Below are 123627 nucleotides of genomic sequence, written 5' to 3' on the forward strand. Positions count from 1 at the left end.
ACTCTTATAGAGAGGATTGAGAATTTCCTACACTCACTAAGGTTTGCTACCTTAGTTTTACAGAGAATTGTGTTTGAGTATTTGGGTTACTCTCATGGAGAGGATACATAGGTTTACAACACTCACTAAGGTTTAGTCCATCATTGAAATTTCGAACACCTTAGTTTACAGAGATAAAAATACAATATTATATTGTACATATGACTATGTATGCTCATCTCTGGTCTTTGTTGTTTCATGGGCTTGATATCACTTGGTTAAGAATGCAAACATGGAAGCCAACCTTCCAAGGTTTGAGATAGTGATATATATATATATATATATATATATATATATATATTTTCTTGTAGGATCTGTCCGTTGCAGGTATCCGTTGAAGTAGATATAGTCGTTCATGACTAGTTCAATCTTCTCATTTAATGCTTGAGTTCTTGCATTCAATGTTGCTTCTTGTGATAGACCTTGCGTGAAGTCTTCTTTGCCTTGTTAGTAGCCGTGTCTGAATTTAGCAGAGACCTAGGAACCTTTTTGTCCTTTTCTGGTCACATAGCTGTAGAGTGTTGTTCTTTAACTGAAAAAGTGATGTACTTTTTCTGACACATGCATGCTTTTACTTTTGCATGCTTTTCTTCTTCTTCTTTTCTTCTCTTTGATCACGCGTTTACGTTGAGAGCTTTTGTGTGGTTGTAGACGATGCTTTGGTTTGTCTCTTGAGATTTGATTCTTTAATTGCTTGCGTGGCATTCTTTATCTTCGTCTGTTGGTCCTGTGCATCTCAATCTTGATCTTCGTCTTAGCTTCTGAATTTAATGTTTTAACTTTTCTTTTGATTAGGTCAACAATGTGATTATCAGACATTGTTTTCATCTGGAGTGTCTTTCAGTCTATGCTATCCTTTATCTTAAGCGTTGTTGACTTTCTTCTTATCTTTGTCTCATGCTTGGTTCATTTCTTCATGTCGCACTAGAGATTGTTCTTGACACACATCCACTTAACTATTTTTTTAACATAGTTGACTATCTGGTTTCATCTGATGTTCGATACAGCTTTTCTTGTTCTAGTTTTGGTCTTGTTTTGGATTTTCTTATGATCCACCAATGTCTCTTACTTGTAGTATTCCATCCGTGAAGAGATCTAATTTTGATGTTTGACTAGCCATCATCTGATTCTCTTGTTTAGTTTGCACAGGTTTCGCGGATTCTTGCATTTAATGCATTTGATCTTGCATTAAATGTTTGCTTGTTGAATCTGCGTTTCACTAAGTCTTTTGTACTATTTGTTTACTTCTATGTCTGGCATTAATCATGACCTAGATATCTCTATACTTTCCTGGTATTATAGCTACAAAGGCGTTGTCCTTTACTAACTGGTAGGTGTACTTGCTCTGACACATTCTTTTCTCTCTTATTCTATTTTGAAGACTTCATGTGTTCTTCTCAGAGTGTGGATGCTAGGTAGTTCTTCTCGTTGTGACTTTGGACGCATCTAGCATTCTTGGTTTTTGTCAGTGTATTTGAGTCTCCATCTGGTCAGCTTGCAAGCTCTTGACTCCGTCTAGGATGCTTTGACTTAGTTTTGTCCATCATTTTGGTTGCTCATGTCCTTTTTCTTTATTTCTTTTATGTCTGTGTTTGTGACTGTCTTCGTCTGATGTGTTCCCTTCGTTTGCCCAGTCTTTATCCAGTACTTGGCTCATGTCTCTTGGTCCTGGTGTGGATGCATATCAACTTGCCTGTACTTATATCTGAAACACTAGCACACTTGTTAGAAATAACAATACATATTATATTTGTCTCATTCAAAATCTTGTTGGGAATTGTTTTCATTTTCGTCTGACTTAACATGGGCAACTAGAACAAGTCTCACACCATGGGAAACATATTTGGATCCGTGATGTTTATCAACCCTATATATAAAGCATGAACAATTATTTTACGCAATAATGTATTTAAGAGTTTTTTTTATGAAAATTTTTAAAAATTCTTTATATTTCATATCTAATTTGATATTTGTTTATCATAATCATTTAAATTTGAATATTTTAAAAATAAATTATCAAAAAATAAAATTAATCTTGTGTTATAATATAAATTATTTATCACAAATCTAAAATATCAATTTATTCAAATTTTAAATATAATTTATATATTTAAATATAATAATATATATATATATATATATATATATATAATTTATTTCAACTTTTATTATATATAATAAATATTTAACATATGCATTACAAAAGCTAAAATATTAGTTGTCTTTAAATTGAAAGGACGGTTAATTGTTGAAATAAGTTCTAGGTAGAGTTTTTTTTTATAAAAAAAATATCATCAAAGAAAACAAGGACAAAACGTCACAAGTAATTAAGGTCTTAAAAGATCATTGCACTTTAAAATAAGGAAGGGTAGTTCATAAGCCCAAAAGGCATCACTAGGAACTCACAATGACCATCCCATGTTCAAAATGCCATCTTATGAATGTCATTAGGGTTAACCCGAATTTGATAATAATTGGATCACTGGTCAATCTTAGAAAAAATGGTAACACTGCCTAATTCATCCAATAGCTTATCAATTGTGGCGATGGGAACACCTGTCTTTTATGGCAATGGCGTTAAGGGTTTTGTAATCAACACAGTGCCATCCTTTTTCAAAATGAGCAACATAGGTGAAGAAAAAAATCTTGTACATGGATAGATGAGCCTAATTTGAAATGTTTTGTGATGATAGTTGTCATGGCATATTTGAGAGCTTGAGACTATCGATAATGTTTGATATTGATAGGGGAAAAGTTAGGTAAAAGGGTAATGTTGTGATCATGGGGTGTTTTGGGTGGGAAGCCATGTGAAAGGGAGAAAGTGGTCTAATATTGTGTTAGTAATGATTGAATTTGGGGTTGTGGGTGAGTAATGGGATTAGGTAAAAAAGGTGGGGGGAATGAGTTGTGGTTACAAATAGGAGGTGAATGGAGTTAGATTATAGGGTAGGATAGAAAAGTTAGTGGTAATAGGTCCCAAAGTTTGCAACCATTCAATGCCAATACAATATTAACCCTTTGGATAGGAAGCAAATAAATTGGAACTACAAAGGTGTGTTGTTGGATGAGAAGGGGAACTTGGTTGCAAAGACCAAAGAAAATAATATGGGCATTATTACCCACATGAGAAGGAAAACACATGTTATGGTGATGGGAAGTTGACGTTGGTGAGTGATGTGAGGTTGCATTATGTTGTGAGAGTTTTCGATATCAATACGGACAATCACCAAATGACCATCAACGAAACCTTGAAAATAGTGAGTCTTGGGAGAAAGTTGAAAGTGGATAGTTGGTGGTTTATAGGTGATTTTAGTGGGAGAGGGAGGTAGAAGAAAAGGAGGGGTTATATAAGGTGAAGGGTTATTAGGGGGGCCCAGAAGGTCTACACGGTGGCTGGGTCTTCATTAGTGAGAAAGAGGAGGAACTATTTGGGGGTACATTTGTGAATAATATAATATTTTTCATCACAATTGAGACAAAGCCCTTCCGTTTGACGTTTTTGCCTTTGGTAAGGTGAGGCATTTAAAAGGAAGGGGAGGTGGATACAAGGTAGGTGAAAGGGTTAAGGTCATGGGTTAGAAAGAAACAGGTGAAGGAGTGTAGACACCCAATTTCGTTCTGGGGCACACAAACAAGGAAATGGACCTCCATTATGAAGGAAAGGAGATTTCGAAGCATGGAAACAACAGGACATGACATCAGAAGACCTAAATCCTAAATAAGCTGGTTCTGATAGCCAGAACGGGTTGTTCCAAGACCGGAACGGACTATTCCCAAAATGGAACGGCCTGTTCCAAAACAGGTTGTTGTAAGCAAGATTTGAACCCAGAACGGGCCATTCCACTTTAGGAACGGGCCGTTCCAGATTCTTATTTTTACCTATAACAAACTTGCCTAGAATGGGCCGTTCTAAAACTGGAACGGGCCATTCCAAATCATCAAATGGGCCTAAAACCTTAGTTTGGAACGGGCCGTTCCAGAACAACTTTGTGTAAGTAAAATTCGAACCCAGAACGAGTCGTTCTACATTTGGAACGGGCAATTCCAGTTTCTTATTTTACCCATAACGGACTAGCCCAGAACGGGCTGTTTCGAATCTGGAACGGGCCGTTCTGGCCCCCTTCTGATGCCTATAAATAGAAGACTCGGGCACAGTTCTCAAGGCAGCCAGAGAAATTTCGAATAAGACTCCTTTGAGCACGAAAATTATCTATCTCTCTCCCTTCTATTGTATTTCTTGAGATTTGTGTCGCATCTCTATCTTCTCTCTCCCTCCGATTGTATTTCTTGAGATCTGTGAGGCATACTGTAGAGTGAAAGGTTGCCACAAAGCACCTAGAATTTCCATATCAGAAGATTTAACAAAGCTTGCTACAAGGTATTTCAATTAATCTTCTTCTCTTCCTTTTATTTCTCATCTTTATCTTTTTTTTTTGTTATAATAAACGTCATAATGTAGATATTTTAGGGTTAATCGCTTAATTTATATTTTAAGCATGTAAATAAACATTATTAAAGGGGATTCAATACTTAATTTATTAATTCTTATCGTGTTAATTTCATCATAGGGTACTGATTTAGGGCGTTGTAGGGGTGTTTAATACCTTCTTTACGCGTAATCGACCCTCGAATCCAATTCTAGTTATCAAGGCCATTACTGGACCTTAAAAAAAACCTTTTCTTTTTCCAATGTTTTGAGTAAAATATTGGTGGCGACTTCATGAACTTATTTTCAAAACCATTGATTAAGGATTAGTCTAGTGTCTGGGCATTCTTTAATTGATGAGATCTTTAAAAGGATGTCTAAACCATAGGTCGCGAGATTGGAAATTTTCAGGTTGCAACAGATGGTGACTCCACTGGGAACGTTTTAAGAGGGTCAAGCCCAAATAAATGATGAAGTTAATAAAATAAGAATAATAATTTTAATATATTTCCCTTTTACCTTGTTTGTTTTCTTTGTTTGGCTTTGATATCTATTTGTTTATTTAAATTTCGCACATGTTTGGAATAAAAATTGTACACAAACCTTTGCACACAACAGTTCCCCCTACACCCGGGGGCATGAGGGTATTAAACATAAGAAGTGGTTGACATACAACCGGCCCAAGTTTGGCCTTGGAGCCTGCGAGCCTTGTCGAAAATCACACTCAAGGTGATAACCCGTTACTCTAGCCCGAAATACTGCGACAGACCTTAGAGTTTGCTAGGTGACGGAGACAGAGATACTGGGTCCCTATAATGGGGGCACCTTGGGGACCTTAAGACCAAAGTGAGGATAACTAGAACCGCCCTATACAATGCACTTTTCTTAACAAGGACCACAGACCATGGATTTATACGCGACTGCTTGTAGATCGTATGAGCATATGTTTGTTGCATTTTGTCTATTCAAACCATTCATTTATTTTTTATAATTCCCCTAAGGTAAAGAAAAAAACACAAAAAAAAAATAAAATAAAAATGCATTATCATGTGAGAGAAAACCTAGTGTGAAAATAAGATCTGTGAGAATCATACATCCCCTCTTTAAAATGGAGGCATCATGCATTTTCCAAAGAAAAATCAAAAATAAAATAAAAGAGAGAATAAAAAGGAGGGACATGCATACCATATACATTTTTAGGATCACTGGGAGATTTCTCACAAAGACTAATGAACTCCAATTAGTGTGACCTTTGTCACATCGTAAAAATTTACGAAAAGGGACACTATGATTTCACGTTCAAAGGAGTGGTTACAAAGTCTTTGTTGAGAGACCTCCTTCATGCATCATCATTTGAATAAGCTTAAATAATCTCATCCCTCAAAGGTGGATTTTTAACACTCCATACTCACGAGAGCTTAAAGTGGAAAAATCATGGAAACTCTAAAAGAAGGAAATCATGTACTTCTTGAGGAACTCATACGGCTTAGACAACGAATGTCTAAGATGATTGATACCATGACCAGAATGCAACACGACATCGACCATACTAGAGGATGTCTGAAAGCTCTAGAAGAAAGATTGAGAGTCGTCGAAACATATGATTATGATGATGAAGAAGTGGTCGAGGCTTGTCCAACGCAAGATGTCCCATTCATATGCAAAATCATACAATCTTCACGGCCGAATAATAGTTAGTCAAAAGGGGTCTACGAGAGGAAGAAAGAAGAGGGAATCGCTACCACTTTCCCCATCTTTCCTCGAAAACTCAAAATGGGGCCAAAGGCAAAAAGGACTTTTGATAAAGTTCCTAAAAGTTATGGAGACTTGTTTCCTCAACTGCTGAAGGCGTCGATGTTGGTAAAAGCCGCACCGCAAAGAAAGCAACAATCGCCTTACCCCTTATGGTATAAGCCCGAGGAAACTTGCGATTATTACGCCGGGGCAGTGAGGCATTCTATTGAAAACTGCAAGGCCTTAAAGCTTCGCGTGCAAGAGCTTATCGACACTGGGCGGCTCATGTTTGAGGCCAACACACTAGAAATCAATGAACGACCATGATAAGTAATAATCTTGGAATGGTCTGTTGAAAAGCTGTTGAGGGTTCTCTTCAAAAAAAAATAATAAAAAAATAAAATTTATTCATGCTCAAACTCATGACCTTCGCCTATGGTCACGAGTTCAAAATAAAGGCTTGTATAAATTTTTACATTCATCAAAAGATACGTTATTTCCATAAATCCCTTGTGTTTATTCTTTTCTCCCTTCTATCACTAAAATCTAAAACCAATCGTAGCGACAAAAAAAACAAAGAAAAAAACAAAACAAAACAAAACAAAAGTAAAAAAAAAAACAGACATGACTAAAGATAATAAAATTAATCAAAGCTTACATCTAAGACGCATTATCTGAGTCTAAGGTAGAAAAGGAGATCACCTCCTCGAAACACACAAAAATAAGAAAGAAGAGTCTTACACAAGATTCTCATTGCATAAGAAGAGTCTTGCAAAAAAACAACTTTCGCTCAATTTGGCCGACAAAGGAAGCACAGTTCTCAGCTCATGAAATAACTCTCTCTCAACACCCGTAGGTTGGGGCAACATCTTTCTCCTTGGTGTACGGGAATGGGGGGTAGTGTTAATCATCAAAGACAATGGTCCTCCCAAATGCAGATGGTAGGAGATTTTGTCAAAGCAAAGAAGTGTTATGCCAAAAAATAATATCACTTGCAAAATACTGCTAGGATGAAAACCTGCAAAGGGCATCTTAGGCAAAAAAAAAACAAAAAAAAAACAAAAAAATTGAAAGTTCCTGCTAGGACACGTCTTAGGCAAAAATTAGGGATCTAAAAAGGATAAAAATAGCAAGTGATGATTCTCATAGTTCAAAGCTAAAAAGCGGTTTGAACACTTCTACAAGGGGCCAAATTCTGCGAAGACTCTGCCTGAGACTTGGATATGTAGTTCAAGATAATTAGGAGAATGATTATAATAATTATCCAAGGAAATGTTTGTTTAAAACACTACAAGAAAATGACGATTTTGCGATGGTTATATGGTCTACATTGCGACGGTTAGAACTGCCGCAAAGACAACATTGCGACAGTTTGGGAACCGTCGCAGAATTGTCCGTCACAAGGCAATTTTGCGATGGTTATCAGAACCGTTGCACAAACTGTCACAAAATTGGAATTGCGACTCCTGAAGCACCTGACGGCTGACGTACTAACTGCCTCTATATTAACATTGCGACCCTTTCATCAACTGTCTCACCAACTGCCTCTAAATTAATATTACGACCCTTTTTTAACCCGTTGGAAATTATAATTTTTTTTTAATTTTAATAAATTTATTAATGTAACAATCCTCATATTTGGCCTCTCAAGAGTTCTATTTCACGATATTTCACTGTTTAGCGTGTTTTATCCTTACTTGTGCAATTTCTGGAAAACTTCCCAGAAGGTCACCCATCCCTGTACTACTCCAGGTCAAACACGCTTAATTGTGAAGTTCTGATGAGTAAGCTACCGAAATGTATATGTATGTTGTCAGTATAACTTGTACAAATTAATTCATTTAAGTCATCCTCAAATATACAATCTCATATTTGTACTATAATAATAATATATAATAATTTTATATTACGAATAATAATAATAATAATAATAATAATAATATATTTAATTATTCTTTATTTATATGTACTTACTTTTATAATTAACATCTACTTATTTCTATTCAAAATTATAATTTAAATTATTTAATTTTATAATTTATAATGATAATATAATTTATAAAATTATAAATATTTATTTATTACATACTTATAAATTAAATTTTAATATTTTAAATAAATTATTAATTAATTTAATATATTTATTTACCTTAAATCAAACATATAAAATTCAAAAAATGTATTTATCCTTGTTTTTTTTTCTATTTATCAACTATTAATAAAATACTAACTTAAAATCTTATCTAATTATATATAATATTCTCATATCAAATTTAAAACCAGATATTAGTTATACAATAATATTAAGATCATATAATAAATTGTCAATAAGATTTTAGTTAAATAATTTAAAATAATTAATGTTTCAATTATATATTTAATTAGCAAATAATTTATTCCAAAAGTAATTAATTTTTTTTATATTAATTATTAGTAAAATTTAATAACTTTTAATTTAATAATTAATTGGATCGATGAAATTCAACGCACACTATGAGTTATTGAGCGGAATAACTTTACCAAGAGTTATTTTGTAAGTTATCTTAAATCAAACATATAAAATTCAAAAAATGTATTTATCCTTGTTTTATTTTTTAATTATCAACCATTAATAAAATACTAACTTAAAATCTTATCTAATTATATCATATAATATTTTCATATCAAATTTAAAACTAGTTCTTACATTTTCGACAAATACAAATTTATCTGAAATATTCCATCAATAATATAGCTTATCCTACAAAAATTTTCTCATCGAAAATATAAATTTTTCGACAAATTTAATTTTTTTTTATAAGAAATCATCTTCAATTAATATAACATTTTATATATATGATTTAAGAGTAAAAGATTTTCAATTTAACGGTTGAATTTACAAAATTCACATTTAATATAAAGTTATTGAGTGGTGTAACACTTAGTAAAATTTACACCAGTGTAATTATATCCCCCCTCATATATATATATATATATATATATAGATATTAAATGTGACTTTTACTATGTATTACACCGCTCAATAACTTTATATTAAATGTGAATTTGGTAAATCTAACTGTTAGATTGAAAGTTCATGATGGAAATGGTAAGGAGGAGTGATGAATGTTCTTCTCCTTAGCTCTCCTTATGCACGGATCTTCTTCAAGGAGATGGAAACCACAATGATGAACACTAGATGGAGGATGATTCACGGATTGGAAGAAGGCTTAAGCCTTGGATGGAAGCATCCAAGCTTAAGGTTCAAGGGAAAGCTCACTTCAAAGAGGAGGAAACCTAAAAGGGTTCCTAAAAGTGTAGCTCTCTAAATTCGGTGACTCTTGAAGAAATTTGGCTGAATAAGCTCTCAAATTTCATTATTCTCAAAAGTGAATACAAAAATGTGAAGGGAGGACTTAAGTATGCACGGAAATGAAGCACATAGGCACCTAAACCAAAGCTACACAAATTGGCGCCTAAAGTTTGAATTCAAATTTGAAATTTGAATTCAAACTTTGGTGCACATGTGTAAGTCCGAAAATTTAGGTACCAAGGTGCATTTAGGTCTGATTTGAGAGTCATTTAGGGTTAATTTGAGTGTCACATGTTCAGCCACCAATGGTGCAAAACATGTGACTCAAATGTAACTTAAATGGCTTCCAAATTAAACCTAGTTTAACCTAATTAGCATACTTTAGTATTCCTTGTATTTTCCTATTCTAATGACCTAATTACATTGGTCAAACAATTACAATGGAAAGGAAAAATTACAAGAATGAAAATGAGCCCAATATTGGGTACCAAAAGCCCAAAGGCCCATGAAGCCCAAAACTAGGCCCAACAAGCCTAAAACCTAAAATGCTACTCTATGTGGTCCAAAATACAAGACCAAAATATATGATACCTATACTAACATGATGTATACAAAACATATGAAAATAGCTATAACAAAATATGGCCCATGAAAAGTTCAACTTGGGCCTTCCCAAGCCCATCAGGCCCATTGGGCCCTGACTGGCCCAAACCTTCATGTCTAGCCAACTCCTCTTGGCTCCTTCAATATGTCACCTCTTGCCTTCCTAGGCATGATTCCATCATCCCCTCCCTCTTGAAAAGGATTTGTCCTCAAATCACGAGGATGCATGGAATAAGAAACATCACCTACATACACAACAAACCATGTATAAGAGGTGACATGTTTATGATGAGAAAATGGATTATGGATCCTAAGAGGAGTCCTTATATCTAGCCTAATAAAAAATAAACTATCAAAATTAGACTCCCTAAAAGTAGAAATAGGCTCCTCTCCTAAGCATAACCTAGAAGTAAAACCTAAGAATGTAATAACACTATGACTAAGACAATGAAAAGAATGATTTTTAAACACTACAATATCTTGCCTAAAATACCCTAAATGGTAGCCTAGGATTTTCCTAAAATATAAAGAAAAGAATACTAGAAAACGTCCTAAACAATTTTGAATCATATTGTTTGGTAGATAAAATGTCTTGGAAAATCTTGAAAACTCATATAAACTATTTTTGTCTTGTAGGGAAGGGTGCAAATTAAGTTCAAATAAAGATGAACTTCCCATAAGATCAAAAATAGAATATGAAATATGACAAGATGTATCTATCAAACAATATATTCCAAAATTTGGGTGCTTTATTAGAACAACTATGGTAGAAGGATTCCTAAAGAGAGGAAGGCTATCTTCCTTGGGCACCTCCACGGAAGTAGCACAAGAAGTGGAACTAAATGTAGTCCAATCCTTCTTCACTACATCTTGAAGTTGAGATTCATTTTTCTTTAGAATGATTTGTTCTTGAATCTCTACTTCATGACTAGTGGTAAGATTAGGGTAAGAGTTAAGGTCTTTATTTATGAAGAGAGTATTTTGTAAATGATTTTTAGTGGTAGAACAACTCTCTTCACTCACAAGTCCTTTAGAGGAATTATTTTCCTCCTTACTCTTCCCTAAGAGCAATGCCTTTTTTCTTTCTTTTTCTCTTGTTTTTCTCAATTTTTCTTTTGCTAAAAGTTTTTCTCTCTTTTGTTTAATAATGTGAATTTCTTCCTCTAAAATTGCAATTTGTGCTTTTTTTTCAAGTTTTTCTTTTTCTTTTTTTAAAGCTTCTTGCTTTGTCCAAGGTGATAGTGATTTAAGCCTTTGAGTAGAATGTGAAAAACCTTTTGGAGAGCTTAATTCACTACCACTTGAGAAGTATTTTCTCATGATTAAACAAAAGAATTTTTTTTGTATATGCTATGCAAAAAGTTATAAAATGTTTTTGGTATTTTCTAGGAATGAAAATAACACTTGGAAGTCTAAGTGTACAAGTTGCACTATCAAGGGAGGTGAGCTACAAAGAGCCACTTAATAACCAAGCCTTTTCAAGTGGAAATCACTAAACTCCTTTGTGGTATCTCCAATTCCCCAAAACTTTTCACAAAAATTTTGAATGCTTTTTCACAATTTGTTTGTTTTTTTGAGACTAAACTAAACGTGAGCAAGTAAATCTACACAAGTCTAGACGTTTCAAGGCAACAAAATAAAGCAATTAAAAGAAAAAGAACTTAAAGGAAACAATGTAAGCAACTAGTCGGATATCCTAAGTGGAAGCTTGAAACATATGAAATTTCCAAGCCACTTCCACTAGCACTACACGTGAGGATGCTAACAAGGAGTTAGATATACCTGACCAGCTTCTTAATACTCCCTCCAAGCTTTACAAATTGATTTTAAAATACAAGAGAGATTGCAAAATTTAAACTAGCCTAGAAAGCAATAAATGGCGGTTTTGGTGACCAATTAGTGACGGTTTTGTGTTCAACTTTTCTAACACTTGTTTAAGTATCTTAATCCGCCACTAATCCTTCAAATTTGATGCTCCTGGACCTGCAAAGAATCACAACAAAAGAGGTTAATGGTGGCTGCCTCATAAGGTGAAAGGAATGGTCACTCAAGTGAAGGGAGTTTAGGAGAAGTTTTGGTCACTAAATTAGGTCAAATTTTTAGGTCTTAGTGTCCAAACTTTTCCTACTCTTTGTTGAGCAATGCTTGATCCTTGAGCAAGGATTTGAGGCCACTTCCAGCACAGGGAAATTATTGAAAGAAAACTAGACAAACAATAGAAGCACAATTTGGAAAGCTTATACCAAAAGTTAAGAGTAATATGTATATATGACAAGACTCAAAGAGGTTCAACAAGTAAAACTGGAAAATAAGACTCCAAATAAAGCTAGCACTCAGTTAGGAATGTTCCTAGATAGGTACTAGAGTAGATGAACAAAACAAAAAAAATTTGAAAGCAATTGGATAAGTATAGCACAAGTAGTAGTCAAAACAATAATAAGGAATCAAGTGATTTTTCACCAATGTACACCTCTCGGCTTTTTCTATTTAAAATGCTTTCTCTATATATTTTTTTTTAATTCTTTCTTTTTTCAGTATCAAGTTAAGAGTCCAGAGAGTATATTTGCCTTTTGTTTCAAATTTTTCTATGATTCCAAGCTATAGAAACCGAGACTACAAGTTAGCCAAAAATTAGGTCAAAATTCAAGTAAACTTGAGAAACTAGTGCACTAGTCTTTAGGTTTTGATTTGGATTCCTTATGAACTCTTTTCTTTTGATCTTTTGAACACTTTAGGCTCTGTTTTAACTCTGTTTTTCCAGCCTTAATATATATATTTTTTTAAAATTTGAATCCAAAGATAATGCACTAGAAGTACTTGAAATTTTGAATCATAAATGTTTTTATAAGATTTTTCAATGGAAAGTGATTTGAAAACTTTAAGAACACAATGGAAACCTAACTCTAAGGAAACTTGCTAGGACTAATAGCAAATCATGAACACAATAAGGTAAAAGAAAAAGAACATATAGGTAGGCACATATGAACAATGACCGAGAGCAAAATTAATGAACAATGAACTCAAAACAAAAATTAGATCAACATGCTATTCAAGGAATTTTATGACATATAAGGACTACACACAAACTCTAAGACAAAACAAGATTAAAAACCAAAAATCTAATGCAAATGCATGAAGTCCAATCACGGACACATACAAGAATGGAGAGACTCAAATTAAATCAAAACAAGCACAAGCTAATAGGTCCTAATTCATGTTGATTGTGAAAGAAACTCAAAAACAATCAACCAATGGATCTATGGAACACAAGAGGATTCAAAACATATAGATCCACAACGAAACTTAAACAAGACAAGAAGAACATATTGAACACAAATTCGGACACAAAAAGATGAAGCACTTATCTCCTTGAAGAACCTTGCTCTTGATACCAAAAATTATAGCAAACTTAGGAGAAGTGATGGATGATCTTCTCCACGGATTTGCTTAGGCCGGATCTTCTTCAATGGAGACTTGATTCTTCAACTCAAGAACACTTAGAAGCTAAGAACTCACGGATGAACTCAACCTAGAACTAGGAGGGAAGCATCCAAGCTTAAGCATCAATGGAGAGCACACTTCAAAAGAGGAGGATTCTAAGGTGAAATCCTAAGGTTTTGAAGATGAACTCTAAGGGACTTTTGATCATAATTGAAATTTGTGAGCCATTGGCCAAGTTTCCTCTCTCAAAAGTCCCTTAGAGTTCATCTTCAAAACCTTAGGATTTCACCTTAGAATCCTCCTCTTTGAAGTGTGCTCTCCATTGATGCTTAAGCTTGGATGCTTCCCTCCTAGTTCTAGGTTGAGTTCATCCGTGAGTTCTTAGCTTCTAAGTGTTCTTGAGTTGAAGAATCAAGTCTCCATTGAAGAAGATCCGGCCTAAGCAAATCCGTGGAGAAGATCATCCATCACTTCTCCTAAGTTTGCTATCAGTTCATATCTCTTATAGATTATATATACAAAACTTTATATTAATACAAGATGATTTAATACTTCATTTTTATAAAACAAAATTGATGTAATATATTAATTTCAAAATACACTAAAATATGAACACTTTGATTACCTTCCAATTGTTGTTCAATTATAACAAAATTTCATATACACGTATAAAGTGATATGAACTTTCAATTTAACGGTTGGATTTACAAAATTCACATTTAATATAAAGTTATTGAGTGGCATAATACTTAGTAAAAATTACACTAGTATAATTATAACCCTTATATTATATATATATATATATATATATATATATATATATATATATATATATATATATATATATATATATATAAGACATATATAAAACTAGACATATATGATAGAAATATAAATTTTAGTGACTAAAATATAAAAATAGATACTCATCAATATTTATTATATTTTTATATTAAATTATATTCATATTTTATATTGAATTAAATATGTTTATAATCATGTAAAATGAACGAATATAAATTTTAGTGACTAAAATATAAAATTAGACACTCAATATTTATTATATTTTTATACTATATTATATTCATATTTTATATTGACTTAAATGTGTTTATAAAATATAAAATGAACGAAATTTGATTTTGATCTTTGTCAAAAAAAATTATTTTTCAATCTCTTAAAATTTGTAAACAATATTTTTGATCCTCGTAAAACAAACTAATTCTTATTTTGGTCTTTATAAAATATTTTATTTGATTTTTTATTTTTCTAAAATTTAAAATCATTGTTGTTAGTGAGAATAGAGAAAAAGAGAAACAAAAACTTTGTTTGGTAAAATGATCGAAAACTCAAATCTTACCACAGTTCTTGAAACCTAGAATCAATTAATGAACTAGTCATGCATCATAATTATGTTGTAGCAATCCAATTCGTGTGAGCAAGAGAGAAAATCTGAGAGAGAGAGAGAGAGAGTGAGAGAATTTAGAAAAACTTGTAAAGGAAACAACTCTAAAATATGAAAAATGAGGTATATACTCTTAAGTGTATATGTGTTACAGTTATTTATAAACTACACCAATGGACCTAATAATCTGAGTAATTATAGGTCTAACCCACTACATTAACTAATTACATCACTAAAAAAATCCTAACATTACAATCTAAAAGGAAAAAAAAATGTTGTGTAGGGCCGCAACTTTGCAATGAAATTTTGGGTCATTTAATGTCCAAATCAGCCTTTTCTCCCAACAATGAAGTTGTAGAATTCTCTCTTATCTTTCCAAGAACACCAAGAAGGCCCAAATCCGATGTCGGGAGCTCTAGATATGGCATGCACAAGAAACAATGTCAAAATATGAAAAATTACAGGAATTAACTAAAATTTACAACTAAGACCAAAATAACTCACTGGAATAAATCAAAACTAATATTTCACAATATGATACTAATAAAAGTGAAATACATAGAAAGATATACAAAAATTGGTCTATCATGTAACCACTTGAATTGGGTAAGGGCATCACTCTTCGTACAAAAAGCCACCTTGTGAAGACATTATTTTGGTAGAAGCTGATAGTATGAGAAACATTGTTCAACCTTAGAAATCCAATCAAGAGGATCATAACCATCAAAAAGCTAATAGTTGAAGTTGGGGAGTGTGAATGTGGGATTGAGTAAAAGGAGGAGGTGGTGGGGTAAAAGTCTGGTGAAACAATGTAGTAGTGAAGTGAGGTGGCGTGGTTAAATGCACTGAAACATTAGGTGCCACTTGTAAACTAGGAGAGGTGTGTTGGATAGTGCTATGTTGAAATTGAGAACCCTATGTTTTGTTGGAGTTAAGCGAGGTGAATTTTTCCATAAGACGTCTAGTAAGGTTATCGTTGATGGCATTAAAGCAAGCCTCCATGATGGATTGGAGTTGCTCATGGCGATTGGCTTGTTGGAGTTGTAAAGCATATAACTTGTCGGTCATGCCTTGTAGGTTCTCCTCCAAATCCTTTATGGGTTTGGCAGGCATGATGAAAGCACCAATGATAGGATTAACCTTATTTTCAAACGTTAGCTAAAATACTATCTAACGATAAGAAGATAAATGTGAAATACTACTAGAAAAATGACTTCATTTCTTAGGGTCAATGGAAAACTTTACGCCCTTTTAAAAAAAAAAAAAAAAACAGAAGCATCTCAGTATTGTTATCCAACGATAAGAAAAAAGGACAAGAGCAACATTAGTGGATTCATAATAAATTAAATACTTCTATTAAGCTAAATGTGCCTTTTTATAATGCATTTGGGCCTATTTTCTTTTCCGAAAACATTATTGATCTGAGAGGACTTATCAATTTCAATTTATCCGTCATAAAAAATGATGTAGTAACAATTTTCTAAATAATATAGAACTTTCTTTGTTAGTTATTATTTTAACAAAAATAGAAAGTACGTAGTTTTTATGTCTATTATTTTTACAACTGACATAAAAAAGAAATTTCTTGTTAGTTTAGTTAATACTTTCTATTTCACTTATATCTATATCGGGTTTATAATTAATATTAAAAAATTTATTTAGAAATCATAAAAATTGTCATGTATATGTGATAAATAATTTCTAACCACATCATGTAAAAGTGATGTGAGGGTTACCGGAGGTGCTGAGAATGAAAACATGTAAAACATTTGTTGTTCTATCGATACCTAATTAATATATTTACTTTGCCCAAGAAGTATACATATTATGCAAGGGGGACTTGTACTATAAATTTACCGACCTAAATGGCTGCGATGTGGTAAATCGCAATAAATATTCAATTTCCATTTTGTTAATATAGAAAATATGCAACTTGTTTTGTGGTGGAAAAACAATTGCGTACGTTTGAAACTTCCTCTCCATTTAAGCGATGTTAAAGTTTGTTTCAGAAACCAAACATATCTTCATTTTTTTTTTTTGTTTTACCAATAAGCAATTATATGTTTGTTTCAGAAACCAAAAATTTCTTTTTTTTTCTTTTTTTCTTAACCAATAAGCAATTATATTCCTTGCTTTGTTGGCAACATCACTAGTCACAAGCTATCGCATGCTCTTGATGGTAAAGAATGAATTGTTGTTTTGTTATCTGTACAAGATAATTGTACCATTATATGTTGAATTTGTCAACTAATTCATTTTTTTAAAATTTTTCAGATAGTGATTTTTCTTCTTCTTTTAATTATGTGATTAATGTAAAAGGAAAAGGTTTTTTCTTATTATGAAAGATAAGCTTCTTCGTAAACGTTTCAAGAAAAAAAAGAAAAAAAAAAGATAATGAATTATTCATAATTAAAATTAACTTATGTATTTCAACTTTTATAATTTTTCTTAAAAAAATTTTATAGATTAAAGTATATAAATTAGTTTTAATTTATTAAAACTTTGATTTGTTTTTTAAGTGACGCAAGGATGATATCAACAATACAGCTAAATTGAAGAAGAAAACTGTAGAAAATCATTTTGGGTAACATAAGAAAATATAAAAGAAACTGATTAGTGATACTCTTAGTGTAGATATAAAAAGAGAAAAAAGATAATAATTATATGAGCTGATATATATATATATGGGTATTTGTATTATGAAGTGAGTGTCAAATGTCATGATTGAAACATAAAAGAAGAAAAGGAAAATAACAATCTCTGGTAGGGCATCCCCAGTGTCCCCGGGGTGGAGTATGAATATTTCTTATGATGGGACTATACATATTAAATTATTAATAAGCAACTTGCTAAGAAATCCAGACCCAGAGTATATGAGCCTAGCTATATCAAATTTTTGAATATTTGATGGTGGGACTATATTTATGCAGGACCGTCACAGTGGTAAGGTCATCAGAGTATTGTTTTAGGTCATGAGCGTATTGTTTTAGGCCTAAAAATAAATTTATTTACACTTAGTTTAATAACTCATATTTTATATTAAATTTTAATAATTTAATTGTTAAATTTAAAATTTTTAATGCATAGATCAAATTTATAAATTTTTAAAAAATTTAAAAATTATTTGATATTTTATTTTATTAATTCAAAATTAACGGATAATATAAAAATATTTTATATGTTGATTTGAATTAATGAAAAGAAGTATTAAATGTTTTTCAATTTTTTTTAAAAGTTTGTAAACTTAATCTATGCATTAAAGATTTTAAATTCAACGGGTTGATCGTTGAGATTTGATATAAAATATGAGTTATTGAACAAAGTAAGTTTAAGTAGACTTACTCTTGGAGTAAACGAATTCCTCCTCATATATATATATATATATATATATATATTAATATTATAGATTAATTGAAAAGTTTCTTTTTATTTAAAAAATTATAGAAAAAATTAGTTTAATTTTTCTTTGAATTCAAAATAAAAATGACATACTAATGAATTTCATAAAAATAGCTAGTATTATTTGTAAAAGAATATTTTGATGAAAGTGATAATGATAAAGTTACATATTATTTAAAGATTAATATATTTTTTCTTATTAAAAATATTTAATTTTTGATTATTTTATGCATAGATCAAATAATTTTAATTTCTTATACTCAGCATATTTTAACAAATTTTAAAATATGAAATCAAATTGAACTTTTTACATCAATTTCAATAACAGTGAGTGAACACTTCTTTCAATATAGTTTATTATATACATGGGATATTCTTTTGGACATCTTGGTTAAAAGATTAAAGTTAGTGTTCTTACCGGAAATCTGCTGTAGAGCTGATCCGCCGGGTAAGATCGGTGAGCCTCCTTTGTTGGGTGTATTGGTGCTCCGAGATGGGGGAGGTACCTGCAAAAGAGACTCCGATGCTAAAGTTAGGGTTTGCATGAGTAATGGTCTCATATATATTATGCACATACCTTGAGGTGATCTAGGTTTGCCTTGGGCTTTTGGGCTTGAGATAAGATATATCATGATATGATATGATATAATTGAAGGGCGGATCTAGTCTGGGACGAAATCCTCGGAATCAGGTATGATTCGCTCAAATGTCGGGCTGACGTCATGCACCGCGTGCCCGGGGTTACTTATTTGCAACACTAATCCGGGCTAGGAGCCCGGGTGCGAAGTACGGTTAGTACAGTTAGTAAGCATTAATTTAATATAAATAGTATTGATTTGTTTTCTAAAAATTAAAAATATTAAAAGAAACCCTAATAAAAGAAAATATGTCTTAATAAAAATATTAAACTATATTAAAAAAAATTACATCCATATAATATTTATGGAATAATTTAAAATATTTGTAATTATTGTTGCTGAAAAAAAATTCTTAGAATTAATATTTTTAGATTCAATTGATATAAACTATATTTGTTATGAGATAATGATCCAATGAAATATCACTAAGTAGGATTTAAAAATTATTTGATTATTAAAATTTAATTAAAAATTTATAATTGAAAATTTTAAAATAATTAAACAGATATGAAGAAATATATTAAAATATGACTCATAAAATTTGTTTAAGGTTTCAAATTTCCTTGACACGGTCATGTATTTATGAAAAATACAAGCAATTATGGACTTTGTAATTTAAATAGTCAGATAAGATAATATTTTTATGCATAAAATAATTTAAATGATAAATTAGAGTTAAAAATATTGAAATTTAGACAACAATTTAAATTATAATAATATTAATTAATTTAAAAAATCAATAAGGAGATGTGCTCCAATATTATAAAATGGAGTAAATACTGAATAGAAGCGTCATTTGTAACGACCTGCCAGGTCTTACACTGTCTATAGTGTTCAAATACAAGTATAAAATAAAATCTCACTACTAAACAATTATATATATAACAAGAATACACAACTAAAAAGTTTCATAATATATATATATAACTGAAAGTAGGGAATAATACCCTATACAACAACTAGGTAATCAAAAGCTACCAATCAACTAAATACAATGTCAGCCCTCTTCCTGAGTCCTAACCAAAAAGAAGCTCACCCAGTCCAGTAGAGCACCTAATCTTGATCTGCTCGCATACCAAGGTATGGTCATCGCAGTCCCAACCACATAGGAAAAACATGTTAGGGTAAGCTCACAACAATAATCATAAAAAAATAGCATCAACAAATAATAAACAGCAATAGAATTCTACTTTCAACTTGCAACTTAAAGCAACACAACATCTACAACAATAAATATACAATATCATCTAATAGCAATAAAATTTTCAACACATCGTACTTTATTCAAATTGGCCGCTTGTAATCGGTATAGCTCGGCCTGACCATACCGTGGTCGCTTCATACACGTGTGCCTCGACCTTGCTCACACACGGGACCAACCAAGTCCTAGAGGAGAACAACACATCACCCACTCCAAGGTACAACTTTCCAAGGAGGTTTTTTAAACAAATTGGGCTCTCAGAGCACAACAACTATCTCAATCCGCACAATGGGATGAACAACTTTGAAAACTTCTTCTCTAGTCCTAGTGATCAACAACTCATCATAACATAATCACATAGTATTATCACAATAGCTCAATTATCAACTCATTCATACAACATTATATACAACTTGAATGCAACAACCCATGCAACATCAACTAATGCGTCGTCACACATATACAACTAGGAGATCTCCAACAACTAAGGTTGAGCAATCTAGGTGGCATAAACCCTACCGAATCCAACATTTGACCTATCTCAACCAAGTCAGGTATAGGGCATCGTTAGGAACTCCGAAGAGAACCAGGTATAGACAACAATAAGCGATTACTCGGGTGTGCCACTTAGACTCGGAGGTCCAGTACCTACTTTCAGGATAGAAGGGTTTAAGTATGAGCCTACCACGGCCTTGGCTAGCATCACCAATCCACATATGGAGTTAGCTCACCCACTATCCTCCAAGTACCACGCATCCTCCAGTACCTAGTCAAAGACTACATCTCTAGCTAGATACCTTACTCAAATTGGTCATTCAACTTTAAAATAACTTTCAAATTATAACCTTAGTACTATGTATCTCAACATAGGACATATATCTTCACCATATGTCCCCAACTTTACAACAATAGGCAGCTTTATAACTTTACGACAATAAACAACTTTATAACTTTACAACTTTATAACTATAGGCATCATAACAACTTTACAGCTATAAACATCATAACCACTTTACAACAATAGGCATTTTTACAACAATAAGCAATTATAGTCATCAATCTTAACTTTAACAACTTTAAGGCAACTTTCAACTTTACAGCAATAGGCATCATTATACTACTTAATTAAACAACTAGAACAACTATAATCATTATAATATCAACTTAATTAATGCAACTTAACAACTTTAAATAACTTTACAACAATAATCTACTTCAACTTATACATCTCGAATTATTAATAATTCAATGATAAACAACATGTAAACAACTTAGTTTCATCAACCACACAACCTATAAACAACTTAAGCCAACAACTACTCAACTCATCTTCATTAGGCAACTTAACAACTTTACAACCTTATAAACAACTTTAACAATACAACATATTCGACACAAATTACAAATCAACCAACATATTTAAAGTTCATCTATCATGCCAACTTACACAATGTAAACAACATAAATCAACTTAAGCACCCAACAACTCAACCATTTCAACAACAAAAAAAATACAATGCATAAAGCTTCCCTAACCTGAATATTGGCTCCGAACAACCAAGAATTCGGGAATAAGAAAAACTTTCCTCCGAGCTCGACTCCAAAACTTCAATCCTTCAAAATCAAGCTTCCTAGCGGACTAGAGTCTTTCTTTCTAAACTTCTCTCCCTTCCTCTCCCTCTTTTTTCCCTTTCTCTCCCTCCTTAACACCTATTTATAGAGGTCAAGAGTGACCAGAATGGCCCGTTTCGAATCCAGAACGGCTCGTTTTGGGCTCCTTTGTCATGTGTAAAATTTACATGCAGAACGGTCCGTTTTGAAACCAGAACGACCCGTTCTAGAGTTCAATTTAACTCACAACAACCACATTTGGAACGGCCCGTTCCATTCTAGGATTTATAGGCCTATTTAGTAGTCTAGAATGACCTATTCCAGTTTAGGAACGACCCATTCTAGGCTACTGAACCACCCTTGTTTTAGTAGTTTGGAACGGCCCGTTCCAAATTTGGAATGCCCCATTCCAGTCTACTAACTGCATTACATCATTCCCCACGAGCTTCATGGTTTTCTGCGATGTTTTAAAATTGTGATAATTGATTCGGTAAATGTATTCGAGAGTGAGTCATTAATCGAATTGTATTACTTATAATATTAATGGTGACGTTAAAGGTATGTAATATTGTCAATGCAGACAATAATATCAATAATGATGACGTAAAAAAAATTATTTTCAAATGTAGTTAGAGTAAAACTATATTCACAAATATATTTTTCTTGATTTTTAAAATAAATATAAAAATATTTTGAAATTTAGTTAAAAACTCGGCTCATTCTAGCCAAACATGTTAATTGCATCTAAAATCCTAAAACCAAGAAATCTAATCCCCAAGGATCCATTTGGAAGAGGTAAGACCAAGAAAGGTGAAGGTTGATCCAAGGAGGCTCACCCATGAAGACCATTAGGCCTCTAACTAGGTCTGTGGTTAGGAGGCTAGAGGAGGCTTCTATAGAGGAGGTGCTTCTTAGACCTATGCTCAATATGAGTATTGAGTATGATTCCTCTTTTTAGTCTCATAGTCTCTATTGTAAATATATTGTATAGTTTGATTTCTTGTACCTTGTATATAGTAGATACTTGTATAGGTGTATTTTTGCCTTTGTATTTGTGAGGCACCTTATTTCCTTTTTAGTAGCTATTGTATATTGTTTCTAGGGTAGGTTACTTGGGCACTTTGACTCCATTTAACCTAACCTAGAAATACACTCTTTTCTTAGTTTTCTAGTAGTAGGATTGGGAGTGGCATTAGCAAGCTAGAGAGTGTTACTAGCAATTTATCCAAGAGGTGGTCCTAGGCTAAAATTTACATATTGGACTCATTTTACTCCTAATTTTTCATAGATTTGATTTAGCTAGGTTCCATTCACATTGGATGAACCTAACTAAACCAAATTAACAATTTCAAAACCGGTTGGAGTAAATTAATTCCAAAGAGCCACCCACCTAGATGTGTTCACACTTGTGTTCACATTTGTGTTCACACTTGGCCAAATTGCTTGGTTCTTCTCAAGCTTAGAAGCTTGAAGCACAAGCTTCTCCTTAGCTTGCTTACTAAGCAAGCTAAGTGAGTAGCTTGCTCTCCAAGCCTCTAGACCATGGATGGTTAGCTAGACCTTACCATGGTTCCTAGTGAACCATGGTTAAGACTAGCTTGCTCTCCAAGCTTCCTACTCCTATATTTTCGTTTTTCCTTCATTGTAAAACACTTTTGGATGTATTGAGATTTCATTTCTGAAATTGTGTTCAGATTTCTCTCTTCTAAAAGTCCCTAAACCTCTTTGATATTCATCCAATTCTCTTATCCCTTCATTAGAAGAGTGTGGTGAGGATTGAAGTGGCTTATCTCTTCATCAAGGAGTGGCGCCTCTTGGGAGTGTTCTCCACCAAACCGTGGTGGTTCTAAGGTCTCCTCCTCCATTGGAGACCTTAGCCAAGCTTAGGAAGAATCAAGGAGTTCAAAATCTAGGGAGGAGCTTGAAGGAAACTCAACATCAATCCGGGTTTCTCAACAAGTCTTCCATCACTCTCCCTCTTTTTTTCCCTTTCTCTCCCTCCTTAACACCTATTTATAGAGGTCAAGAGTGACCAGAATGGCCCGTTTTGAATCCAGAACGGCTCGTTCTGGGCTCCTTTGTCATGTGTAAAATTTACATGCAGAACGGTCCGTTCTGAAACCAGAATGACCCGTTCTAGAGTTCAATTTAACTCACAACAACCACATTTGGAACGGCCCGTTCCAGTCTAGGATTTATAGGCCTATTTAGTGGTCTAGAATGACCTATTCCAGTTTAGGAACGACCCATTCTAGGCTACTGAATCACCCTTGTTTTAGTAGTTTGGAACGGCCCGTTCCAAATTTGGAATGCCCCATTCCAGTCAGTAACTGCATTACATCATTCCCCACGAGGTTCATGGTTTTCTGCGATGTTTTAAAATTGTGATAATTGATTCGGTAAATGTATTCGAGAGTGAGTCGTTAATCAAATTGTACTTATAATATTAATGGTGACGTTAAAGGTATGTAATATTGTCAATGCAGACAATAATATCAATAATGATGACGTAAAAAGAATTATTTTCAAATGTAGTTAGAGTAAAACTATATTCACAAATATATTTTTCTTGATTTTTAAAATAAATATAAAATATTTTGAAATTTAGTTAAAAACTCGGCTCATTCTAGCCAAACATGTTAATTGCATCTAAAATCCTAAAACTTGAAACCACTCCAAATAGGCTTAAGATTCCTTGAGTGTAGTTTCTTGTATGTTGAGCTAAAAGTGGAAAGTCATATTAAACTTGAAAAATGTCATTCTTCAATGTCAATAGCTACAGTACATGGGAGTATATATAGCTAAATAAACTTCACTAAAATAAAACTAACATACAAGAAAAAAGTAGTGGTCACTTAATAAAAACAATAATAACTAACTAATTTTTAACACCCGACAAGCTAAAATGGATATTAATCATTCCATGCTTAGAGAAAAAAAGGAGTAGTTTAGTTAAAATATCAAGTCACTTGTTCTTGAGTCGAGATAGGAAGTAAATGATGAACTCCAATTTGGACCTTGATGCAAATAAGTCATAATTCATTTCAATGTGCTTTGTCCTTTTGTGGAAAATAAGATTGTTAGCAATGTGCAAGGAAAATTGGTCCTTTGGATGGTCAATGTGCAAATCACGAAGAAAAAGTAGAAGTTATTGACCTTTGCATGTACCTAGGGATGACAACGGGGTAGGTTGGATATAAGTTTCATGATACCCATCTCCGTCCCCACGGTTCAAATCCATCCCCATCTTCGTACCCATACCTGTCAGGTATATAATTTTCGTCTCATTCCCATCCTCGTCGAGTATTGGATATACTTGTACCCGTACTAGTATCTGTCAAAAGTTACTTTTTTTTACAAAAAAAAAATACAAAATATTTTTTAATTATTTTTTCATTATATTATAATTATAATTAAGTTATTTTTCTATCTCATATTTTAATCAAGAGACTTCTTAATAATTAAACAATTATAAATATTTCACATTATAATAAATAATCACACATAATTAAATATTAAAATTCTTTAACACAATTAAATCGGGGGTGGGTATTAAACTAGGGATGGGGATAGGGACAGTTACGGGTATGGGGCGGGTAAGTGTATACCTATACCCATACCCAGTTTAGTATATCGGGTTTTACTTGTACCTATACACGATCAAATTAGGTATTTTCGGTCAAAGTCGAGATGAGTTCGAATATTACTCACGGGTATGAATTTATTTATCATCCCTACATGTACCTTGAGCTAAGTCTCTATACATTTCTTCGATTATTTTTTGCTCTTCCACGAAATGAGAGCATTACCAAGGATACAACATAACCCAAAGATGGATTTTCTAGTATAGGCCAGCTCCTTAATTAGTCATAATTAATAAATTCTTTAAGTGTCAAACGAAGTCTTTGGGAAAGAAAAGGCCAAAACTAGGCCCACTTTTGATATAACGAAGGATGCAATAAGCTTCTTGTTAATGAAACGAAGTAGGGACATCCAAATAGTCTTTTGACAACATAACTAATATCTAGTCAAGTATGTTTAAGATAAAGAAACCTCCCAACTAACCAAATTAATCTTTCTAGCTTAAGTTCTCTAAAGTATATTTCTTGTCTATATACGAACAACAATCGTAAGGTAGCTTATCAACTTTGCAATCAATAAGGGAAAATGAGTGAAATTAAAGATTAATTATTGATATTATTAAAAAATGAGAGAAAAAGAAGAAAGTCATATTGAACTTGAAAAATGTCATTTTTCTCTATTAGACACACGATAAATATATATAATTGAACAAAGATTGATTGAAATAAAATTGACATGCAAGAAAAAGTTGTTGCCATAATTGAAAAAATAACTAATTTATAACAAATATATAAAAAGTTGTTTAGTGAGAAAGGTCCCACTAAAAATAAAAATGATCAATCAAGTTTTCAATAAAAATTAGTTATAAGTTAATAAATGTTTTGTAACAATAACATAATTATTCTAAGAAATGAAAATGTACCCCCAAATCACGGGAAAAAAAGAAGTCTAAAGGGATTGAAGTGTGGATCCTTCCATCTTGTGCCACATGAAAGTGTTTGTATTGGTTATTGATAAAGTCAGAATCCAAAGTTCCCTATTCGTTAGGCTAAATGTTTATTAGGTGGCTCCCATGTCCAGCTAACGTTCCACGAGGCTAAAACAAAAGTGAAAACCCGATTCCTCAAAGGTGATAATGTAGGTCTTAGCTTCAAGATCACATTGTCATAGCCCTCCCACATTTAAGAGAGAGACCAAAAAGGCCTACAAGATCTTATTGAGACAGAGACCCAAAATCCATCTTTGGATTGTGATCCTGCGTCAGGAACAGTGGTATGAGATCATGTAAAATTTTAAAACATTAAATAAATAATAAAATAATTCACTCAACAATCAAAACATTGGTCCTCAATTTTAGTAAAAAAGCATATAAAAAAAAATGATGGAATGAAGTAAAAAGCCTGCAATAAACTAACGGAATCCCATTTACGACAAAAAAAATGGTCCTGCAGAAGGGTGGTGCAAGAGTAACTTTCAAAAATGGTCCTGCAGGACCAGGTCAGATTTTTCCAAAGCAAGATACTTTCAAGAAGCAAAAATACCCACACTCGTGGATATGTAGATAAAATCCGTTACGGATAATAAATAAATAGGCTAATTGGGTACTCACGGATAATGGAGACGAATAATTTTTTACCCATTTATAAATAGGGCTGAGGTGGGTATGATGATATTCATACTCGCGAGTACCCGTTTAATAATATTTTTTAAATATCTTAATTATCTTTGTACCATATAACCCTAAAATTACACTTCTTCGTCTTATTTTCTTACAAAAGTGAGGTTGATGAAGTTACTAACATGTGTTAAGCATGTTATAGAATTATGTTGGATATAATTCGATTAATTTTCTAGCTTTGATTGGACCAATAAAATTTATGTATTTTAAGTTGTTTACTTCCGTTTGAAATTATGAGATTGAATTATTATAGCTTTGTGATGAGACTTTAACTTACTTTTGAGATTGATGTATTTTAAGTCATTGATTATCTTACATTTTCATTATTATTTCAACAAAATTAACGTTAAATACAAGTTCAAAATTAACATTGAATTTTTATTTTTAATATTTCAATGACATTAAATATAGACTTAAAATTATTTATAATATAAATTTTTAATTTCTTAAAAAATTTATAAATATTCATGGATATCCATGGATATTCGTGGGTATTCAAGAAAATCATGGATACCCGCTCAATGGCTACCTGCGCGGATATAGGTGGGTATGGAGATAATTTTCATCTAGTAAGGCGGGGACAGATTTACTATTAACCACCCCAATGGGGCCCATTGCCATCCCTAAAGCTAGGCAAAAGAAAAATAAATATCCAACACATTTGTTTAAATTCTTTTTTTGGTACATTTGTTTTAATTTAATGGGCTGGTATATGAGATTAGCCCTATTTACTATGTACCCACCTTTCCTTTTTTATTTATTTTTTTTTTTAATATCAAATATATCCTTCTATTTTTTTTTTCTGGATGTTAATTATACTTTAAATTCTATCTTTACACTCGTTTTTCATTATTATTAAAACCTAATTTTAAACTTTAGTCTTCACTCCCTATATTCATTATTCTTCAAGCCTTAATTACGTAATAAAGTGATTTTTTATTTAAGAAATTTACATGATAATGTAATTTTTCTTCTATGTAGTTCTACGTTACACAGTATTTTCAATGTCCACATATTTTACGATTTTGTTTCAAGACACATTGACTAAGAGTATTGTCTCAAGTGTTGCTCTCATTATTTTGTGAAGGCTTAAATACGTTTTTAGTCCCCGTAAATATAAGTCATTTTTATTTTAATCCTTATAATATTTTTTTGAAACTTTTAATCCCTTAAAATCTTTCTGTCATACATTTTAATCCTTTCCATTAAATTATCAGTGATTTAGAAAATAGTTTGCTTATCTGTCATACATTTTAATCTTTTCCATTAAATTATTAAAAACAAGATGTTATACACAAACTAAGCACCAAGTATGCTAGTTTAAGATTGAAATTGACTATAATTGTCATTAGTATCTCAAGTCTCAACAATCACAATACTAAAAAAAATTTCTAAAATTGAAATTGCATCTATCTTACTTCACTATTTGCAATCTTGTGTCTATTAAAAAAACAATTATTCTATCAATGCAACAAAAAAAAGGTTTATTTTATTAATATCAATGAGCAACATCATCATTGACATTTATATCTCTAGAAGCCACATTTGTTGCTGCAACACCAGTAACTATAACACCACTTGCTGCAGCTTCACTCTGATTTCCATCGCCACTTGTTCCAACTCCACAATAATTTTCCTCATTAAGTTGTCCATTTGCTGTATTTTTACATTGTTTCCCTTTTTTCTGCATTATACAACACAACTCATTTAAATTGATATTTATTAGTGAGAAAATTAAAGAAAATATAATGTTAATTACCTTAGATTTGGTAGTAGTTGATTGTTGTTGTTGTTCTCCACCACCTTCTAGTTGCTTAAGAAAATATAATGTTAATTACCACCTTCACTATTTTACACCCTTCCAAGCACATGTAGAATCTACCAAATTTGGGCATCACATTTGGAGAAGGCCTTTCCAATTGAATCTTGCATGTATTTAATCTACTAGCCTTTTGAAGCTCAGCACAATAACTCCACAACAATGCATATTGATTCCTTGCATCCCCTTCAACTATATCTCTAGCAATTTGTCATGCTTTGAATGCGCATGATATACTAATTCCTGTTGAATAGTTCCTTCTAATGTCATCCACAATCTCATTCAAAGTAATCCTACTATTACTCCTTAACTTATCTACTAACACCTTTGCAACCCATTTAGATTTGGCATTCTTGTTGTCAAATACTCGTCCACAATTGTGCTCACCAACAAATGTCTTAAGTCTAAATGTTTTATCATCCTTACTCATGAAAGCCATGAAGTTGCATCCTTCACCCTTACACTCAACCCTTACTCTAATTGAATCATTTTTGACAAATTTGATTTCTCTCCCGTTTAGCACAGCATGTTCAAGAATGGCATCCTTGAACTCTTTCAAGGATCGAAATTCCATGCCAAGTTGGAACTTAAATTCCTTACACATATCTTCTCCATGAAAGGTGCGATACTTTGGTTTGGAATTAAAATCTGAATCAGAGTCATCCAAGTCACTGTGTAACTCATCACTAATATACTCTTCATCTATTTGATGCACGATTTCAATGTCATCAACCATAAATCTCTCAATTTGAACATCCTTTGGTTGCACAGGCTGCATACCACTACTTGATTGTCCCTCGACATTTTCAGCCCTTTGGTTTTCATCTCGCATTGTGTTTGGAATGCTTAAAGGAAGAATTGTATTATTCTTAATAATTGGGATAGAAACATTAACATGATCTACATAGAGTTCCACTTCACAGTTGTGCTCTATTGCATAATTTGCCATGGTAAGCGCATGATTATCACAACTAATTGGCATTAAGCATTCTTCAAGACTACCAGTACCCTCCCTCCACCACAAGTTGACAACATCTACATACATTAACTCTTTCACTAGAGACAAAACTTCAAAATACGACCATCTATCGATGTCAAGATTACGAAATACGTTCTTTTCTCCTCCCTTATATCGTAGAATGGGGTCTTTCACAAAAACCCCTTTGTGGAGGATGACAATCGTAAAACTCATGCCTATAAGTAGATGATAATCATACAATCAGTCCCCACATCCAAATTCAACAATAAATTAATCATGCCAAAAAAAAAATTATCAGAAGAATCTCAATAGCATGATCTCAAAATGTGAAAACAAATATAAACTAGGGTTTTTAAGGGTTACATACCTAGCCACTCCACTTAGCAATAACCCACACGCAAAACAATGTTTCACCTTGCCACAAAGTAAAATCAAAAGTGAAGACGTTGAATGCGGTGAATATGAATTATACAGTGTGTTGTTTTCCTTACATTAACGAATGAGAGGTAAAAGATGAGATAGATACCGTTTTTAAAGACTTTAAAGATGGGTTCACAAATCGTGAAGATGTTTTTGACAACGTCCTCAATAGACCAAGCGTAAGCAGCGAAACTCATTAATTCTGAAACAAAGAAGAGCAAATATAATGGATTTAGGATTAATTGGAATTAGGGATTTCAACTTTTTTTTCGTGCAGATGAATCAGCCATCACGTGGAGAAGAGCAAGTGATATGTCATGTTATTAGAACCACATCAGCAAACTATTGGCCAAATCATTAATAATTTAATGGAAAAGATTAAAATGTATGACAGATCAGCAAATTATTTTCCAAATCACTGATAATTTAACGGAAAGGATTAAAATGTATGACAGAAAGATTTTAAGGGATTAAAAATTTCAAAAAAATATTATAGGGATTAAAATAAAAATGACTTATATTTACAGGGACTAAAAACGTATTTAAGCCTTTTGTGAATTGCGATATACTTGGTATCATACTTTAGTTTACTTTTATCGACCTCCCAACTCAACAAGCGTGGTCCAAGATTTTTATTGAATTTCCCCTGAAAAACGTTGTCTAGTCCATGACTCTAGGATTAAGCTGGATTTCATTTTTCAAATGTCTTCATTGGTGAGTGTTCATGAATTCTGAAAATTAATTTCCTAAATAACATACACCAATTTTAAAATGTTGTTTCCGAAACTATATTTTACATAGTTTTGGAAAATAATTTCTGAAAATATGTTTTACACAGTTTTGAAAAATAATTTCTAGAACTATATTTTAACAAGTTGCACAATGTTCCAAAAAATAATTTTTGAAATTGTTTTAACGTATTAGACATAGTTCTAGAAACCACTTTCCATAAACGGTATATGTTATTCTGAAAAACAATTTCCAAAATTATGTATAATTTGTTAAAAACATCTTGAAAATTACTTTCCAAAAGTATGTAACTTGTTAAAATATAGTTTCAAAAACTTCTTTTCAAAAACGAAACAACTCTTACACTCGAAAGAGAGATTATTCGAAGGAAAAAAATCAAATGAATATTTAAGAAAATGTATTTAAAAAGAAAAAAAATAGAGAAATAAGAATATACTTGATACATAGGTGAGTGTAAATAACGAAAACCAACAATATAATGACTTGAATATGCTTAGTCCTGTAAACAAAAATTAAATTAAATTAACTTAGTCCATAAAAAATGTATCATTCTAGCTTCTCGTTTATAAAAAAAAATGTCACATGTATTAGTTGTTCTTCAAACAAAATTATCTCTTTAGCTATTTTTGTTTTTACTTCCTCTTGTAGCTCATTGCTTATGAAAATGGAAATCACAGGACACATTTTCAGATTAAAAAGAAAGGTATTTTTTTTAAGACTAAATAGAAACTCACCGTATTTGAAGATGCTAAACATAGTTACCCAAAATATAGTTGTACAAAGTACACAACACAATGATGTGTATAGTGTCATTAGTGTGACTGTTCAATGCATAACTCTACAAAACAAAAGAGTTCGGGCATGATGATATTGACATAACAAGTGCACGAGTTGTACTATGGCCAAACTTCAAGTGCTGAACAGAGTAGACGTCCTCATATAACGTGGAATGAGGGGAACTTCAGAAATCACACGTTTTCCACATATTCTAGAACCAAATTCAGAATTGACATGACTTGCATATAATCTAGGAACAAAAATTATGAATTATTGGACATCAATGTAGAGTTGCAGCCAAACACTTGTATCTATCAAAACATCATTCGCGTAATTGTGTTTCTGCGTTAGACGCCTCGCCATACACGATTGGTACTGCTTAATGTGAAGTTGCCAAAAGTTAATTATGATTAGTTGTTTTCTTGAAACATTATTTGAGTAAAGTTGAAATAAAATATAACTTTTATGTGAGGCAAAATTTTAACACTAACTTTTACTGCAAATTTACATTTGAAATAAAAGTTTTTAAATTTTAATGGCATCGAATAAATAAGCAAACAGTCACTCAAACAACTTATCTAAACCCACGACAGAGAAGTATAAGATGACAAAAATAAAAGTGAGTTAAAAACTAAACTTGGCTTTTCTGTTTTATTTCATAGAAGCATCATATACATAAAAATATAAGTTTGCTAGACTTAGAAACAAGCTATGAGATAATGCTTTGGAATTTCAATTAACTAATCCTGCAAGGTTGATTCCACCCTAAGCAATATTTTGTGAACCTGAACAAAGCATAGATGCATCGCGAGGGAAATTGTAGTTAGCAACTCTGCAGGTTACTCATTCTTTCTTGTAAACTAATGTAGGGTACTCTGGACTCCACATGTTATTCTTCACATGTTCCCTGATTTCATCCTGCAACTCCCACGAAGATGCATTCATAACTTAAAAGTTTTGATGTATAAATACTTGCATTTGAGGTTAAATGTGAAATAACTAGTCTACGATGATTAGTACAGGCATGCAAAACTTTTAGCTCAATTAACACTATGGTAAGGGAACATAGATACATTTGAAGAAGGTATAAAACAAATATGATGATTACTGAAAAACAATGGAAGCCAAAGAAATAAAAATAGTTAAGAGTAAACACAACCAAAAAACAGAGAAGATGCCTAAAAACAATGAACGATAAGAAGTCCTCCAATAAACAAAACATCAACAGTAGCAAAAACAATGAAAAGTACATCAGATCAAACGAGCCCTATAAACCTTTTTGTTTCAAAGAAAGAAAAAAAAAACTATGAATAAGCCACAAGCTTAACACAAGGAAGTCAATTAGTCATCTCATTCCATTATAAAATGTGATATTGTGAATATAAACTCCCATGTACAATCCTCTCATTATCAAGGACTAGCAAACCATAAATTAACTAGGGAAGATTACCATAAGAGTGCAAAGAAATAAATCTTCAAAATCTAAAATAGCAATGAGGTTTTGACTTTTGAGTGTCAACCATAACCTGGTAGTCGAAGTGTGTCAAGTTCTTGTTAAGATACAAACAATATCCCACATCGATAAAACAAGAGAAGAAATAATAGTTCATAAAGTATATACATTTTCCAATGGTTGAAAGACTTCTTGAATAATAATCAAAAGTAAACCCATGAGGACTTAGACCCAAAACGGACAATATCTCACTATTGTAGAATTGTGTGTAAAATAACATAATAAAAATAAATATAAATATTTCCTCAGATAAATACTAATTAACATAACATAACTCTAACAATTCTGTCTGAGACTTTCGAGTAATTTTTTGATGGTTTGTATTATTTGAAGATTATCATCCATGGCTTTCTTCTTTAAGGAATCCCAGACGAAGGTTTTACACACATTAAAGATCCTAATTTGGGTCATCAGGTAGTATGATACCCCGCTCAATAATTTGTAACCAAGTATCGAGGTCATAGGGGCCATTAAGGAGAAAGGTTGAGGACTCCAAAACCAGTCTAATTACATAAGTGAAGCTTCCCATTTGTGTTACAGGGAGGTAAGTCACAATGCAAACAAATCAGTCTCACACACGTAAGACAAGGTAGTTACTGATTTATTTTCGTAAGTTCAGTTTCTGTCCGGACCCTTGCAAGTGGGTTCTGAGAAAAAATAATTCCAACCACATTATAGTATAGACTACAAAGCTATATTAACTATGAAGCATCGACTCCAACAAGTACACTGGACACGATATAGAAACAGATACCGAAACACAATTAATGTCCAAAATATAAAACATGGAGACATAGTGTATATATAACATGAAAAAAATCTAAAAATATAATATATTATCCTTCAAAATTTTTAAACTTTATAATTTTTATATGATAATGACTCTCAAAAAATGAAGCAAATCTCTTAAAAGTTAAAACAACTAGTAATTCCTATGAAATTGAGTCTCAAAAAATAAAAATATGTTATGAGTCTTGCAATATTTATATTTGATAAATACATTGTTTACCTATTTTTTTTTTTATAATAAGTGTTAAATAAGAGTTTAGCTAAGAGCAAGTACTGCTTACTATCTTGGCTCATATTCAAATCGTGTTGAAAAAAGTGTCTAAGGGCCTGTTTGGGAACCCGTTTGCAACGAGGCAAATGGGATTTCATACATTTCCAAGCACCAAATGAAGAAGTAACTGTTTGTAGCTTTCATGTTCAATTGAATTTTTTTCAAGTTGAACGGTAATCCAAACGCACTCTAAGTTGTGTCAAACAAGTGTTGAGCTGTGACGGAAAGATATCCAAACCAAAAAATGACAATTTAATTGTGACACAATGGAGAGGTGACGGATGTCTATGCAAGGCATGTCTGACATGTTGTGTTCGAAATGTGTTAGACACCCTGACATGGCATTCCATGGACATGTCCGTGCTTCATACGTCATTAACAATATTTAATATTCCCAACCAAACTGAACATACCTCACTAAGTTTCTTCAACTCCCGAGCATCCATTCCATGATATCCTTCAGCTAGGTCCTCCTCCACAGCTTCTTTTATAACAGCTGCAGCTACCTCCTTTGTAATATCTCGAATTCTGCAAATATGTATTAGTTTTGAGAAAGATGCTACTCTTTTAGAAAATTTAAGATATCGATAGATTCCTGAAAATTTTGATAATCTTTAATAAGGTCCCTGAACTAAAAAGCATTATAAGTGGGTCCTTGATCTTCTACAAGTTTTGTAAGAGTCCCTAGAGTAAATTTATTGTGGCTTGAAACTGCCACAAATTGTTATTTTTGTAATCTGTGGCAGTTTCCATCCACCATAAATTTACTTCAAGGACCCAATTACAAAATCTGTAGAAAATCAAGGACCAATTACATTATTTAGTTTAGGGATCTAATTAAAGATTACCAAAAATTTTAGGGACCTGCTGATTATTAAACCCCTTTAGAACTATCTCTTATAGCCTACTCAGCAAAGGAAAAGTCCCATTTATACCTGGATGTTGAAGGGAAAATAATCCCTTTGAGGACCTCCTCTTCACTCATATATGTAGCCAGACTTCAGTTTCAAATGATCAGGCAAACCAAAAAAACGCAATCAAAATCAAGGAAAGACAGCAGCATTTTGGAATGAATAATCTGATGCACAAATCAATAATTAGGAATTAATGACTAATGTTAACATTCCTAAATTAATATTTTGTAACAACCCCCAAGTTTGACAAAGTAATCATTTAAATTACAAATTTAATCTGGCCTTGCTTCAAAAGAAAACATATACATCTGTATCTGCTTTATCTTTCTTTGTCACTTGAAGAAGGGGATGAACATTTTTGGTATGGTGCTTTAATTTTTTTTAAAAAGAATAAATTCATTTAAACAAAGAAGAGATGCTTAAATAAGATGAGGACAAGAGATCCTACATCAATTATAAAAGATAAAAAATAAATAAAAAAGAGAGAGGACAAAGGACATTTTAATGAAGCAAAGCTACCAAATCCCACAACATAACTGTAAAGGAGGGAAAACCCTTTAAAAAAAATAGTGTTTTACATTAAGAAAAATCCAACTGCAGAATATTATTCAAAGAAATCTCCTTAAAGATGCAAGATTTATGTTCCAACCAAATGCATTAAATTGTAGCATAAATTGTGTATTGCCACAAAATTTTATTTACTTTTACCACAACCAGTAATGATACTCATAAAAAATTGGTAACATTCTCCAATAATGTCAAACAAAGAATTCCACAAAGAAACAACAGAGCAACAATGTATCAACAAACGAGGAACTGATTCCAAGCTTGCACCTCCACTCATAAGATACATACAAAGAGAAATTTCCCAATGTGACCTGCAAACATGCAGCACGTCATTGGCATTAATACTGCCATAAGAGTAAAGGGCTAAACCTTAGAGGGAGCTTTCGACTTACAATGAGGTTTATCCAGATGGAATTTTACTCTATTCCAAAGATGGTGATAGAAATATAAAAACCATTCACATGCCTTCACTCCACAACCACGTGGTCTAGAAGTTGATCCTTGTTGACCCATTGTTCTTCTAAATATAAGTCAAATTTTCAGTGCAAGATTAGGTGGGCCTATGTATTTATCAACCGGACTCTGCTTAAAGCCTAAATAACTCTTACGGTCTTACATGCAGGGGAGTGTTAGAAATAAAACCACTCATGTCAATCAGGTGCCTTCACTCAACATCTTAAACTTTAGGGACTGATGGTACATGACATGGTACCTGAACATTTATGCCTAATTAATTTCAACATACAAAAGGTAGGCTTTTACGTAATTGTTCATGCTATGCCTAAACGACTTTGCATGAATGCGCATGTTAGAAATTTCAAAACCATTTATGTGCCTTCACCACAAAGTTTTTGGATAGTTAGTTCTTGAAAGACATTTCAAGTAGCCTCATATTTAAATATATATAAATATTATAAATAGGAAAGATTACGATGACAGTTACAAGATTCAAACCTAGAACTTTATGCATTCTAACACAACCCCCCACCACTAGGCCAACCCTAGTGGTTCTCCATTTAGTTTAAATATATCATCACAGTTTGATGACTCCATTCAGTTTGTAGACAGACAAATTTTAATTATTTGACAGTTGACACAATTGAAAAAAGGAAACCGTATATTAATTGTGTTTTGTACATTCCCTAATCTCCCTTTCTATAGAGTAAATGACTATACTTAAAAAGGAAATAACAATAATAAAGAAACTGGGAAACAAATATCTAAAGATATTTAGAGATGTTTCATATTTCCTAAATATCTATGATATTTACAACAGACACTTTCCATCTTAATGCCTATTTTGGCTTTCAAATATTTCAACATAGCAGTATTTTCAGAAGTTAATAAATCAAGTAAAACATACCGCTCAGCTGCAGCCTGTAGCATGCCATCAGAGACAATCCTAGCGCCTGACAGAAGGGTTCCGAGACCAATGCTGGAATAAAAACATATATTTAAAATAAAATGAACTGTATACTATAAACTAAAGTATGAAACTGTTAACTAACCCTGGAAAGAGGTACATGTTGTTTCCCTGGTTGCAGTGGCCAATATGACCATTCCCTGCATAATTATGGGAAATTGCAGTTGTAAGTTCCCCTTAACTGAGAGGCAGAAAAAGGATAATAAAAGATTGTTTTGTACCAAACTAGTATTTTACAAATGTAAAGAAGATCTATATACTTCGAGCATGTTGTTTAACAAGTTTAAATAAAGTACAAGGCTTCACCCTTTGTTAGAACAGAATAAATGAGTGTAATAGAATAAATATATGTATTCTTTTATTTTCCTTTAGTCGTGTAGGCACAGGCTCATTCTATGAGACCTGTTGCACTGTATATTTCTTTCTTTTCTGTTGCAAACTCTGTTGAGTTTCTGTTAGGAGTTGGTTACATCTGAACTGTTTTCAGATGCCTAAAAATACTAGGCTCTTTTTACTGAATCATCATAATGCAAATATACGGTTTATGTCAGAATTCTCTCTCTTTCTATCACCTAGAATTCTAATACCCTTACTAACTGCAGTTAGCATAATAAGTTTAATGACTGTGTTAGAAATCTCACATTAACTACTAATATGGCCATAAATCATAATAACAATTATCACCTTACAAACTAGTTTTGTAGAGTTGGATTAGTCGGTCCAAACCTACATTCTAAGATGTTATTAGAGCTTATACGAGCAAGTGTTGTAGCGCTTATCAAGCCACTTGCTATCAGATTGTTATCCAACCACCCACAAATGTCTAGTTCTGAACATGAAGGAGTGTATTGGAAATTCTACATCAATTAGTGGTATGGCCATAATAGTATACATAAATGAGGAATAATCCTCTCTTTACAAGTCGATTTTGTAGAATTGAGTTAGGTTCAAACCCACATTCTAAAAAAAATATTGTATCCCTATGAATTGAGGATCATATAGTTTATATCATGCTTTCTGAATTTAGTTTGCAGATATAAATTAAACATCTGGTTTTTATTTGTTTCCTTTTGTAAAGGGATATAATAATAAAATGTAGGCAAAAAAACGGTTATAATGCCATTACAAAGGTATAGTGGATCGGATTTTGGCTTCGTCGTCATTCGCCATCCGTTATATGGCGATTTATGGCGTCATCTACCATTTCTGCCATGGTGCCTGCCATGGCTGTTACATTGTGAAGTTCTATGGCAGTCATGATGGTCGTAATGGCATTCTTTTAAAAAAAAAAACCTGTTTTTGGGCTTCGACCTAGGCCCAAATTTGAGTGAGGACTTAGATTTTTGGTCGACTCACTTCGACCTCTCTCACACGAACCACGAGCTCAAATGGGACTCACGCCAAGCGAACCCTAGCCTAGGTAGAAAACCTATCTGGCCACCTTCGTTCAACATCAACCACTACTCCCTGATCACCTTTTCAACTGGTGACCTAAACCACGGTGACCCAAGTTGGTTGTTGTAATTAAAGAGCAAAACCTTATAAAGCCCACACTAAAATCCAATACTTCCAATGTGGAACTCAAGCCTCATAGGATCCTAACAGGTTCTTAGAATAGCTTGTTTAGAAAGCTTTCTAATATTTAAATGTTTGCTGTACTTTTCTGATTGTATTTTTCTTGATGTGATAGCTTAGGTTTTTAGCCTCTTCAGCTTTTTGTATTTGCTGAACATCATCACTCCATATATAATAGATATATACATATCAGTGTGTTTGAGACACTGTTTTACCATTCTCCTTCAATATTCAAGTCAGATTACTAACCCATTGCACATGGATGTAGATTACTTTTCATATTCCAAGGAATTTATCTCAATCTACAGAAAATTGAAATTTGCAAGCCGCCTCTTTCTATAAATGATGATTGAAAGTCATCTACCCTAGAGTCTAGAGCATTTTTTTCTCCACTAGTTCTCAAGTTATTAAAAGCAGGGTCTGGGTAAGGTAAAAAAAAATAGGCTTTCTTTTCTGAACTAGAATGGTTGAATCTTTTTGTTGTAATTAGAGAAAATATCTTCCTAATTCGAGAAAATATTTGTAGAATCTTCTATTTATTTTTCAACATATTTTAGTTCTATATTTTCTTATTTTGGAAGATTAGATTGTTACAAATAGGTGTAATGAGAATGTAATATGCATGAATGAAAATAATAAAAGCATTCTCTTTTACAAGTTGGTATCAGAGCTCTTGATCTTGGGAGCTCCGTTTCTACTGCAACAGCTGCCGCTGTCCAACTACCGCGGCTGCTGCTATAGCCGTTGAGGTTGTTGATAGGGAAACAAGGTGTGCCCCACTCCGGCAAACATAACATCGGAAGTTGTTCCGAGAAAAATGCCAGCACCATCGCCAGCACATGTAGCCCACATGCCTAGCTCCGGCGAGAACCACTCGCTGCCGCCATCATAGAACAAGTTGTCGGAGCCTCTTGAGTTCGTTCCACAAGTTGATGACGTCCCATTTGGCCCAGATTCGAGTAGATCTGAGTTTTTGAGTTTTGCTCCCTTTTCCAATGTAGCCCACTGGTCGTCGTTTTCGCGGACAAGGTCACTGGAGACACTTGATTGCATTCCAAGGGATGTTTGAGGTAAAAATTATTCCTTTGGGTCCTAATGATCTTTCAAAAGTGGTGGTTCCCTATCGGTTGGATGGTTAGAATTTCTTACAATAGAGCCAGTACATTCGAAGGATTCTCGAGGGACGTTCAAGACTAGACCACATAGATGGTGGAGGGTCAGGATCAAACGACTCTAATTTTTCAATTTGGGGCAATGAAGATTCACTAATTATGACTTGGATGTGGCATTCCATGATTCCTGAGATAAGTCAAAATTATATGTTTTATTCATCTTCCAAAGAGATATAGGATGATTTACAGAATACTTTTTCATTAAAAAATGATTTTGCTACATGCTGTGACATGAAAGCACAGTATTTAATACGAAACGGGGTTCTCTTTCCATATTAGAATATCACAAAATCCTGAATAGACTTTGGATTGAATTAGATCAGTACCAAACAATAAAGATGTGTAAAACAAATGCTACCGCACATGCTAAAGCCGTGGATTAAGGAAGAATCTTTAAATTTCTCCATGGCTTGAATCATGAGTATGACCCAATTAGGATACAAATCTTAGGAAGAGAAAAATTACCATCCCTATCAGAAGTATTTTTTATGGTAAGAGGAGAAGAAACTCGAAGAGTTGTCATGCTTGATGGCAGAATCTCCAACACAAGCTTTGCCATGACAACTGGAAAGGGGGTCCACAAAGGAGCAAATGCTGGAGGAAAGTCGTTTGAAAAAGGTAACCTCAGAGACTATTATTCATATTGTAGAAATTTTGGACATACCAAAGAAATGTGCTTCAAACTCCATGAAAAAAATAATGTTCTTGAGCGCATGGGAAACAACAAAGGGTCTACTCAAAGATGAGCAAATCATACTACCTCAAAACAAGAAGCCACCAATCAATCCATTACTTCACCACCATCAGACCTTGATATGAAAGCTTATAAGGAGGAACTCAAGCACTTGAAAGCAATGATTGAATCAATAAGTAAGCCCTCTGGATCATGTACTCTGTCCATAAAAGGTAAGATTTCTCTCAATATTGTTGCTCCTGTGTCTCAAGTTATTTTGGATTCTTGATTCAGGAGCAACCGATCATATGACACCTTTTCGTGTGATCTTCAACTCATGTTAAAAGGAATAGAGAACAACTCATTACAGTTGCAAATGGTCAGGTTGTACCCATATGCGACTCTGGGAATATAATTTTGGAATCATCTATTGTATTCAAGGATGTTTTACATGTTCCACAACTAGCCAATAGTCTTATCTCTGTGCAAAAACTCACCAAAGATTTAAATTGTTCAGTAATATTTTTCACAACTTATTGTGTATTTCAGGACTTTGCCACAGGGAAGACAATTTTAACTGCTAAGGTGTAAAGTGGGTTGTATCCGTTGGAATTTGATGACCAAAGCAAAACAAGGATCGTAAGTCAACAAGCTACATCTGAGACGTGGGCAAATTCCCAAATATGGCTACATCATAAAAGGTATGGGCATCCTTCATTCAACCTTATCAAATCCTTGCTTCTTCATTTGTTTACTAGGGAGTCGGCTGAGTCTTTTAAATTTGATATTTGTCAATTGTCAAAACACCATCGTGCATCTTATTTCATTAGTAATAAAAAAAAGTACTTCTCCATTTTATTTAGTTCACTCTAATGTTTGGAGACCTGTCATAGAATCTATTTTTGGAGTCAAATGGTTTGTTACTTTCATCGACGATTGTGCCTATGTTACATGGACATACCCAAATCTTTGTTAATTTTTTCCATCTTGTCCAAAATTAATTTGAAAAAAATATTAAAAGAATCAAGTCTAATAATGGTACTAAATATGTTAATCATGAATTTCTCAATTTTTTGTCTCATATTGGTAATGTTCATGACCTAACATGTGTAAACACCCCTCAACAAAATGGGGTTGCAGAAGGAAAGAATTGTCATATCTTCTTGAAGTAGTTAGGACTTTTCTTTTTCAAATGTTTATTCCAAAAAGTTACCGGGGAGAAGTTGTGTTAACTACCACGTATCTCATTAACAAGTTACCCACCCGTATCTCAAATGGCATTAGTCCTATAGTCTCTATTATCTTTTGTTCCCTCTTCCCCCCTAGTATCAAGTCTACCTAGTCGAGTCTTTGGATGTACTGTTTTTGTTCACTCTCATCATCCTAATCGTAGTAAATTAGAGGTTAAGCTCTTAAATGTTTCTTTACAGGGTATCCTTCTAATAAAAAAGGGTACAAATGTTACCACCCTAAGAGTCGCCGCGTCTTTATCACCATGGATGTCACCTTTCATGAAACATAATCCTTTTATGTCAACCTGCCACTTCAGGGGGAGAAAGCACATGAAGTGGAGGAGCTCTCCTTCTTGTTATTACCATACTTGTCTTTGCAGAATGCACAAGATCTAAGCAATGAAGCTACCATGGCCCACAGTGAGGAAGAAGACAAATTTTTTGACAAAAAATATGAAAGAAGAAAATAACCCACTTCGACTTCAGAACAAGAAGAATTGTTTAATCCGAAGGTGAGGATCGCTAAAAATAACAGTGAGGAGGTAAGTATTACTAAGATTTACCCATTGCATTGAGAAATGGAAGAAAGTCATGTACTAAATATCCTATTTCTCCATATGTTTGCACTAACAATCTCTCTAAAAAGCATCAAAGCTTTATTGATGCCATAAAAATTCCTACCTCAATCCAGGAGGCCATGAAAATTAAATATTAGACACAAGATATAAAGCTAGATTGGTGGCAAAGGGCTACACCCAAACTTATGGGATTGACTATGAGGAGACATTTGCCCTAGTGGCAAAGATGAATACAGTTCAAGTTGTTCTCGCTTTGACTACTCATTTTGGTTGGGACTTAAACCAATTGAATGTGAAGAATGTCTTTCTTCATAGAGATCTGAAAGAGGAAGTGTACATGGAGATTCTTCTAGGTTTTGAGGTGCAGAATAAAAGAAACAAGGTATGTCTCCTAAAGAAAGCATTATATGGTCTTAAGCAATCCCTTAGAACATGGTTTGAAAGATTTACAAAAGTAATGATTTCCTTAGGATATAGACAAAGCTAAGGAGATCATACTCTATTCATAAAGCACTCTTATACAAGTAAACTTATTCTGTTAAGTCAGACGAAGCAATTCCCAGCAAAGTTTTGAATGAGACATATAATACATATTGTTATTTCTAACATGTGTGTTAGTGTTTCAGAAAAATATAAGTACAGGCAAATTATACTAGAACCAAGATCAAGGAAGGAAAGCTTCAAGCATCAGACGGAAAGGTCAAATGAAGCCAAGTCTAGTACAAGAAGGAAATGAGCAAGCCTCAGACGAAGCACATTCAAGAATGAGAAGAAGTCCATACAGACCACAGACGAAACTTCTTCAAATACCAAACGAAGATGAGTCAAGGCAAAGCATAGAATGAGGATCAGATGAAGCAAAGTCAAGTGATAGATGAAATACGACATGAGCGTCAGACGATAACGGATCAAATACCAGACGTAGGTGTGTCAAGCACAACCTAAAGCGCACCATAAGAATTCAGACAAAGACTGTCAAGAATCAGACAAAAGTCAACTACATATTAGACGAAGGACAGCACAGACTGAAAAGCATTCTAGATGAAAATGAAGTTTGTCCATCTACAATGTTGACAAGACCAAAGGAAGTCAAAGCATTAATGACAAATGCTCAGACGAAGATCAAGTCTTGAGATGCACATGGACTATCAGACGCAGACGAAGACTGCCATGCAAGCATTTGAAGAATCAAGTCTCAAGGGAAAATTCAGGCATCGTCTACAATCATACAAGAGCTCTCAATATGGTTGCGTGCTAAAAGGAAAAGAAGAAATAGAAATGCAAGCCCAAAAGTCGAAGCATGCATGTGTCAAAAAAAGTACATTACTTTTTCAGATAAAGGCAACGCCTCTGCAGCTACGATGACCAGAAAAGGACAAGAAATTCCTAGGTCACAGTTAAAGTCAGACACTACAGCTAACAAAACGTAAAAGACTTCACGCAATGTCTATAAACAGGAAGCAACATTTAATGTAAGATCTAATGCATTAAATGAAAGATCGAACTAGTCATGAACGACTACATTCTGCTTCAACGGACACTTGCAACGGGCAGATTTTACAGAGACTATATATATGTCACGACTTCAAACCTGGAAAGGTTGGCGAAGAGAGTGATTCCAAGCCCAAGAAGCAACGAAACTAGAGACAGAGCATACATAGTCAAATGTACAATATTTTATTATATTTATCTCAGTAGACTAAGGAGTTTTAAGTGTAACTTAAGAACATAAACCTTAGTGAGTGTAACAAATCTTTGTATCCTCTCTGTGAGAATAAACCACACACTCAAAACAAACTATCTATCATTTGTAAAGCCTGAAGAGACTAGGGAAATAATACTTGTATAAGCCTGGAGAGGCTTGTCAAAGAATCCTCACTTAGAGCCTGAAAAGGCTGAACAAAGAATACTAGCACTAATAAGTGAAGTTAGCGGGCCAGGAGTGGTCGATAATCCTTATTGAGAGTCTGAAGAGGCTGAACAAAGAATACTAGTGCTAATGAGTGAAGTTAGCCAACTAGGAGTGGTTGATAATACTTGGGGACCAGGAGTGGTCGAGAATACTCACTAAGAGCCTGAAGTGGCTGAACAAAGAATACTAGTGCTAATGAGTGAAGTTAGCCAACCAGGAGTGATTGATAATACTCGGGAACCAGGAGTGGTTGAGAATACTCACTGAGAGCCTGAAGAGGCTAAACAAAGAATATTAGCACTGACGAGTGAAGTTGGCGGACCAGAAGTGGCGACAATACTTGGCAAACCAAAAGTGATGATAATACTTGTACTTAATTGAAAATCTAGTGGAACCCTTCAATTTAAGGAGACTGGACATAGCTCAGTCTGAACGAACTAGTATAAAAATATTTGCACTAATTATCTATGTTTCAAACGCAATTTCGTTTAGTTGATATATCATACTAAAAATTTCTTCCATTGCTTATTCTTCATTGTAACTCTTCAGACGAAAAATACATTTGCTTAACTTATTATTTTAAGAAACATTTTTCTTGTGTAGACGATAAACTCTCAGACACAAAATCCTTTGTTGAGCTAATCCTACATAGTTTTAAGTATTCAAAATAATTTTTTATAGGATGAAAAAGAGTCTCTCTGTGAAAACGATTTTAAAATTCTTTCGTTCACACACACATATTCAACCCCCCCTTCTATGTGTTTTTCCTCTAACTTCATATTCTACTGCTTGTCTATGTGGATGATATGATTATTGCAGGAGATGATAAAACAAAAAAATTGACATTAATAGAAAAATTGGCAGCCCAATTTGAAATGAAAGACCTAGGAAAACTCAAGTACTTACTTGGAATAGAGGTTGCTTACTCCAAGAACAGAATTTTCATCTCCCAAAGGAAATATGTACTTGATCTCCTCAATGAAATAGGAAAGTTGGGATGTAGAACCTCAACAATTCCTATAGAACAGATTCATAGAATTGAAACTGAAGAAAGGACTTTTGTAGAGAAGGCCCAATATTAGATATTGGTGGAAAAATTGATTTATGTATCACATACAAGACTAGATGTTGCTTATGCAGGTAGTGTAATAAGTCAGTTTATGCATGACTGACCTAAGAGAGAGACACATGCAAGTAGTTAACAAAATTCTTCAGTACTTGAAGTCAAGTCCAAGAAAGGGGCTATAGTTCAAAAGGAAAGACACATTGACTATGAAAATATATATTGATGTCTGACTATGCAGATTCTATCACTGACAGAAAATCTACTTCTGGATATTCTATGTTTCTTGGAGATAGTCTAGTAGCGTGGAGGAGCAAAAAGCAAGATAGAGTATCTCGTTCTAGTGCAGAAGCTGAACTTCGAGCCCTTGATCAAGGAATGTGTGAAGGACTTGGGACAAAAATCATTTTGCATGACAATCAAGGTGAACAACCCCATGCAACTATACTATGACAATAAGTCTGTCATGAGCATTGCCCATAATCCAATACAACATGACAGGACCAAACACATTGAGAATGACAGACACTTCATCAAAAATAATCTAGACAGAGGCTTTGTAATTACAACTCATGTTCCTACAGAACTTCAGATGGCAAATATTTTTAACAAAGGACTCCCTCAAGGTAGATTTCAAGATCTTGTAGGCAAGTTGGGAATGGTTGATATCCATTTACCAACTTGAGGGGGAATGTTGTAATTAGAGAAAATATCTTCCTAATTAGAGAAGATATTTGTAGAACCTTCTATTTATTTTTTAGCATATTTTGGTTCCTTATTTCCTTATTTTGGAAGATTAGATTTTACAAATAGGTGTAATGATAATATAATATGCCTGAATAAAAATAATAAAATCATTCTTTTTTTCAAGTCTTTTTTTTTTTTGAAGCAACAAAATATTAATATATATTTATATAAGGCAACAGTGGTGCTCTTGAGGTTTACAAAATGGCATTGACATCCAATGGTTATAGGCTATATACATCAAAGTTGTATATGTATCCAATAACCACCACTACGTCATCCCAACCATTCTCTCAATAAATTGATAGCTTTCCACCGGCCTATAGCATCTACATTCAAGCCCTCCACCTAATCAATAATCATAGATACATTCCCTTCCCAAAAATAAAAACACTAACAAACAAACAATTCAGTGGTAAATTCCAACAAACCTAGGACCTATAATTGCAATGCTTCCTTTGTACTTCCATCCCACTAAGTTAGCAAAGCAATTTGACACACAGATGAGGATTTGAGTATCACTCATAAAAAGGAAAATGAAACATGTTTCCATATAGAAGAGATCCAAACCCAAGCTATGTACCTAACTTTTTCAACCGTTCCATCAAAATCTAGTTGTGCTCCTTTAAAAATAATATCATTTCAAAGTTTCCATAAGGACCATACAACTGAGCACCAAACGGTTTTCCAAGCCTTACTAGAGCCTTTGCCCAGCTAGTGGCAATTGTGTTACGCCAGGTTGGTCATAAGATCACAATACACTACCCAATTACAACCAATCCAATTATAGCAATCATACCAAATTTGAAAGGAGAATTTGCAACTAAACAAGACATGACTGATAGACTCCTCCTCTAATTGACAGAAAACACAAGCTGTTGAAGCTCCTTGCTGCAAAATGTTTCGGTTGGCAAGGTTTACCTTTGTTGGTAACCTATTTTTGAGTGCCCTCCATACAAAAATTCCCACGTTTGACTATACCTTGAGTTTCCATACTCTAGAAAAAAGATTTGGTATGTCTAGCGGATTCCGTATCAATGATGAATACGTTGTCTTTACTATGAACTCCCCAGACGGTGATGGTTTCCATAGGATTTTATCTGGCCTGTTGTTTTCCAACTCCACCAACGGGATAACTACATAAAATTGTTAGATAAATTAAGTCCCTATTAGAACCATGCTCTTCTCCACTCTAGCTTCCACTCCCACTTCCCATCTATCCTCTCCTCCATGTCTCTCACCACACCTTCTATTTGAAGTGAATTTGAGTATAACCTCTCATTTTTTTGCCAAGCACTCTTCACCCACCCAAACATCATAAAAAAATCTCACCAACCCACCATTCCCTAACTTTCAACAAACATTATCATCAAAATAAGGTTGTTGCTCTTGTTCTCTACAAACAGAAATGATGTCTCTCCACCAAAGTGAGTCAGAATGGGATACTCTTTTCACAACAAGTTTCCCATGCACTTTATATCTTGACTCTATGACTCTCTTCCATAAGCTAGATTATGTAGTTTGTAATCTCCACCTCCATTTTGCTATTAATGCATGATTAAACAAAGCAACATTTCTTATTCAAACCCCTCCTTTATTCTTTGGCATACAAACATTCTCCCACTTGACCCATGATGTCTTTCTATACTCCTCAACTCCCCCCAAAGGAAATTCCTTTGGATACAAATTATTTTCTTCACCACACATGGAGGGATTTTAAAGAAAGTAGTATAAAATAGTAGTAGGGATGGGAACACCAAATTAATGAGGGTTACCCTTCCTCCCATTGATAAAGTCTTTTGTTTCCACATAGCCAATTTGCTCCTAATCTTCTTAATCACTGGATCCCAAGAAGCTTCCTTCTCGAGTTTGCCCCCACCGGAATACCAAGGTATAAGAATGGGATACATGTGATCTTACAATTAAGCAATCCTGCAAATCTCTCCAATGATGAAGCTTCAACCCCAGTGACCACAAGTTTACTCTTGAAGAAACTCACTTTAAGTACTGACACTAATTCAAAGCTCCTCAAAATAGCTTTCATGCACAAAATATTAGAATAGGTACCTTTTGTGATGAAAAATGTGTCATTGGCGAATTGCAAGATTGGTACCTTGACCTCATTTTTTCCAACACAAAAGTCTTTGAATAGATTGTTTCTAATTTCTTGACGAACTAACCTTGAAAGGTCCTCTACTATCACCAAGAAAAGAAAAGGAGCAATGGGGTCTCCTTGTCTAAGGCCCCTTTGAAGGCAAAATTCCTTCGAAGGACTCCCATTTACCAAAATTGAGACCAAAGAAGATAACAAGCCCCTTTTTATCCACTTGATCCATTTTTCACAAAATCCCAATCTCCTCAACATATAAAAGAGGAACTCCCAATTGAAAGAATCGTGCACCTTTTCAAAATCATCCTTAAAAATGACTCTCTTTCTTTTTCCTTTTTGCTTTATCAACTATTTCATTTGCAATAAGAATGTCATCTTGCATGCCCTGCCCACCAATGAAAGCACTTTGTCTCTCATCAATTATCTTGTCCAAAACAAGCTTCATCCTTTTAGATAAGAGTTTTGAGATTATTTTATAAACACATCCAATTAAGGATATTGGTCTAAAATCCTCAAGTCCTTGTGTATTATCCTTCTTCAGGATAAGGGTAATGAAAGATGGATTTCCCCCTCTAGGAATAGATCCATTTTCCCAAAATTGGTTGAACATTTCCATGAAATCTTTTTTCATAAAAGTGCCAACATTTTTTTATGAAGAAAAAGTTAAATCCATTCGGTCCAAGGCTTTTATCACTACCACAATCCCACACCGCTTCTTCAACTTCTCAAATCTAGCACATAGCCCTTCATTTTCCTCCCTACCAATGCTCTCAAAATTCACCCCATCAAGGAATGGTCTAGATTCTCCTTCATCTTTGAAATTATTTTGAAAGAATTCCCATACACCTCTTTTAACAATTGTTGGGTCCTCTTCCCACCTCCCACCTACTTCTAATCCCTTAATTTCATTGATCCTCTTCCTCCAACTCACTATAGAGCGAAAAAATTGTTGTCATCACCTTCTTTGATCCACTTCAAGGTTGTCAGTAAGGTTATACAGTAGATGGCGGCAAGGACCTTTAAGTGCCACATTGCCATGGCAGACGCCATGGCAGTCTATGGCGGACATCATGATGGGAAAAATATATATATATATATATATATATATATATATATATATAATATGATGCAAAAATAGAAAAATAACAGACACATATATTAAAACCCTAAACCCTAAATATAACAATCTAAAATTCATGACATTCATAATCTAGTGATAGTCATCATAATAAGACATTAATTCCTAACCAGCAAAAGGATTAAATAGCCATAAAAACAAAGAAACAATGTAAAAAAAACAGCAAAACACATAAGGAGAAGGTGCAAAATTGCGTGCAGAGTGAGAAGGAATGGAGCAAAATCACGCGCGGAGGTAGAAAGAAAGAATCGCGCGCGGAGGGAGAAGAAGCGAAGCAGAATCACGCGCGCAGTGGTGGTCACGTCAGAGGTGGTGGCAGTGGCAGAACTCATCGGAGGAGGCGCGTCGTTGACATTGCACGGAGGAGACGTGCCGTTGACATTGCATAGGCAATGTTTTAGAACTTTAGGCCTATTCAGGAAAATGGAAAAAATGGAAAGCCTAAACCTGGAAGAAAAACCCGAGCCCAAACTCGGAAAAATGGGAAAAAAAAAACAAAAGCCCAAAATGGGCACCATGACCACCCGCCACGCCGTTATAGGAGAAACTGAATTTTAGAAGTGAATATTATTGAAAAGGTAAACTGCACATTGTGCGGTATGGTTACATATATAGAGAATTACAACAAAGAGAATAACAAAGCCTAAACAGAAAAACTAACTCAATACAACTAATAAAAGTATTTATTATTTATTCTCTAATACACCCCCCACAAGCTCAAGGAGGATGAAACACAACAGATGGGTTGACCACATTGAGCTTGGAACGGAGAAACAAAAATCTTCTTGGTGATAGAGCCTTTGTCAGAATGTCTGCATATTGATGTTGAGCAGGTATATGTGAAACAACCAGAGTTTTACTTAGCACCTTTTCTCGAACAAAAAAGATGTCTAGTTCCATATGTTTGGATCTTGAGTGCAGGACAGGATTGTGAGATAAAGCAACTGTACTCTGATTGTCACAGAGCACTGTAGGAGTATTTATTTTGACTTTTAATTCCTTTAGGAGAGACTGAATCCACAAAACCTCTGTGACAGCTTGAGGTAAAGCTCTGTATTCTGCTTCAGTACTTGACCTGGCAACAAGCAGCTGCTTCTTGGACCACCAAGACACTAGATTAGGACCGAGATAGATGCAGGCTGCTGAAGTAGATCGTCAGTCATTAGGATTAGACGCCCAATCAGCATCAGTAAAGGCAGTAAGATTAAAAGAGGTAGTAGAAGTGGCAGGGGTGAAAAGTATCCCATGTCCAATAGTGCCTTTAAGATACCTAAGTATTCTTTTAACAGCTTTCCAATGTTCCTCCATTGGAGCACACATAAACTGACTCACTTTCTTGACACTAAAAGCAATCTCTGGCCGAGTGATTGTAGCATATTGCAAGGCACCAACAACAGATCTGTATAAGGTTGGATCGTCAAACAATGTACCCTCCTTAGCAAGCTGTTGACCTCCAACCATAGGAGTAGATATCCCTTTAGAGTCATCCATTTTAACTCTAGTAAGCAGATTAGTGATGTATGTCTTGAGATAAAAATAGCCTTCCTTGAGAAAGAAATTTAACTTCAATACCCAAGAAATAATCCAGGGTACCAAGATCTTTAAGAGAAAAATGCTTATGGAGCTGATCAATTAATTTTTGCAAAAAGGAAGGAGAATTGCCAGTAAGAATAATATCATCCACATAAACAAGCATGTAAACAGTGACTGTTGAATCAGATAAGATGAATAGACTAGGATCACATTTGCTTTTACTGAACCCAAGCATGAGTAGAACAGAGGTTAATCTTTCAAACCAAGCACGAGGGGCCTGTTTCAGACCATAAAGAGCTTTTTGCAATTTGCAAACCAGATGTTTAGTCCCAAGTTTAACAAAACCAGGAGGTTGAGACATATAAATGTCTTCCTCAAGCATTCCATTAAGAAATGCATTATTAATATCTAGCTGTCGAATAGACCAGTTATAGGAAACAGTAAGAGAAAGAACAACCCGAATGGTAACAGGTTTAACTACAGGAGAAAAAGTTTCAGAGAAATCAAGACCAGGTTGTTGATGAAACCCCTTAGCAACAAGTCTGGCCTTGTATTTATTAATTGAGCCATCAGGATTTTCTTTGACTCGAAAAACCCACCTGCATCCAATGGGTTTCCTGCCCAAGGGTAAGTCAACCAGCTGCCATGTATTATTTGCATGTAAAGCTTGAATCTCAGCTTGCATAGCAGCAAGCCAGTTAGGATCAGTGAGAGCAATTTTCACTGATTTTGGTTCAGCACTAGAAAGTAGGAGTGTAGGATTTATTCTAGATTTGACAATTCCATTTTTGGATCGAGTAGTCATGGGATGAACATTGAGCGTTGTAACAGGAGAATGATGTTGAGAGACAGAAGGTGAAGACGAAAAGGAGTGATCAGTAAGAGAACCAGCAGGTGCAGCAGCAGATTCAGAATTGAGGGGGCTAAGTTCTAATGATTCTGAACTGGAGGAGCTAGAAGTCTGAACTGGTACAGAAGATGAGGAACAGTGGGATTTAACAAGAGAGGGAATCACAGATACCGAAGTTGCAGAGGTAGAAAAATCTGATTTTGGAACAAATAGATCATTGTAGGGAAATCTGTTTTCATTGAAAACAACATCCTTGCTCACATAAATCCTTCCAGCTTTACTTAAGCACTTATAGCCTTTATGACTAGGAGAGTATCCCAAAAATCGACACTCCTCTGATCTGGGCTGAATTTTGTGTTGATTATAAGGCCTAAGTAAAGGAAAACAGGAACAGCCAAAAACTTTCAGAAATTTATAATTAGGATCCTTATGATGAAGTAGCTGATAGGGTGATTGATGGCCAATTGATGAGGATGGTAACCTATTGATAAGATAGGTAGCAGTTAAGAAGGCATGATCCCAAAACTTTAATGGCAATGAAGCATGATGTAGCATGGCTAAACCAAGCTCAACAACATGTCTGTGTCTCCTCTCAACTATGCCATTTTGATGATGCGTATGTGGACAAGTAAGTCTGTGGACAAGTAAGTCTGTGAATAATCCCATGCTGTTGTAGAAAAGAAGTTAGAGGACGAAATTCACCACCACCATCAGTTTGAACAGACTTTAAGAGGGTCTGAAACTGTTTTTCCGCTAGCGTCTTAAAGTTCAGGTAATGAGAAAAAACATCAGATTTCCTGTGAAGAAATAAATCCACATATATCGAGTGCATGCATCAACACACGTTAAGAAGTACATATAACCACAACTAGATTCTAATGATGCTGGTCCCCATACATCTAGAAAGACAAGCTCAAGTGGTTTACAGTAAACAGAAGAAGAAGGTTGGGAAGGAAGTCTATGAGATTTTGCAATACAAGAGTCACAAAAATCTGAAATTTTATTAACAGTAGGAATGTGAATGTTACAAATTTTTAAGGCCTTAGTTAGAGCATCATGATGCGGATGCCCTAACCGCAAGTGCCACTGTCTATAGACACTAGGAACAGTGTTTGTACAAGTTGCAGAAAGAAAAGTACAAGGTTCAGGCAAAACAGAAATTGAATTCTTCTTGTGAGCAACTTTGATTATTTCATTCTTCATCAAGGATGGATGAAAACGGTAGAGACCATCTTCTCCAAGTTTGCCTTCAAGAAGTGTCTCGTTCAAATCCTGTGATTTGACAAAACAGGAATGAGGATTGAATACAAAATAGACATTATTGTCTTTAGCAAACTTGGAGACACTCATTAAATTTTTGGTTAAGGTGGGAACAAGCAAAAGATCTTTTAGTGACAAAAAGGTGGAGGGACAAACAGGGGACCTAAACATATTAGAACCAATTGAGGTAATGGATGTACCTTGGCCATTGGCCATGACAATATGCTCTGCCCCTGTAAACTGAGCACTTTGTAGAAGATTTTGTGGATCAGCAGTGGCATGATGAGAAGCTCCTGAATCAGGAATCCAAGCTATAGCAGTATTTAGAATGGGAGCAGAGCATGGAGTAGAAGAGGCAGTACTCTGATGTGCTGGCTGGTTGGAATAGGGTGCAGGAAAGATGAAGCCAGGTGGAGAAAAACCGAGCCCAGATAAAGTGGACCCAAAAGGACCATTCATCATAGGGGTAGGCCACTGTGCCAATCCTGATGATCCAGACATGTTAACAGACCCAGAATAAGGAATAGGACCAGGATTGGGAAGAAAGGATGGGCTGAAGCCAAAGTTCTGAGGTCCGTAACCATTCTGAGAGCCAAAACCAGTAGTAGGATAAGAGGAAAACATTGAACCAAAAGGCATCCCATATCCAGCAAATGGCAGTCCATTGGTTCGTTGGTAACAAGTAGACGCCTCATGTCCTCGTTTGTGACAAATTTGACACTGAACAGAGGAACAATTTCTGCCACCACGTGCACCACCTCGACCACGACCTCCATCATGATTCTGACCAGAAAAGCTATTGAATCCACCTTGTGAAGGAAAAGAGGAATGTTGAAAGGTGTTGGGCTGTGAATTTGGCATTTGTGGTTGCTGAAATGCTAAATTCACATTTGGAGCTCCATTTGCAAAAGAAGTAGTCTGAGCTACATTAATAGTCAGAGGTTCTTGAATGATCGCTGTTCTAGCCTGTTCTAGTCGTGCTTCTTGAGAAAGAATCATGGTTTCAAGTTCAGCAGGAGAAAGAACATCATCACGACTAACAAAGGCAGTGATTGTGGAGATGAGTGAGTCATATTCAAGTGGAAGGCCTCCAATGATACATTCAGCATGTTCTCTGGTGGACACAGGACTTCCAATGGAAGCAAGAATCTCAACAATAGTATTGATGCGAAGCAAATAGTCAGAGCAAGTCCTTGTGCCCTTCTTTATAGTGCGAAGTTCCAGACGAAGTTGTGTAGCCTTGATTTTGGTAAGAGAGTGAAAATGTTGAAAAACCATATCCCATATCTGATATGAATGGCGGCAAGACACGACACGCGCTTGAATCGAATTTGAAAGTGTGGTTAGAAGCTAGGAGAACAGAAGTGAGTCCTTGCGATCCCATGCAGTGTACTCAGGATTCACAGAATTTTCATCACGATCCTCACTGGTGATATACTTCATCGGAATCTTTGGATTGACAACAAAACGCTCAAGATCATGAGCACGAATGACAGCAGTGACCTGTTGCTGCCAGGTCATGAAATTTTTCTCATCAAGCTTGCAAGTAACAGTTTGAGAGAAGGTATTATTGATACTAGCAGAAGCTTGAGTAGAGGTTGCAGAAGCGGAAGCCATTGAAATTGATTTCAAGAATCAAAGGAAAAGATGGAGAAGACAACACCGAACACGACGACGAGAGAATCACTACGACGAAGAAGATAACACCGAACACGACGACGAGAGAATCGCTGCGACGAAGAAGACAACGGAGGCGCAACACGATGGCGTAAGAAAGCAACAACAAACACACAGCGCAGTGACGAGAGAAACAACGACGAAAACAACAGCAAACATTTCGTCGAGAGAACGCGACAGCAAGAGATGCAACGCGACAGTGAAAGAAACGCACAACACGAGGGCGTGACACAGAGGCGCAACACGGAGGCACAACACACGCTCCGTCAAGAAACAGCAACGGCAAAGAGACGCAAGGCGACAGCGAAAGAAACGCACAACACGAAGGCGCGACGCGGAGGCGCAACACAGCGGCACAACACGGCGGCGCAACACGGCGGCGTGAGAAAACAACGACAAGAAGAGCGCAAGAGAAACGCAAAGAGGTCCAAGATCGCACCGAGCTCACGATGATACCATATAGGAGAAACTGAATTTTAGAAGTGAATATTATTGAAAAGGTAAACTGCACATTGTGCTGTTGGTTACATATATAGAGAATTACAACAAAGAGAATAACAAAGCCTAAACAGAAAAACTAACTCAATACAACTAATAAAAGTATTTATTATTTATTCTCTAATAGCCGTTACCGCCATAACGGCCACCATATGTAAAATGGCGAACCCGCGCCATACAGAGGCCAAACGGCCATAGTGGAACGCGGCCACCACCGTGCCGTTATAGCGCTACCATTTAACAACACTGATCCACTTAACTCTTGATCTTTGGTGTAAGATAGAATCATGTCTTAGTTAACCTCCAAAAGTCTCCTAAGAGATTCCTCCTCCTCTTCAAGACCTACCTCTTCATCTATCAAATCCATAGCACTAACCTTTTGAATCAAGGTCATAGCTTGTTTTTGCTCATCACCAACATGATCTTTGTGCCATTGCCTCAAGTTCTTTTTCAACAACTTTAATTTTTCTTTTATGACAAACGCAGCCCACCCCATCACCTCATACAAATTCCAAAGTTTTTCTACCATTTCCAAGAAGCCTTCCTCCGAAAACCAACAATTGAGGAACTTAAATGGCTTTGGTCCCCAATCAATGATAAAAGTTTTCATGACAACTCTACAATGATCAGAAAAGCTCCTGCTAAGGACATATTGCTTGCTACATAATCTTAATTTAGAATATAGTTAACAATATTGAATATTTGTGTAATTCAAAATGCAAAAGATTCCATACAGAACAAAACAATTTAGGCGTGCACCTATGTGGAATTTAGATTCCCCACTATTCAGTGAGAAATTAAGGATAGTGTTCTCCTAATAACAGTAGGAATCCTAGTCTGCCTGTGTGAAATGAGTTTGTGGACAATCATCATGATTCTGAAGTTTCCAGCAAGCAATAATCAAAATAATTACACTATCACTTTTCATGCCACCACTACTAGATTATAAACATTTAATATGCAAAGACTACTCTCTGGGGATTGTAAACTTATACCGAGATCCACATTACTGAATGGGCTTCCACTTGCAAAAATAATGTTGTCACCCAAAATGGAGAATGCTTCTTCAGCAGTGCATTCAGCTGTCAAAAATGTGGGAAGTGGCATACAAACTATTATGAATGCATGTTTTCAACTGCCATAGCACTTCCAATTAAGAAAAAAAAACATACATACCATTCTTTGTTGGATTTGACATGGCAAATATGGCTGGTCTCGTTGATGTTGAACCCTTGAGTGCCTCTAATACCTGGAGGACAGGAAGTCATCAGTTATAAGTATATTGAAGAAATAAATTTAACAAAAAAAAATAATATCTATGAAAGCATGAAGTAACATGCAATTTTTCGCTTGAATTTTCATTCAGTTTATGCAGAAAAAGCATGTGATTGGCCTGTTAATGCATAGAAACTTTCTATGCATCATGGGCAGAATGGAATTACATAAATTTACACACACACACATACATATATATATGATGAGATGCAAATACAGTGAAAGGGATGAAGATTTGAAAGGTCAACAAAAGTATTAGAATTTAACTCCACCCTACAAAACCAGCTTGTATGATGAGTACTACTAGACGTTTATAAGCTTTACTAAAGCCATATCTTTAGTCAATGTGGCACTAAACTGCCTAAGTATGATGCTTAACTTAGCCTTTCTGGTCAGCCCCTCCATAGGTAGCCCTTTTTAGCCATGGGTGACCATGTTGAACCAAAGATGTCTTGGAATGTCCGGAAATCCTTTAATTTTGATGATAGCAAACTCTATGTTTTTTGATGGACTAATACATACAACGAGTGTATGCAGGAATCATGCATCCAAGGAAGCAAATGCCTATATAGCAAACTTATATGAAGCATCCAATGTACAACATTCACACAAAAGTAATGTACGTAAAAGGATCATCCTATGTTATGCACTTAACACAATTATATGAATTGAATGTCCAACTAGACTACGTAATCTTAAGTAAAAACAATTTTTTTTATAAAGACCCGAATGTCTAGTGTCTAAACTTTTCAAGTCTTTTACACAAGCGTAAAAACAATAAAAAATTAAAAATAAAAATAAGTCTAATGCTTGCACGTTTTTATTACCACGTTTCGCACTCATAAATTCCCCTGATTAAATTCAAAAACTTAAAAGAATATCACTTAAAGATGGTAATTTGCTATGAACATATTGCATTTAATTATATATGCTTTTCTAGTTTATAAGTACAGTCTCTAATTAAAAGAGGCCTGATCACTGGGGAAATGTACAAAGAGATTACACAAAATAAACATATACAAAAAAAGTCGCTTATCAAGTTAGAAAAGGAAAATCTCGTTTAGTAAAAACTTCCACGAATAACCTGATCAACTGCATTTGTAGAAGAGTCAACAATGCATGCATTAACCTTACGTGAAGACTTGCACAAGGAATTTATGAGAATCAGATTGGGAATAATGTTCGAAGCCACCTTCACAATGGATATCTTTTAAGTAACTATAAATACAAGTCAAGATATAGACATGACAAGAACAATGACCAAGTGAAAAGTTGTGCAAAAACTGTCAAATTTGTTCTTTCAATCTCTTCATAATGTTCTATGTTCATCATCCACTAGACAATCATAGTATAAGCTAAATAGTCTATCCTTGCTTAGCGAGTAGCCATACATTGTACTTAAACTTACATATCCTCTTCATGATAGTTAACTTTTAATACCTTTCACCTCTTATAATTAAGCATAAAGAGGCTTGAATCCAAATACTTGTGTGTAAACTAAATATAGTTTACGACCTTCAACCAAAAGTGATATGAAGAATACTTTGTAGCCAGAAGTGACATTCAAAAATACTTGTTTGTAACCAAGTTTAGTTAGTGGAACATTCTTATTGGAGTTCGAAGTAACTCATTTGAGTGAGCCAATTAAAAAAATCTCTTGTTTCATAACTTCTTATCCTTCACCTTTTCCTGGACTATTGTTTTGCAAACTCATTGATAGAAGCACCATCAAACAAAAAATACACAATGGTTCTCCTTGATTTGGGGATTGTTCTTCCCTTTTTGTGTTTTTCCATACAAACGTGGAACACAGTCTCACATTGGATTGCCAAGTGTAATTATAACTTTAATCATGGATATTTTTTTTTTTTTTACCATCTATATATATCTAATAAAAGTTATTTAATTTATATTTGGAAATTTTGCAGTAGTGGTCACGGTGCTATCTATTATCATGCTATAGCAATTTTGGGATTGGCTCCCCAACGCCACTGTCCGAAATTGATAATTATGATTACAACTACCTTTGTAAATTCAAATGATCAATTGGTAGATGTCTCTACTTAGTCATTTAGAGGTCCTCTGATTTGTAACAAGATTGGTATATATGTTTTATATGCTCCAACTTGAAGGGGAGTGTTATACTTGATGTAAAGAGAATAGTTAGGTTTGCGCCAAAAAAAAGAGGATAGTTAGAGATTGCCTTTATGTAATTACATAATACATAATTAAGAATATCTATAAGGGTTTAATAGTCATGTACTGTTAATGTATAAACTTTTACATTTTCAACCAATAAAAAATACATGGTTGTTATGACTTTTAAGAAAATTATTTTAAAAGTCAATAAACTCATCATAATGGTGGTTTGTGATGGATGACTGTGTAAAGCTGCTTAACCCTGGCAGTACACCTTTGTCTCTCTATCTATAAATCCTTGTATTTATGCCTCTCAATATACAATATCTTTGTGTAGTTCAAACTCAAATTGTCCCTAGTATTTACTCCTCTATTTCTCTTTCTCAACAGGTACAGACAAGAAAATTATGAATATGGCCAATTGTACATGTTAGAATTTGGGCTTAGAGTCTAACTCAATCCCTATAAAATCAGTTTATGAGACGGGGACTACCCAAACCTTATAAGCATTACTTAGGTCATATCTCTGGTCGGTGTGGGACTAAACACTACCCTTGAAATTGCAATTAAGGCAAGCCTCAGAGTCCACAACTAAGATGAGTTAGGAGTGACCGCAATTAAGGTGGATTTCCAACACTAGCTCACTCTCAAGGCTACCATCCTAGAATGGGGAAAATGCAAGGGGTCCAACAGTGGATTTAGAATAGTTTCTAATACTATATAAGAATTTGGGCCTAGAGCCTAACTCACTTAAAAAATGACTTGTATAATGAGGATTTCCCAAGCCTTATTAGGTCATATTTCTAGACTAGTCGATATGGGACTAAAACACTATCCTCAAGCCTACAATTGAAGCAGCCACAAAGAGGCCACAACTGAGGTGGGTTACAAGTGATGACAATTAAGGCGGCTTTCCAACAGCTTATAACTCCTTCAAATGTCAAATAGATAGAGGCCATATTAATTCAATAATCTTAATGAAAAATGTGTGCAATGAATAATCAAATCAAAGTATATACCTCTTGTGAAAACAATCCTCCAACAGCAGATAATCCTAGGAGGACATCTGGCTTCACTTGCTTGACCTATTACCAAAGTTCAGTAAGGATGTACAAAGCAAGCAGTTCAGCACAGCAGTTAATCATCTAAAAACTGGAAGAAAAAAAAATTGAGAAAACTAATTGTAAAATATTAAACAAGGGAATTATACACCCAAAAAAAAAGGAGATACCTAAAAAAAACAAAGGAATTTCCCCAATAGATAAGATGAGAGATCGGATAGCTTTGTTATATCATTTTTTCTGTATATATGTTTTACTTTTAGATCAATCACAATTCCTTATCCTCCAAAATATTTTCTAAATTCATCTCTTCATCATCTTTTAATTCAAGAAAGAAAAACTTGACTGCTGATAAAAGTTTTAACTATCTCGCTTTTGTAAAAAAATTTTATATTAAGAGTTAAGTTTAGGATTAGGGAAGAAGGAAAAGATACTGATGGCTCAAGTTTTACATAGAAAATATTATTGATGGATACGATGTTGTCTGGTAGATTATAACTCTCCTATTTATATTTTTAATTAGATCAAGTACTAGAACAACTAGTAAACCTAACATAAGTCATTGGCATTAACAATATGACTAAATCGTATTTGTTGACAGAGGAAAAACAAAACATGAAAATGACTCCATTTGTCTTGAATTACACAATGGAAGGTCTTATTTGCAAAATTGCAATGAGATATAAATACAAGGAATAACCAGTTAACCACAATCCCAATTATCATAATTACATATCTACATATAGTCCATAATAACCCTATTTACATAATAAAATATAACTGATCCATAATAAGAGATATAAATGCAAGGAATTGTTAATGAGGGAATCAATTACTGTTATTATTTTCTATTATATATTATGTATTTTAGGAATAGCAATCAATTTATTTATTGCATATAATTAGACTTCCTACAAATTAGAATTAGATTTATTCTATCATAAATAATTGAAAATAGCTTTGTAGTATTTATTTGGGAGAAGGGAATGAGAAATCAATCAGAAAAGCCAACTTATCTGACAGGAATAACTGTTACCATGATCACCATAATGACATATATAGCTCATAATATCTCTAAAAAGAAATTTTGAACTCCATAATATCTCTGTTTAATTTTATAATATTTCCCTATTTACATAATCTCTAACAGTATAAGAAAAAAATATATCAAGAATGATCAATTTGATCAATTTATAGTCCTTAAAATATTTTTTTTTTCTTTTCATTTTAGCCCCTATAATATTTTGATCAATTTGAGTTAGTGTTTTTGAAAAAATTAGGTTGGGACTAAAATCAAATTAATTACATATTACAAGGACAAAAATGAGTATATCACAGGGACTAAAAGAAAGTAACAAGGAATAAAATAATAAAAGAGAAAATTTACAAGGATAGTTTTAAAAAAATAATTTTATCAAGACCAAAACCAAAAAGATGTAAATTGCATGGACCAAAAATATATTTAAGCCATAAAATTTTATCATAAAATGGCTGTAGTTGGTAATTCCTTTGGTAAAATATTAATATGTAATCTAACTAGAAGTACTTCAAATTCCTTATTCTTCAATCTTCAGGCATCTATGGTGAGTCATGAGTTATAAGTTGTGACAGTTCATTAACTTTATATTCAAATGCTAAGAACTTGTCCTTTTTTTTTTTTTTTTAAAGGAAGAACAAAATGAATTTTTAAAAAAAATTAATTTATTCCACATATCATGTTTCATAATTCATATCAGCAACTAAAGAAATATTTTACAAACCACTTCCACAAGGCTTGCTCCTTCTCTTAGTCCTTGACGATCCATTTCTTTCAAATTTCTTGCAAAAGGAAGGGCATCTGGATCAATATTTTCCCTTCCTTTTGTGATTAATCCCTGTATTTGCAAAAAAAAATAAAAAAAAATAAAACAAAATTGAATATTACATGGTGATTAAATATTTGGAAATAATCATTAGTATAACACAAAATTCACCTTCATGCAATGAGTTTGACAGTCACCGCAAATTATAAATAAAATTAAAGCCATAACAATTCTAGTTTGTAAAGACAGTTAGTGGATGATATTTGGTGGGTTCAAGTCAAGATCGATAATAGTGAATAATAAACATACCAAAACTGGACTCTGAAACAAAGAAAATGTGAAAAAACAATAGAACCCTTTTCATTGTAGTAAAAAAGCAGAACAAGATTCATAAATTCAGAATATCTTTTGATTAGTAAGCTTTCACAACACAAAATAGTTATCAAGCAGCAAAATTGAATACTTAATCAGGTTCTGTTGTAATTAGAGGAAAATCTTCCTAATTAGAGGAAAATCTTCCTAATTAGAGAAAATATCAGTAGAATCTTCTATTTTATTTTTTTTCAGCATATTTTTCCTTATTTCTTTATTTTGGAAGATTGGATTGTTACAAATAGGTGTAAGGAAAATGTAATTAGTATAAATGATAATAATAAAATTCATTCTCCTTTTCAAGTTGGTATCAAAGCTCCAAATCGTGGGAACTCCGTTTCCGCTGCAACAGTAGCCACCGCCACCGCTGTCCGGCCACTGCGGCTGCCGCCGTAGCCATAGGGGCCGTTGATAGGGCAGAAAGGTGCGCCCCACTCCAGCGAACACAATGCCGGAAATCGCTTCAGGAAAGACACCACCACGTGTCACCACCGTCGCCGGCACATGTAGCCCACGTGCCTAGCTCCGGCGAGACCCACTCGCCGCCACCGTCACAGAACAGGTCGTTGGAGCCTCCTGAGTCCATTCCACAGTCCATTCCATAGGTTGGTGACACTCCATTTAGCCCAGATTTGAGTAGACATGAGTTTTGAGTTCTGCTCCGTTTTCCCGGTGTAGCCCACACATCGTTGTCGTCACAGACAGGGTCACCGGAGACACCTGATTGCGTTCCAAGGGATGTCTGAGGTAAAAATTATTCCTTCGGGTCCTAATGATCTTCCAAATGTGGTGGGTCCCTACCGGTTGGATGGTCGGAATTTCTTACAATGGAGCCAGTATATTTGAAGGATTCTCAAAGGACGTTCAAGACTAGATCACATAGATGGTGGAGGGCCAGGACCAGACGACTCTAATTTTCCAATTTGGGACAATGAAGATTCACTAATTATGACTTGGATGTGGCATTCCATGATTCCTGAGATAAGTCGAAATTATATGTTTCATTCTTCTGCCAAAGAGATATGGGATGATTTACAAAATACTTTTTCACTAAAAAAAGATTTTGCTACATGCTATGACATTGAAAGCAGAATATTTAATATAAAACAGGGCTCTCTTTCCGTATCAGAATATCATAGAATCTTGAATGGACTTTGGATTGAATTAGATCAGTACCAAACAATAAAGATGTGCAAAACATATGTTGCCGCACATGCTGAAGCCATGGAAAGAGGAAGAATCTTTAAATTTCTCCATGGCCTGAATCATGAGTAAAACCCAATCAGGGTACAAATCTTAGGAAGAGAAAAATTACCATCCTTATCAGAAGTATTTTTTATGGTAAGAGGAGAAGAAACTCGGAGAGCTGTCATGCTTGATGGGGAAATTTCTAACACAGGCTCTACCATGACAACTGGAAAGGGATCCACAAGGGGGCAAATGCCGGAGGAAAGTCGTTTGAAAAAGGTAATCGTGGAGACTATTGTTCTTACTGTAGAAGATCCGGACATACCAAGGAAACATGTTTCAAACTCCATGGAAGAAATAATGTTCTCAGCGCATAGGAAACAACAAAAGGTCTACTCAAAGATGGGAAAATCATACTACCTCAGAACAGGAAGCCACCAATCAATCTAGTACCTCACCACCACTAGATCTTGACATGAAAGCTTATAAAGAGGAACTGGAGCGCTTGAAACCAATGGTTGAATCAATGAGTAAGCCCTCTGGGTCATGTACTCTATCCATGAAAGGTAAGATTTGTCTCAATGCTGTTGGTCCTGTCAAGGTATTTGGATTCTTGATTAAGGAGCAACTGATCATATGACACTTTTTCGTGTGATCTTCAACTCATGTTAAAAGAAATAGAAAACAACTTATTACAGTTGCAAATGGTCAGGGTGTACCTATATGTGGCTCTGGGAATATAATTTTGGAATCATCTATTGTATTAAAAGATGTTTTACATGTTCCACAATTAGCTAATAGTCTTATCTCTGTGCAAAAACTCACAAAGGATTTAAATTGCTCAGTAACATTTTTCTCAACTTATTGTGTTTTTCAGGACCTTGCCATGGGGAAGACGATTTTAACTGCTAAGGAGCAGAGTGGGTTGTATCTGTTGGAATCTGATGACCAAAGAAAAACAAAATCATGAGTCAACAAGCTACATCTGAGACGTGGGCAAATTCCCAAATATGGCTACATCATAAAAGGCTTGGGCATCCTTCATTCAACCTGATCAAGTCTTTATTTCCTCATTTGTTTACTAAGGAGTCAGTTGAGTCTTTTAATTGTGATATTTGTCAATTGTCAAAACACCATCGTGCATCTTATCCTATTAGTAATAAAAAGAGTACTTCTCCATTTGACTTAATTCACTTCGACGTTTGGGGACCTGTCGTAGAATCTATTTTCGGAGCCAAATGGTTTGTTACCTTTATTGACGATTGTACCCGTGTCACGTGAACATACCTTAGGAAAAATAAATCAGAAGTTTTCCAAATTTTTGTTAATTTTTACCGTCTTGCCCAAAATCAATTTGGAAAAATTATCAAAAGAATCAGGTCTGATAATGGTACTGAATATGTGAATCATGAATTTCTCAATTTTTTGTCTCATAATGGTATTATTCATGAACTAACATGTGTAAATACCCCTCAACAAAACGGGGTTGCGGAAAGAAAGAATCGTCATCTTCTTGAAGTAACTAGAGCTCTTCTCTTTCAAATGTCTGTTCCAAAATATTACTGGGGAGAAGCTGTGTTAACTGCCATATATCTCATCAACAAGTTACCCACCCATGTCTTAAATGGCATTAGTCCTATAGAGTTTTTATTGTCTTTTGTTCCCTCTTCCCCCCTAATATCGAGTCTACCTATTCGAGTCTTTGGATGTACTGTTTTTGTTCACTCTCATCATCCTAATCGTAGTAAATTAGATCCCAAAACTCTTAAATGTGTCTTTATTGGGCATCCTTCTAATAAAAAAGGGTATAAATGTTATCATAATCAGAGTCGTCGCGTCTTTATCTCCATGGATGTCACCTTTCATGAAACACAATCCTTTTATGTCAGTCCACCACTTCAGGGGGAGAAAGCACTTGAAATGGAGGAGCTCTCCTTCTTGTCATTACCATATTTGTCTTTGCAAGATGCCCAATACCTAAGCAATGAAGCTACCATGGTCCATAGCGAGGAAGAAGCGGAAGAAGAGGAAGAAGACAAATTTTTTGGCAAAAAATATGAAAGAAGAAAACAACCCACTTCAACTCTCAAGCAAGAAAATTTGTCTAATCCGGAGGTGAGGATCCCTGAAGATAACAGTGAGGAGGTAAGTATTATTGAGGATTTACCCATCGCATTGAGAAAGGAAAGAAGGTCATGTGCTAAATATCCTATTTCTCGATATGTTTGCACTAACAATCTCTCTGATAAGCACAGAAGCTTTATTGCTGCTATTGATGCCACAAAAATTCCTAACTCAATCCAGGAGGCCATGAAACTTGAACATTGGACTCAAGCCATGAAAGAAGAGATGAATGCATTAGAAAGAAATTCAACTTGGGAGATTGTTGATAAGCCAAGAGACAAGAAGGCAGTAGGGTGTAGATGGATATTCACATAGAAACATAAGGCAGATGGGACAATAGAAAGATATAAAGCTAGATTGGTAGCAAAAGGCTATACCCAAACTTATGGGATTGACTATGAGGAGACATTTTCCCCAGTGGCAAAGATGAATACAGTTCGAGTTGTTCTCGCTTTGGCTGCTCATTTGGTTGGGACTTACACCAATTGGATGTGAAGAATGCCTTTCTTCATGGAAATCTGGAAAAGGAAGTGTACATGGAGATTCCTCCAGGTTTTGAAGTGCAAAATGAAAGAAACAAGGTATGCCTCCTAAAGAAAGCATTGTATGGTCTTAAACAATCCCCTAGAGCATGGTTTGGAAGATTTACAAAAATAATGGTTTCCTTGGGATACAGACAAAGCCAAGGAGATCATACTTTATTCATAAAGCACTCGTCTACTGGTAAACTCACTCTATTACTTGTCTATGTGGATGATATGATTATTGCAGGAGTTGATGAAACAGAAAAATTGGCATTAAAAGAAAAATTGGCAGCCTAATTTGAAATGAAAGACCAAGGAAAACTCAAGTATTTTCTTGGAATAGAGGTTGCTTACTCTAAGAACGGAATTTTCATTTTCCAAAGGAAATATGTACTTGATCTCCTCAAAGAAACAGGAAAGCTGGGATGTAGAACCTCAATAGTTCCTATAGAACAGAATCACAGAATTGGAAGTGAAGAAAGTGCTCCTGTAGAGAAGGCCCAATATCAAAGATTGGTAGGAAAATTGATTTATTTATCCCACACAAGACCAGACATTGCTTATGCAGTTAGTGTAGTGAGTTAATTTATGCATGATCCAAGAGAGAGACACATGTAAGCAGTTGACAAAATTCTCCCGTACTTGAAGTCAATTCCAAGAAAAGGGCTATTGTTCAAAAGGGAAGACACATTGACTATGAAAATATATACTGATGCTGATTATGCAGGTTCTATTACTGACAGAAAATCTACTTCTGGGTATTGTATGTTTCTTGGAGATAATCTGGTAACGTGGAGGAGCAAAAAGCAAGATAGAGTATCTTGTTCTAGTGTAGAAGCTAAATTCCGAGCCCTTGCTCATGGAATGTGTGAAGGACTCTGGATGAAAATCATTTTGGATGACCTTAAAGTCAAGGTGGACAACCCCGTGCAACTATACTGTGACAATAAGTCTGCTATGAGCATTGCCCATAACCCAGTACAACATGATAGGACCAAACACATTGAGATTGACAAACATTTCATCAAAGATAATCTAGACAGGGGCTTTGTGATTACAACTCATGTTCCTACAGAACTTCAGATAGCAGATATTTTTACAAAAGGGCTCCCTCAGGGTAGATTTCAAGATCTTGTAGGCAAGTTGGGAATGATTGATATTCATTTACCAACTTGAGGGGGAGTGTTGTAATTAGAGGAAAATCTTCCTAATTAGAGAAAATATCTGTAGAATCTTCTATTTTATTTTTTTTCAGCATATTTTTCCTTATTTCCTTATTTTGGAAGATTGGATTGTTACAAATAGGTGTAAGGAAAATGTAATTAGTATGAATGATAATAATAAAATTCATTCTCCTTTTCAAGTGGTTCAAAGGCCATCTGTATGATAGATCAACTTGAGCATCAAAACATGAAATTCATTCAATCAGGAAGCCATTTGTTCAGGCTGTGCACCAACAAAATGAGAAAGAAGCTAACTTCGATGATCAAAGATCAAATTCAACATTCAATCTGGCTGAGTATTTGACTAGTGATTTGAAACATAACACATGCAATCGAGTAAAAATTACAGAGAATCCTATTTACCGATAAACAATTACAAATCACTAATAAATCTCCTGTTTTGTTCATAAACTAATTGAGATGCAAAGACAAAAGAACAGTTCCCTACCTATCCAGGCAAAAAAATATGGTCCTTACCAACTCATCCTTTTACATAGTATGATGATTTATAAATTATGGTGTTAATGAAGGATTAAGAATTATATGCTACGTTGTTCAGGAGTCTCCAATAGAGCACTCAGTATATCGCTCTAAGCCTCAAACCATTTACCATAAATTGCAGCGCAAGTCACAGATAAAGCCATATGGATATATAAGGGAAAAGAAGAATTTGAAAATCTATGATATGTATTGAGTTATATGCACACACCAAAACAATTAGACTATATTGATTCATTTAAAAATTTAATAGTTTAACAAAATCAAATGTTTTAACTGTTTCAGTGAGTTTGAATCCATTTTTCCATATTATGATATTATTGAAGGAAATTTTATTTTTGTTTTTAACATTTTATGGATTTTCAAAATTTTCAAAAACATTTCTAACAGTTTTGTATCGATGCTTCATAGACTGCTACTGAACAAGGTTATGAAAGTCAACCCCCAGAATTACATAATAAATTTGCAATTGAATATAAAATGCATAATAAGTTATCCTTTTCATCAGAAATAAAATTGAATTATTACAAAGGACTAAACTACATCTAATAGGGAAACAAAGATCAAGCTATATAATACCTTTGCATCAACAACCCAAAACTGACTCTTGGCACTCTCAAAAGCTACTTCATTATTACCCAGCATCCTTGCCATTGTTTTTCTTGCTGCATTCAGAACCCCAATTCCAGCACTGCAGTAATACAATATAGACATAAAAGCCACAAAACAATGCCTTGAATATGAATATTCTTGGTGCTAAAGGACTCAACATAGAATTTCAATTGAAACAACCATCTAACTCAAAGCTTTCATTATGAGAGAGGCATGTAGGAAGCAACTTTTTGAGGGTGCTCGAGTAGGAAGTAGCAATGTTCAAATTTCTATCCTACAATTTGCAATTTATGCTCTTTTCTTTGGGAACCCATCCTTGAAAAATATAAAAGTATTTAAGAGTATTTTAAGATGTTTTGAGTTGGCATCCGGGATGAAGGTTAATTTTTTTAAAAGTAGTATTGGTGGGATTGCTTTGGAGGATAGGACTTTGCTTAATCTTTCTATGGTGTTAAATTGCAAAGTCGTGGATATTCCTTTCAAGTACCTTGGTATTCTGGTGGGTGCCAATCCAAGGAGCATGGAGATGTGGAAGCCTATGGTCAACAAAATCAAAAGAAAACTCAATTCTTGGAATAATAAATTCTTGTCCTTTGAAGGGAGAATTTGTCTCATTAACTTGATGGTGTCACTGTTACCTATTTACTATCTCTCTTTTTTTAAGATCACTAAGATTGTGATGCAAAACATTGAGAGTTTGTTTAGATCATTTCTTTGGGGTGGTTTGGGGGAAAATAAAAAACTTGCTTGGATTTGTTGGAATGATGTGTGTAAACTAAAAAATGAGGGTGGTTTGGGCATAAAAGATACAAATCTCTTTAATGTGTCTCTCTTGAGGAAGTGGAATTGGATAGTGTTGACAGAACTTAATAGCCTTTGGGTTAAGGTCATAAAAGCAAAATATGGCATAAAAAATGAGGTGGTGCATGAGTGGGGGTGGGATAGAGGTTCTATATGGTGGAGGGACTTGGGGAGGGTCTGTAACTTGTCATGTCATGATGGTTGGTTTATTAAAAATATGGTGAGAATTCTAGGGGATAGGGAACGAGTTCTCTTTTGGAAGGAGCCTTGGGTCGGAGAAAAAGCTTCAAAATTGGAGTTCCCTAGGTTGTATGTTTGGTCGTTGTCAAAACTTGCAACTATCCAAGAGATGGGTGAATGGGTTGAGAATTGCTAGCATTGGAGTGTCATATTGTTAAATCAATAGAAGATCTATGTTAAGACAAAAGATGATCTTAGATTCCTCAAGTTTTAATGATAACAAACAAAAGATTTTCTTTAAGCAAAGTCAAAAATCTACAAAGAAATACTATGTCAAACGAAATGTGGAAAATAAATACCATCTGTAAGATGAAAGAAATCAAACAAAACATACAGTCTGTCTCATTGCATTAATTAAATACTTTCAAATGAGACTAACATTAAATTTCATTAAATATGTTATTCCTTAACAGATCAAACAAGAAAGAAGTCTCAAAACTCTCAAAATTTGTTGAAGAGGAAAAAGACAAAATATTCGTCAAAAGCAGAAAGAGAAAAATCTTGAAAATCACTGAAAAGCAAACAGAAACTCTAAACACGCTGCACTGCTTTGATTTAGGCACTGCTTTTCACCTTAGCTAACAAAATGATGATATGTAGCTACCAAGGTCAGATAAGAGATGAACATTTTCACGCAATGCATTAAATGCTTACAATAACAGTTAATTTACCCTCTCTCTCTGGTCTCGAAGAGAAGATAGACGAAACATCATGAGAATATTGTTCAACGACTATTTCCTCCCAAGATAATATATAAGGGACTCTAAATCAAGATAGATATACAAGATACAAGAGAGACAAGAAACGAAGTTACCACATCATGAAAAATTTCTAAGTGTATGTCTTATAGATAAATTTTGTCTTGTACAATTTGTTTGTGCTTAATTTTCATAATATCATGTCTAGAAAGAGACGAAGCTATCCTTGTAACTCTTTCCAAATTTCTATTGTACGGTTTGAGCCTGAAGAAGCTTGTAGTTAAAAAAATACTTAGTTATTAAGCCTAGAGAGGCTTATTTATTAAAGAGTACTTGCTTATTAAGCCTGGAGAGACTTATTTGTTAAAGAATACTTGGAGTTGTTTGCTTGGAGAGGCAAATAAAACACTACTTGGGTTAGAGCCAGAAGTGGTTTGTTGAAAGAATACTTGTATCTTGTAAAAAGATAGTGGAACTCAATCTGGTTGAGTTGAGAACTAGATGTAGTTTATGTGTTTGAGATGAATCAATATAAAAGACTTGTGCTCCTTCGTCTGTTGCATTTCAACACTGTGTCTATCAACGTTTTACTACTTCAATGTTTTCAAAAGTGCGAGTTTTGATATACACTATTCAACCCCCCTTCTAGTGTGTATCTTTTCTCCAACATTTATGGAGAAGGAATTTATTCGTTTGGGAAAATGAACTATCTGTTTCTTTGATGCATCTTATAGAAGAAAAATCTCCAAGGGAGGGAGCTATTGACTCGTGGGCTTGGAAGAAAAATTTGTTACAAGACTTTGTGGTGAAAGGCATATACAATGAATTACAAAATGCTACTCTTGTTAAGGAGGCTAATGTAGACTATGACCTACTTAAGTGCATGTGGTCTCTACCTATCCCATCCAAGACTGTAGGATTTTGTTGGAGGATGGTGCTTGATAGAATCCAAACCGAAGATAATTTGTTGAGAAGAAATATAGCCACCGGATCTAGCTTAGCTAGCTCGCTATGCAATGAGTTCAACGAGAATTTGGTGCACCTTTTATATACTTGCAAGGCAGCTTATTCTATTTGGATGTATATATATCAATGGGAAGGTGTTTTGACAGTTTTACTATCGTGTCCCTCTACCCATTTTTGGCAACATTGTGCTTGTAGGAAAGGCAAAGTTATGAGGCATGCTTGGTGGGCAATATCGGTAGCTACAGCGTGGTCCATTTGGAAGCATAGGAATGAAGTTATTTTCAAAAATAAAACCCCTAACATGGCCCTTTTGCTGGATAATATCAAATTTGTCTCTTGGAGTTGGCTTAAAGCTAAGGAAAAGGAGTTTAAATGTAGCTTTTTTGATTGGGAATCCAAGTCATTGCTATGCATCTTTGGGCTTAGAATCTCACCAAGGATCATCTTTATTTCTAAAGCGACTTAGTCTCCTAATATCAAACTCGTGTACTTATTATTGTTAGGTTGCCTTGTTTTTGTAGCGGAAGATTATCCCCCAATGGTTGGGCTTTGTGTTTGCATGTGTTCTGTGGTGTTGGTTTGTAGGGTCTTTTGTGGGATTTATATCATGGCACATGCATACTTCTTTGTATATCCTAAGATGCTTTATGTCTAAGTTTCCTTGATAACCTGGTGCTTTTTGCCCTTTTCTTGTATTTCCTTTAGCACTTCTGGTAAAAGGATATTTCTGGTATTATTTTGATTTGTATTATTTTCCTAATTTCCTAATTCTTGTTTCCTAATTTCGTGATATTAGAGATTGTAAATCATGTATATATTCAATCATGCTGAGGCCCCTCAGGCAATTCAGAAATATTTCCTCCCTCTTCAAGTGACACAATATATAAATTATGAGACATTTTCCTAGATATTCTAAGTTTCTAACATACTTTTAACATTTGAAAAATGTATTTGAAGAATTCTGTGAGCAAAAGACCTTTATATTAAATCATTCATAATAATCTTTTCACATAATAACTAACCTTCCAGCACCAGCAACAACAATCTTCTGCTTTGGAAAGTCAATCAATGGTCTTCCTTGCGCCCTTACAGCACCTAGAAGTCCAGCAATTGCAACACCGGCTGTTCCCTGCATGGAGAATTTAACTCACATCAAGCAATGAAAAATGGCACGACAACATCTATATCTATGGACATATTGATGTATGAATAACACCATATATGATATTCCCAAGTATAATTAAAACATTTCATATGAACACCTAACAGTTTCCTGCAAAAAATTAACTGATGTTATATGATCCTGTATGAAAGAAATTATACCTGAACATCGTCATTGAACATTCTGTAGGTATCTCTATAACGCTGTAATAATTTAAGTGCCCATTTGCTTTGGAAATCTTCAAACTGTGCTGGCACAAGAAAGTAATAGCCTTATAATAGAAAAAATATGAGCTCAATGAATAAAATGCAATAGAATACAAGATGCTATTTTTATTTTAAACCTTGTTGTTAATACCTGCACAATCACATTTGGCCAGCGAGTAAAGACAGCCTCCATAAATTCATCAACGACAGCAAGATATTCATCCCCATCAAGACGATGTTGCTGCAATCCCAAATCTGATGCAAGAAAAAACCAATCATGTTTCATAGCATCAACTCAACTCAGCTCATTTAGAAAGATTAAGATAAAAGCTGATTATATATAATACAGGAGGCATGTCCATAATGTTCTTTTGGTCCACAGAGTTACACAAGAGTTGTTAGAGATATCAAACCACTCATGGGCTTCAACCTAATAGCCTAGGCATTTGGGAAAGTTGATCCTTGACCTATTTTTAGAGCCTCTTTGACCATGTCCTTGACCTAAGGTACAAGTAGGTTAATGTAATTTAAAAAATATATTTTTGAATTATATAAACCTAAGTATATTGTATAAATGATAAAAAAAATCACAAATAAACAGGACATTTGTCACTTGAACTATAATATCAAGAATAAAAGTCATAACACCTAAAGTATGATTATAATATCACACCTCAACTATGATACACACTTTAATTGTGATATGTCATACTTTAACAGTTTTAATCTATTGTTTCCTTGTCTATTATTCATGAAAAAAACTACTTCTAACTCTGATTTGTCAAGAGAAAGAGTAGTAATTTCAAGAATGTTAGCCCTTTCAAGTGGATCCCATTCATCTCCACCAATATCCCAAATTTTGTTCTAACCCTTTGTACTCTTGTTCTTTCTTGAGAGGAGACAAAGATTTGTATGTATAAAAAGTAAATCTTCAACTCTAATTTTCTTTTCATAGAATGGATAAAAAAATATGTGCTCCAATTTCTCTCACAACAAGATGATGATGGTTGTGAGAGAAGTTTCAATGCAACAGATTGAAGTTTGGGGATTTCTGCACCATACATGACCCACCAATCCTATGGTTTTATTTTTTAATTTTTTTGTTAGACATATATAGGTTTTATTTTTAAGTCCAATACATACCCAAAATGTACCCATGTGTATCCAAATTAATTACCCACTTTTTTATTTTGAAAAATGTTTTGGGTGCACACCCCGTATGTACTTACGAGTACCCAACGTGTATTGGATACGGGTACATACCCAATACGTGTACGGCATCAATTTTGGAGTACTCATGCTTATCCTTTTCCAACTAAATTGGGTCTCAATTCCCATCAGATGGACAGTATTTGATTGCAATGATGTCACTTCTACATAAGTCTTATACAACTTTCATTGAATGGATGTAGAATTAACGCTTACACAAGGGATCTTCAAGTAACTTCTCATTGTTAGTACCAACATCAATCATCACAGGAAGTACCTATTGAAAGACAGAAAAAAAAAAAAGTTTCTCAGCTAGAGATAACAATAGAAAAATGATGTAATACATAGTAATAAATAATAATAACATTCTCAAGGGGAAGAGCAACATAGTTATATTCATTAGAACACAAGCTAGCTCATCTAGAATGAAACAGTTTCATGACAGAATAAAAGCTGAAAAAATCTATCAGAAGCCATGACAAAATTATTGTTAAATCAAGCACAAAATAATCATACTCCAATGGCGAACTATTGAGTAGAATAAAGGAAAGTTTCCAAAATCAACAGTGTCCTTCAATATACAAGAAGCAAATTAATGGGTTGGTTTGGATAAGGCATAGCCAAAAGACAATAACAGCATGTTTGGGAAAGTTTATAATCCTATATTTCAGCTATATTTTTGAGTAAAAACTGTTTGTAAAATAAGCTATATGTTTAGGACAATGATTTAAATTTGCAAACAGCTTTTCTTTTCCTAGAAAAATAAGCTATTTTTATGAAGCTGAAAATTTGAAGCTTACAATTATTGCTCAGCACAACTTATCACGGCATTTATCAGGTTGGGAATTGGGATATTTCCATACCAACAGCATAAAGATACCAGCAGTATCCAAAACTTGAACAGTTTGAAAGGAAAAACAATGAAATAGTGTACCCTTTGAGGATTTATCCCAGCAGCAGCAACGTATAGATCAAGCTTCCCAATGGCAATGCCAATTCCTTGAACTCCAAGATCTCCAAGTCCCAGGATTCTGCTCCCATCAGTAACTACAATCATATCAACCTGAAAAGAATATCAAATAAGAAGTCACAATTTGATACTTCAACTAGTATTTATCAAAATATTATACAGAGACATAGATCATAATTTGGAAATTAATCCAACGAAATATGAAAATTGAGCATCAGATTTTCAAGCAAATTCAAGCGCTAACAACAGAATTTTAATCATTCAAATATTATTAAAAAAATAAGCCATTCCATGTATCCATTAATTTGTCAAAAATATTGCAATCAGCATTCAGCACCATCAAATGAAACAGGAAACAATATCAACACTTTTCTATATCAATCAACAGAATATGTGCCAAGCCAAAAACATTAACACAATTTCTCTCTTTCAATATATATAATACAATACTGCCATAAAATAAATGGCAACCCTAGAAACTGATCACTTGGATCATAATCAGAAACCTACCCATTTGGAAGGGTTACTTAAGGAGTTGTGAAAAACTGAAAGGAAGTGGTGCGTTTGTATCAGTTATGCTATGTTTTCTGTTTGTATAATATTGGAATAGTGAGCAATAGGATAGTTATGATTTGTGTCGGCTATTGTATTTGTTTAGTACAGGAGTAGTGTGTGTGATAAGGAAGTATGTGGGTTGTAATTCTGCATTCTGGACAGAGAATATTCTCTGTTGGAGTCGTATGATTCTTGGACGGCCAGACAAATTCTTGCATTTCTGTGAGTAAATAAAATTTCTGTCAATTTATCACTAATGTTCTAGCAGAAATATTAGAAAAAATGCATAAACATTAAATTTTAGCAAATATGAAATAAGACATGGAACATCATTCAGTACATTAATTTTTTTTTATATTTTATTAAGGTAACCGTGTAAGCAGATAATAGGAGGTAAAAGCACAAAAATGAAACTTTCTTCTAGAGTTAACAAAACTATATTGAAAGTAGAATAAAATAAGAGCAGGCCTAATTCAAGGCAAATTGTCAAAGACCAAACAAGATGAGCTCTAAAAATAACACATGCTTTTAAAACCCATTAATACATGTCTATTAAATTTATGAAATCTAAAAACAGAGCAGGATTTAATTCCAGACCAATTGTCAAAAAAGAATTATGATCAGCAGTAAAAACAGTACAGACATTTAAAACTCACTAACACAGTGGTGAAGCAAAGACATGAAGGATACACATATAGTTGGGATATGGATAGTTAACAACCTGCTCAGCTGGCCAGTTATACACCATAGACATCATTTCACCACGATCCTCAGCACTGAAATACATTCCTCTTGGTCTTCTAAATAGCCCACTATAGTTCTGACATACAAGACCCACTGTTGGGGTATACACTACTGGTGCATATTCCTCTATATTGGCAATCAAAACCTGACAATATAAGACATATGATTGAAGTTAACATCATGTTTTTTTTGGGGGAGACCGGGGGTGAGATGCACAAGAACATCTTCAATTATTTACAATATGTAATTATGCACATGAACTAAACAACGTAAGTTTAATTTTTCCAATGCATTACTCAAAGAAAATATACAATACACAGACAGACAGAAAAAAAAAATGACTCTGTATTAAACTCCTACTCGTCATTAGTTATTTTTGGATAGAATTGTTGGTTATCAAAGGAGTGCAATACAAAACAATGGATATCCATATACCTTATAGTACATAGTCTCATTTCTGTCATGCAAGCGATTAAGTATCCGCCACTTGGCCAATGCATTAGGATCAGAAGGTCCATCTCTTGCTTGAACTTCAAGCCTCTTTAGATCAACCACTGCCAACAAAAGAATTTTAGCAACAGTTAAATTATAGAGTATGAACAGAAAAGATAATATATATAAATTACATGTTAAAAAAATGAGGAAAAAGAAAAAAGAATCAGAATCCATATTTCTCACCACCAATGCATAACTAGAGATTATGCATGTGCAGCTTGTCATCTATATTTCAACTAGATGCTAACAATTTTCAGTGTAAATATTTGCAATATATTCAGCACCAGCCTCTAGAGCACTTATTGCAGAAACTCTAAGAAGCACTATCATGATAAAAATTTAAAATGAAAATAAAAAAAATACAAAAAAGAACTATTGAAGGAGATTCCCATGCTTAGTTTAACACAGTCCAAAGTAGAAATACAACATCATCTCATTCTCAACTATTTCATATATCAAAATCTTAAAATAGAGCAAAAAAGTGAACCAGTGTTTCGAAAATGCAAAGCTATTCAATCTCTTTATATATCAGTAATAAAAAGTATCTAAAGAGTGATCAAGGGGCATGAGCACAAAACAAAAACTGAAAGGAAATTTTATATCATATGCAACACAAGGAATTCCCTAGAGGTCACTTAAGTATGCTTGATGTTAAAGATATGATTATATCTTTAAGTAAATAGGTAAATATGTCAATATTGTACAGTTGAAAATTAGGGATTACATCCGTTATGTGTTTCCTTAATTGTAGCATTATTGATTATTAATAAAGCATTGTATGTGTTCTCAATACACACTTTTCAGCAAACCTAATATGAAATAGATAATTGAACCGTGGCATAAGCCTTGATTTGAATGACCTAACCTAATTCCCATTTAAGGGCAAAATGGATGATGGATATCAACCATTAACATCACCAACACCATTGATTATACAAAAATAAAAATTACCACCAAGCACGAACAACACTGATTTTATATGTTCAACATTGGCTGTGAGACCAAGGAAAATATAGAAACATACTGAAGCGTTCAATCTGTAGGTCAGAAGACATAACATTTGGTGGAAGCAGTCCTCGTAGATCAAGACGATCTCTTTCTGTCATGGAAAAAGCTGTTCCCTGATTTTAAAACATCAAAGTTTATATAATACTAATCATATTGAAAGTTTATAGGAAATTGAAAAATATCCACCACTAGAAGAATAGGTGATGCAAAAACTTAATTAACATAAGCATACATTTACCTTCAATATGGCACTTAAAGATGGACTAGGCAGAAATATCAGAATAAAGAAAATTTGCAAGAAATTTCACATGTACTTTCTAGCATCATGTAAAACAACGCAGAAGACAATGATAATTTATCTATGCATTGAAGCCTCTAATATAGAATAAGTTGGAATAAATTATGAGAAATGGGTTGGGCCTGTCTTCAATTGCAGTTGCAGCTGCATCGACCACATTCATCTTCAATTCCTGCAATTTTTTTATTTGCAACCCAACTGCAATGGCAACTGCAACCACAGTTTAAATCTGTTTCCATTAAATAACCTACTCGGTTACCAGAGAACGTATCAAAGAGAAAACCCCATCTAAAAAGACCCACGACCAAGAGAATACACAATGCTTCAAACTATCTTCTGATGCCACACAAAAACTTCATCTTTGTATTAACAAAGTCACAAAACAAATTAACAAAAATAACTAAAACCCACTTTAAACTTGATCCAACCAATAGCACCTTCCCAAAGCATAAAAGAATTCAAAATTTTCAAACTAACACGAAACAAGCAAATAGCATCTTGTGAAAGTAAGCAACTGCTCCATGAAAGCAACATAGGATCACTGAAGCTTTAACTAGACAATCATGACTAAATGACTAAGACCTTGTTAGGCTATGCTTATTTACAAATTATTTGGACGTCTCTATAATAATAAGCACTTTCAAGCATTTTATGCTTGTTTCAATGAACTTATAAATAATATCCAAAACTAATATAGGTCCTATTTGGGTAAAGTTCTCCATAAGCCCACTTATAGGAGAAGAAAATTTTAAAAAAAAAATTATAAAAAAAAATGAATTATGTTTCTCTCATACGTTAAAATTAATTTATGCACTTCAGCTTTTGGAGAAGTTAATGAGAGATCTTCTATAAAAACTAAAATGTCAAGTGCAAAAGTTGGTTTTGGCTTATAAGAGAAGCTTAATCCATCTTATAATTTTTATCTTATTTCATTTACTTCTCCTTACAACAAAATCATCAAAACAGACAAAATACTAAAAACTTGTTTCGGATAAACGAATAAACAATATCCGAAACTATATAAGCCGTTTGAAGCTCATTTTCATGATCCATAAATCGAAGCTTGCGGAAATAGCTCGACCTTCAAATTATCACTAGTTCAAGCTATTCATCCAAACAACGCCTAAAAAAAACTGCAAAAGTAGTCACCGCCCCTTAAACTAACAAAAAGAAATGAGTCGCGTGCATTGATCAGCTTCGACCGAAAACGAATCAAGTTTCTCTCTGGTTTCAACTCGCGCAATGAAAATCCAATGGAAAGTTTCCGAGAAGAAAAGACCGCGAAATCTGAGATAATCGAAGAAGAGGAGAAAGAGAGAGGCGAATGAATACCTTATTGAACCAAGGATCGTGGAGAATGTCGAGGCTGCGTTTGTGGACGATGGTGGGACGGTGGCCCTCGGTGGTGGTGAAAGGCCTCGAGAGCAGCACGTGCGGGGCGATCACGTGCCGCCCCAGCCGCGGCGACGACAGCCTCACGTGCTTCCACAGCATCGCCATTTTGTTTTGCTGAGAATGAGATCTAATCTAAGGGCTCTGGGTTTGATGACTTTGGTGTCTGGGTCGCTCTTATTAGCGTTGTGAAGTGGGACAGAGCAAACAATGACGCTTGTTTCCTGTTGAATGGGTATGGTGTGGGGACGTAGTGTTTTACTGCATCGTTGCGGTCCTGGAGCCGAGACGGGTATTTCAGAAATGATGAGCGTAACAGCAAGACACTTTCTCATGAACTGATTTAAACATATGCTCTAATGATATTTTTTTTTTAAATAAAATTGGCTAAATTAGTTGTTTGATCTCTTGTTTTATTTCATTTATTTTATTTTATTTTTGTTTATAAATTTTTTAATATGTTCATTTCAATCTAATTAACTAAAAATAAATAATTTAAGTGATTTGATATTTATATTAATCAAAGATCAGAGTTTGATTTCACCTTTATATATAACTTTATTATTTATTATTTTAGGAGTCAAATATGATGAGAAATAGTTTTTGTACATATTAGACAAAAAATATATATATATAAAACATGCATCAATAGGTGTCTCAATTGAATAGAAAATATCACATCTTATTATATTTTTAAATTAAAAAAATTAAATTGGGCTTTATTAATAATAAACTACAAGAAATGTTACACAATAAGTACAATATATGTAGGTATATAATTACACACAATTTTAGTATTGATTTTGAATGAGATTTAATAACATATTTTGTGTGTCACTATAGTCTATACCCACACTTTTTAATAATATACCAATATATATTGTAGTTATTATGTGGGTAAAAATAATTTTTAGTGACATATATAGTGTCACTATAGGGTTTATGTCACTATATGATAACTTTGTTGTAATGAAAGAATTATATGAAACTAAGTTAAAAATGCTTTTTTTAATTTATATAGTTTCACTTATTTTACATCTTAGGTTTTTTAGTTTAAAATAAATATTTTTAGTTTTTATATTTTCATTTTTTTAATTTTTTTTATTATTAATTTCTTTGTAACGTTATTTTTTTTAGATTTTTTTAAATTTATGTAGCATAGGTCTATTTGGTTTTGGACAATGATGTGTCGTTTAACTCATATGTCATTTAATGATATTGTGCATTCATTTATAATTTAATCACTCATTTGAATCACATTTAATTATAGTAGTAATGATTATCTACTCTATCCAGACTCCTCATTGTTTTTTTCCTCTCAAACTATTAACATATTATCATTTACAAAACCAAATATATCTCCACCACCTAGATTTAATATAGGTTGAGTATATGTGATCCATATAAATAATCATATTGTTAATGATTGTCCAATAAATTATTAAGTGGCATATGAATTAATTGACTAATCAACATTTATAAAATCAAATACATCATCATCGTGTAAATTCAACACATTCATTTAAAGAAATTAATAATAGAAATTAAAAAGAAATAATAAAAAATTTAAGTATAGAAATTAAATGTTATTTTAAACTAAAAATTAAAAAGTAAAATAAGTGACACTATAAAAACTAAAAAAATATCTTAATTTTAACCTAAAACTAATTATATAAAATAAGAGAAAAAAAAATTATTTAACTTGAAAATTATTTATAAAACTCGTTAATTAAAATGTGAGATTGATTACTCATAAAACTTTAACGATTTTTCGTAAAGTTTAATTAATAAAAATTAAAGAAATTTTAGTCAAGTTTTATTTTCTGAACAATGATTAATTTTTTTATACATTGCGTAAATCGTGTTCGGAAAAAAAAACACACACACACTTTCTTTAATATTTTATTGTTAATGCTTACTTCATTCTTAATTAAAAATACATAATAAATTATATTATTAAATCAGCATTGACTCATCAAATAAATTGTGAGAATCATTAAATTTATTATTTTTAATAAATTTTACTCGATAACGATGAGATTATTAAGACTTTGTTAAATAGAATGGAGAATACTTTCAAAAAGTTCCTCTCCATAATTTGGTTTGAGAATATTGCCATTTGGACGTAGAGTTTATTTTTGACTTTTAAACGCTGAGACGAAGTCCAAGGTTCCTTCCCTCAAGGGCAAAAGAACAAAGAGCCGCGAGTCCCTCTCTTTCCACACACGTACACATAACCTCTTTCATATATTTTTATTTTCTAATGCTTAAATAAATTAATGTTTTACTACTTGAAGATAAGTATTATTTTTATAATTAAAATTTATTATAAATTGGTATTTAGTTTGGACAATATGCGAATTAAAATTTTATTTTATTTAATTAAATTTATAATAAATAATTATTTTTAAATACATAAATTATACTTTAAATTTTGTATATGTATATGGACGGTACATTAGCAATTTCGTCTATTTCTTAGCCTTCTTTCTTCTTGATCTTTGTTCTCTTATTCCTCAAGCATATCTGTCTGAAAGGGACAAAAGACACTTTGATACCTAAATCGGTCTTTGATTTCTCTCAATTAATACAATTAATGTTGTAATAAATATCAAGTAATTTCCCTTATTTCTCTAGATGTTATGTTATTTATACTAATCTTTCTAGATCTCAGGCCCACGTGGCAGGCCCAACAATCATCATCATGCCTCCCATGAGGTATACTCACTCATTTAGTTGATTCTTAATTATGATATAATTTTATTTTTAATTATGAATGATTTTTAGAAATATTAAAATTTAATTTAAAATAAAGAAAAAATATTAAAAGATACAAGAGTATAAGAAAAATCACTCAAAAAAATGTTCTTAAAAACTTCCAAGTGAAAATTTATCTAATATACATTTTATAATCATGTTATTGGAAAAAAAATATATCTATTTGCTTTGTTGGTGACTAATTTTCGTATTTCCTCTTTTATCTCACTTTCACTTCAATTTTTTTCTCTCTTCAATCTCTATCACATCATTTATGATATCTTTTTCTTTCTTTCTTTCTTTTTTCTCTATTTCTTATGTTTTTCACTTATACACCCTTTTTATGTATTAATAGACAACACAGTTTGTCTTATGAACGAACAATACACATGTTATAAATATACATGTTTTTGTAACAAAAGAAAAATATTTTTTGCGTTTACAAGACTTTGGGATTCATGAAATAGAATATAAAAGGAAAGTCATCTACCTACTTTTTGTAACATTTCTCATATTTGACATATCAACAACTACAATCATTGTTAATTAGGACTCTTCACCTATCAAAGCTTTCTATGAGTAGTCCTTTTTTACATGCTTGTTATATGTAAACTTTTGACATAGTCGAAGAAAAAGGTCGAGAAAGGAGTTACTCAAAAAAAGGCTTAAAATGGGTAATTACATGACTATCATATGAAGTTTTGAGCATCAAAGAGGAGGAAATTAGAGAAGTTACTATTAGTTTTTAGTGATTACTCAAGTTGTACACGTGTGAGGTCAAGATTGAATAACTGTTGAAAGCTTTTATCTTTAAATACTTGAATTGAAACATGAGTTAGAGGTCAAAAATACTTTACACAAACCTCTGTATACCACTATGCCTACTTTCTCATGGCTTTCAGTTTCCAAGGATGCTTGTACGTATTTTTGTTCTAACTCTTTCTTTCCTTTTAGTGTAGTATATTTTTTTTCTTTTCTTTTCTTTTCTTTCTTTTATGAGCCTTAGAGTTAATGTTATAAATATACATGTCTTTGTATGGGGCGTCATAACCAACCTTATTCTGTTTTTTGATTTTTCCTGAATGTGTTACACAAACTGAGTTACCAAAAGGAGTTAAAATTCCTAAATTTTCAAAATTCGCTAGTTCGAATATAAAAATTCACTAAATGAAATCCACTGAAAAAAAAATGAAATTAGAATATTGTGAGGCTTCAAATCATAAACATTCTTACCTAATCTTTTCAGCATAATTTTAGGCAAGATGTTAGTTGTTGCTCATCCATCTACCAACACCTTTTTGATTTTTTGACATTTGATCATCATAGTCAACAATAATGGATTTAAATATGAATAACCCTTCATCTCATCAAATGAGGATTGAATATAATAGTATTAAATCTAGGTAAAACACGTGAAACATGATTCACTCAAACCACTTTTAGTTAAAATGTAGGATCAACAACAAAATCTTCTCATTTTAGATCTTCATGATCATTTAAAGCTTGCATTGCCCCAACAAATTCAATTGGTAGTATGAAGACCACTCCACAAATATCTTCTAACAAATCTTCAAATCCAAATTCAAATTAGCCAATAATAACATCTTCATTATCTATCCTAGTATCTTTTTTGATGATTCCCTTTTTTGTGGAATACACTACAAGAAAAATACAAATTTCTGACGGAAAATTTCCGATGGATATGAATCCATTGGAAAATTTATATTTTCCGACAGAAAATTTCTGTTTGTCAGAAATTTTTGACAGATTTATAATTCTGTCGAAGACTTTCGACAGAATTTTCTGTCAAAAAATTTTCGTCAAAAATTTCTGACGGAAATATAAATCCGTTGAAAATTTCCGATGGAAATATCCGTCAGAAATTTCTGACGAAAAAATAAATCCGTCAAAAATTTTTGACAAAAAATTTCCAACAAAATATTCTGTCGAAAATTTCTGACGGATTTATATTTTCGTCGAAAATTTCTTATTTTTAATGTTATTTTTAATTCTTATTTTCATTTTCTAAAATTGAAATTTTTATTTTTAATTCTTATTTTTTATGTAATCATTTTTTACTACTTTTATTTTTTTTTTAAAAGATAAATAATTATCTTAGGTGTCACCTACAACAATTACGTACTATTATCGTATTGATATTTAACACCTCTAAATTTTTTATTTTTTAAAATAAATATTATTTATCTACCTTAAAATAATCAAACTAGTGAATTTATATTTTAGAGGGATGAAAAACAAGGAAAAATATTTTACTCATTTTACAAGTACGAAACAATATTGTCTTTAAAATTATAGTAAGCAAGTTCAAGTGTGAATATTTTCATTTTTGTGTGTTTCATGAGTTTTCTATTAAATAATTAGTTCATATATTAGTTTATTTAACATAAATAGTAGTTTTATATTTTAGAAGAAAAATAAATAAATTTTTTTATTTTCTAGAAGTAATAAGCTTAAAATTACACACACACACACACACACACATATATATATATATATATATATAATATAGGAGGTTATAATTATACCGGTGTAACTTTTACTAAGTATTACGCTGCTCAATAACTTTATATTAAATGTGAATTTTGTAAATCCAACCGTTAAATTGAAAGTTCATATCACTTAATACGTGTATATCAAATTTTGTTAAAATTGAACAATAACTGGAAGGTAATCAAAGTGTTCATATTTTAGTGTATTTTGAAATGAATATATTACATCAATTTTGTTTTTATAAAAATGAAGTTAGTAACAAAAAAAATTAAAAATTTTACTAAGTATTACACCGCTCAATAACTTTATATTAAATGTGAATTTTGTAAATCCAACCCTTAAATAACTTTATATTAAATGTGAATTTTGTAAATCCAACCCTTAAATTAAAAATTCTTTACTCTTAAATCATATATACAAAATGTTATATTATTCAAAGATGATTTCTTATAAAACAAAATTAAATCTGTCAAAAAATTTATATTTTCGATGAAATTTTTTTTTGTAGGAAAGGCTATATTATTGATGGAATATTTTCGACAAATTTATATTTGTCGAAAATGTAAGAACTAGTTTTAAATTTGATATGAAAATATTATGTTATAATTAGATAAGATTTTAAGTTAGTATTTTGTTAATGGTTGATAATTAGAAAATAAAACAAGGATAAATACATTTTTTGAATTTTATATGTTTGATTTAAGATAATTTACAAAATAACTCTTGGTAAAGTTATTCTGCTCAATAACTCATGGTGTGTGTTGAATTTCATCAATCCAATTAATTGTTAAATTAAAAGTTATTAAATTTTACTAATAATTAATATAAAAAATTAATTAGTTTTGGAATAAATTATTTTCTGTACTGACCGTACCGCGAAGCCGAGCTCCAAGCTCGGCATCACAGTGCAAGATGATCTCGGGCACGCGTCGTGCAACGTCAGCTCGGCATTCAGGTGAATCACAACTGATTCCCGAGGATCTCGCCCATACGAGATCCGTTATCTAATCACTGATTACCGAGGATCTCGCCCCAGACGAGATCCGCTATCATATCTTATCTCAGGCCCAGAGCCCAAAGCAAACCTAATTCACTCCAAGGTACGTGCATTACTTATACGAGACTATTGCTCATACAAAACCTAACTTTGGCATCGGAGTCTCTTTTGCAGGTACCTCCCCCATCTTGGAGCACCAATACATCAAGCAAAGGAGGCTCACCGATCTTACTGGACGGATCACCCCTACGGTTAAATTTCGGTAAGAACATTTGGCGCCCACCGTGGGGCCGATCAAGACAACTCTTATCAGCCACTTGCATGGTTTCTACTAGAAGCCACATCAGACGAGCAGCAGACGACGCAAGCCACTCAACTACCATGGACAGCGACGCTGCAACCCTGAGGCGGCTGATCGACCAAGTCGAGCAGATGCGACGACAACACGACGCCGACCTCCAGAACATGCGTGCCCAGCATGAGAATGACCTCGCAACAATGCGAACCACTAATGAAGCAGACCTCGCAGCGTTACGCGCCGAGAATGAGCGCATCCGCGCCTAGCTCCCTCGACATCACTCCAATCAACCTCCACACGACAGTGACGATCATGAGGAGGAGACACATTCAGCCTCCCAATCCCGAGCGACGACTAAGGCACCAACTTCACGACCTGCCACGCACCAGTCTCATGCAACAACGCACAGAACAGGGCAGGGTACCAGCAGGGCCCCCACCCACGTCTCCGAGGGCCAAGAACCCTTCCGCCATCATCCCTTTGTGGATGGCATCATGGAGACCCCGCTACCCCGCGGGTGGAAGCCCCTCCACCTTGACCGCTACGACGGCACCACGGACCCCGACGAGCACATAGACTCGTACACAACTCTGGTAAACCTTTACACTAACAGCGATGCTATATTATGTAGGGTTTTTCCGACCTCACTCAAGGGACCCGCGCTTCATTGGTACACCCAACTACCAGCCGGATCCATCGACAGCTTTGCAACCTTGGTGAGGCGATTCATGGCACAATACGCCACCAGCCGGCCTCACCACACAACCTCGACCGCCTTGGCCAACCTCAGGCAGAACGACGATGAATCTCTGCAAGCCTTCATGGAGCGCTTCTCCAACATCTCGGTTCGGATCCGGAATCTAAACCCGGAGGTCGCCCTGCACGCCATGCTCATGGCACTGAAACCCGGATCGTTCGTTGACAGCCTATGCCGCGACGCCCCCCGCGACATGGATGAACTACGTGCCCGCGTCGCCGGCTACATTCAGATGGAAGAGCACTCGGCCTTCCGCGACCAAGTTCCCGGGAAAGGCCCTGCAAAACCTGTAACGACCCACCCTAGGCCGTCACATCAATAACCAACCAAAATAAAATATTATAAAATAAAGAAAATAGAGCAAAAGCCAGCTACGCTAGAGTGTAATTATACAATAACATATAATTTGTTTCCAAAATATATAATATAATCTGCTATGGCAGAGTCATCATCCTTAGTAAAGTTATACAGTAATCCCATAATAATATAATATAGACACCCTAGGTGCTGGTCAAGCTCTAAACCTTGCTACTACTCAAAGCAGCTATCAGAAGACTTCTTGCTATCCCAAGCCTCACACCTGATCTGCTCCCCCACATAGTGAGATCATCACAGTCCAAACCACATGGAAACATGCAAGGGTTAGCACATATAAAACCAACCATAGTACAATAAAATGAAATATCATTAAACAGATATTTATCCATAATATATATATATATATATCCGCATCAAGGAAATAAACCTTATAAATAATTATTTCCATGCCAAATATAAATCAAATCTAAAATCCAATGCATACAATCCACACCATTTGTATACATATTCCACATCCAGAAACAAAGTCACACCACTGTATAATTATTCCATGATCTCACACCAACATATCCTCACAATGTTGGCCTCAACACCATCCACCAAGTGTTGACACGCACGCTGAAACATATCAGCAACCCAGGAATCACACCTGACCTCTCATGGAAATATACAGCTGGAATTACGTCGTCACGTAACCCTGGTGATCATGGCCACTTCATCCATCGGTATGACTCGGCCTGGCCCCCATACCGGTAGCAAATAGAATACTTAAAGGAGTACTTCAGAATCCACCTAACATCTGAAGTGGTTTATCATATAACCTTTGGAAAAGTTCCACATTGGAATCCTCACCATGGGATTCCCAATTTCATATTTTTCCAAAGATTATATCCTGATCTCACCAAGAGATCTAATCCATACCATAACCTTACTCCTTTAAGTCCTATTTACTTTTCCAAACCACATACACAGCATATTCCATAATTAAACATAACCATAACCATGCCAATTTGTCAATATAATAATAATATAAATATCCAAAACAACCATCAATTGATCCAAATTATACTATATGAAATGAAAATCTCCACATAAAATAGCATATTAAAATTATACTATTCCTATCATGTTCATATATACTAGATTAATTTTATAAGCACTACCCTTACTTGTATAAACCTGAACTGAAACTCGGGCAGAACCTCCACCTCTCTCCTTAAACAAGAACCGAAACTCGGGCAGAATCTCCTCTTCTCCCTCCTCTTTTCTCTCCCTTGGCAGAACCCCCTCTACTGGATTCTTCTCTCTCTCTCTCCTCTTTCCTCTCTCTTTCTCCCTTTCTCTCTCTTCTTTCTCTCTAAAACTTCACTCTTCAAGTTATGAATTTCCTTCAACCCCTAGCCCCTATTTATAGAAATTTTCGCCACCTAACCCAGAACGGCCCGTTCCGAAAACGGAACGGCCGTTCTGAATCCTTCAGAACAACGTAAAATTTTCGACTGGAACGGCCCCGGAACGGCCCGTTTCGAAACCCAGCAGAACGGCCCGTTCTCCTTTCGGAACGGCCCGTTCTGCAAGGAGAACGCCCCGTTCTCCAAGCAGAACGGCCCGTTCTGCAAGGGGAACGCCCCGTTCTCCAAGCAGAACGGCCCGTTCTCCTTTGGAGAACGGCCCGTTCCGGTCCTGTTCTGCACAAACATAGAACACATATTTTTATCTTTTGGAACGGCCCGTTCCGCTTTTGGAACAGCCCGTTCCAAAATCCGAAAATACCCCAAAAATTTTAATAAAATTACGAAAATGCCACCGATAATTACTAAAATGCCATCCAATAATAAGATTACAAAAACATCCCTATACCTTTGAAAATTTACGAAAATGCCATTGATAATAATAATAATAAAATGGGTATTACAATTCTCTCCAACAACAAAAATTTTCGTCCTCGAAAATTCACTTACTCTAAAAGAGATATGGGTATTGATCCTTCATCTTTTCCTCCAACTCCCAAGTAGCTTCATTAGTAATCTCGTCCCAAATAACTTTCACCAAATTGATAGATTTACCTCGCAACTGTTTAACTTTCTTATCTGCCACTGAAACTGGCTGTTTCTCAAAAGTTAAATTTTCCTTAACTTGTACTGCCTCTGATTCCAAGACATGACTTGGATCGTGAATATATTTCCTCAGTTGTGAAACATGGAACACATCATGCAGATTAGAAAGGAATGGAGGTAATGCAATCTGATATGCCACTGGTCCAATCCTCTTGAGAATTTGATATGGTCCAATAAACTTAGGATTCAACTTCTTAGCTTTGATAGCTCTTCCCACACCTGTGGTAGGAGTTACTTTCAAAAACACATGTTCTCCTTCTGAAAACTCCAAAGGTTTCCTCCTTTTGTCTGCATAAGACTTTTGCGACTCTGAGCAGCTCTCATTCTTTCCTGAATTTGTTTCACCTTTTCAGTAGTCTGTAAGATAATCTCTGGCCCCACCATCACTGATTCTCCCTCTTTAAACCAACACAAAGGTGTTCGACATTTCCTCCCATACAGAGCCTCAAACGGTGCCATTCCTATACTTGCATGAAAACTGTTATTATAAGTGAACTCGACCAAAGGCAACATCTCTTCCCAATTCCCTAGATGATCCAAAATACAAGCCCTCAACAAGTCCTCCAAAGATTGGATAGTCCTCTCAGACTGCCCATCAGTTTGTGGGTGATAAGTAGAACTGAGTCTCAACTTAGTCCCTAACGCTTGATGCAAACTTTGCCAAAATCGGGATGTAAAACGAGGATCCCTATCAGAGATGATACTGGAGGGCACACCATGTAATCTAACAATCTCCTTAATATACAATTGAGTTAACTTTTCCAAGGACCACTTTATATTCATTGGAAGGAAATGAGCACACTTAGTTAATCTATCCACGATCACCCAAATAGAATCACAATTCTTAGCAGACCTTGGTAATCCAACAACAAAATCCATGGTTATACTATCCCATTTCCATTCTGGCACTTCCATCATTTGTAACAAACCTCCTGGTTTTTGATGTTCTACTTTAGCTTTTTGACACACAATGCAAGATGCAACATACTCAGCTATCTCCCTCTTCATACCATTCCACCAGAACATTTTCTTCAAATCTTGATACATTTTTGTCATCCCTGGATGTACACTTAACTTACTTTTATGACCTTCCTCAAGTATCAACTTCTTCAACTCCTCATCTTGTGGAATACAAATTCTACCCTTATACCTCAAGATTCCATCCATATCTTGTTTAAATCCTTCAGCTTTCCCAGAACTCATCAACTCCTTAACCTTGTTCAAACTCGCATCCTGAACTTGTTTTTGTTTCACCATCTCTAAGAAATCACTAGTAATGGTAGTCATACCACAACTAATAAAATTTGAGGCAATCACTATATTAAGATTCATATCCCTGAATTTCTCTACTAACTCCATCTCTTTAACCATCATGTAAGACATATGAAGAGATTTTCTACTCAAAGCATCTGCCACCACATTTGCTTTACCTGGATGGTACATTAACTGAAAATCATAATCTTTCAAAAACTCAATCCACCTCCTTTGCCTCATATTTAACTCTTTCTGATCAAACAAATATTTCAAACTCTTATGATCACTGAACACATCAAACTTTGCTCCATAGAGATAATGTCTCCAAATCTTCAAAGCAAAAACCACCGCAGCCAACTCTAGATCATGCGTAGGATAATTTCGTTCATGAGTCTTTAACTGCCTAGATGCATAGGCCACAACCTGTCTATCTTGCATAAGAACACATCCTAAACCTTGATGAGATGCATCACAATAAACCTCAAAAGATTTATTAGGATCTGGCAGAATCAACACTGGAGACGAAGTCAACTTTTCCTTTAACTCTTGAAAACTCCTTTCACACTCCTCCGTCCATATAAAAGGATGATCCTTCCTAGTCAGCTGTGTCAAAGGCATAACTATTTTAGAAAATCCTTCTATAAATCTTCTATAATAGCCAGCCAATCCCACAAAACCTCTAATTTCAGTAACTGATTTTGGACGCTCCCACCTCAAAATCGCTTCCACCTTAGTAGGATCAACTGCAATTCCTTGTGCAGAAATCACATGACCCAAGAACTTAACTTCAGATAACCAAAACTCACATTTTGACAACTTTGCAAATAATTGTTTCTCCTTCAATACCTGCAAAACTATTCTCAGATGTTCTCTATGTTCTTCCATAGATTTAGAATAAACCAGAATATCATCAATGAACACCACCACAAACTTATCCAGAAAGGGTCTGAAAATCCTGTTCATATAATCCATGAAAATAGCTGGAGCATTCGTCACTCCAAAAGGCATGACAACATACTCATAATGGCCATATCGAGTCCTGAAAGCAGTCTTTGGTATGTCCTCTTCCTTTACCCGAATCTGGTGATACCCAGATCTCAAATCAATCTTGGAGAAAATAGTAGCTCCCCTTAACTGATCCATCAAATCATCTATCCTTGGCAAAGGATACTTATTCTTGATTGTCAGTTTATTTAACTGCCTGTAATCCACACATAACCTCACACCACCATCCTTCTTCTTTACCAATAACACTGGTGCTCCCCACGGAGATACACTAGGTCTGATCATCTGCTTCTCCAAAAGCTCCTCAACCTGCTTTTTCAATTCAAACAACTCCGCTGGTGCCATTCTATAAGGAGAAATGGACACTGGTCCCGCCCCTGGTATAAGATCAATACTAAACTCTAACTCTCGCTTTGGTGGTAATCCCGGAACATCATCCGGAAAAACCTCTGGAAATTCTCTAACAACATCAATACTATTCAACAACTTTTCATTCTCTATACTAATAAAAGATAAGATCATAAACCCAAGAGCTCCATTCTTCAACAACCCATCTACCTGTCTATTAGAAATAAATCTCTCCTGTTCATCAGTAGGAAAGATTAATTTCTTCTCTGAACAATCTATCAAAATCTTATTGGCAGAAAGCCAATCCATCCCTAAAATCACATCCAAATCGGATAGAGGTAAACAAAACAAATTCACTTTATAACAACGCCCTTCCACCTCCACTGGACATCTCAAACAAACCTCAGAAGTCAAAATAGACCCTGAAGCTGGGGTAGAAACAACTAGATCCACACACAAGGAACTCACAACTAAATTTAACCTTGCCACGCATTCATAAGAAATAAAAGAATGTGAAGCACCAGAATCAAATAAAATAGAAATATCATTACCATCAGCTTTGCCCTTTCCTTTTACCAGCTCAGATGTCGTTTCAGCTTCAGCACCTGTTAAAGCAAAAACACGACCTGCTGCAGTAGGCCGATCCACTTTCTGGTTCTCTCTAGCTGGAATATTTTTGACATTGCAATCTTTAGCCATGTGACCCACCTTGCCACATTTAAAACACGTATAGTTCTTTGTAGGACAATCCCTTATCATATGTGGGCCTCCACATCTATAACATCTAATACTCTGTACAGCTCCAGTAATAGCATTCCCCTTTGGTTTCTTATTAGCATTCCCCTTCTGAAACTGAAATGGTCTCTTTTGAGGAGGTTTCCCCCTACCAAATCCAGATGATCCCTCTGGACCCTTTTCCATTTTATTTCCTCCTTCAAATCTTTCCACTGTTTTTGCCTTTTCAACTAAAACTGGAAACTCCATAATTCCCATAGGAACAATAGTCTTTCTCAGCTCAAATCTTAGACCCTCACTAAACTTCCTACACCTCCAGGCTTCAGTGATAGCTTGAGAATAATATCTAGCCAAGTGTTCAAACTTGACCACATACTCTTGTACTGACATATTCCCTTGTTGCAATCTCAAAAATTCAGCTTCTTTAGCATACCTAGCACTATCTGGAAAATATTTCTCCAGAAACACCTTTTTAAAGTTATCCCAATTTACCGCTTCACCTCTAGCCTCCATCATAGCTTGAGCACCCTTCCACCAGAAGCTAGCCTCACCCACTAGCATATAAACAGCATAATTTAGCTTCCTCTCCTCTGGACACTGCATCACCATGAAAATTTTCTCCATCTCCTCAATCCACTGGTCAGCAACTTCAGGTCCATCAACACCTGTAAATTGAGGAGGATTCCCTTTTCTGAATTCTGACAAGCCCCTATATTCATCAGGTACTTCAGTCCTAGCTGCTTCAGCTGCAGCCCGGTTAGTCTCCATCTGAGCCAACAAGGTATTCTGTTGTCCAATAGCAGCAGCAATTTGCTCCATAGCTTGAGCAATCTGTTGCGCATCCACGCCTGAAGAAGGATTAGAATTGTTTCCCCTACCAACCATCCTAATCAAGATGAAAGATCAAGGAACCCATGAGTTTACACTAAAACACATAAGAAATTCCTAATCAAGATCAAGAAACTCATGAAGTTCCTTTCATTTCCACACAACGGAAATGCAACAAGACCATTTCCCACAAACCCTAAAGAGACTTGACCAGCTCTGATACCAAAATTGTAACGACCCACCCTAGGCCGTCACATCAATAACCAACCAAAATAAAATATTATAAAATAAAGAAAATAGAGCAAAAGCCAGCTACGCTAGAGTGTAATTATACAATAACATATAATTTGTTTCCAAAATATATAATATAATCTGCTATGGCAGAGTCATCATCCTTAGTAAAGTTATACAGTAATCCCATAATAATATAATATAGACACCCTAGGTGCTGGTCAAGCTCTAAACCTTGCTACTACTCAAAGCAGCTATCAGAAGACTTCTTGCTATCCCAAGCCTCACACCTGATCTGCTCCCCCACATAGTGAGATCATCACAGTCCAAACCACAAGGAAACATGCAAGGGTTAGCACATATAAAACCAACCATAGTAAAATAAAATGAAATATCATTAAACAGATATTTATCCATAATATATATATATATATATATATCCGCATCAAGGAAATAAACCTTATAAATAATTATTTCCATGCCAAATATAAATCAAATCTAAAATCCAATGCATACAATCCACACCATTTGTATACATATTCCACATCCAGAAACAAAGTCACACCACTGTATAATTATTCCATGATCTCACACCAACATATCCTCACAATGTTGGCCTCAACACCATCCACCAAGTGTTGACACGCACGCTGAAACATATCAGCAACCCAGGAATCACACCTGACCTCTCATGGAAATATACAGCTGGAATTACGTCGTCACGTAACCCTGGTGATCATGGCCACTTCATCCATCGGTATGACTCGGCCTGGCCCCCATACCGGTAGCAAATAGAATACTTAAAGGAGTACTTCAGAATCCACCTAACATCTGAAGTGGTTTATCATATAACCTTTGGAAAAGTTCCACATTGGAATCCTCACCATGGGATTCCCAATTTCATATTTTTCCAAAGATTATATCCTGATCTCACCAAGAGATCTAATCCATACCATAACCTTACTCCTTTAAGTCCTATTTACTTTTCCAAACCACATACACAGCATATTCCATAATTAAACATAACCATAACCATGCCAATTTGTCAATATAATAATAATATAAATATCCAAAACAACCATCAATTGATCCAAATTATACTATATGAAATGAAAATCTCCACATAAAATAGCATATTAAAATTATACTATTCCTATCATGCTCATATATACTAGATTAATTTTATAAGCACTACCCTTACTTGTATAAACCTGAACTGAAACTCGGGCAGAACCTCCACCTCTCTCCTTAAACAAGAACCGAAACTCGGGCAGAATCTCCTCTTCTCCCTCCTCTTTTCTCTCCCTTGGCAGAACCCCCTCTACTGGATTCTTCTCTCTCTCTCTCCTCTTTCCTCTCTCTTTCTCCCTTTCTCTCTCTTCTTTCTCTCTAAAACTTCACTCTTCAAGTTATGAATTTCCTTCAACCCCTAGCCCCTATTTATAGAAATTTTCGCCACCTAACCCAGAACGGCCCGTTCCGAAAACGGAACGGCCGTTCTGAATCCTTCAGAACAACGTAAAATTTTCGACTGGAACGGCCCCGGAACGGCCCGTTTCGAAACCCAGCAGAACGGCCCGTTCTCCTTTCGGAACGGCCCGTTCTGCAAGGAGAACGCCCCGTTCTCCAAGCAGAACGGCCCGTTCTGCAAGGGGAACGCCCCGTTCTCCAAGCAGAACGGCCCGTTCTCCTTTGGAGAACGGCCCGTTCCGGTCCTGTTCTGCACAAACACAGAACACATATTTTTATCTTTTGGAACGGCCCGTTCCGCTTTTGGAACAGCCCGTTCCAAAATCCGAAAATACCCCAAAAATTTTAATAAAATTACGAAAATGCCACCGATAATTACTAAAATGCCATCCAATAATAAGATTACAAAAACATCCCTATACCTTTGAAAATTTACGAAAATGCCATTGATAATAATAATAATAAAATGGGTATTACAAAACCGAAACAGGGCCACAAAGATAAGGTAAAAGTCAATAATGACAGTCAATTCAAGAAACCGGCCAGAGCCAACAGAAGCGGGAGGTATGACTTCTACACTCCCCTAAACGCCCCGGAGTCCACATCCTGTAAGAAGCCAGTAACAATAACCTACTAGCCCTTCCACCACCCGGCCACACCCCCAATAGCGCCGATAAGTCCAAACACTACCGGTACCACAGGAACTACGGCCACACCACTAACGAGTGTCGCACGCTCCGGGACCGCATCGAAGAACTCATCCAGGCAGGCCACCTCGGCCACTACATCCAGCGACAACCAAGTTCCCGAGGTGGCTTTGGAGGCCGGAGACGCGGGAGAGGTCGCGGGTCAGGAGCTCGCACAGACCTACCCATAGGGTCCCAGCAAAATGCTAATGGCGCGGTACAGGCCGAAATAAGTCAGGAGACAGACTCAGCCCCCTTGGGGAATAATCAACACGATTGCAGGTGGTTTTGCGGGAGGAGGCGCCAGCAGCTCGGCCCAAAGAAGGCACCTACAGAACATCAACTGCGTCCACTCTACCACCTCGGCCCCGCACCAAAGCTCACCGCCGATCTCCTTCTCCGACGAAGACTACGCCGACGTCAACCCTAACCAGGACGACCCCATGGTCATCATTGTGGAGATAGCCAACTGGAAAGTGCAGAAAACACTCATCGACCAGGGAAGCTCGACTGCCGTCCTGTACTGGCCAACGTTCCTCAAACTAGACGTCCCTCACTCTCTCATCCAGCCTTACACGGAGCCCCTAGTCGGCTTCGCAAGAGAGCGAGTTCACACCCGGGGATACGTAGACTTGTTGACAACTTTCGGAACGCCACCGGATACAAGGCGGGTCATGGTCCGGTACCTCCTCGTGGAAGCCAACACTTCCTACAACATCATCATCGGGAGGCCAACCTTGAACCAACTCGGAGTGGTAGTGTCAACCCCACACCTCACCATGAAGTTCCCGAGCAAGGACGGTAAAGTCATCTCCGTCAAAGCTAATAAGAAAACAGCTCGGCAATGCTACGCCGAGAGCCTGAAGACTTCCTCGTCGAGCAAGCAAAGCAAGGGGAATCCCCCCACCATAACCCCTTAAGTTTTTAAAGTCTCTCTTATTCTTTCAGTGTGAACAAAGCTGTGCACTCTTTTCTCGCCTCAGCCTTTGACTGAGAGGGTTTTTAACGAGCCACACAAGCACCATAAATAAAACTACTCCTTTCGCTCATCTCATATTCTTATTTAAAGGACGAAAAATAACTCTAACTGTGCAAACGCTGAAATCCGAGGTCGAGTACGAACCTTGACGCCCTCGTTAAAAGGTCGAGTTCGAACCTTAATTAAATAGCATATCTCAAATTTGAGGTCGAGTCTGAACCTCGACATCTCCGAGGTCGAGTACGAACCCCGACGCTTTCTTTAAAGGTCGAGTCCGAACCGTAATCAAATAGTAAATTCGAGGTCGAGTACGAACCTCGATGCTTCCGTTAAAGGTCGAGTGCGAACCCTAATTAAATAATCTATCTCAAACCTGAGGTCGAGTACGAACCTTGAACTCTCGTTAAAGGTCGAGTTCGAACCTTAATTAAATAGCATATCTCAAATTTGAGGTCGAGTCCGAACCTCGACATCTCCAAGGTCGAGTACGAACCCCGACGCTTTCTTTAAAGGTCGAGCCCAAACCGTAATCAAATAGCAAATTTGAGGTCGAGTACGAACCTCGATGCTTCCGTTAAAGGTCGAGTGCGAACCCTAATTAAATAATCTATCTCAAACCTGAGGTCGAGTACGAACCTTGACGCTCTCGTTAAAAGTCGAGTTCAAACCTTAGCTAAATAGCATATCTCAAATTCGAGGTCGAGTCCAAACCTCGATATTTCCGAGGTCGAGTACGAACCCCGACGCTTTCTTTAAAGGACGATTCATAACCTTAATCAAATCACTTCACTCGAATTCGAGGTCGAATACGAACCCCGACGCTCTTGTCAAGGGTCGAGCTCGAACCTTAATAACTTATTTGGCGGTCGAGTCCGAACCACACATCCGAGATCGAGTTCGAACCTCGATGAAACACGCACCACCCTAAATCTAAGGTCGAGTACGAACCTCGACACTATCGTTAAAAGCCGAGTATGAGTCGTATACCTAAGGTCAAGTTCGAACCGTGACGAAACATACATGACCCTAAACTTAAGGGCGGATACGGACAACCTATCCAATTCACTACACTCCGGTTTGAGGTCGGCTCATAACCTCGGCGCCAATAAAGCAAGGTCATCGAACCTTCACAGAAACGCTCACCCAAACATAAGTCCGAGGTCGAGCCTGAACCTCCCTTAGCATAGGAGGTCGAGTACGAACCACAGCATCCGGATGCGAGGTCGAATACGAACCTCGCCAAAAACTTCATTTTATTCGAAACCGAGGTCGGTATGAACCTCGAGGTCCCCGCTTAAAAGTCAAGTTCGAAACTTAGCTAAATCATTTTGCTCAAATCTAAGATCAAACCCGAACCCCACCAAAGCCTAAGGTCGGATACGAACCTCGGCACTTTCAAGGTCAAACCCGAACCTTAATAAAATCGGTCAAATCCAAACCACAATAAAATCAACCAGTTGCTCAAAATCGAAGTGTAAGGGCGAATATGAGCCTCGACACTCCCGATAAAGGTCGAGTCCAAACCACTAACCTGAGGTCGACTTTGAACCCTGGCAAAACACACCCCACTCTCAATACCGGGGTCGAATTCAAACCCCGGCACGACCGACTTAAGGTCGAATTCTGACCTTGACTCCAGTCTAAGGTCATTTATGAACTTTCACAACAATTAGTCAAAAATTGGGGTCAAATACGAATATTAACACATTCATTTACGGCCGGGTTCGAACTCCCACAAAAAGTCCTACTAAACAAAAACTAAGGCCGACCTCGAATCTCGACTTCACCAACTCAAGGTAGAAGTATCACCATATACAAAAGCATATAACAGACACCAAACATGTGCCTCAAACAGCGCGAACAACCAAAATTGAACGCAAATACGGACAAGATAGAGCAAAACATATATATATACAAACAAAGTTCTCAAAACTCAGTACATCAATTCAAGCCAAAGAAAAATAAATCTAGCTATTACGAAGGCGGCCTAGGCTGAAGCACCCCCGCTAGAACTGTCGTCGGCATCGTCCTCCTTGACTAGCCTCCCAAAGCGGATGACTTTCTCCACATGCATGGAAGAAAAGTCAAATCCGGGAGCAAGAAGCCGAGCCTGACGAGCAGCCTTTTGGAAGCCCCTCTTGTGCTCAACCACAACGGAGCGTTTGACCTCCGCGAGCCTCTTGTCTGTAGCCGCCTTCCCCGCCCCCAGCTCCACGAGCTCCGCCTTCAAGGTGGCAATTTCATCCTCACGGCCACCAAGAATGACCTCGCAACGGAGGCGCTCCTCAGTCGCTGCCGCCAACTCTCCCTTAAGGGAGGTCACAACATCCTCCAGAGCCCACACTTGGCCACGAGAAGAGGTCACCTCATCCTCCAAGGAGCGAGCGCAGCCCCGAGAGAAGGCGACGAGCTCCTGCAGCTCCCCCACCTGAGAGGCATAAGCCTCATTGGATCGCAACGCAATCTCAAGAGACTTCTGCACCCGTGCAAGGTCGCCACGCGCAGAGCGGAGCTCATCCTCGTGCCGCTTCGCCTCATCAAGGGTTGCGCTAAGAGCTTTATTCTCTTCCCTCAGGATCTTGTTTGCCTCCTTCCAAGGTTGAAGTCGGCCCCTCAGCTTGGCCAGGTCCTCTTGCTGCTTGACCAAATCCTCCCGCTGTTCACCCCACTTGGGTTTCCAATGGCCTAATATGCCCATAACCCTTTGCAGAAGGACCTGGGCCGCATCAAAACTCTCTTCGGGACTGGCCCTGTCTATCAACCCCTAGTCCTCGGAGCTCAACGAACCCTGAGGATAGAACTTCTCCCCGGTCACCCCCGCGCTCCACAGCGAATCCATGTCGGCGGAGGCGCTCACGTGGTCCAGCCGCACTTTGGAAAGACCCTTCCTGAAACGGTGAGTCAGATATCGGCTCTGGGAAGCCTCCTGCGTAGGGCCAAGAGGCGACGCCGAAGCGACAGCCGCAGACGAAGGAACCTCATGACTAGGGCCTCCTCCACGGGCCTCAGCAGCGACGGAAGTCGGCATCCCCTGCTCGGCATCCAGAAAGTCCACAATGGGGACCCCCGACCTTGCTTACAAAAATCAACCCCATGTCAAAAATAAACCAGGTGACATACGGGGAACCACAAAATCAAGCAAACAAACGCTACCTACCTTAGCAGCTTGGGCAACCCGCTCGGCAGCCTACGTCGCCGCCTCAGGGGCATTTCCTACCTGCAAAAAATGGCCCCAGGTCAAGCGACCAGAAAGCACAATAGAAGTATTAACGAAAAACCCAAGAAATAAGATACTCACCACCCCGGCAACTCGAGCAACTTGCTCAGCAGCTCGGTCTCCCACCTCGGTAGCGATCACCCCGACCTGCGAAAGGATACACTCCGCCTCAATAAACTAAACAAAGTCGCGCAAAAGACGCGCATAAAGAGAATGGACACTCACCTCGGCGGCCTGCACAATAGGCTCAGCAGTCTGAGCCACCTCCTCAGAGGCCACCTGGGGCGGTGGACTCTCAGTGAGATCCACCGCATCAGCATCAGCGGCCTTGGAGGTCACCTCCTCGGCACCTGGAGGGACCGAGGTTCCCCCGGCCTTTTTCCCCCCCCCCCCTCTTTCTCTTCCGACTAGCCTTCAGGGGGGTAACATATTCCTCCACAGGCTCGGGAACCTCGAGCTCGGCAACGTTGTAGCGGTGCTTAAGCTCGCGCCACAAGTTTTTCCCCATAATGCCTGCAAACAAAAACGGAAACACATCAACAAAAGGAAATTACACGAACCCTAGCAAACCACCAAAACACGAAATACTCACTCTCTAAGCCCGTCTCCCTGTAGGGCGAATTCGCAAGCGACAAGACGAGCTTGCAATCCAGCGGGTGAGGGAGCGCGGCAAGGTTTTCGATGGCGGCTACCTCCGAAGCCGTCACCTCCAGGTTACCCAAACCATGAAACCTAGACGGTTTGGAACACCAGTAAAAAGGAAACTTCGGCAAGCCGCCGAAGTGGAACACCTCATCCTCCAAGGGGTCAATGTCCACAAGGGCAACCCGGAAGAACTCCTGTTTGAAGTTTTGATATGATTGGGAGTAGAGAGTAAACAAACCCCCATCCCTACTCCCATTCAAAGACAAAATACCATAAGGCGGAGCGCCTAACTTCAGTTGATAAAAATGAAGAAAGACGCGAAGAGACACCTCTATCCCCAGCACTGTACACAGGACTTGAAAAGCCCTCAAAAAACCCCAGCTATTTGGGTGCAACTGCAAGGAGCCGAGTTGATGAAGTTCAAAAAATCGCACTCAAATCGGGTGAAGGGAAGGCAGACACCTAAATCCCTAAAAAAGCTTAGGTACATATAGAAATGGGGAGGGTCGGTAGACTTCCCCATGTACACGCCCTCATCGGCCTGACAAGGCTCAAGCCGAATCATATGGGAGATAGAAGGGTCACAAACCCTACACGACCTAGAGATCCTGTTAACATCAAGAAAAGTCTGAAAGACGCTTTGGACCCCCGCCATCTCACACTTGACCCAGTCATAACCAGGAATGCCTGGCTCCGGGCCCCGGGGCGGATCCCTCTTTTCGGCGGTAGCCTTCCCGACAGCCACCGCCTTACCACGCGCCTTACCCCGAGAAGGCGCAGAAGAACCGGCACTACTCCCCCCAGCCATGAAAAAGAAAAGAAAGACTCGAAGAAAAATAGGGAATAAGAGAAAAGAAGACAGTAAAAAGGAAGTACCTGGTACTCCTCTTCAGAAAATAACCCTAACAATGAAGGGGTTACCGGAAACGGTGACTGAAACGGAGACGGAGAATGGACGAAAGCGAGAGCAACGGCGTGCACAAGAAGCCACAATAATGGAAAAGAGCAAAGTGAAAAAGGCCAAGAGGTGTGAGTGAAAGAAAAGAAAAAACTCCCCCAGAATTTCAAAAACGGTCACGACACGTGTCACCCAAGAGACACGTCTGACCACGCATTAAATGAGATCCATTATGACAGAGAAAGCCATCATTGCATAACCGTCATGACCACTAACGCACCGACCTCGCGTTTCGAAATACGAAACGACTTTTGCACGCGTGGCATCTCGACAGGCGAACATACGCGAAGGGTCACTTCCCCCTGGCGAGCTCGGTCTTAACTCCTCGACCTACGGTCTTCGGAGCTCGGGGGGCTAGTGTACTGACCGTACCGCGAAGCCGAGCTCCAAGCTCGGCATCACAGTGCAAGATGATCTCGAGCACGCGTCGTGCAACGTCAGCTCGGCATTCAGGTGAATCACAACTGATTCCCGAGGATCTCGCCCATACGAGATCCATTATCTAATCACTGATTACCGAGGATCTCGCCCCAAACGAGATCCGCTATCATATCTTATCTCAGGCCCAGAGCCCAAAGCAAACCTAATTCACTCCAAGGTACGTGCATTACTTATACGAGACTATTGCTCATACAAACCCTAACTTTGGCATCGGAGTCTCTTTTGCAGGTACCTCCCCCATCTTGGAGCACCAATACATCAAGCAAAGGAGGCTCACCGATCTTACTGGACGGATCACCCCTACGGTCAAATTCCGGTAAGAACATTTTCTAATTAAAAATATAATTGAAACATTAATTATTTTAAATTATTTAACTAAAATCTTATTGACAATTTGTTATATGATCTTAGTATTTTTGTATAACTAATATCTGGTTTTAAATTTGATATAGAATATTATGATATAATTAGATAAGATTTTAAGTTAGTATTTTATTAATGACTGATAATTAGAAAATAAAACAAGGATAAATACATTTTTTGAATTTTATATGTTTGATTTAAGGTAAATAAATATATTAAATTAATTAATAATTTATTTAAAATGTTAAAATTTAATTTATAAGTATGTAATAAATAAATATTTATATTTTATAAATTATATTATCATTATAAATTATAAAATTAAATAATTTAAATTATAAATTTAAATAGAAATTAGTAGATGTTAATTATAAAAGTAAGTATATATAAATAAAGAATAATTGAATATATTATTATTATTATTATTATTATTATTATTATTCATAATATAAAATTATTATATATTATTATTATAGTACAAGTATGAGATTGTATATTTGAGGATGACTTAAATGAATTAACTTGTACAAGTTATACTGACAACATACATATACATTTCGGTAGCTTTTTCATCAGAACTTCACAGTTAAGCGTGCTTGACCTGGGATAGTATTGGGATAGTATTGGGATGGGTGACCTTCTGGAAAGTTTCCCAGAAATTGGGTAAGTAAGGATAAAACACGCTAAAAGAGAGGCCAAATATGAGGACTGTTACATTAATAAATTTATTAAAATTTAAAAAATATATATATAATTTCGAAAAAATTTCTGACGGAAAATTCCGTCGAAAATTTATGACGAAATTTTCATCCAAAATTTCTGACGGATTTTTTTTCGACGCCACTTTTTTCGACGGATTTAAATCCGTCGAAAATCCGTCAGAAAAAACAAAATCCGTCGGAAATTTACCCTTTTCCGTAAAAAAATTTGTCGGAAATTAGCATTTTTCTTGTAGTGATAAAAATGGAAAACTTATTACCCTTAAGTCCCTCAAAAATATCCTTTCACATCCAAGTTCCCCTATCATAATTCCCAGGATAGCTAATATAGGGCTTAAGTCCTCCATACATTGGATTCCTATAGTTGAATATCTATTTCCCTTGATTATACCTTTCAAAACTTGGAGGACTGTTTCATTGACCAATAGGAACGTTGGAGTTAGGCACACAAATATTGCCAAACCTTGTTGGAGAGGTGAATTGGTGAACATGAATAAAGCATTTGAGTCTATTACATGTTGTATGATGTATGATGAATGTGTAAGTTTATATGTATTGATCTATGATAATAAATGTAGATGTGATAAGTTGTATTATGATGGTGAGCATTGATATGCTATGTGTGAGGAATATGCTATTGTCGTATGATTGAAATATGAATAGGCATTGGTATGTTATTATTGAATAAGTCATTGAGCATTGGTATGTTAGTCTTCGATGAGATGTATACCATTGGTATGCTAAATATGATTGGTGGTATTTGATCTCTATATGCATTGACATAGGGTAATGCATATAGATGATGTATGTCGAGACATTGATGTTGAGAATGTTGTAGACATTAAAACATGTTGATTGGCTTAGGACTAGAGGATGGGATATTGTTGAAAGTTAAAGATCTCATATAGACTTGTTTTGGTATTCTAAGAGGTCAATGGTTGAAAACCCTTCTTGAGTAGATGTGAAACACTTGGAGTGTGTTTTTGCCAAGTCTCCTTTGAGTCTTTAGTCAATGTGGAGTAAAATATGAGGTCGGGAGCAGTGACGGATCTAGAAATTTTAGATAGTGAGAGCAATATTTATTTATATATTTATAATATTAAAAAATTTACATATCAGTTTTAAAAGTAGAAATATATATTATAATTATTTTTTACAAGCTTTTATATCTATGGTTACGACTAGAACTAGGTTAGACTAGATTATTTATAATTTAGTATATTTGAATATAACCTTCACTGAAAATACATATTTTAAATATGATTTATTTATCTGTTATAGATATTTTTTTAATATTTGGTTAGAACTACAACTCCAAAGACCTACTTGATAATAATTTAACACTAATAAAAACATAAAAATAAATATGTTAAATTTTATAAAAATCAAATTAAATTATTTATGATATAAATATGTTTTTATTATCTAATATAAACTTTTAAATGATAATTTATTTAAAAACATGTTTTATAATAAAAATTCTAAATACAACATAAATATTACGAATTTTACTACTTTTGATTTTTTTTAATCAATGTGTACAGTAAATATAAAGCACTAAAGATAAATATACATGCTACAATTTTTTTTTATCAAAAATTGATTTTTTTAATATATTATATTATATTATATTATATATATATATGTGAGCATTAATACATACAAACACACACACACACATATATATATATATAAATTAAATTTTTAAAAAAATTAGTTCGTTATTAAGGAGTATTATTCGTCACATATAAGAACTAATCTCTTACAAAATTTTAAAAAAATATTAAATAAATAGACATCTCCTCAGAATTTAAATTTTATACGTACGATAATCTAAACATATATAATTTTATTTTATTAAAATATAACTTGTATTTTTTAAAATATACATTTTTTTAGATTAAAAAGTATGTATATTATGTAATATTGTAAAATAGTAGTGGGGGCAAGTGCCCCCACTATCTTCTACCTAGATCCGTCTCTGGTCGGGAGCTATAACCCTTAACTAATTACTAGAAATGTGTGATTCCTTATGAATAGTTAGTGAGCTAACTCCATATGTAAATTGGTAAAGTATGCTAAGGTTGTGGTACACTTATACCTAACTATATTATTCCTAATGGTGGAATGGACTTTCCTAATGTAAGTAGCGACACCTGAGAAATTAGAAGTTAGGGATTGGTATCCCATTTTAGTTGTGATCGAGTGAACACATTTTGATGTGAAAATGATTGGGTTGATTTGGTAGGGTTAAGTCACTTAGACTACTTTGGTGTATTAGTAGATTCCCGTATGTGAATGTGTGATGACACATTAATGGTTGAGTATGCATATGATGTGGTGTGAGTTGTTATTGCTATTCATATGTATTATATGAGCATATTGTTGTGTTATATGATTGTGGTGAGTGTTTGATTGCTTGGGTGTTTTAACTTTCAAACATGTTGGTGTTGTGTGGTTTGGTGAATGTTGTAAACCGTGTGACGTGTTTTGGTTGGTTTACATGTTGGTGAGTAGTATAGATGTTTCTTCCTATACTTGTATGCTTTTGAAATCTAGCTTACCCTAGTGTGTTTTCCATGTGGTATGAACTATGATGATTATAATTTTCATAGGAGCAGAATAGGGTTAGCTAGAGAGAACTAGTGGAGTTACTAGTGAACCATGTTTTGATTGGTGATGTAGTCGATGACTATTTTTATAGTTGTATAGTTGTTTTGACCAACACATGAGATTTTATACTATTTTTATACTGAATGATTGTACATGTACTGTATATTATTTTGTAGTTGTACATGTACTTATTTACGCATAATTGACTTTTGAACTCAAGTCTAATTTCAAAGACCATTTTCTAAAGATTTTTCAATTTTTTTTTCTTCTGAAAATAAGATATTAGAAGCGACTTCATAAAAAATATTTTTGCATCATTACCATCATGATTTTAATTACGACATTTAATTTTAAAATCTATTTTTTTTATTTAAAATTTTCAATTAGCGACCGTAGACACCCAATTTCGTCCAGACCAACAAAAGTAATGAAATGCACGTCTATCATCAAAGAAATGGAGCTCCCAAGCATGGTAATAATAGGAAATGACATCAGAACGCTTAAAAGCCCAAACAAGCTAGTTTTAGTAGCCAGGAACGGACTGTTGCAAAATCGGAACGGGCCATTCCCAATTTGGAACGGGCCGTTCCAAATTCCTAAAAGGGACTAAAACCCTAGTTTGGAACGGGCCGTTCCTAAACTGGAGCGGGTCGTTCCAAGCTCCTAAAAAAGGGGCTAAAACCTTAACTGGAACGAGCCGTTCCAAGTTACTAAAAAAGCCTAAAAGCCCTTGTCTGGAACGGCCGTTCCAGCCCAACCAACTATTTGTTAGTCTCATCTCTGGAATGAGCCGTTTTAGTTTCAGAACGGGCCATTCCAGTTACAAAATTAACACAGTATGGTCGGATCCAGAACGGGCCGTTCTGGAAACTTTTTGATGTCTATAAATAGATAGCTCGGACACAATTTTCAGGGCCACAAAATTTCATCCAAGACTCTTTAGAGCTCGAAATTTCTCTCTCTCCCCCTCCTGTTGTATTTCTTGAGTTTTGTGAGGCATATTGTAGTGTGAAAGGTTGCGACAAAGCACCTAAAAATCTCCATATTTGAAGACTCAATAGAGCTCGTTCAAAAGGTATTTCAGTCAATCTTCTTCTCTTCCTTTTATTTCTTATCTTTGATAAATCTTATTATAATAAAAGCAATCATGTAGACATTTTAAGATCAATTGTGTAATTTAAATTTCAAGCATGCAAATAATTATTAATAAAGGGGATCTAATATTTAATTTATTAATTCTTATCACGTTAACTTCATCATAGGGTACCGATTTAGGGCACTGTAGGTGTGCTTAATACCTTCCCTACAGGTAACCGACCCCCGAACTCAATTCTGGTTATCAAGGCCATTATTGGATTTTTAAAAAACCTTTTATTTTCCAATGTTTTGAGTAAAACATTGGTGGTGACTCCATGAATTCTATTTTCAAAACCATTAATTAAGGATTAGTCTGGTGTCCGGGCATTCCCTAATTAATGAGATCTTTAAATGGATGTCTAAATCATAGATCGCGAGATTGGAAATTTTTGGGTTATGACAGCGACCGAATTATATTTGATCGCTATGTACAACTTTAATAAAGTTTATATAGCGACTGAATAAATTCGATCGCCATTTCTACATATGAATTTCGTTGCTAAATAAAAACTTATTCAATCATAAATTTGTGCAAAATAATCATAAGATAGTGATCGAAGTTTTCATCCCAATGTGATGGTGACCATTCTATCGCTAAATTGAATAAAGTGACCAACTCATGATCGGTCGCGAATTCAGTCTCTAATTGGTTAATAGTAGGCTTTTCAACCGAAATAAAAAAATACATAAAATAAAAAGATTAAAAAACTATTTACAAAAGTAAATAGTTTGTTCCAACATGGCACATGTTTGAAGAAAACAATATGGAGGGGGACTGATGGCATCCTTACTAGCATTGGTGGAGAAATGATAACCAATGTGAAGGAAGCCTTGACTCCTTGGATCAAGTTCTTCAAGATTGACGTCTTTGATGGAGGAAATGATGAAAATAGAGGTTGGTTAGAAGGTGTTTGATGAAAGGCTTGAGAAGGCACTATAGGGTTTGGCTCACTCCAAGGATGATGAAGGCCACTTCTAGGGTTTCTCTCAAGGTGAAGATAGCTAGGGTTTGGCCAAATATTAGCCAAGAGTGACTAAGGAAAATATTAAGGCACAAGGCTCACTCAATATTATAAATCCCAAAGTATTTACAAGGAGGCTAGCCTAGGGTATTTATAGGAGGAATGATGCATTTAGGGTTACACTTGAGCATGCATGGCCAAGTAATGCAAGCCAAATGAACTTCAAATGAAACCTAAATTAACCCTAGATGCTACTTGGTGGCCAAGGATGAAATCTTTGGGTTTGGTTAAGCTGCATCTAGGTGCATCGTAAGACCATGCAACCTAGGTGCCCTCCACTTGGGCCTAAGCCTTGCCAAGTCCAAAAATAAATTCAATGCCACTAAAAAAACATGTCTAGGCCTAGTTTCCCACCTTAATAAAATACCCTAGCTATAAAATAAAATCCTATAATCTAAGACAACCCATAATACAAGGATAAAATGGGAAATAAAAGTAAAAATAAATCATATGACTAAGACACTCCAAAATACAAGGGTAAAATGGGAAATACAAGTAAAATAAATCCTATGTCTAAGATACCCAAAATACAAGGGTAAAAATGGGAAAATTAAAGACAAGGGAAAAACAGGAATAAAAATAAATTTTATGCTAATAAAGCTTAGGAGAATGATCAATATTCTTTAGCCATAAGAAGCATGTCTCTAAGGTTGTTAGCTCCCCTATCCTCTTCCAATCTCCTAGCTGTTGAGCTTAGGAGAGCTTGAAACCTAAAGGAGTTTTGATGATCACAACATAAGTGTACAACAACAACTTACAACTTGGAAGCACAAAAAAAAAGTCAAAGAAAAGTCAAGAAAATGCTATGTAATGGAGAAATGTAATAGAGTTTAGAAATTAAGTTGTTTTGAATGAGTTTTTATATTGCGTGTGCTTAGTATGCTTTGTGCATAAGCAAATCTATATCTAAAGCTAAGTAGAGGTATGTGATGATGAGTGAAAAGGTTGGAAAGTTATTTTGAGACTTAAAAACAAAGTTTTAAAAACTAACTCAAAATAATCGATTATCGTTAAATATAATCGATTATTCCAGCAACAGGCAAAATGGGATGCCTTGCTGCAATAATCGATTATTTGCCAAAATAATCGATTATCCCAGAAACAACTCTCTGGAATAATCGATTATCCAGCAAAATAATCGATTATATTGTTCTTGGTTGATTTCCAGAAAATCTGAAGAACAAAATAATCGATTATTCTTTAAAATAATCGATTATCTGCGTCTAAAACTTTTATAAATAGTTTGAACTTTGAGAAACTTCAGACAAGAGTTAGAACTGATAATAAAATTGTGAAAAACGTTTTTGTGGAGTCTCTGTGACATCTTAAAGAGTTTTCTTTGTGAAATCCAAGAGTAAAAACGTTTGTGAAAAACTTTGTGAGATCATCATCATCATCATATCTTGAAAAGGGAAGATTAAGATTTGCTTCAAGAATTCCAGGTGAATTCGTTCCTTTATTCTTTGTGAATCTTTGTAAAAATCTTGAGAAGGGTTTCTCAAGTGGTATGGTTTCTTGTAGTGGGTTCTACAAGGGGTGCTTTCTTGGGGTCAAGAAAGTGGTTATCTTTTGTGTTGAAGTATATGCATGTGTGTGTGCTTGTAAACCTTCTTGCTTAAGATAGTGGAACAAATCTTAATCAGGTGTTGATTAAGGACTAGATGTAGGTCACATGTGGAGTGGTTGAACCAGTATAAAAGACTTGTGCAATCTTCTTCTACCTTATCTTTTACTTTGAGTAATTGCTTGATTGAACATTAAAGAAGATAATTCTTGATTAACATGTGTATGTGAAAATTGTTGGTTTAAATCTGAATTAGAACATTATATTTGAACCTCACAATTTTGTAATCAAGAAAGCATATTGCATTCATACTTTCATAACAAGTTTTTAAGAGAGCTTCATTTGAAAAATTCAGTCTTAGAAAAGTTTAAGTGAAATAAAGATCCTAAATACTCTGATAATTTTTAAAGGGTCATAGAATCCAATTCACCCCCCCTCTTGGATTGTGCCATTCTTTTCTAACTCATCCATTCCATTGGTCCCTTCAAAAGATGTGAGACCATAATTAGGAAAATAAACTACTAAAACTTACTTACGCAATCCTTTGAGGAGGAGGAGGTTTCACAATGAGCTTCACTAAAGTTGAAAATAGTTTGAAGATTTTCATGCTCATTTTTCAAATCCTCAAGCTCTTGTTCAGCTTTAATTAAAGCGTTTTCATACCATTTCAGCTTATTTTTAAGCTTTGAATTTAAGGCATCTAATTTCATAGCCTCTTTATGAATTTGTATAAAAGCTTCTTGGAGTTGATCATAGTCCGGATTAGATTCAAGGTCAGAGTCACTTACAATTGTGTCTTGGTCTACTCCAGCCATCAAACACAAGTTGTTCTCTTCAAATTCAGATTCATCACTTGTTGTGCTTGAGTCATTGTCTTCCCAAGCAATGTAGGCTTTCTTCCCTTTGCCATTTTTCTTAATTTTCTTCATTTTCTTCTCCTCTTGTTGCTTCTTCAAGAGATTTGGACACTCGGCTTTTGTATGTCTCGGTTTTCCACACTCAAAGCAATTATAGGAGGATGTACTTGCTTCCTCTTTCTTATTACTCTTTTTATTGAACTTGTAGGCGGAATTTCTCTTTTTCCTTAAGAATTTTCTAAACTTCTTCACCAACAAGTTGAAGTTCTCAGTTTCAGAATCATTGGAGCTTGATTCTTCACACACCTCTTTGCCTTTGGCTGATTTCAAGGCCTTTAGTGACACTCCTTTGCCCTTCTTGTCCTGCTGTTCATTTTCCTCAAATATGTGCAGCTTTTGCTCATGCTCTCTTAGCTTCCCAAAGAGAGTAGCAAGGGTCAAAGAGGTCAAGTCCTTTGATTCTTCTATGGATGTCACCTTTGCTTGCTATGATCTGTCCAAGCATTGCAGCACTTTCAAATTCAACTCTTCTTTTTCAAATTTCCTGCCAAGGTCAACAAGGTGATTTATAAAGTGTGTAAATCTCTTTTGAAAGTCAGAAATAGATTCACCATTGTTCATTCTAAACAATTCATATTCTCTTATGAGAGTATGCTTTCTAGATCTCTTTACATCACTTGTTCCTTCATGAGTGACTCGCAAAGTATCCCACATTTCTTTAGCAGATTTGCATTGTGATATTCTAAAGAATTCATCAATAGACAATGCAGATGTAATAATTTTTTTGGCTCTATAGTCATATTGGGCTCTTTTTCTTTCATCATCACTCCACTCACTCCAATGTTTTTCTCTCTTCTCATCATCATCTTTTGTCATTGGGATATAGGGTCCATTTTCAATTGCATTCCATACAGCAATATTAATTGCTTCAATGAAAATTCTCATCCTAATTTTCCAGTAGACATAGTTTTCACCATTGAAAACAGGAGGTCTATGAATAGACACACCCTCACCATAGGGTAGGTTGCTATTGGCCATTTTTTTTGAAATCTTGAATAACTCTCAAGAACCTTGCTCTAGATACCAATTGTTAGAAAAGAATGGCCCAATCCAAGAGGGGGCTGAATTGGATTCTATGACACTTTAAAAATTTTCAGAGTTTTTAGGATCTTTATTTCAATTTAAACTTTTCTAAAAATGAATTTTCAATGAAGTTTCTTAAAAACTTGTCAATGAAGAATGAATCCTATATGCTTTCTTGATTAACCAATAGAACAATATGTAATGCTCAGTTCAAACCAATGCTGCTCATGCAAACATGTTAATCAAGAACAATCTTTTCAAAATACAATCAAGATATTACACAAAGTAAAAGATAAGGGCAATAGAAGATTGCACAAGTATTTTATCCTGGTTCAGCCACTCCACATGTGACCTACATCCAGTCCTCAATCATAACCTGATCAAGATTTGTTCCACTATCTTAATGAAGAAGGTTTACAAGCATACCACACATGCATACACTCCTACATTCAAGATAACCACTTTCTTGACCTCAAGAAGGAACCCCTTGTAAAAACCCACTACAAGAACTCCTTACCACTTGAGAAACCTACTCAAGATTTACAAGTATTCACAAAGAATTAAGGAACGAATTCACCTGGAATTCAGAAGAAAATCTTAATCTCTTTCCTTTCAAGAATGTGATGATGATGATCTTTTCTCAATGTATTTCAAAAACATTTTTCTTTTTGGTTTCACAAAGAAAACTCCCCAAGAATGTCACAAAGACTTCACAAACACGTTTTTCTAATTTAAATGGTCAAACTATTTATAAGTTTTTCAGAACCAGATAATCGATTATTTTAAAGAATAATCGATTATTTTGTTCTTCATGATTTCTGGAAATCAACCAAGAACAATTTAATCGATTATTTTGCTGGATAATCGATTATTCCAAAGAGTCGTTTCTGGGATAATCGATTATTTCACAAATAATCGATTATTGCAACAAGGCATCCTTTTTGCCTGTTGTTGGAATAATCGATTATATTTAATGATAATTGATTATTTTGAGTTAGTTTTCAAAACTCTATTTTAAGTCTCAATATAATTTCTTAAACCTTTTTAAACTCATCATCATACACTCCTAATCAGATTAGACAAAGATTAGCTTATGCATAAAGCATACACAAAATATAAATTCAATAAAAACAATCTAAAAGCTACTCCTATTACATAACATTTTCCTTTGACTCTGTTTTTGACTTCTAAGTTGTTGATGTCCTTGGTCAGCTTTGTTCCACACATTTGTTATCATCAAAACCTTTAATCTTCAGAGGTGATCTCAACAATCTCAATCTCCTCCAATCTCAACAATTAGTATAAAAAGGCCTAAGTGTACAAATTGAGCTATTAAGGGAGGTGGACTACAAGGAATCACTTAAAAATCAAGCCTTTTCAAGTAAAAATCACTAAGCCCTTTTACACTTTTCTTACAAAAATAATTTTTGCACAAGAATTAAGTGTGTGTGTGTGTGCACGACCCCCTAGTAGGCAATTTGAAGCCTTCTAAAACGAAAACAAGAAAAGTAAAAGATCCTACGCAATTATAGTACAAAAGCAATAAAGCATGTAAAGAAAGCAATTAAAGCATGTGCTAGTCGAATTCCCTAGTGTGGGAGCTTGAAGTGACCTTGGTGGTATTCAAGCCACTCCCACAAGCACTACTTGAATTATCTAAAATCTACTTGGTTTAAAGAGGCCAATTACAAACCAAAATCAAAGAAACAAAGGCCCAAATACAATTGGCCGACAATTGCACAAAATAAAACAATTAATAGAATCAAGTCTTCAAGTCTCCAACTTGCTTCCCTTCACAATGAAAACCCAAGTTAGTCCTCTCCTTGGTGTTTGCACTCTTAGTTTTTGTGTAATCCTCTAAAGCACCTTGGACACCAAATCAGACAGCCTCTCCACTCAATCTACCAAGAGAGTGTGTGGTATTTAGAAGCTTTCCTCACCTAGGCCAAAAAGAAACCAAACCAAGAGTACAAGAGGCCAAGGAATAAAACTAAAAAGGCACAATTAAAAAGGCCAAACTCAAGTGGATATTGATGTGACAAACTTAAGAATAGAAAGAAGACACAAAGCCAAAATTAAGGCATATTAAAGAAAGGCAAGCACTCAAAAGATTAAGTCCTACAATGGCACTAGAATGGAATTCAACAAGTAGGTCTAAAAGAATGTAATGCACTTAATATGTTTGATTAAAGGTCTCATTCGGCCAATAAGTATTGCTCATTAGTCCAAGAATAACTCCAAATGCCAAGGTAGGAAAATTTTGTTCCAAGGTCCACAAGTCTAGCAAAGGTGAAGTTTAGTGAAAAACACATAGAAGGGGGGTTGAATATGTGTGTGTGTCAACAAGGACATTTTAAAAAATTTCGCAAGAAGACTCTCTTTCGTCCAGTAAAATGGTGTTCGTCAATGTTAAACAAAAACTACCCAGAATTGGTTTAACAAAATCATTTTGCATTTGGGAATTTCATCGTCTGCTTAGAGAAAATACTTCTTAAGTGAAAATCGTTCTTTTGAATAATCAATTAAACAAGTGTGGTTTTTGTATGAATATAGTTTTAATAGACAATAAGCATTGGACAAAGTTTTCAATATTTAAGACCAATCAAATAGAGTGCGTCTAAAGCATTTAAAACGTAGAGCAAACTTTTATACTGGTTTACTCAATTTGAGCTATGTCCAGTCTCCTTCAACTGAAGGGTTCCACTAGATAAACAATTAAGTACAAATATTGTTTGTTCAGCCTTTTCAGGCTCATAGTGAGTATTATAGACCACCCATGTCACGACCACTCCTGGTCCCAAGTATTCTCAACCACTTTTAGCTCGTCTGCTTTACTCACAGACGCTAGTATTCTTAAACCACTTCTGGTTGTCTGAGTATTCTCAACCACTTCTGGTTCGTCAACCTCTCTTACTGACGCTAGTATTCTTTATTCAGCCACTTCTGGCTCTCAATGAGTATTATCGACCAACTCTTGGCCCGTTGACTTCACTCATCAATGCTAGTATTCTTTACTCAGCCACTTCTGGCTCGTAGTGAGTATTCTCGACCAACTCCTAGCCCGTTGACTTCACTCATCAACGCTAGTATTCTTTACTTAGCCACTTTTGGGTTGTAGTGAGTATTCTCGACCAACTCCTAGCCCGTTGACATCACTCATCAATGTTAGTATTCTTTACTCAACCACTTCTGGCTTGCAGTGAGTATTCTCGACCAACTCCTGGCCCGTCAACCCCAATAGCTGATGCTAGTATTCTTTCCCTAGCCTCTTCAAGCTTTATAAATATCAACTGGGAAAATTTGGTTTGAGTGTATGGGTTACTCTCATAGAGAGGATACATAGATTTCTACACTCACTAAGGTATTCAACCTTAGTCTTTGCAACTACTTAGTGTTTGGTTTACTCTCATAGAGAGGATACATAAGTTGGTACACTCACTAAGGTTTTGTTCCTAAGATGCACATGTTTGAAACTCCTTAGTTTATAGAGACAAATACACCATGATACATTTGACTTTATACGCTCTATCTCTAGTTTCGTTGTTTCGTGGGCTTGATATCACTTTGTTAAGAGTGCAAGGCCAAAGGCCAGCAAAAAAGCCAACCTACCAAGGTTGGAGACAGTGATATATATATTGTCTCGCAGAATCTGCCCGTTGTAAGTGTCCATTGAAGCAAATATAGTCGTTCATGACTTATTCAATCTTCTCATTTAATGGTTGAGTTTGTGCATTAAATGATGCTTCTTGTGATATACCTTGCGTGAAGTATTCTTTGCCTTGGTAGCAACAGTGTATAAATTTAGCAGAGACCTAGGAACCTTTTTGTCCTTTTCTGGTCACATAACTGTGGAGTGTTATGCTTATCTAAAAAAGTAATGTACTTTTTCTAACACATGCATGCTCTTGCTTTTGCGTGCTTTTCTTATTCTTCTTCTTTTTGATCACGCGCTTACATTGAGAGATTTTATATGATCGTAGACAATGCCTGAGTAGTCCTTTTAGACTTGATTCTTTAAGTGTTGGCATGGCAGTCTTCGTCTGCGTCTATTAGTTTTATGCATCTCAACCTTGTTCTTTATTTGAGTATTTGACGTTGATGTTTTGACTTTCTTCTGATCTTTGACCAACCTTCGTTTGAGTCTTTATGTTGCGCTTCAGGATGTACTTGACAAACTTTTGTCTTGTTCTTAATTTAGCCTAGTTGGATACTTGTGTTGGCTTTTAGTCTGACTTGCCTATATGGAGCTTTCGTCTGTCATCTTGTATCGTCTGATGCATATGCTTGATCAATTTCCTTCTGGGAGTTTTCCTTCTGATGTTTGAAGCTTTTACCCTTTATCTTGGTCCTGGCATAGGAAGTGGTACATGCTCTTTTCTTCATTTTGCTTGTACTTATGTTTTTCTGAAACATTGGCACACTTGTTAGAAATACCAAATGTATTATATTTGTCACATTCAAAACTTCATTTGGAATTGCTTCGTCTTCGTTTGAGTTAACAAAAGGTTCCATTTTTTCTTGTTTTTGATTCTTTTGCTTCTTTTTTTGCTTGAATAGTCCTCGGTTTTAATGTCAAAGGTCAAGCCACTTTTCCCTTTTTTTTGAATTTTATACTTCTCCTTTGCTTGGGTTTTACACTTGTGTTTGTTGGTGTGATTAGCAAATTTTTGGAATATCCTTTTTAGTGACTTATGATGGCTCAATGAGACAAGATTTGAGTGTTTCTTAAAGTTTTAATGTGCAATATCCAATAGCAAAAATATGCACATAAAAGTCACTCTCATGCTCAAATCATCAAACAATATATAGGCATATCAAGTACACAAGGAAATACACAAAAATGGCCGAAAATTTTTAAGCAAGTATGTGCAAAGAATTTAATCACACATGATATTTAAGTGGTATAGAACATGCTAGGACTAATTAGCATGCATGATTGACTCTCTAAGGCACATCAAAGACTCACGGTCATTTTATCAAACAAGTGGCATGCATGTCATATTTTGATCATTTCAAGGATGAATCATGAATATTTGTAATGCTTTTCAAGGTAGTTTCAAAATAGACAAGTTTATGAAAAAATCCAATGGATTATAAAATAAAAATCATCATTATATTGTGCAGCCAAAATTTTTCCAGCAACTCAAATTTAAAAGAAAATGGTAGAAACCAAAAAAAGAAAGCCTAAAAATACCAAGATGATTCACAAGGAAGATATGGCATGAATCAACACATGAAAGGAGGATTATGGATCATGAAAATATGGCAAGATGATGACTCACTTTAGCATAACAATTTAGACAATCAAGAACACACAAAGACATGACCAGAATTACAAAAAGACTAGAGGTTACCCTTGAAAAACCATTGGCTCTAGATATCACATGATGGCATCCTTACTAGCATTGGTGGAGAGATGGTGACCAATGTGAAGGAAGCCTTGACTCCTTGGATCAAGTTCTTCGAGATTGACGTATTTGATGGAGGAAATGATGAAAATGGAGGTTGGCTAGAAGGTGTTTGATGAAAGGCTTGGGAAGGCACTCTAGGGTTTGGCTCACTCCATGGATGATGAAGGCCACTTCTAGGGTTTCTCTCAAGGTGAAGATAGGTAGGGTTTGGCCAAATATTAGCCAAGAGTGACTAAGGAAAATATTAATGCACAAGGCTCACTCAATATTATAAATTCCAAAGTATTTACAAGGAGGCTAGCCTAGGGTATTTATAGAAGGAAGGATACATTTAGGGTTACACTTGAGAGTGCATGGCCAAGTAATGCAAGTCAAATGCACTTCAAATAACCTAAATTAACCCTAGATGCTACTTGGTGGCCAAGGATGGAATCTTTGGGTTTGGTTATGAAGTTAGAGGAAAAACATATAGAAGGGGGGTTGAATATATGTGTGAAGGTTTAAGGAAATCTTTTTGCATAAAAAACTTTTTCATGTTTCATACTGACGTTTCCAAACTCAAGACATGTCTTACGTTTACTTTTAATATAAAGTTTAAAAGAGTTTTGTATCAACAAGCTTTATCGTCTGCTCGGAAGTGTTTCTTACAATAATAAGTTAAACAAGAGATGTTTTCCGTTTGAAAACTGTTGTAGTGTGAAACAAGAAGTGAGTAAGATTTTCAGTATGAAATACCAAATAAATAAATTTGTGTCTAAGAAGAGTAAAATAGTGCAAAGAGTTTTATACTAGTTCGCTCAGACTTAGCTACGTCCAGTCTCCTTCAATTGAACGATTCCACTAGATTTTCAATTAAGTACAAGTATTATTACCACTTCTGGTTTACCGAGTATTTTCGACCATTTCTGGCCCGCCAACTTCACTTGTTAGTGCTAGTATTCTTTGTTCAGTCTTTTCAGGCTCTCGGTGAGTATTCTTAACCACTCCTAGTTCCCGAGTATTATCAATCACTCCTGGTTTGCCAACTTCACTCATTGGCGCTAGTATTCTTTGTTCAGCCTCTTTAGGCTCTTAGTCAGTATTTTCGACCACTCCTGGTCCCCAAGTATTATCAACCACTCCTGGTTTGCTAACATCACTCATTAGCGCTAGTATTCTTTGTTCAGCCTCTTCAAGCTCTTAGTGAGGATTATCGACCACTCCTAACCCACTAACCTCACTCATTAGTGCTAATATTCTTTGTTCAGCCTCTTCAGGCTCACAGTGAGGATTTTTTGACAAGCCTCTCCAGGCTTATACAAGTATTCTTTCCCTATCCTCTTCAGGCTTTACAAATGATAGATAATTTGTTTTGAGTGTGTGGTTTACTCTCATAGAGAGGATACAAAGATTTACTACACTCGTTAAGGTTTATGTTCCTAAGCTACACTTAGAATTCCTTAGTCTATAGAGATAAATACAATAATATTGTACATTTGACTGTGTATGCTCTGTCTCTAGTTTCGTTGCTTCTTGGGCTTTCACCAACCTTTCCAGGTTTTGAGCCATGACATATTTATAGCCTCTGTAAAATTTGCCCGTTGCAAATGTCCATTGAAGCAGAATGTAGTCATTCATGACTAGTTCGATTTTATATTTAATGCACTTGATTTTGCATTAAATGTTACTTCCTATTTAACTGTGACCTAGGATTTTCTTGTCCTTTTTCGGTCATCGTAGCTGTAGAGACGTTGTCTTTATCTGAAGAGGTAATGTACTTTTCCTGACACACGCATGCTTCGACTTTTGGGCTTACATTTCTCTTTCTTCTTATTTTCCTTTTAGCACGCGATCATATTGAGACTTATTGTATGATTGTAAACGATACCTGAATTGTCCCTTGAGACTTGATTCTTCAAATGCTTGCATGATAGTCTTCATCTGCGTCTGGTAGTCAATGTGCATTTCAAGACTTGATCTTCGTTTGAGAATATGTCATTAATGCTTTGACTTCCTTTGGTCTGGTCAATATTGTAGATGGACAGTCTTTATTTCCATCTGGAATGCTTTTCAGTCTATGTTGTCCTTCGTCTGATATGTAGTTGACTTTTGTTTGATTCTTGACCAGCCTTCGTCTGAATCCTTATGTTGTGCTTTATGTTGTGCTTGACACACCTACGTCTAGTGCTCATGTCATATTTCATTTTGCATTTGACTCTGCTTCATCTGATCCTCGTGCTATGTTTTGTCTTGACTAATCTTCGTCTGGTACTTGAAGAAGTTTCTTCTGTGGTCTGTATGGACTTCTTCTCGTTCTTGAATGTGCTTCATCAGAAGCTTGATCATTTTCTTTCTTGTGCTAGACTTGGCTTCGTTTGACCTTTCCGTCTGATGCTTGAAGCTTTCCTTCCTTTATCTTGGTTATAGTATAAGAAGTAGCACATGCTCTATTTTTCAACTTGTCTGTACTTATATTTTTCTGAAACACTAACACACATGTTAGAAATAACAATATGTATTATATTTGTCTCATTCAAAACTTTGCTGAGAATTTTTTCATCTGACTTAACAAGTTAAGCTACATCTAGGTGCATGGTAAGACCATGCAACCTAGGTGCCCTCCACTTGGGCCTAAGCCTTGCCATGCCCAAAAATAAATCTAATGCCACCAAAAAACATGTCTAGGCCTAGTTTCCTACCCTAATAAAATACCCTAACTATAAAATAAAATCCTATAATCTAAGACACCCCCATAATACAAGGGTAAAATGGAAAATACAAGTAAAAATAAATCTTATGACTAAGACACCCCAAAATATAAGGGTAAAATGAAAAATACAAGTAAAATAAATTCAATGTCTGAGATACCTAAAATACAAGGGTAAAAATGGGAAAATTAAAGACAAGGGCAAAATAGGAACAAAAATAAATTCTATGCTAATAAGGCTTAGGAGAATGATCAATATTCTTTAGCCATAAGAAGCATCTCTCTAGAGGTGTTAGCTCCCCTATCCTCTTCCAATCTCCTAGCCATGGACCTAGTGATGAGTCCCACATGAAGCTCCAAGGATGGTCCTCCATCAGGGAGCGCATTGCGCGTCTGAATAGAAAGAGGAGGGGGGGTGCGTTTTGTGTGTCACTGAACGGTCCCCATTGCTTGGCGTGTTTGAACAGAAAGAGGAGGCATGCGCATAAGGCGCAAACCACCTTGTGCGCTTGGTTGCAATGTGCGTTTACGAGAATGCAAGGGGGGCTGCACATATTGTTTGAAGCTCAAAACTTGAATTTTTGGGTTGCTTTTTTGAATTTTCAAAACTACTCGCCCTTTACCTCTTCTACCTCCTATAAATACGTCATCCACCCTCTCATTTTTTACATTCCACAATTTCGTCTAATTCTAAATTTTCTCATTCATACTCCTTTTCTCTCCATTAAAAAAATCATCTCTCTCATATTTGATATTTCATAATTCAGTATTTCACTTAAGTGTGTTAAAAGAAATTCTTGTTGCTATTGTTCTATTATTCTTATCCTCTTCATTGGAGCATTTTTCTTTGCACAAGTTAGTTGAATGTTAGTAACAACATTTATTTTGTATAAATATTATATGTATGTGAGTTTTTAATTATTTAGGAAATGTTTTGTTAAATATTATATGTATAGTTAAATAGTTAATGTATAGAAATAATGAAATGTTGTGATTATTTATATGGTATATATTTTTACTATTTAAATAAAAGATTAATTATGATATATGTTTTTTTAGTTATATTTGTTATTTTATAGTTTATATGTTATGAATTAAATATTTGTGATATTCATTATTTTATTATTGAGTAAATTTTTGTGAGTAATCCATTACTCACCTTGCTTTGGTGCACCTTTCCTTCTATTTCTTTCGTCATCAAGCCTCACTCCAGCTAGAATTTGCGTCAAGCAATCTTCAAGGACAAGATCAAGAGGCCAAAGCAAGCTTAAGGTGAAGAATATCAATCCTCTTCACCTAGGTTTTCCATCAACATTAAAGACTCTAGAACGCGTCAAGATGGAGCAGGAAGCCTTTGGAAGACACTTCAGAGTAGAAAAACCAAGAAACAGGCAAAATGGCTTGAGAACAGGAGCGATCGTTCCAAGCTACTATTTATAATGTATTTTTAAGGTAGAGAATGGTTGTTCCATGCCTCTAATACCTATTTAAATGTGATAGCCCCCCATTCCCCCGTACTTGATTCTCTCTCCCCCCCCCCCTTTACTCCTTTTAGAGCACTCTGAGTAAAAATACTCATTGAGAGCCTGGTTAAGAGATCCCTCATCCCTTTGGCAGAGATTTCAGAGTTTCTAGTTAAAAATTTTGTCCTTGAGTATTAGAGAAATTTTCTGTAGAGTGAGAAGGTCGCTACAAAACACCTTTAGTCTTCTTCTATAAAAGCTTGCTTTGGAGGTTCCAAAATTTCTTTCTCTTTTATTTATTACTTTAATTTACTATTTTCCTTATAATAGAGCATAATGTAGATAGTTCATTACTATATGTATGCATAATGATGGGGTAAAAATAATAATCTCCACTTTCTTTTGTTAACAAATGCATCATAGAGTACTAATTTTAGGTGTTGTGGGGTGCCTAACACCTTCCCCACATGTAATTGACTCCTATATCCAACTCTGAATACAAAAACCTTTTCTTTTTCTAATGTTTTGGACAAAATATCAGTGGCAACTCCATGAACTTTTTCAAAATCATTGATAGAAGATTAGTCTAGTTATCGGGCATTCTAATGTTGATGAGAATTTTAAAACGGAAGTCGAACAAGCCATCTAAAAACCAAATTTTTGAGGTCAGGATCCAACATGCACTAGTTCAACATTGGAGACTGAAAACCCATACATTTTACATGAACTTCAGCGAGTGTACTACTGCATTGGAGGATGTTGGCATTATATTTGGGTTGAAGGTTGATGAGGAGCACGTGGCTGGATTTGCTACACGATACTAGGTTCATTTGGTGGAACAACTATTAGGAATTTCACCCTCATCTAATGTATTGAATGGTGGCAAGTTGAAGATAAATTGGATCGACAACCACTTTTTTGATATTTTTGAGCATTTGCATAGCCAAGAGCAATTGGAACGCTTTACTAAAGCGTTTATTCTATGAATCATTGGTGATTTCCTATTTGTTGATCATTCAGGTACATATGTGAAGTTAGCGGAAAAACACACAGAAGGGGGGTTGAATGTGTGTGTGAACGAACGAATTTTAAAACCGTTTTCGCAAAGAGACTCTTTTTTGTCTAATAAAAATATTATTTTGAACACTTAAAAACTGTGCAAGGTTGGCTTAACAAAAGATTTTGCGTTTGAGAGTTTATCGTCTGCACAAGAAAAATGTTTCTTAAAATAATAAGTTAAGAAAGTGTATTTTTCGTCTAAAGATAGCTACAATGAAAAATAAGCAGTGGATGAAATTTTCAGTATGATATATCAACTAAACAAAATTGCGTCTAAGAAATAGATAAAAAAATGCAAAGAGTTTTATAATGGTTCACTCGACCTGAGCTACGTCCAGTCTCCTACAACCGAAGAGTTCTACTAATCACAACGGATTACAAGTATTATCAACCACTTCTGGTTCGCCAACTTCACTCGTCAGCGCTAGTATTCTTAAACCACTTTCGGGTTCCCCAAGTATTATCAACCACTCCTGGATCGCCAACTTCACTCGTCAGCGCTAGTATTCTTAAACCACTTCTGGTTCCTTAAGTATTCTTTCAACTAGCCTCTTTAGGCTTTACAGCAGATAGATGTTTTGAGTGTGTGTATAACTCTCACAGAGAGGATAATATGGTTTCTACACTTACTAAGGTATGCAACCTTAGTTTTACAGAGATATGTGTTTTGAGTGTGTGTATTACTCTCACAGAGAGGATAGGATAGTCTCAACACTCGCTAAGATAAGCTATCTTAGATTTACACAAATATACAAGACTGTACAGGAAGAGATGTAAGTTGGCTTTTACATTCGCTTTTTCTTATTACTCGTTGCTTTTCTTCTTCTTTCTTCTCTTGTTAGGCCATTGTAAAAGCCCGATTTTCACAGATTATTTGAGGGCCCAAAGGCCCAATAGGGGTCATTTAGTAGCCCAGAACAGGTCGTTCCCAAATCGGAACGGGCCGTTCCAAACGACTAAAATGAGAGTGATTTTGTATCCCAGAACAGGTCATTCCCAAACTGGAACGGGCTGTTCCAAAATACAAAAATTGTCTACAAATTTTAGATGGGAACGGGGCGTTCCCAAATTGGAACAGGGCGTTCCAAAATTGGAACAGGGCGTTCCCAAATTGAGAACGGGCTGTTCCAAAATATGACCGTTGTGAGTATTAAATGCATCCCAGAACGGGCCATTCTGGTTTTAGAACGGGCCGTTCTGGATGTGATTTTTAGTCGTGAGTTAAGGGTCCAGAACGGGCCGTTTCGGATTTGGAATGGGCCGTTCCGGCGAAGCCTGATGCCTATAAATAGAGTGCTCTGCCACTCCAAAAAAGCACACCTCTCATTTTCTGATTTATTTTCTTCTGCTCTCTCTTCTTTCCCTCTACTTTCTGCTTCAGACTGAGGGGAACCCAGTGAGGGAGACCAACCAGATCTTGCGTAGGTTCAGCTACTACTTATCAAGGTACGGGAGAAAATGGGATTATTTATATGTAGAGTTACATTAGGGAATTGGGTAGAGGAAGAGTCCCTTAGGATTATGAATAATTTTATAATTATTTCTGTTTGAAAAAATATTGGTCTTATGTGATTCTGTATATATTTAGGACTACGAATATATGATTTATTTGTAAAAATGATGTTCTAGGAGATAGAACGAAATTATAGAAAAGTGCTTGCAAGTTAGGTTTTTGAAAAATTGGATTATTTCTATTTGAGGAATTAATGATTTCATTAGACTGTATATGTATTGAGGATTAGAAATATGCTAATAATATGTACAAATGATGATCTGGGAGAGAGAACGAATTTGTAGAAAAGTTCTTGTGAGTTAGGTTTTGAAAAAATTGGGGGTTTTATTGTTTGGGTTAAGATTATATTAAATTGGCGATTTAATATGGTTTTATATTAAATTATAAATATTATTATTACATGATTTGGTAAAATTGATGATCTAGATGAAGATGAGGATTCATGGTGAATTACTTGAAGGGTGTGTGAACCACTATTTTGTGTGGATTGTGTATGTATTGTGGAATTGAGATGTGGATGTGAATGTGATTGTGGTTCCTCACACTTGTGACCAAGGGTGGCACGACCTTAGACAAGAGATGATACAGGCGTGACCTTGGCATAGTATGGGATGAGTGATTCCTCATGCTTATGTCAGGGGTGGCACGACCTCGAGCAAGAGATGTTGTAGGCGTGACCTTGGCATGGTGTAAGATGTGTGATTTCTCATGCTTATGTCGGGGGTGGCACGAATTTG

General features: G+C 35.2%; 2 protein-coding genes across 3 annotated transcripts; one reads left to right on the forward strand and one right to left on the reverse strand.

Moving 5' to 3' along the window:
* Positions 1-32414: 32414 nt before the first annotated feature.
* Positions 32415-79170, reverse strand: NAD-ME1 (NAD-dependent malic enzyme 1). Of its 2 annotated transcripts, XM_020370814.3 has the most exons (19): positions 78789-79168; positions 77175-77271; positions 76091-76209; positions 75633-75800; positions 74321-74449; positions 73603-73663; positions 72329-72432; positions 72133-72216; positions 71832-71938; positions 68072-68183; positions 61522-61635; positions 59720-59785; positions 56463-56535; positions 56282-56368; positions 37357-37411; positions 37212-37283; positions 35303-35365; positions 34781-34895; positions 32415-32712 (listed from the first exon to the last, which is right to left on the reverse strand). In XM_020370814.3, the coding sequence occupies exons 1-19, from the start codon at positions 78954-78956 to the stop codon at positions 32638-32640; spliced, it is 1869 nt and encodes a 622-aa protein (XP_020226403.1). In that variant the 5' UTR covers positions 78957-79168; the 3' UTR covers positions 32415-32637. The 2 variants fall into 2 exon arrangements, with proteins under 2 accessions (XP_020226403.1, XP_082926961.1); XM_083070835.1 differs by lacking the exons at positions 32415-32712; positions 34781-34895; positions 35303-35365 and adding an exon at positions 35367-35445 and having other exon boundaries at positions 78789-79170.
* A 6735-nt stretch (positions 79171-85905) lies between these two features.
* On the forward strand, positions 85906-92682 carry LOC145956250 (uncharacterized). Its single transcript, XM_083071815.1, has 2 exons — positions 85906-86457; positions 92668-92682. Exons 1-2 carry the CDS (start codon positions 85906-85908, stop codon positions 92680-92682), a joined length of 567 nt encoding a protein of 188 aa, XP_082927941.1.
* The last annotated feature ends 30945 nt before the right edge of the window (positions 92683-123627 follow it).

The sequence above is a fragment of the Cajanus cajan genome, chromosome 3, assembly GCF_000230855.2.
Source record: "Cajanus cajan strain Asha chromosome 3, NIPB_CcT2T_4, whole genome shotgun sequence".
NCBI lineage: Eukaryota > Viridiplantae > Streptophyta > Magnoliopsida > Fabales > Fabaceae > Cajanus > Cajanus cajan.

Coding starts and splice junctions, on each gene's coding strand:
- NAD-ME1 (XM_020370814.3), bottom strand. CDS start 78,956: ATGGCGATGCTGTGGAAGCACGTGAGGCTGTCGTCGCCGCGGCTGGGG. Junction 77,272..78,788: donor ACGATCCTTGGTTCAATAAG/GTATTCATTCGC, acceptor TTTTAAAATCAG/GGAACAGCTTTTTCCATGAC. Junction 32,713..34,780: donor AGTTGAAGAAACTTAGTGAG/GTATGTTCAGTT, acceptor TGGGAGTTGCAG/GATGAAATCAGGGAACATGT.
- LOC145956250 (XM_083071815.1), top strand. CDS start 85,906: ATGGAGACCCCGCTACCCCGCGGGTGGAAGCCCCTCCACCTTGACCGC.